The 144179-nt window shown below is 38.6% G+C and overlaps 6 protein-coding genes across 10 annotated transcripts; 4 read left to right on the top strand and 2 right to left on the bottom strand.

Moving 5' to 3' along the window:
• Positions 1–15546: 15546 nt before the first annotated feature.
• Positions 15547–23571, top strand: ehf (ets homologous factor). 3 transcript variants are annotated; one of them, XM_072385546.1, is made up of 9 exons: positions 15547–15695; positions 18011–18125; positions 18580–18837; positions 19981–20025; positions 20132–20152; positions 20245–20307; positions 20419–20463; positions 20552–20747; positions 23472–23571. In XM_072385546.1, the coding sequence occupies exons 2-9, from the start codon at positions 18050–18052 to the stop codon at positions 23569–23571; spliced, it is 804 nt and encodes a 267-aa protein (XP_072241647.1). In that variant the 5' UTR covers positions 15547–15695; positions 18011–18049. The 3 variants fall into 3 exon arrangements, with proteins under 3 accessions (XP_072241647.1, XP_072241646.1, XP_072241648.1); XM_072385545.1 differs by having other exon boundaries at positions 20108–20152; XM_072385547.1 differs by lacking the exon at positions 18011–18125 and having other exon boundaries at positions 20108–20152.
• Positions 23572–29778: 6207 nt separating this feature from the next.
• Positions 29779–31166, top strand: LOC140306581 (ciliary microtubule associated protein 1B-like). The gene is made up of 6 exons (XM_072385187.1): positions 29779–29901; positions 29987–30190; positions 30327–30428; positions 30525–30646; positions 30737–30877; positions 30957–31166. The coding sequence occupies exons 1-6, from the start codon at positions 29781–29783 to the stop codon at positions 31047–31049; spliced, it is 783 nt and encodes a 260-aa protein (XP_072241288.1). The 5' UTR covers positions 29779–29780; the 3' UTR covers positions 31050–31166.
• A 587-nt stretch (positions 31167–31753) lies between these two features.
• Positions 31754–54113, top strand: pdhx (pyruvate dehydrogenase complex component X). The gene is made up of 11 exons (XM_072385539.1): positions 31754–31912; positions 34712–34795; positions 35998–36098; positions 40862–41070; positions 41310–41408; positions 46001–46178; positions 46330–46477; positions 48660–48718; positions 49810–49968; positions 52341–52405; positions 53182–54113. The coding sequence occupies exons 1-11, from the start codon at positions 31780–31782 to the stop codon at positions 53435–53437; spliced, it is 1491 nt and encodes a 496-aa protein (XP_072241640.1). The 5' UTR covers positions 31754–31779; the 3' UTR covers positions 53438–54113.
• Positions 54114–61188: 7075 nt separating this feature from the next.
• On the top strand, positions 61189–75131 carry cd44b (CD44 molecule (IN blood group) b). Its single transcript, XM_072385538.1, has 8 exons — positions 61189–61556; positions 70032–70197; positions 70458–70600; positions 70738–70797; positions 71680–72114; positions 72824–72916; positions 73038–73116; positions 73262–75131. Exons 1-8 carry the CDS (start codon positions 61490–61492, stop codon positions 73470–73472), a joined length of 1254 nt encoding a protein of 417 aa, XP_072241639.1. The 5' UTR covers positions 61189–61489; the 3' UTR covers positions 73473–75131.
• Positions 75132–76661: 1530 nt separating this feature from the next.
• LOC140306900 (excitatory amino acid transporter 2-like) lies at positions 76662–105924 on the bottom strand. 3 transcript variants are annotated; one of them, XM_072385536.1, is made up of 11 exons: positions 105713–105924; positions 88657–88796; positions 86920–87072; positions 86355–86605; positions 85963–86110; positions 84834–84960; positions 84392–84625; positions 84086–84280; positions 83254–83388; positions 82884–83136; positions 76662–80843 (listed from the first exon to the last, which is right to left on the bottom strand). In XM_072385536.1, exons 2-11 carry the CDS (start codon positions 88784–88786, stop codon positions 80772–80774), a joined length of 1698 nt encoding a protein of 565 aa, XP_072241637.1. In that variant the 5' UTR covers positions 88787–88796; positions 105713–105924; the 3' UTR covers positions 76662–80771. The 3 variants fall into 3 exon arrangements, with proteins under 3 accessions (XP_072241637.1, XP_072241636.1, XP_072241638.1); XM_072385535.1 differs by lacking the exon at positions 105713–105924 and adding an exon at positions 91439–91695; XM_072385537.1 differs by lacking the exon at positions 105713–105924 and adding an exon at positions 91439–91695 and having other exon boundaries at positions 82948–83136.
• Positions 105925–115084: 9160 nt separating this feature from the next.
• pamr1b (peptidase domain containing associated with muscle regeneration 1b) lies at positions 115085–137129 on the bottom strand. Its single transcript, XM_072385534.1, has 14 exons — positions 136796–137129; positions 129377–129553; positions 128187–128312; positions 126691–126805; positions 123825–124042; positions 123195–123302; positions 121007–121177; positions 120668–120859; positions 119583–120461; positions 119321–119497; positions 118526–118592; positions 118212–118441; positions 116136–116494; positions 115085–116041 (listed from the first exon to the last, which is right to left on the bottom strand). Exons 1-14 carry the CDS (start codon positions 136953–136955, stop codon positions 115472–115474), a joined length of 3549 nt encoding a protein of 1182 aa, XP_072241635.1. The 5' UTR covers positions 136956–137129; the 3' UTR covers positions 115085–115471.
• Between the last annotated feature and the right edge of the window lie 7050 nt (positions 137130–144179).

Here is a 144179-nt window from a genome sequence, read left to right as displayed (position 1 = left end):
TGAAACTAGCTTGCTATTAGGCAAGTAACAAAACAAAGGAGAGCACACAATTAAGGATTTTCTGGTCAGTGTGCAAACAGTGTCATATAACGCTCAGCTTCTGAGCTCAATGATTTATGGATTTGATCAATGATGCTGAGATATTGCCCTTTCATTATTAAATTTGGTTACAATCATCATGTTCGTCTTACAACTTTTTTTTACAATTCATAATTCCAATCATTTCCAAAATATTATAACTTTTCTCTTTGAGAACACATTTTTATTTCCCTCTTAGTACACAGGCCACTGCCTCCAAGCGTCAAGTTTAATTCAAGTTCAAGCACAAATAAACTGATTGATAATCATACATTTGGGCACTACAAAAGCAGGTGGACGCCAAGAAAATCAATATCATGTGGTTGACTATGACTGACTTTGATCTAAGATTTGAATCTTAGAAAAGCACTGACATTCACGCGATATAACGAACTGAGTACAGATTTAACAAGCTGTATCCAGCTGTGTGGGAACTGAGAAGCAAGGCATATCAGGCATGCTTTGTGAGTTACACTGAAATTCCCATTGGAATCTGTGGTCATATGAAATTGAGCCTGTCCTGAATGTTCATGTTGTAATCACAAATCTATATAACTTGTGCTGCAGCCTCAGGTCTATGCCCACAGGAATTAGGCGCAAAGAAGACATGACAGAGAAATTGGCACGTGTGCTTTTTTTTTCATGACTGATTTATTGGACGAACAAATGAAAATCTTCAGGCAACATGCACTTCAGATTCAGTGATTAATTGTCTTTCTGTTGAGACAAATGGAAAATTAAGTTAGTGAATGAGTGAATGTGTGAAATAACCTGGTCTCAAAACAAAATGTGAAATAGGCACAAAATCATTGTAGTCAGGCTGACGGACTTTATTGTCTTCACATACAGCACATCCATCAAAGTAATGTATTTTCATTCATATTTGTGCCATTTAGTATTGCAGCGGGGACGGCCAAAAAAAGGATAACTGTATTCAATAGATGCTTTGAAAATTTCTGTTTAAAAGCCATAATGTTGGCTTTTGCCTAACCAAGAAGTTGTAATGTTTTAACTTAACCAGCTAGCTATAAATGCCCAATACTGTACAACCATATAACAATCCATGCCTGATTCTGACCAGCTGGATTTTAATGCTCAAATCTTACCAAAGAGCAACTGATAGAGAGAGAATACCCTGAGTGAAAACAAAAGGTTCAAATTAAAGTGTAGAGCGTACAGCAGGTTTTTTCAGTCAGACTGGAGACAAACTCACATCTCCTGGTTCCACCACCAAACTTATTCCATCTTCCAAATGCAGACCTTTTGTCTGATGAACATGATAACCACTCATTTTGTGACAGTTTTATGAGACTGTGTTCTTAAATCAATATTTGTGTCTAAGATGACTGGAAAAGAGAAATAAATGTCCCACAACAAAAATCAATAGAGTACTTTTTATGACAGTTCCTCAAACTTCTATAGGATTATGTAGGATTAAATTACATGTGGTAAATAGCGACATCTAAAAAATCTCTACCTTGTCACCACAAAACTCAACAAGGCCACTTTTTTTTTTTTAATTACCCCTCTCTGTTTTTTAGCTCTTGCTTGCTTTTGTGTGTCAGTAGGATACTTGGAATATCGAAACCGACGTGAATTACAACACTCAGTCTACACTCATATCAACACAGAGGGAAAAGTAAAAAGCAATAGGAAATGTGCTTTGTAGCCTTATAAAGACAGAGTGGCAGATTGCCTGACTATAGAGAATGGCATTAAATACAGAACCACTTTGACAAAACACAAAGTCAGCAAGCACAGTTTGTCTTGGCCCAGCTGATATGAGAAAACATGCTGCCTACAGCAGAGCAACCCAGTCAGCTGTAGAAGGAAAATAAGACACAGCAACAATTTTGAGCAAAATGCTCCCAATTTCTGACAGTCACACAAGAATATATTTTAGTTATCCACAAACATTGTCACCAGTGTGACATGATCTGTCACATATTTTTCTGACATAAAGGTACATTCATGTGCAGGTACAGTAGTTTATAGATGCAAAATACATTTGGGGGGGGAAAGGAATCCTCCTCATTTGTCTTTTTTAAAATCAACTTCAGAAATCAAAGGCTAATCAAAGACATTTATTGCTATAAATTCTACACATCCAATAAAAAAAGAAGAAGCACTTGATCAAGTTTATTACAAGTTATTTTGTCCGTGATTTATGTTATTTGCTAATCACTGGAAATTATTAAAAGCTTTAGATTAAAGGAAAAGAATGCAATATATATGTTTTATCATCTATTTATTTTTCTCCATGACACAGATATTGTTTGTATCCACCTTTTTGAATGATAAATCCTGTCCCATTCTGAAAATGTACTTCTCTCAGGTTATGTTAAAAAAAGGCACTCCAGCTTTAGATTTAACTGTTCAGGTTGTCAAAGGACAATATTTTCTGACTACAGGGGTCAAACTTTAACATCTAAGCTGTTATAGTCTAGAATTTCACAAAATGTCTCACCTGATAACCTGCGCCTCTGTGAAGAAGGCACCACTATCAATTAATGATGTATTCCCCTAGAGAAACATACACTGCCAAACTAGTCCTTCTTTTTTTAGAAAGATTTTGCTTATTTTCGCAAGGAAATACTAAATAATATTCTAAAGCAGAGACAGAGTTCAACACATTCATTCAACAACTTCTGCATCAAGAGAATAGAAAAAGTATCTCTCCAATAATGCTAAACAGCGTAAGGTTAAACAGAGTGCATGAACCTGAATCACTCTTGAAATAGTTTTGCTGTGCAGAGTGGGGCAAAGAAATGATTCCAAGTTAAATCCTGAGGAAGACAAAGAACACAGAGTAAACAAAATTCTTGAAAATGTTTTCTACTTAACTTGAGTTTTACCCTGCATACAACATTTGGTAGACTGACGAGTTGGGGAAGAACAGAGTTGATGAGTCACAGGTGTGCAGAGTAATTGGCAGCAGGATCAGCCTCGGCAAGCCGCAACAAGTTAGAATACACACATGGACACCCAGGGGAACACAATTAGAAAAATGACTGAAAACGTTTGGTACATGAAAATAAAAAAACAGTAACAAAGGAAGATCTGCACTGTGAAGCAGCTGAGTCCTCTAACAAGCAAGAATAAAAGAAAAAAGCTTTTGGCTACAAAACTTATAGTAATTCAGCTCAGTCATAGAAGAAAAAGTTTGATCGGAATGTTTGTTCACACATCCAAAATGTCACAATAAAGAGGAAGAAATTGTGAGATGGTAATATTTTACTTTGCTAGTGTGAAGGCGACAAGACGCAGAGCTGTAAACCAATACTTGTTATCAGTTAGACGTAACCATGTGTCCTCTGTCTCCTACTCCAACCTTATTCATCAATAGTAAACCTTGACTATATACTATTTATGTGTAACCCAAACCAACTGCTGCTAAGAGGGGTTGGGTGGAGCTTGAAGGCATTCTGTGATGTGACAGTCCACAGTGTAATGCCACCTTCCATACCCTCCTACCCCTTTATAAGTATTTTTTACATGTTATTGCAGTGCAATATCACTTTTTTGACTGATGTAGATATGGAGCATTTTTTGAGACCAGAAGTCATATATATGTACATTACTACATTTTGTGCTGTGGATTAATAACTGCATTGACCAACTGGTTAACACTAGAAAAAAACATCCCTTTAATAAACTATCCAGCCCATACTTGCTCTTTTAACTCATTACAAGAGACAATATGGTCAGTACCGAAACTAAGCCTGCTGATCCATACCGAGCCAGAACAAAGTACCGTGCCATGCATGCAGCCCCCCAGCCATATAACAGCTTCAGGCCCTTCACAATAGAAACATCAAACCCAAATGTCAGGGAGCATGTAGTGTGTGAAAAGGCTTCCCTCCAAACCCTAGTGACCTGGACGTTATCTTGTATACAACTGGTAGGCTGCCCTTCAAGGAGGCCATCACGAAGGAAATATGTGGCATCCTTGAAAAGAAAGCATAATACCAGAGTTTGATGTTGAAGAGGCTTGATTACTTTTGTTGCTCTGTGGATTCATTTTAAGAGGGAGCTGTGAGCTTCCCCCATGGAGACATCAAGGGGACATCACAAAGCACAGTGCTTGTCATCTTATATTCGCCCTCTCCATCCCCTTCCCCTGTTGTCGTCGATTGAATCAGGGATAATGACTCTCACAGGGACCCTTTACAGCAAGGTGGTCATTATGCAGATATGATGAAAGAGCCACAAATACAGCCATACACGTGATGGTTTACAACATGCTAGAATACTGCAACTGACAGAAAGCACCACTCATACAGTACATAGTTTCTTCACCTTTTCACTCCATGTCATTGCTATTACATGTCATGAAAAGAGAAGACTTTTCAGGAAGATTACTATTCATTATACACACTTACAGAATATTTGCATTTGCTCCTCTTTCCCTTTCACAACACGTGAATACCTGTGAAGGTTGAAAATAGTTTAGTTAGAGATTGAGCAAAGTTAAGACAGCAATAGGGACTTTTTTTCCTTTTTTCCCCTGTCATGTTAAGGCTTAAGGAGGACCACCTTGACATTGTTAACAAAGCAAACATTGCTACTGGCCAGATTGTAAGAACAACCTCAAACCAACTGAACCTCAAAGAGAGAAATTAAATAAATGTGTTTTAATTAAGTTAAAATGGGATGGCACAGTACTTAAAAGCAAGGGATTTAGTGGTTTAAATCTTGTCAAGGGCTTTTCTTTTTTCAAGGTCAACTCATTTCGGCGTGTGTTTTCTCCAGGTACCCCCGCTTCCCCCTATTGTCTAAAAACTGTCTGTGTTCAGTTAACTGGTGGTTTTAGATTGACGACAGGAGTGTGAATGTGTGTGGTTGTTTATATCCATGTTGGCACTGTTATGAGTGTGCAAACTGTCCAGGGTATGCCCCAGCTCTCAACAGGATAAAGTGAGTATGGCAAATGAATTAATTAAACTAATTAGATTCAATCAGAGTTTTCAAAAGTCTTCAAATGCACTTTAAGGACATTAATGCAGTGATGATCTACAGTATAAAGTATGAGACAGTCACAGGTGGACAATCTTGATGACAAAATGCTGGCATGAATAAAAGATGTGAATAAAATGCATCAGTCTGACATTAATGCTGACTTATTGCCTTCATTTCTTAATGTCGTAAAGCCTCTCATTACTTCTTTCTCAACAGTCCTCATTCTTCTTCTCCTCTCACTTTTCCACTCTCATACAACTCACACAGCCCACAGTCTGCTGCTGTTCAAAAGTTTCAGCATGAGCCACAGGGAAAGCTGTGCCACTTGCACTCAGGTTTATAGTCTTAGTTTTATTATGCATCTCCCCATAAGGCAGCCCTCAGAGACAATGACACCCCAGACACCTATTTTAAGGCCCTGGTGAGCCACAGATGACAGGGCTTGAGCAACAGCAGGTTGTCATCTGCAGGCCTTGTCTGTGTTTATGGGCTGTTAGAGCGTTTGAACCGCTGGGTCAGTCCAGCTGTGCGGGCACCGTAGCACTCCATAGGCACACCATAAAATGAACAAAAATAAATCCTAATGAACCTTTTAAGCCCTCTTGTCCATCCGTAGGCAAAGAGCTCTCTGTGTAAAGAGATAATGCAGGAAGACAGGGGGAGAAATGATCTGCCAGCAGGGACAATGAGAAAGAGCAGAGAGACTGTCACTGCTTCGTAAAACCTAGTGATCAACCTGTGGTGACAGATGTTGAAGAGGCGATCATATACTGGTGCAAGTAAAGCCCAGCAAAGCCTTTAAGTCTATGTGAACAAGAGTGGGAGGTTCTGTCAATCTACTCTATTAAACAAACCTTCAAAGTCATAACATGATGGCCAGTCAATCAACTACAAAGATGGTAAACAATAGCTTGAGGTCACTTTATTAAAATCCCCTTAAACTCTTTGTGTCAGCATAGAAACTTCCAGTTTGCAAACTCCCACTAAGTTCCTATTTCTAACACATTTGTAATCAGCTTTCTGACCTCATAGCAAGCCTTTTATCCAGTTCTACTACCCCATATCTCTGTGTCTTTCTTCAAGCATCAAAATGCCTCTTCTGCAGGGACAAAAAGCAAAGGGAATGAGGAAACGTGTGACAGAGAAGTGAATGAGGAAGCAATTTTTTTTTTTTCCGTAACTGTTGATTCAATGGATAACGTCTAGAGGAAACATTAAAATGTTTTTACTGTCTGGTATCTGTCTGGTTACAGGCTCATATACTTCCCACCTATTATCGCCCTACTACCTGTGGACAACCTCCAACCAAGGGGAGGTTGTGATTCATTTAAACCCTGCAAAGACAGACATCACACTTTCACACTCATTTGGGAATCAAGCCACTGTGAAGTAAACTGTTTTACTTCATCTTTGCTATTCAGTAGTTAGAATAATGGTTTGCTAAATTCTGTAAATTTATTGGTTTCAAGGGGTTTGTTATAGGAACCTCCACCCTATTGACATAAAAACAGACACAATTAAATTATATTAATCACCTCCAATTCCTGTATTGAATCATGTTCATTCTCTCCTCTTTGTATTAGAGATTAATTTCATTACTCTCTTGACTTTCAGTGCAGTACCCATAGTTCTACACTTAAGCTGAGCCCTCTCTACCATCATCTCCCTCCACTTTCATCCCTCCACCTCAATCAGAGAACATGTGGACAGGGGCTCAGTGAAAGAGGGCACGGAGGCAGGCAGAGGAGGGAGGTAATTTCTGCTGTCTCACCTCAGCGCTTTCCTCATTCGACTCTGATTAGCTCCAATAATGTATCTCAGACTTTTCAGCTGTTCAAAAAGAATGAGGGCTGAAAGGAAGGAAGTGAGCAAGAGGGGCAAGAAGGTGATGAGTATGTCCCCTCCCTCCAAGCTCTTCCACACCATTAATCTTTCTCTTCATGCTGTCTTCTTGGAAAAGTGATTATGCTGAATTAATTGTATTTGGGTAGTGTCTCCACATTGTCTTGTGTGGACTGCATTTTACTTGTGTTTGAAAAGGCAATATTTAGATTAATCTTGTTGATATATCCCTGCATAGAAAATCATGTTATATGAATAACAACAAAAAGGGGTATGAAAACACAAAATATTTGCTTTCAAATGTGTATATGACCTGTATATGTCTCATAAAGAAAATATATAATAGGTATGTTTGTACACCAGTCCAAATTGTTGAAGTCTCACAGTTGAGTAGAAAAGTGAGGAATCATGATTAAGAATGAAGCAGGCAAGTGAAAGGACTGTTGCAAACAGTTCTCTGGTCTTTTGTTCCAGTCAGTGGTCTAACACCCTCCTCAATCTTTTTTTTCTTTTTATAAATAATGACGTCAGAATTATTAGACATGTACAATTTAATGTAGCAAGATGCCCCAGATGTCAACATGTAGAACACTATCATGATGATATAGAAAACTATCATGATTAGGGCTCAGATATATATTTTTCAGCGACAGTTACCTTCATACCTTCGTGCAATTTTTACAATTAACATGCAATTTCCGTAATGGCCACAAGAGGGAGCAGCATTGTAAAAAATTATAGTACCTTTTTGGCTATCATGAGCAGGACTCAGAAATGACCAAGCAATAATCTGATTAATTCACGGCCTGGAATCCAATACATCATACAAATTCAGTGACTTTATTGATGCATTTATGACAATAGTATTGTTTAGCAATTAAACAACCCTGTTGAATTAGTATCTGGCACATGGTCAAGATAAGCATTTGCACTGCACACATAAATCTAGCTGATTCACTATTTAAAACAGCGATCTCAAACTCCAGTCCTGGAGGGCCACAGGTTTTAGACGTTTCCCTGCTTCAGCACACCTGATTCAGATCAATGCCTCATTAGCTGGTTTGTGCAGAATTGAACACTCTTTTGAAGAGATCCGTTTTATCTCAATCAGGTGTGTTGAAGCAGGGAGACATTTAAAACCTGCAGATCGGCGGCCCTCGAGGATCAGAGTTTGAGATCCTTTATTTAAATAGTGTGAAGATTCCACCCACCATGCTCACTGGTTGCATGCCTGGGTGCTGACAAACAGCGCTGTGGTTACATACATTCTATTATTAGCTGACATGGAATTTGCATATTTAATTCAATTATACAATCAACTGCCTTAATGACAATAAAGTGTAAAATTTTCTTGAAATGGCAAACCTACCAATGTTACCACATTTGAAATTATACTATTAGCATCACTTGAAAAGCTGGGTTTTACCAGATTAAATTTGACAGTTTTTTTTTCTTTTCTGCGATTTCATTAGTAAATTTCATGAAGGAGATCCGACAGCAGACTTTTTATACATTAATATTGTGCATCCGAGCATTGCAACTATTACTGATTACCACCAGAAAAGGACCAGCATTTTCAAGCAATACACTGATTAGCAATAATTATTTATTAATATAAAATATCTGTTGATTTCAAAATCAAGACTTGGATCGACACGTCTTGAAAGCTTATCCTTTTTCTGTACGTATCTTTTTCATAGCCTCAGCATAGTGGCTTCCACCTCATAAACAGTAAATCATTCATAGAAACACCCATACAAGTCATTATGAAGAAAATAACTGATTAAATTGTGCCACATGAATCCAGAAGACTAAATTCCCTTCATGGATAATAAATTATATCCATGATATATAAAGTATAAGACTCTAATGAAAAAAGGCAAGACATGTTACTGTGCCACACTTGAACAATATGTTTCATAATGCTCACAAAAGAGATTGAGTCTGGAATCAGAACATCCCACATGGCAAACTGTCTCATAGGAGTGAAGGCATGCAAAGGGGCACACTGTACAAAACACATCCAACATGCACAGTGTCCACGGGATACCCAGCGGTCATCAAGCACTGTCTCTTTCCTTCAGCTCAGTCAGAAGCTTGTGACATGTTCATTTAGCAGCAGGGATCCCATTACTGCTCTCAACCGCCACCCTGTCACAATGCTTTCACATAATTAGTTACACATGCAGCCTCAGGAATGCTAATTGTCGCTCTCCACCCCTCAGTCACTCATTTCTTTCTACACAGTCTTAAACATCCACCCTTTTTTCTCTCGTTTGTTCACTCCGCAGGTGGTATTGAGAGCTACCTTTAGACTGTCAGAGTTGTTCAGAGAAGCTTTCAAATTACAGTTTAAATATCCCTGCTGAGAGCCTATTAACTTTATATTAGAGACAGGGAGAAAAAAGGTTAAAGGTGAGGATAGCAGACGAGAGGGCTCAAGTCACTTTTTTCATTCGTATCCATGTCAGTTATGTCCCAGAAAAACCTCTCGTATCATCTCGCTCTTCATGTCTGTTTTCTTTTCATCAGGCTGGTCGTTTAAGGGAATAGGTCAGCAAAATTTCTAAAAAATGTTAGTAAAAATTAAAGTAATAGTGATAATCACTGCATAGCTCTCCAGTCTGACTGACATTAATGACAGCTCTCTACTGTCTCTATAACGAACTTCTGTTTTTTGTTTCTTTTCTTTTAAAACCAGAGAGCCATGGGCCTATGGCATATCTAAAGCTTGTGCTTGTGTCTGCAAAGTCAGACATTCCATCGAACTGTTTCACTCATAACACGTTGATGTTTGGTCAGGGCCGTCGTCATCACATTCAAATATACACAATCTTCCTGAGGTTTATGCCTTTCAAATACATTAAAAGAAAATGTATTTCACACATATGTTAATAAAAATGACTGCTATAGAATTCTGGACACAATGAATCAAGAAATAGCAGAAATTTAATCTACCAAATGTTCAAATGAATCATAAAATTAGACACGCATTTAACTCAGGTCTTGATAGCTGGAAACTGATTAGATTCTGTACACTTTAGTCTTATTTGTATAGTGCCACATAGTTCTCTCAAGGCACTTTACAATTTAATAACAAGACCCTTTAATATTATAAAAAGCAACCCAACAATTCTGATTGAGCAAGCACCTTGCAGAAGTGAGGAGGAAGAACTCCATTTTAATGATGACAAACACTGAACAAGATTTCAATGCTTCTAGAATAAAGTAAAAAGCAGAGTGAGAAAAGAGGATTACTATAAAACAACCAACAACGTTGAGGAGCCTGATTGAGCCAACAACTGCAGATCAGAAAACATGCAAAAAGTGTAATAGAAATCCATGAAAAATATGAGATGAGAGTGAAGGGGAGATGTTCTATGGATAAAAGGTTGCCAAGCCAGCCTAGGGGTATACCAGGATGAGTCAGGGATAGTTCAGGGTCAACAGATTCATCCATAAGAATAAGCTTTACTAAAAGGAGAGTTTTAAGCTTCATCATAAGCAGGAAGAGTGCCTGCGTCCTGAACCTAAACTTAACGTTGGTTCCACAGGGATGAGCCTGATAGATGAAGGCTCTGCCTTGAAACTTACTGTAGAAATCACACGTAAGCTTGCACTCTGAGAGGCTGAGAGTGAAGTGCTCTATTGGGATAACGTGGCACTACTAGGTCTTTGAGATATGATGAAGCTTGGTCATTAAAGGCTTTGTAAGTGAGGAGAGGGATTTTAAACTGAAAAGTGTAGGCTTTTAACAGAGTTGTATGGACACCATGATAATAAGGAATTACAATAGTCAGGCCTAGGAGTATTTCTCAGCATTGCTGAGAGACAGGGTGTTCCCAATTTTGACAATGTAAGGGGTGTTAGTTTATCTGTAAAAGATGAGATTCACACTGTATGTCTCCATGGTAACTACGCCTGCTGATGCCTATTTAATGACACAATCAGACAGCTCCTATACTAATGATCACTTGATCGTCAATCTTTGTTCAGCACTGATTTTTCTCTAATGACACATAGCTTTGTAACCCTATGTTGCACTCTTGCAGGAATACTGATCCAGTAGTAATTTAGAATCAAATTTGGAACTGTTTTCTTTCCCGCTGATAACTATGATTGAGCAGAGCTGTACAAACTAACATTTGCTGCGTATGTTGTCTCACATAAGTTATATACTAAAGTTATATACTAAACTGTAATAAATATCCGAAGCAAAATGATAAATGAGGATATTTAAATTTCACTAACTTACAGGATGTATTATTTAGTTAACAAACATGGTCCAGTGCCTTTCTATGAAACATTTGTTTTAAAATATTGTTATGCTAGGTTGTCAAGTTGTGTTTTTGTGACAAAAAGCTCTATACAGAATATGTGAACATCACCAAAGACATACGATATGTAGCACATTTTAAATTTGAACAACTACAATTACCATTGTCATTTCAAATTGTGATATCAGATAAACAGTCTTATATCATTTTTTCGTAACTATATATTCCTCTCCACCAACCCTGGGTGACATATCTAGCTCTTTTCCTGCTACAATGACCACAGTGTGTGCACCACCAAGTTGTAACTTTGTCTGCAGCCTTCCAGGGCAGAGCGGGTACGTTGCATATACTGAGATTGTCGAGCTGTTTCTCTGAGAACAGCACTTGGAGATGACACTGATGAAACTGGTGATGATTAACGATTATTGTTATTTACGATGTTAATAACAGTGTAAACCTACTTGAAGGCTGAAGGGGAAAGACAGAGCCTGCTTTCAGATTTAAGTCTGAATAATTATAACATACAATGTAATTTCTTTGTAAAAAGAAGGAAACAAATCTTAGTAAATGATTTCCACTGTAGGTATAGGCAAGTTTCTCTTGATATACAAACAATAATGGCCTATGCAGCCATGCGGTTACATATTAGAGGTGACAGCATCACTTTTTGGGTTTCAGTGGCTTGTTTAAAACACATGGTGCTTCACTGATGTGTCTTAGCAGTGGTAGTTAGGACGCAGTGAAAGCAGTCATTGATGCCTGGGAAGAGCTCAGTGTGTGGTTCACCTCAGAGAGGTGATAATTGAAACACAAGGGTCTGCTACTGGCTGTGGCAAACACACATTACAGTACAGCTCTGTCACAACAAATTGGCCATGCACCCCTTGAAGTCTTTGCTCCCCTTCCTTCTCATCTCAAATATATCTTTCTCTGTCATGTATCACACTTTCCTATAAAAGCTAATAATGTATGTAGGTACTGTAACTGTAACCCATATGAGTAGCACCATCCATGGGCAGCATAGTCAATAACTGTCAGGAAGAATGTTTCATCGCCTACACTTTCTCATATCACATTTGTGCTGCTCACTCATCACATAACCTTATTTTCAGTGATAGACAGCAGTGCATGTGGCAACAGTGTCACCTATGGGCAAAGCAGAGATCTACCCTCAACACCTCATGTGCGGTCAAGCTCCCCGACACTAAACAGATTAGAAGGTATTTTTTCACCATCATTCAAGAACTCTCGTGCATGAACACATGACTTGTGAAACATTTAAAACCCATGTTTTGCATGCAGTCATTAATGCAGACAGAGGGATGCAGAGTGAGTAGACATGGTAGAGTTCAAAAGAATAAGAAGGAAATAGGATTGTGAATAATTCATTTTTCTGTTGCACTTCTCATTACTGTAATTACACAGCCATTGTTCTTTGACAGAGGGGAAACGTAAAATCACAATTTAGTCAGTGAAATTGTCATTTGTTGCAGTAATTGACACTAATAAAATGATTTTTTCCTTTTCCCCCCATGGATCATATGCTAATCAAAATGTGAAGTATTAAAGATGACACTAACGGGCGTGATAAGCGGTTAATGAAAGAGGGGAGGCAAGTGGGACAGTAACAGACATACAGCAGCTAATAAGTTCCTGTTCATTAGAGCATACAACTGTACCCTCCTCCTGTCTTGTCTGCTTTTTTTCTGACTGGCAGCTCTGACAGCCTTCCTGTCAAAGAGAAACTTTTGACCATATTGTCAAATAAGACATTACTATTTCACAACACCACTAAGCACGTTATAAGCCTCTCTATAAATGGATCAGTAGTGCGCTATAATTGGCTGCTGACTTAAGCCTCTAGAAATAGATGGCACTGTCTATAATGCCAGCATTTTGATGACATTTTCTTGAATCTGGGAGGACGTCTTCACCACCTCTCAAAGTATTGGTTGGCTGACTCACACAGAGTGCAGCTGATATGACAGACTTTGATCTCTCCCACTCTGTCTCTCTCTTTCACGATTCCCCCAGTGGACTTTTACATATGTCGACCCACATCCACCCTGAAAAAGCAGAACGAAGATCCATGAAATGAAATGCCAAACACCAGGCTCTCTCCTTGTGACAGAGCAAATGGAATGTCTGATGGAGAAAGAACAAAAAAGAAGAGGCAGGCCAAACCGTTGAATGTAATGAGAAGTGTGTGACTTCCATTTGCCGCTGATGGCCGTATTAATCTTACCGCAGTAAAATCTGGTCAGGCATTCATAGTGGAGCTGCACCAAACCTAGCTTAGGTCCTACATTACCCTCTAGAGGCATTTTACCCTTTAGAAAGAGGATGGGAAGCTGCGGCAAAGAAATCCAGAGTATAACTCCTGTGTTGTAAATAAGCGGCAGAAGGGCTGCAGGTAGGGATACGGGGGACTTATCTGAAACCCATGCAGGTGGGACGATGTCAGAGAGGTATAGGGGGATCAGTAGTGGTGGATTTTAACTTTAAGACTGCTGTGATCCAGTGTGCACGGGGAGAAGAGTAGAACTCTCAGAGATAATCATACTAACGCTGACTTCCCTAATTACTCGGAGGCTGAGATGTGGGAAAGAGTCCAAGACACACACACACACACATAGAGTGAGAGCTTCCAAAGTGAGATCAGTATGAAGTGCAGAGCTCACAGAAGCCAGCATGTTGATCGTAGGGCCTATGGAAAGAGGGTAGACTACTAATTTAAGCCTACCGGGATAATGGTGCAATGCTTGTTTTGTTTTAGTTTAGGAAATATCAAGGCTTGCAAGTAATGTTGATGATTACATAACTCAATCGATCTATAGTATATATTGGATATATAGATGGATAAATTGTGTTTATTTATTCAGCATCAAGTTTTGTTTTTCCAACTCTGCTGAAGAAGCTCTGAGAATAACCTGACATAGTTTCTTCATAGACTTCTCCCTACTCCAGCCTATTATACAGTTCAGCCCTCCTCAAAGTTGTTTCAATTATCAACACGATACTGTTAGTATCTCTGGTCCCAAGAGGCATTGTAGTGGAACACTGCTGTAGATCTCAGATCAGAGATGTTACAATTTGCCGAAACCCTAATTGGTGTCAAGCAAAAATAGAATGGTGGAACTCCCCCTGATCGTTGTCAATGTGGGGCAACAGCAGATGTAAGGAGGTTTAGCAAAACTGCTTTTTTGACACATCTTCTTCTGTGAGGACAGTTGAATCTGAACAGTTTCCATGTGAACTGAAAAAAAGGCAACTAATAAAAACAAACGTGAGAAATGTACAGATTTATAGTATCAGTATTTGCACATATCTCAAGAGCATATAATTTACAGTGTTTGACTCTTTTTTCAAAGACAGAAAATACTGTAGTTCAGCAACTATGAACACAGACAAAAAATACACGAACAATAAAGCTGCATTTTATTCTCGAATCAAGTGTGTGATGCTCACTGAGATTTGTAGGAAACAAAGCTAATCATCTGCCTGCCTTTACTCAGACACCTGTGGATCACCGCATGTAGGCAAAAGCTATTTTAAGAGCTGAATAAAGTTTGATGTGATTCCAAGGTGGCAAGGTCCTCCATTGCTTTGAGTGAATATAAAATAGGCTCATCCTAAGTAACGATTATAATCAAAATGGACTAACTACGGGAATTGGATTTTCAAATTCAAAGCTAAACGAGGTCTCAAACAAATTCAAATATGTTTATAAATGTATGAATTCCATTTACTTAAGGTAGTTTACTTACAGCCTTTTTAGGCATTCAGCCAGTAATGTTTCCCTGTTGTGCATTTCCAGCAACTTTCAAACAGTGAAAGGAACACAACACCTCTGAAGTTCTCCTACGTAAACTGTCAGGACCTCATTCATCATGATGCAGGAAGAAAAACAAGTGTGCCATGTATTAACTCAGGGGAAATTTTCCAATAAGGTTTAACACTGAATTATGCAACAATCTGAGCAGTCCTTTTAAACTGTATAACAATCCCTTTGTGGACATTTGAGCGTGTTTGGATACATGCCTGTGTATATCTTTCCTTGTAAGTGTTGAGCTGTTGTGCATGAGGGAGCATGTATTTTTGTGCTTTAGAGTGTGAGAAGAAATGTGCCAGCAAGGAATGTAAAAAATAGTTGTGTGTGTGTGTGTGTGTGCACACGCATGCGCATGATTGTGTGTCTGTGAGAGTGTGTGTGCACGCATGCGCACGGTTGCGTGTGTGTGTGTGAGAGTGTGGGTGTGCATTATGCAAAAAACAACCTGGTATGCACCTGTATAAAGAGCCAATTGGAGCTGGATAAGGAAGTTAACAGGATAAAAAACCCATTGTGGCGGGGCAGCACCTGTAGTATCTATACACGTTTGTTGATTGAAAGAATTTGGAGAGGATTCAACCTTGCCTAGCTCTGAACAGTAGTAGACAACAGTATTGGAATCTCCAGAAGTCAAAACTCAAGTCGTGTGGAAAGAGGATCATCTGAAACTTCTGTCAGGTCTGGTGGGACCCTGTTCTACTGCTCTGGTAGGCTGCTATACTGGTGCTGGACAAGTTGCAGTGCTTTTCAAAATGAAAGGAAGCTGTATATTGTGCTGTGATTAAAACAACCTTACCTGAGAAGATTAGTTTTATTTCCTAGGATCTACCGTACTCTTACAAATATGTTTGGTGTACTGCATTGACTTAAACATTGTAATCTCTCCTGTAGCAGTATGCACACTCTGATCCTGTAAATGGTTAATCTCTGCACTCTTTCAGGTGTAGATATTACAGAAAGCCTGCATATTTAATGCTATGGCCTCAACGTCAGTTTTTATTATACTTTAGTTAATAAAGAAATGTATTTACAGTGCAGAAATTGATAACAAATTAAGCAAGAAATAAGGATAATTAAAATGGACAAACTTAGTGTCAATGCTTCTATAAGGTTATGACTGCAGAGAAAATGAAAGCAAACAAACCCAGTAAAACGCAGTATAGTTCTTTGGATGGGCCAATCTCTTTACACCATAGCAAATAGGTAATCTTTCACTATGACTCAGCTAAAGGGATATTAATCCATAACTGTAAGTCTTTTTTTCACAACGGCCGCGTGAGTATTGTACTGACGTAAACTACTCTCAGCCTTCTTGATAAGATATTTGCTTGGCAGTAGCAGACACCAAGGGTCAACACACACAGCATAAGGCGTTAAAGCAGACTTGGCAGACGGTCAGCTGGGGAGCTGAATTTGTTTAGTGTGATAGCATGTGACACCTATCACCTGGTGAAATATCATTCAGTAATCTTCCCAGTTGGTTATTTTGAAACTGATTTACTGGCTCTTTGGAGCTGAATTTTCCTGTGTGTATGTCTCGGGTGGATGGCAGTGCAGTATTTACCGTTGAGATAATCACATATGACAAGGTTTGCCGTAATGTCCTTTACAGCCCTCCATAAAAGTGTAAAGAATCTTTCAGGGAATGGGTGAAATGTGGGTCACTGTGTGGAGAATCAGTTTTATTGTGTAGCTATCTAAAATAGGTCACTCAAACAGATGACCTTCGATAGTTTATGACAATACAGATAAAAAGCTTTTCATCTTAACACTTTCTTGGATGTTGGAAAATGTCAGCATGAATAAGACAAAAAAAAGAAAAAATTGGGAAACAAGACTTCTAATGTAAACTATAGGATATAGAGCAGTCATTGATTTTCACAGCATTGCTATGAAATGATAAGAGTCTACCTCATGTCCGAAGAATAATACCATTAACACTCTTAAGATTGGGTATTACCAGTGCATTGTGAAAGTCATAAGTCAACTATTGTGCACATGCAACACTTCTGTCACCAAAACAGTGAAGCTGCTGACATTCTGGTGAGCTTTATTTACATATGATGCAAATATACTTGGCTTAAGTCTGAAACATGCCTTTATTTACCTTTTACGTGTAGGCAGGATGCAAAAAAGTCTAAAGTTTTTAAAATTGATAAGAATGACTGTTAACTCATTTGTTTCCATCAGCTTACTGGGAAAGAAGGGGGCGTAGTTATGGAAACGTTAAGGTTACTTCACTCGTTAAGCATGTGCTGAATGCAAGCAGTCCAAAATTAATACGGCCACAAAACCGACACCAAGTTTTACACAGTGTATAAACAAATGAGCTTTCATTAAAACACACAACTCAACAGACCTGTTTGTGTGTTAGCTGTCTAATGCGCAGCTCACATGGCTCTGTCCTGTCATAGAAACACTTTGCCTCACTGCTTCATTATGTGTAATATATCAACTTATTTCTGCAATTTAAGGAAAGATTTTAAGCCTGGTTAATTTGGCAAAACATCTGATTGCCATAGCAGGAGAATGAGGAGAGAAAGGAACCCAAAACACACTAATCTACAGGTTCCTAATTATAATTTCTAAACTAATCTAAACTTTTTTTAGAAAAAGATTTTTTTTTGTCATGGAGTATGTTGCTTTAGCATCTCTTTGCACCTTTTATCTTAAATGTTTAGTTTTGGCTCTTTAGTTCTGTTTAAGGACACTTAAAAAGCACATTCTCATGATTTGTTGCCTGTTGTGAAACAGAATAGCAGAATTCATTCAAATACTTATCTCTTTGCACTCTTGCAAATTTAAAACACCTCTGATAGAAAATAAAGACATAAACTCAGACAGTTTGACTCTAGCTTGGGATTGGTCAAACTAACAACAGCAAACGAACGCACTGAATATATATTTTATACACAGGCATATTCACAATGTAATATAAAGGAAACTGCTGGAATAACATAAAGCTTTAAAAATAAAAAAAAGTTTGATCTATTCATAGTAATTGACTGCTCTCCTGCTTTAGCCCCTGGGCCATGGTACATCAGAGTGTAAAAGCTGCAAAATGAGTGTAACTTCATCCAGCACCCTGGACAGCCAGCTGACCACTGCCTGGGGCTCTACTAACTCCTATTTTGATGGTGAGGATTATGACTCAGCCTTACACAGTCACAATGAAGCCCACTGTATTGTTTTCTTACATTATGCCTGCACTCATCACTGACATTAATCACTTGATTAAATTATCTGAATAATATTCTAAAAAGCCAGAAGAAAATATGGTAAAATGTTCTTCTGTAGGATTTTATTTGCTCTCTATTGAACAATCCAACTGTAGCTCGAATAGAAACTTTATTCAGGAATGTTACTCATGCAGTGAGGCCAGAGCTCTCAAACACAGGTTGCGAATTAGGATCTCCTGACTGAGAAATACTTCAACAGCTCTTTAAGTAAACCGCTCTCAAAATTAATTATTGACAAATAACTAATGAGAAGGTTTTTCTCATTAAATTATCTCAATACTGAAACAAAAACAATTCACTACTGTAAACAACAAGTGTTTCAGAGCTTCTAAGTATTTATGTCTGTCCACAGGTTCATTGATAATGTCTGGTTACACAAGTCGCCTGTGGACTCATGACTCCCAGCCTCAGTTCTGGACTAAGTACCAGGTGTGGGAGTGGCTGCAGCAGGTTATGGACATGCACCAGATTGATGCTTCCAGTATTCCCTTCCAAAACTTTGACATGGACGGCCATCAGCTTTGCAGCCTAAGCTATCAGGACTTCATCCGTGCTGCTGGCAGCGTGGGGCCCATTCTCTTCCAAAGCATCACAGAACTCAAGTGGAGTGGTGCGTCTGAAATCCTAAATAAGGGTGTAAGGGGCAAAAACAAAGATAATTATTTCTGATAAAAGTAAAACTGGCTGACCTGAGTTGTGTGCGTGTGTGTGTTTGTATGTGGAACAGAGTTTTGATGAAGTGTTACTGTGAAGGGATCACAAAGTGGTCAGGGGTTGCACTGCATGGTAGCTGTATAACAGGGAGCAGGAGTGCTTAAAGTGAAGACGATGATGGATATATTGCTTGCTCTTGCTAGAGTGGGTCTCCTAACAAAGCACAGAAGGGGTCTGAAGCTGAGAAACAAGCGGAGAGTTAGCTCATCCATTGTTTTTTAATTAGAGTTTGCTCAGAAACTGTTTTGAACTAATCAATTAATCAACTAACTAATATTTTGGCCTAATAAAGTTGTTATTTCCAGAACATAGCTGACCAAATAAATTATATTCATTTTCATTAAATAGTAAATGACATCAGCACATCATATCTTATCTAGCATCTTAAGATTAAAGTATTCAAAACACAAGCACTTTCAGGAGACCTAGCACAACAGGTTTAACCTCCAGGTTACAAAACCAAAACCTTAAAAACCAAACCCAAGAGCACAGTCTTTCTATTGTTGTTCCTGTCTGGAAAACACCAGCTCAGTTTCTCAAGCTCAGGCTAAACGTGGTAATATATCAGAAATCATTCTCCAACTGGTTTTGACAACAGGGCAACATAGCCTTGGAAGAAAAAAAAAGAAGTCTGATTTCAGTTAAAAGAAATCAAACTCAAGATTTTATGAGAGCAGAAAGTGTTTTCTCAACCAGCATTCCTCTCATTTTACAGTCTGCTTTTATGAAAAGCTTAAACATTCTGACACTGTGAGCTCCATAAATGCAGCCAACCCTCTGATTTGACTTGTAGATCATTGTTTGATTGTACCATAAAGCAACGCAACAAGTTTCCTGTTATTCCTGCTTAAAACCTCAGTCTTCCAAGCACATTACAATACTTAGGACCGTGAATAAGACATTGTATCAATTCATTAGTGATGTGGTTCATTGCTTTTTAATGTCTAACCATAAATGGGGGTCATGTGAAAAATCAAACTTCAAAGATTATGCAATACATTTGATCTGTGCTTAAAATTTGCTTCTTATCTCTGAACAGGGCAGTACAATGTGGACATAGGACAACTGGAGCTCAAACCTGATGGTAAGACCTTTCATGCAACCTCAATATTGCTTATATAATTCCTAATAAATTCTGCTTCCACTCACATGAACTTCTTTTACAGTTGACTTTCCCTCTCCATTTCCAGATGTCAGCTATCCACCTGGAGGTACAAAATATATGTAAATAGATCTGCAGTGCGATTACTACTCTGAAACAGCTCAATATGAAGCCTTAACTTTATTATTTCTGTTAACTTAGAGATCTATGATCCCTCATTTCACCCACTTGCACCTGATGTCTCTCCCACTCCTTCTAGCCCTGGTAAATAATTTATTTTACATACAACATAGCATGTTTAGACGTAACATGTTTTTTACAGAGCTGCAGCATGAATATTGTAAGTTTTCACCAACTGTGACGTCTTTCTCTCAGATATAAAACGGTCTTTCACTCGAGGTCATCAGGTCAAAAAACACAGTAAGTAGGAGAAACACATGTTACATACAGTCCTAATTACTTCCAGCATGTTCATAGCTCAATTGTTGTCTGCTTTAATTTCCTAAAGACCCGAGGGGGACACACTTGTGGGAGTTCATCAGAGACATTCTGCTGAACCCAGAGCGAAACCCAGGGCTGATCAAGTGGGAGGATCGGACGGAGGGAGTTTTCCGCTTCTTGAAGTCGGAGGCAGTGGCACAGCTGTGGGGAAAGAAAAAGAATAACAGCAGCATGACCTACGAGAAACTAAGTCGTGCGATGAGGTACACGCACACAAAAACTTCACACTAAACTTCATGTTTGCATATTGCTAAAACACATGTGATACTTTGGACTTTTCAGGTAAAAGTATTTTTGGCAAACTGTATGTTATTTGCAAATTTACTACAGGGAAAGGTTTATAGTAAAAAATTTTAATCATTGCAGCCAGCTCTCAGTGATTGTTATACTATATCGTGAAAAATCAGACAGTTCATTTGAACAGTTTGGTCAAAACTCTTTGATGAGGATTAAGTTTAACAGTACATTGTTTCCAATCCAAGTTAGCTAAGCGTCTATTAAATGAGCAAATTAATGAAAACCAAACACAGCAAATATGTTGTGTCATATATTTCAACATTAGGATTTCATAAACAGTCACCTCAACTCTTTAAAACCCATATTTACCATTCCTTATTGCTGATATCTCCCAGTGGATTAGATTTTTAGCTGCAACATTTTTCTTTTTCATTTTTTTTTCCTCCCAAATGAACAGAAATGGCCTTTTACTCAGAAAGTCTCTCTGGCAGCTGCAGTACTAACAGCTTTACATTCAAATGAGCCACTTTAATGAGCTTAATTTCACTGGACTGAAAACCACAGGGAACTACAATATAGGCCTGCAGGTAGCGTCACTGTGACCACAAAACTGATTTTCGATTTACTTTGCTGCAAATCTACTTTGCTGCAGTCAATGGATCTGCGGATTCTGCAGAACACACCAGTCCCCTCACTCATGGATAACAAAAGTAGAGGAACGCAAAAAAAGTGAAAACAAGTTTTCTTTAAACTATGATTTTAATTTCAGTTAACAGAGCAAATTTCTAAATATGTGGGTACTTTATTTGATGCATCACTCCCTGTCTAACCTAACTTTAGTTTGTCATTGAGTAATAAAAACAAGATGTCTTCAGTGTTGTGAATTTAAAGACATGATTAACCAATAGAATAAACTTTTTTTTTTAATTAAATATTTAACTCAACTTATATCAATATCTACAATTAAATGGGCTTAGTGGCTTTCATTTTTCTTGACAACTGCTCGTCTGGTCTTCTTCAAATTCAGCCGATATGTTGTGGGGGCCTGATTTTGTTCCGTACCAAGTTAAAGACATAACCTGTATATAACAGAGTGACGTGGTCATTAGTAGTCATAAAGGGAAGTCAGTGCAGAAGTGCCTTAAAGAGAAATGATATTTCTAGGTGCTAGCCTAGTTTTGATAGGCTAACAGTCGAATATGTCAACTTCTCCCACAATCTCTTATAGAGTAAATAGGGAGTCCTTTCTGTTCGGTGGGTTTGTAGTCATTTTGAAAAAAGAAATCCTTCCACAGTTAAAGGTTAGATAGCTGTTGGTCCTCAGAATTATGTTATTTTTTCATAAAGCTTTAAATATCTCTCTTCAGCTCTATCCTCTTTCTCAAATATGTTTTTTACAGTTTTCAGACTCGAAATGGAAAACTGATGATTTCAGACTCGCTCAAACTGCTTGGTCTGGTCGCAATGTCCATTGCTTATATACAGTCGGTGTTTTTAAGTAGCAGTAATTTTAATTATAAACTTTATTGATGAAATGCCTTCGAAAATAACACAATTATTATTTCACTCTATAAAATTTAAAAGAAATCTGAATATTTAACAGCTGGAGATCTGAATAAGATGAAAAAATCAATTTCAAGTAGACATTCAGTGAAAGACTGAGCTTATTAGACTGGGCTTTACAGACAGGCACCTTCACAGCCGAGGGGCACAGACAAGAAAGTCCAGGTCACTTTTTTCATCAAGTGAAGATTTAAGAACCATAATTGGGTCCCTGCCATAGTATCTTAAGCAGCAGTTGAGTTGGCAGATGACAAATCAATATCATTCAATCTAAAAGACAGAACCGGTTGATGGCCATTGCACAAACAGAAACTATCTGAGCGTTTTTAAATTCCACAGCAACAAAAAAAGAAGTCTTACAGGTTTTAGGCATCAAGACAACTTGTTAAGTTAGTAGTTGATTATCAATGTGGCAGGGTCACAATGAGAATCATTCATCATTTTCTCACGTACCATTGTGACCTTTCAGAAGATTACCACACTTCTGTTAGAATGTTAACATTGGCTGCCTTTTAATTTGAATTCTACTTAGTTGTTTCTCTCATAGAGTCAAACATATAGACAGGATCCTGACCATTAAGGGCTAAATTACTGAATGACCAAAACTCACAAGTGCCAGAGAAGAACAGCTCAAAATTGACAGTGGAGGAAAATAACAAACTCATTCTGGTTTGCCTCTCAGATGGGCAAAGCAGAACTGCAGCACAGCCTGAGGTGGAAACACTGCACTGAAAACAGCGAAAATCAGCTGTATCACTGTACCCGTTCAATATCATCATTTTGAAAGTGAGCCCAGCAAGCAGCTGAATTTTCAGAGTATATGCAAACAGAAACTACATGACAGTGCAATGGTAAACATGAAGCTGAGCTCATTTGTCAGGTAGTGTCTTGGTAATGACTGTAGTTGACAGATGTTGTGGAGAATATGGAGGCAGTTAAATATCTCTTTCATATTCTTCTCATTGGGTTAGATATGGTGAAACACTAACACCAGTAAAAATGTGCTAACAAGCAGTTCATTCAATTGCACCAAACATTGCAACGCATCATCTATCATATTTAGAAATTCAAACATGCTTTAGATTATGTTGATTTAATCACATTTATTAATCTTCTTACTCTTACAGATATTATTACAAAAGAGAAATCCTGGAACGAGTAGACGGACGCAGACTGGTTTACAAGTTTGGAAGGAATGCAAGAGGATGGAGGGAGACAGAGAAGTGACAGTTTCATTAATTTATATTTTTCAACGCTGTTGTGCATAAATGTGATGTTCTAATATAGTTTTCATTGACCATTTTTTTATATAGATGTGTTTGAACTGTTTACACATTATTTTTCTGTTTATTCCATCCTTCAGCTCCTGTGTTGACACTGCACTAATATTATCTATTTACTGTGCCTTACTGATAGTCAAACCTGAAACATGTGCTTAGTAAAATATTGCCTGTAAAAACAAATAATACCAAGATGAGCTAACATGCAACTCAGTGAATCCTGTTCTTTTCACTAAAGCCAACATTTTTCCAAAAGAACCCATGTTGATACAGCAGTCAAAACAATTGTGGCAAACAGATGGAAGTTTTGACACTGATACTGTGAAGAGTCTTTTGGGAAGGATGCGTAATCTCTGAATAAAGACAAAAATAAGTAAATAATAGAATAAGATCCCTTAAGCACAATGCACAAGTATGGACAAGTGATAAACTATCAACACTTGCAGCTAAATGAAAATCTGGTTTGTGTTATCTTATTTCATACTTTCCTTTCAATCAGCTGTAGAGTGTGTACATGTCTGTTGATACAAATAAAGCTTGAAAATGTTTTTATTTCATGGAAGTCCTTATTTAAAATTGCATGTGGCTTTAAGTGTGATATAGTATGATATATATGATTCTGGAGTTGCTGATGAGTTAAACTTTGAATTTTGGCTTCAGACTGTTTGTGACTCAAAGTGCAGCAATGTTTGTCACTGTTGACTTCCAACCATCTGTATTTCAGAACCGCAGGTTTAAACATTCCTTCCACTGAATCTGTTACAAAGCTTGACTTTGAAAAGACATGCACTTACAGATAGTGCAAGTTGTTTCTGTTTTATCGTGACAGCATGAAATGCTGCACAGTTAATTGTTTGCCACTGCGTGTCTCAGCTGCCAAGCTGGTTGCTGCAGGCAGCAGACAAATGACTGGGCCTTGATGGCCGGCAAGATAAATGCTGTGTCATTAAAAGGCCTCTTTCTTTGGCCTGTGTTCACAAGCAAATTCATGTCTAATCTCTACTCTGATTTATCGGGCTTTGGCGACCCTCCTTTACATAGTGTGACATTCATGACACTACATTCTGTCATTATCTCTGCTGATGGCTTCAAAATGTACCCAGTGCACAGTTGCATCCCTTTAATTTTTCTCAACTCTTTCTGATTAAACAGTTTCATACATAAATCTTTAATGTCAAAAACTGATGGAAAGATAAACATAACATTTCTTCTTGAAAGGAAAAGGTTTTCGATTAGAGTTCACAATAATTTTGTATTCCACTGAGGACTCAGTGAATTAAAGAAAATAGCATTCAGAGAAACAATGGAGCCAGTTACTGCTCATGATTGGATTGAAATCATAGCTGCTGATTGTCATATTGTTATAGTATATGAAACAACAAGCAATTCATATAGAAGTGTCAATCTATTATACTCTGTTGTGAGGACTGGGTTGTTTTACAGAGCAATTGCACTTTGAAGTTTCTCTGAAGCTGCACTTGTTATGATCCATTTGAGTTTAAGTTTCAAATATATGTGAAATCTAACGTAGCATTGAGGAGTGTTTCTCCAATAAATAAGTTATGGTTGTGGTTTCAAAAGTTTGAAATCTTTTGAATGAAAATGGAGATTGTTAATGACAATTACCAAGCAATGTTGTGCCATCCTGTGATATGGGTCTCATTTAACTTTGACAGTACATCCTTTGTCATATTTGATTAACCCTATCATTGGAACTGCAATTGTGAATCACATTCATCAACATACCTTAGGACAAAGAGGTAAAGTGGGGAATCGACAATCATTATAGGCACATAAAGAACATGAACATGTCCAATCTGGCCTTAGTTTCACTTTGAGCTAATATGGTTGCTACTATGAGCTGTGTTTGTGTGTTTGATGTGACTAACTAAAGATAAATGAGCAGTAACAGGCAAATGATGTAAACTGATCTAACCTCTGCATACAGGAGTTTCTCCTAATTTTAATTTTCCTAACAGATCACTTCCTAGTGAAGATAAACCCTTGCTTTGCATACTCTCACTGTGTGCAGATGTATAAAGGATGATGATATCCAATTCAAATCATGAAACTTTTATATGCATAATGCTCCATGTGTGTGATTCTCTGAGGCCTATGATATGTATGGTTCCTCTGAACCAGCCATAAGTAAGAGAAGGCATTGTGCCAGAGATATAGCAGAAAGCACCGTTAAACCAGCATAACATGTATTTACAGCACAAGGCTTGGTTTAATGGCATCTGTGGCAAGCAGTTTGGGCATACGTCCAAACATGCACTCAAACTGGTTGTAATAGATATGGAGAAGGAAAAAACACACACACACACACAGACATATACTCTTGAGAAAGTATATTTAAACCATTTGTTTCATTTGGCAGCCAGTATTATCTTTGCACATCAGTCAAAATAAGCAGATATTTGTCTCAGAAAGAACTGACAGAACAACATTAACATAAAGAAGAGAGTTTGAACTATCCATTGCCCTCCTGCACAGATAGTTACACTACGCTGCACTGAAGAAACAATTGCTGTCCTTGTAAGGCCACAAAAAAGAAGAACAGTAAAGGAAAAAAAGATGTGCAGTTGTGCTTTATGTCTTATTGTCCCAAAATTATTTTCAGATTTGAATGAGCCAGCAAAGGCCATTTTATCATTAGGGATGGGAGGTATCTAATTCAATCAGATACATGTATTATGAAGAACAAGGAAGTGATAAAAGATAGCCTAAGCATGGGCATGAAAATGGGATTTTGCATGTGTCCTGGCTCAGTAGAGCTATTGTCTTCTCTCAGTCCCATCTTATCAGGGCCTCTTATCATCTTCTCTTCACACTCAAATGGACCTATGGGGTATTCAGCTAAAATTGTGAGTTGGCAAATTAGAACTGCCTCACTGATGAGCTTTGATAAGTCTAAGGATGGCACAACATCTCAGTCCAGTGACCATTTTATAATCTTATTAAAGAAAATTGTACCACATGAGTATATACATGCGTCATGAGTCCATTGTCACTGGATCAAATGACTCATTCTGAGACACGAGACAGCGTGAGACAAAGCCCAATTATGTGTCTCTTTGCTCATATGAACAATTGATAGTGGCGTGGGATTTATAGGAGTTTTTGTGAATTTCTTCAACTGAAACACGAGGAAGTATTGCTTACAATGCAAAGATGCCTTTTCTGGTTGTTGCAGTTTTGAGGCCAATTTCCTGCTCAGATTTTTGGACTTTCCATTGCTGATTATTTCCACTGCTCTGTTTTTGACTGTTAAATAACCCCGCATACATACGCACACAAAAGAGAATCACGTGAAACTTTCCATAACACTTTTTCTTTAATAAACCTATTAGTCAAAGTATGTGGTTTGTGTTGTATGTGAAAGGTGTCAAAAGGAAATAGTAATAGATTTTCAACTTGAATCATAATTTTTCAACAGTGTATCTATATAATGTATACTTAGGAGGAGCTTCAGGTTCACTCGAGTTATAGTTTCACCATACATTTCGTTTCATTGTTCTTTACTCCCACTTCCCAATTTTGTGGTGCCTTACATAAAAATGACTAAGACTATGAAACCAAAACAGATGAATTGAATCCATTCATGATTGTTTGCATCTCTGATTTCCCTTCAACAACATGTTGAAATCACTTTAGTGAAAATGGGCTGTCTTGGGGTCAGTCTGACTTGATCCAGGTAATAGATAATACTGTAACTAACAAAGATGGGATTGAGCATTTGGATTAAACTCTTTAACACTCTGCCCAGCAGAGAGCGCTAGATCACAAACCCAGGTGATTTAATACTAAATAGATTTAAAATATTTGGAAAGAGGAATTGTTCTGATTTATCTAAACCTGTCCAGGATCACAATCAGGAACACCTTTGTTCAGCAACCCCCCATGTGGAATTATTAACTTCAACACCAATGACGAAGAGTGGCACTGAGAAGAGCTCTGTAAGATGGTAGGTATTTTATAAGTCCAGCTCATTCAACAACAGCACTGCGTTATAAGTGTCCCCCACGCAATTATGAATGACATAGGTTCGAAATTTCCCATTACGGTCACACAACCCAACAAAGAAATTGATGTTCCACATTGGATGTATTTAAACCAAAACAAATCATAATCCTTTAACTTGAAGGAATATACATTTGTCAACATAACCACAAGTATTTGTTAGGCATGTGAACAACATTCAATCATGTTAACCCAAGAATATTAAACAATGCAGCATTTTGTAATTGTAGATCACTTTCCCTAGAAGTGTGTATTCAGTTAAATGTCAAATAATAGTGTAGGAAAATGTAATGAAAAACGGTAGCTGCTGCATTTCAGAAAAGTGTGCACATAAAAAAAAGAGCACCTTCCCTATTTTAGAAACTTTCTGCAAACGCATGTTTGAAAAGAACGCACTGCACTTTAAATGGTGTAAAAACTATAAAAACATCATCCATTAAGTATAATGTAGGGAGGACATTATGATTTGGAGCTACTCCGGTGCCTTTTTACCTCCTCCATCATCAAGGAGAAACTTTACTGACAAAACTCCAATCAATCAAATCAGAGTGGCCCTCCGCCAGATGAGGCTCAGTCAAAGGTGACTGCATTTACGTTACAGAATGGCTTCAAACAAGGAAAACGTTGTTGATCTCACAACAGATATTTCCGCACTACAAGTTAGATGAAGCTATTTGTGAAGGAAGAATGATAGAGAAAAACCCTCTGCAGTTACTGGAAACACTTGCTTGTGATGTTTCTTTTTTCCTGGAAACGGTTCAACTGGTTATTACATTAAAGAGTTTCTATCACGGTGAATGTTGAGATAGTGAAGGTTAAGATAACAGCACTTTATTTGCCTGCAAACTGTATTGAAGACTTAGTCAAGACTTCTGACCAGTTAAACCAGAGAACAAAATAATTCTAAAGGGTTCACCACTTTTAGCCACATTCTTTTGTCTTAGGACAAAATCTCTGTCTAAGAACCTTTCTGCATGAAAGGGGACCTCAGACAGAACCATACTCGGTCCCAACATACCCCCAACTTGTTGGTATAAGAGAGTTTTTAGCATAATCTTAATGAGTAGAGAGGGTGTCTACCTCACAGATCCAAACTTGGAGCTGATGACATTCAATTGTACAGGCATGATTGTAGTTTAAATTAATCTGATTTCATAGATGGTGGGATTCCTACTGCTGACTCCTGTGTTCATTAGTCATGGAATGCCCTATTCTCTGTGAAAAAAAATGTTATGATTGAAATAATCACTAAGACAGTGATGTCATGGGAACAATAATACACCTAAAAATCTATTTTTGGGTTGATTGTAAATGCTGAGTTCTGGATATAAAGCCTGGAAAGGACACTAGTAGCTGCTCCAGGAGTTGTCTGAGGTAAACTCATTAATCTGCTTATTTTGATTCATTTACAGAGTTAAGCTAAAAGCAGTCAGTGGTTCATTAAGTATGTGCACAATTAATAAAGTTAAGGAAGACATATTGTTATGTTAAAACAACCTGTCAATGTAGAATACAGGCGCTTACAAATGTTTGGTATAGTAGTGATTTAACTTAAATTGCAAATGAATATCATACAGAGGCCTCAATTTTTATTTGTTTTTTAAAAGTAATGCATAATAGAATTATTTAAGATCAACTCACTTACCCTGGTGCTCTATTTAAGTCCTTAACATTGCATACGCTTGTTTTCACAGACGAGTACAACAAACACTTTTGAAATCATTCCTTTTTTTTAAATTCAGTCAATGTTGAATTAATAAGTTCTTGTTTGGCTTTTTTTGGTAATAAATTAGTTTGTGTGTGACACACTTTGACAATATTTTTCCACAAAATTGTCTGCAGCTCAGCATCTAGTGAAAATGAACTATTATTGTTCAAAATAATTTAAAGTGCTGTGGTTGGCTGGTAATTTTGTAACATGTGACATCATTCTTTTATCACCAAGGAGATTAGAATGTGGAATGTTTCTTTAGAGTATTTAAATTGTGAAGCTCTGCTGCATCAGTAAGTTGGTGATACACAGTGTTATCTGTAAGTCATATGACAAAAAATCTAATCTTTTCATAATATCTTTGGCCTAGACCTTCAAATACATTTTTTGAACATAAAACTAATTTTTTTTCTCTCAAGACAATGCCTCTCAAGACAAGGGAGGAACCATGGGTTGGGACCTGGAGGCCCCACAAGCCAAGAGGACCTATAGCTGCCCTCTATGGTAACCCAGGGCCTAAGTATGCATTGCCTTCACTGACAGGTAAAGCTAAAATGGCCATTTGATATCACCAGCACCGTTGTTGGATTAAGTAATCAAAATGGTCTGCTCTTGTTATTTGTCAAAGGCAATCATCAACATGACCTTACCAAAAGCAAAGCACCAGTGTTCTCCTTTGGTGCACGCCACAAGGAGCACAACACCAACTGCTCACCAGGACCAAAATATCTGCTTCCCTCCAATATCAGCAGATACGGCCAACAGAGCGCACCAGCTTTTTCAATCCAGAGCCGTCTGAAAGAGCTAAAGTTGCTACGGGCTCCTGGACCAGGTTTGTGAGGCCCATTGTAACACATTAAGACCGATATTGCAATAGCAAATGAAGACTAAATGCTGCTGATCTCAGACAGAAGCAATCTAACAGTCAGTAACTTGCTGTCCTTCTGTAACTTTCTATGGCATCTTAGGGAAGTACTCACCAGAGCGTGGTGAGAAGCTGATCTTCCACAACGCTCCTGCTTTTTCTCTGACTGGAAGGAGCAAAGATCTGAGTAACAACTCAACACCAGGTAAGATGTCTTTTTGGTCTCAATTTTATCTGTGCTGCAAATTTCAGCATTTCACATGAGAAAGTACATAAGCTTTATCTCTTGCTCATACTTAAGGTCCCGCCAAATACACTCTGCCCCCCATGCTGGGGCCTAACACTGTGAACATTCCGTCAGCACCTTCCTACACATTCTCTGGCCGCAGTGAAACTGGAAGCTTCCTTCAGGACCTGAAGAAGGTATATATAAATGGACACTAAAACTACACAAAAACAAAAAATAGAAATCCTGATTTACTGTCATTTTTCATACTGTGGCTTGCCCTTCAGACTCCAGGCCCAGCTTCCTACAAAGCTGTGCCTCCCTATATTTATGGGAAGAAGCCTCCTCATTATAGCATGACAGGCCGTAACTTCCCTCCTGATGAAGCCACAGAGAAACCAGGTCCAGGAGCCTATTATCCTGAAAAGGTATGAAGCCTCTTATTTAAGGGAGAAATACTCCAAATATCAATCTATTGTTCACATTACATCTTCATTTCCTTCCCAGGTGACCTGTACGCATCCAAAAGCTCCAAGCTCGTCCTTTGGACTGCGCCATTCACAATACGTCGTACCCGTCATCGTCAGTATGGATAAATAACTGCACACAGCTGCCTTCAATAAAGCTGGGGAAGCACCTGCTCAAAATGACTTTCATTATGTTTTATTAACTCTCCACAACATTTTGGCAAATTGTATTGGTATTATATGATATTGTTTTACCAGTGTTTACAAGTCTCTAAGACTTAAAACACTGTTAAAACTATAAATAAAAAAAACTGTAGAAAATAATAGATATGTGGTACATATCTGACACTTTTATTATTTTGGAGTGTCAGGGTGGGGGGTCATTTTTATCCTAACATGCCAAATAAATAAATAAAGGCAAATCAGAACAATTACCAATAATCCCTTGATCTCCTTAAATTTCTTTATTGTTTTAATTATTGTTTTTTCTTTTTTTTTTACATCCCCGCTACTGTTATGTATGTCTTCATGTGGTCCAGAAAGAAGTGTAATTCACATTTGTTAAATAAAGCCAGCAGGTTTTTTCAATAAAGCTTACATCAGGAAAAAAAATTAAGGCCCTCGCAGGGCAAATATAGGGTGTTTCTATTTTTGCCTACTCGCCTAAATAGAACTAAATTAATCATTTATCTTTAGTCACAATATAAGTTAATATAGCTCATAGTATAATTACGAAAATGTTCTATACTTCAAATCTGTCCTCAGAAAAAAAATTATGTAGGACATTACGCTCTTCTTCCCCCATCCTCGGTTTTACCGTCAGGCATCTGTTTGGACGCGTCTTACAGACGAAGGACGACAACATGGCGGTCTCCTTGCGTCTGGGTCGTCAAGGAATTTTATTTGGGCTCAGATTGTCTAATTTGAACAAATTTACCCGGGCAACACACCCTTGCCAGGACCGTGTCAGACACTTCTTTCAGTCATGGATGCTCGGTAAGTGTCGGGTGACAAACATGGAGATAGCCGTTGTCCTTTCTGAGCTAACAACCGCTGACATTTGCTATCGTCATTTACATTTTCCGTTAGTTGTGTTACTTTGTAATCGTTTTGATGCGTGATAGTTGGATGATTATGTTTTCAAATTGGAGGCGCTGGTGTGACCATAAACTGCACAGTTTGATTATGTGAAATGAAAATGGGTTACTTCTGCCACAAGCTAAGTCAAACTCCGCTTGTGTTACTCACAGAGTAATTTGTAATCACCTCTGACAGTTATTTAGCTCTGCGTGTATTTCACTTTATTGTGTCTTTCAGTCATGAGCGAACATCTCTGTGGTGTCCCATACTCGCAGCAGCAGTTTGAACAATACTTCCTAAATCTCTAATTGTTACCTCTGTGAACATGTCAGCTGAATGCTACATGCTACATGTTCTCAATACGGCTTTAGTTAAATAAAAGTGGCGATCCCGACAGATAAACTCTGTGAACAATAACATAGTTTGCTATATTCGACTATAATTACAGTGCATTTCCCCTCTCATAACATACGTTAATGCATAGTGTTGAAAAGCCACAGGCACAGTGTTAAAGAGATGTTAAAAATTATGATATCTCATTGCTATGCACATAATTGAGGGATGTCATTAGTTGGTCTAATCTATGGGCTCTGATGGTGTGTGGGGTATTTATTTCCATGATTTGATATGATGCAGTCGTTCCCTCAGAGGAGTGTCACTTACTTTACATCAAAACAAAGTTGTTTTGAATTATCACCTGTACTCCATGATGATTCATGACCACCCTGATGCGAGTGGTCTCTTTCAAGCTGACATGCTCCAACACGAGAGCGAGGGTTCTCCAAACCCAATATGACCCGATTTGGCATGTGTACGCTTTTGCGTTTCAACCATGGAGTGACACGCACACATTGTGTCAATATTTTTTAGGCTTTCCAAAAGAGGCAGACAGCAAACCAGTAACCACCCAGGATTGTATTTGCTCAAGCGTGGGTTTAATTATCTCATGCTTAAAAGACATTTTTTTGTGTATCAAATTGAAGTAGATTTAAACAGAAATGGATCTTTGTCAAATATTTCCACACAATTCTGTCTGTTTGCAAGTTCTGATATTCAGACTACAGGTTGTCTTTGAAACGTAGCTGTGATGTTATGAATCCTGCTTAAAGCCACAACAACACTCCAATTTCAGACAGATAAATGACAAAAGAGTAAAACTCAAATCTATACTGTATATGTTAAAGAATGATCATGTTTAGCAGTCGTTGGCATCCTTCATTGATTACAAAAATGAATAGGAAAAAAATACTACAAATATCATTTGTATATGCTCACTCTTTGCAACATTACTAACTATCCAGCAGATGGCAGCAGTACCTAACATGGACGACAGAGACACATTAATATGCAAACAAATAACAAGCAAAGGCTGCTGGTCCTGCAACACAAAGTAACACAACTCAAAACTACACGTTCAGATAAATTATTCATGGATTAGTTCCATTAAGTTTTTGCCTTTTTTAAAAATTGTATTTTGTATGTTTTTACGTATTTTAACGCAGTGTTTTAAGCCTGAGTTAACTCTCTGCTTTGAAAAAGGCTGTTTTCCTCTTTTCTTACTTTTGTATCAGATATTTTATTTGGTGAATCTGAAGAACATTGAAGAACGCTGCCTGTAAAAGCAGCATCTTATTAAAAAAATGTCTTAATTTTGCTTTTGTTCTTCTTTGATGTGTTCAAAACATTCCTACAGGTCATTTTACATAAACAACAGTCAAACATAGTGCAATTCCTTTTCAAGTTGTGCAGTGTCAGAGCAACAAACCTGGGCGTTCTTTTAAGTACAGCATTACTTTTTGGGGAAGCAGTGGTGCATCTTGTATGAGTGCTTTTCTCTAGCAGCATTGATACCCAATTTGCACATTCTCGATTCCTCTCTCAAGTCTTGCCTCCCACCTGAGAGGCGAGTGGAGCCATAATTTGAACCAGCATCAATTAAAATGACACAGGGCAGCTGAATCACTTTATTTATTTAGTTTGTACACCCTACCACTGTTTTATATGATCTCTTTCAGTTGGGTATTTGCAATGTTTGCGACAATGTCAAGAATTCTTCCATTTACATACATCCTTGGGATGATGTGTCACACCCCTTTTATATGTCAGGGATCTCAGAAAAACTAGAGATGCTCCTACACATCCACGCTGAACCTCCTTGGTAAGCATCCTCTCTTTTCACACCTCATTCTTGCAGACGCATTTTAAGAGTCGCAACGTATTTTGTGAAGTTTTGCTGAGAGCAACTTCTAGGTCACGTGTTGACAGACAAAGGAGAGGAAAAGAGAGGACAAAGAGGCATTATTCAGAGAAATGAGAAAAGCCTTCGGTGCTCATCACAGTACTGAGAGCTAGCAGAGCTTCTGGCTGACTACAGTGGGTGACCATGGGTTGCTTTCATGGTGGCTGAAAGGCCTGTAAGTGTATGACAGCCTCTGGTACAGCGTCAGTTGGGATCTTATTTACATGGGTATCCTGCTGCGAGCACACTTCTATCACAGTGGCTTTGCTGCTATGAGATGATCATGTTAACCCCCTGAGCTCCTGCCGTAGCCAATCACTGCTTTTTCTGGGCTTGTCATTTTTATTTTACTTTAATTTATGTAGTTCATCTACATAGTATAGTTAAAGAAGTTGAAAGGCCCGAAACCTCATTTTACTTTTAAGTCTTGTCGTTCTTACCATCTTCGCTCAAGTTGTTTTCTTTCCATCCACTAGGTGCCAGCCCACTCAAAGTGGAAATGCCAGCTCTCTCCCCCACCATGGAGGAAGGAAACATAGTCAAATGGCTGAAGAAGGAAGGTAAATGAAATGCATAACAAAATGTGTTATCAGCACAGTTTTCTACTGGATTTTCTGTTATTTCTTACCAGGCAAACCTCTCTGTGTTCCATGTATTACAGTTGGCTTTTCAAAGAAACAGTCCTCATGCAGTTTCTCCTTGATACCAATACCAAACTTTGAATGCTTCCTTGCAATTTTAGCAAATATAATTCACAATGACATTGCATTTATTTTTAAGACATATTGTAAGAGCAGCAGAGCACCTCAGGGCCTTGGTGGCAAATTGGCTCAAGGATCCAGCAACACTGCTTAGCAACTCTGCTCAGCCAGGTGCTTCAGCCACACTCTCATTCATCAGGAAGGGAGCATGCTGAATTCTGATTGGCTGTTCTGTTGTTGCCATGTGCCACATCCAGGTGAACTCTCTTGGTAAACAACTTTGACATAAAAAAAAAGAGATGGAATATATTTAGTCTACAGTGACATTATTTCAGCTTCATGAATTAAGATTAAGAGGACAGCGGCATCTTCCCTTTAACTTTATTTTAAATCTGTGTATATATCGACTGCATTCTAAAGAGGCTGACTCAAGACTCTCTGATACTGCACATCACACCTCACCCCTGGAGTCATAAAGCCTCATACAAATCCAATCAATGCTTGATCCCATGGCGCTTCCAAAGTCAATACTCCCTCTGATCCTTCAACCCTCCCCCACCTATTCCCCTTCACTTTCCTTTCATACACCCTGTGTTCTTCATTTTACCTGCTTTATACATCATCAGTATCCTACAATGAAACACTACGAAGTTGTCCTTAATAATTATTATTATTATTAAGTAGTTCTTAATTATTGTTTGTAAGACATTGTTTTGCCTTTATCATCACGCGACCCTTATGTTTTATGAGCCTTTGCTACATATCGAAGTGATGTACCCTAACAACTATTTAAATCAAAAGAAATGTGACCAGAGGTCACAGCTCTATAACCCTGTACATCCCCTTCTCTTTGCTTCTTCATATGGATTCATTCCTTCTGTGCCTGGTCTTCATTGCATTATGGAACTTTTTGACTTGATTTCTGTACTTGCAGTCATAGTAAAGATGAATAATATAGCCTTTGATAATGAAAATGTTGTTTTTGCAGTGAACTGTATGATTGCCAAATGCACCTTAATCCTATTTGAACGCATTTCGGATCTGATTCTTTTCCTCTGCAGGCGAGGCAGTGGCAGCAGGCGATGCCCTTTGTGAGATTGAGACCGACAAGGCTGTCGTGACCATGGAATCTAATGAGGATGGTGTCTTGGCAAAGATACTGGTAAGTTAGCAAAAAATATGAAGGCATATTATCTAGGAGATGGTTAGAAAATGAAGTCTATTTGCAATCAAAAGCCAAACTTGAGCCCTGGCAATAGATTTTGTTACGTAACCTATTATACCAGAAGGTTGTGCATGTTCAGATGCTGTGAGATTTCTGCTAAGGTGGTGTAGTTAGGGTTTGGAATCTCGTCATATTCACAAAGGATATCCTCCTGTTAAGGCCCTAAAGGGTTTATTTCGTTGTCTATGCTAATTGGGTACACTTGTTAAATCTGCTTTTCCAAACGGAGACAGCAAAGCTTTGATGTGGCATCATCACTGACAAATATTTCTTTCTTTCCATCCCCCCAGTGTGCTGTTTGCTTGTTTGTTTGAATTTTTGATAAACTGCCAACGCCTGAGCAATCAGCTGTCATCCATCAGGACTCCACCTTGTTTGTCCCCCTGAATACAAAGATGAAAATTTTCTAACTTTTGCCTAACCGTTACCAATTTACAGGATGTAAAAAAGGAGGAAATCAAGGTCATCATTTCCTTTTAATTTAAGCAAAATAAAGTGTTTTGGCATTTGCATGCACAGAAGTGTTAACCACTTCTTCAGTGTCACAGGGAATACTTCGCCTAATCATACTACATGTTCTCTAGTCTTATAATTTTGGATGTGCTCATTCTGCGGTGATGTTCGACTGGTTCAGCGTTTAATAAGGCAACGTTCCTGTTTATGAAATCGTTGTACACTGCTAGAAACCAGTCAAGAAAGCCATTTTACAACAGCAAATGCACATCATGTACATTTTCATTTAGGAGTGTACTGTGCACTCTTTTCATTTTGAAACCATAGGTATGTTTCTGCTTTTCATGGCTCTCACTTCACCGGCTTCCAGTTTTTTTTCACATTCTTGTGCTCCATCCCTGTCTTAGCGACTGTGGGGATGATGTAGTTTCCATAGCAACCACCCAAGAATTGGGGGCAGGGGCTTCAGCTGGGAGAGAAAGATAGTTTACATTAGATAAGCCCTCAGTACTCTCTTTCTTGCTGTTACACAGAGTATATGTATTAACTGGAAAGAAATAGTGGATATTGGCAAATTTGGCACGACAAATATAGCAACCGCATTGTATGGACCAGAGCACATTAGCCCTTAGCAATATCATCATTGGTCTCCAAGAAGCAAACTCTAGTGTAGAGGTTAGTATAAATAATTGCCTGTGGTGAAATACCTTGACATGCTGCAGTAGACATTGAGCCTGAGCTCCAAAGGGGTTATTTGTGGGGGTGTAGAACTACTTTGGCAACCTCACTTTTTCCAGCTATGGTCGTTAGTGGTAAGACCAGGGGCTAGATTCTGCTCATTTTGTGATATGGATGCTAGTAGTAGAAATTCTAGCACCATGAGGACAGATTTCTAGATCTAATTTTACTCTTGTTGCTTCACTCTACCCTAACTTAAGGATCTGACCATCTGAAGATCTGACCACAGTACAGTCAGTCATTTACCTGAGGGAAATACATACATTTTAAATTCAGAGATCCATAGTGTTCTTCTGTGTTTACAGGTATTTATTTATTTAGTAGTAGATGATTGATAAGAATCATAGTCTGTACTACTACCCTTATATTAACAGCCTCAATATATTGTTATCCAAGCAGTCAATTTAAAACATCTGTTATTTGTCCTCTAAGTCAGTTGTTATTATAAGTTATTATGAGTTCTTGTGTCAGGCGACAAACATGCCAGAATACAGACTTAAGGCTTTTTAAACAAAGATGAGAAATGTAAAATGTTGGAAAGAAAAAGGAGAAATGGCAGGCAATGGCTTCCCAAAAAAGAATGGGTTGATTTGCCAGCTCCAGTTTGTGTTGTGGGTCCTAGATATTTCATGTCTGGGAGATTCCATCAAAGCTGCAGGCTGTTGCTGCTAACACGAGGAATGGATCTGCAGTCCCGTTTCTGCAATATCTGTCATGCTCTACTAATCAGAGCCAAACCTCGTCTCACACAGTCTCTTGTGTCTTTCCACAGAATTTGTGTGTATGTCTAGTCTAAAATCCCTCTTCCCTCATAGAAAACAGCCTGTTCAGATGCAATTCAGTCAGACTGTTCAACTGAGCTTTCTGTGCACCTGCTACCACGCGTTAGCTATGCTGAACACGATGTGCTAAATAATTAGTCAATATGACACAATTTTGTTTAAGGAATGCAAATCTATTCAGGTATTGCTAAGACTTCACCAGAATGTTAAGAACTGTTAAGGTGAAGTATGCGGTCACTGACCTTTTGAACATTCCATTGGGCTTGTATTTCTATAAGATGACTGTTAACCTTGTAGTTGGTCTGCTGTGATTTTTGTAATACAATCCGTCTTGTTGAGAGCTTCTTCATCTGAGACACTTTTTTTTTTTTCATGGTGAAGATGTTTCCACATAGAAAATGCTATGGACCAACCTGTCATGGATCAGCTGTCTTTCTTAAAGGACAATAATTTCAATATGAGGCAACACCCAGTCATTTATTCAGAAGTGGTCATCGTTTCTCATTGAACAATGTAGTGTAAATATAGTTCCAAAGTAAGAAAAAGATAATTTAGGTTTGTTTGTTTTGAATGCAAACGATTCACATTGTAACAAAATGATCAGTTAATTCGAAATTATGACTTGAGTTCTGACATAAAGAACATTAAATGTCTATAGATTAACATATTCACTGTGGAGACTATTTATGCAACCCATTTATCTTCACTGACAGCAGCATCTGTGTGGGCACAAGTGCATCATGGACAGACCTAGTTTGAAACAAAGATTGCAGGGTGAACACAATTTACACTTCCCATAGGTTTACATGTCATCTGTAACCATATGATGGCAGTGTTGAGCCCCACACCACCGCTGAGTATGCAGCCATCTGTTTATGCAGCTACCCATGATGCATGCTGCACACTGTGCATGTGGTTTTACTGTGAGTTCCACCCAAGTGTTGTGACAGTGGTTCACAGGAAACCACTTTTGGGCTATGGGATGGGAAGTGTGTTTTAAAATACGGTGTGTATCATGCCATGGTTTTGCAATTTCTGCTTTTGTGTCAAGGGCACTTTCCTTTTAAAGGGCAGTGTTCCATTATCAGTAATTTTCAACTCCAGCTGTCTGCTTACTCTTATACTTACTCTAATCTTAAATATAACACAAGTGGGCTAAATGTTTCGCAAGACATGATTTGCATCGATGGACCCTGGAAGTTAGAGAAGTTGAGAGGTACAAATGATACAGGACGTTCTGGAAAGTGCTGGGAAATGCGTTTAATTAATGGGCTAATTAGCAGTTGTTGAAAGCAGCATTCTGTCAGACTGTCAGTCACTCATCACTTGCAAATTTATTTTCCTAACAGATTAGTCAAACAAAACACGCATTCATCAATCAAAAGTGGGTTGAAATATGCCTTTTGAATAACCACAATTATAACCATTAATTAAGTTATTTAGTAGTACATATATGACATTTGAATATAATCAGGCAAATTAATGGGCTTAACAGTTAAAATGCATTAGCTGCTTCTTCTTCTTATCTTATGTGGCTGTTAAATTTTCACATATCGCAAAGGTGGTTGTGTCCCGCAGTCATTGTGGGAAGCACATTGCATCTCTACTCAGATTTCTGAGAGATCTATGTGGAAATGGGTACTGGGTATCCCTGAGAGGCCCTTATACTCACCCTCATCCATCAGCTTCTGCAGTCCCGAGCAGATGCTGTAGTGATGCTAAACATGAAAAACAAGTTGGGCTATACAATCCACAAACAGGTACAAAAAAAGCATATATGGCATTCTTATTTATAGCAGAAACAATCAAATAAGGTTAAACAGATGCATTTCATTACCTGCATGTCAGAGGGATTTATTTCAAGGCTTTATCACCAATCTGTTTCTTTTTTAAATTTTTTAAATTTTTTTATCCGGGTTTAGTGGCATTTTGACTGTTTATGCAAATTCATTTGACACTTTGTTAATTATCTCTCTAACTGTGCTGCTGGACAGGTATACTTTGAACTGAACTAAACTAGCACAGAATAAGAATAAATGCCTCCACTAGTGTACACAGTTGATCTCATTCTGCTTTTTTTTTCCTTTCCAGTTTGGTGAATATGATTATTGGACTTCTGTTTCTGATTTCACAAGCTTCCCAGAAGAAGGGGTGCATATGATCTGAGTTTGGTTTTTCCAAACATTCCTTAGTTTGTAACAACAGTTAGTTGTTAGTCATTTCCTCCTTTTTATCCCTCAGCCCTTGTCATATTGAGCCACACCTTAAAGAATCTGCCCACTAAGGGGAAATGTGCAGCTGCCAAACCCTCTTGTGTTCTGTTCGACCTTTCAATTAGTCTGATCTGTATGTTAAGGACAACACCTCGCGCAGCTTGGGGAGGATAGCAAATTGCTTGCATTGAGTTGGGATTACTCTGTATCAAGATGGAATCTATGGTTGACAGTATAAAAAATTGTGCACTGCACTCCAAGAGCTTATTAAAGTGTAACTAGGTTTTTCACAAGCGATAGGAAAAATGGAATGATGTCATTGAGGGCACTGTTTAATTTTTCAAGTAGCTCTTTAATTATGGCTGTAAAATGATTTGGCCAGTGATGATTGGGAGAATAATTGACTTCGGTAGCACCTCCCCTTGTCATTTACCACAAGCTGGCCATAAGAGTCGCAATTATAAAGCGACTGACACTTCTTACCGTGTAAGTGCCTCTCTCACCCTCTTTCCAGATGGAGGAGGGCAGTCGCAGTGTGCGTCTCGGCACCCTCATCGCCCTCATGGTGGAGGAAGGGCAGGACTGGAAGCAGGTTGAGATCCCCTCTCCAGAGTCTGCACCACCATCCGCAGCACCACCTGCTGCACATGAGGCCTCTGTCTCGGTTATGGCCCCTGCTGCACAATCTCCATCTGCTCCACCAAAACCAGTTACATCAGGACCGTGAGTGTCGCTTTTCTAATCTTCTGAGCTGTTCTAATCAATCTTTTAAAAGATATGGTTACCAGGCTTACAGTGGTTTCCATGAACCTTTCCAAAGTTCATGGAAACCACTGGTCAGATCGGGAACTTTTCAGTTCACTGCACAGCCAGTACTGGACTTTTGGGAATTCATCTTTCAGAGTCATTGATAAATTTGTCTTTAAAACTTAAATATAGAACTGCACTGCACTCTTGTCCAGGTTACGTCTGAGTCCAGCAGCAAGACACATTTTGGACACCCATGGCATTAACCCAAAATTGGCCACACCCACTGGACCAAGAGGACTCATCACTAAGGAGTGAGTTTTGGAATTCTGTAACTTTCAGACTTACCACATGCAAGGTGTGTCCTGTTTAACCCATTAAGACCCATTAAAATTACCTTGCATGCAAGTACACACGTGTTGTATAAGTTTATTTAGAGTTAAGGTGATCATATGATTCTGAACCTCTCTGTTACTTGATTAAGTCAAATATAATGTAGAAAAAAATCTCTTTGGTGTGTTGATAGAGAGCAGTTCCCTTTCACGGCTGCTGTCTCACAGTTGATCAAAAGTGATCAATTTTGCCATCAAAGTTGAATGCATTCTTACTTTGATCATGCTTCAGCTCTTCACCGAGTTTCATGAAATTTGGCAGTTTTTGAGCCTTGCCGAGTCAGGCCATTTCTACGATGGTACAAAGTTTTTTCCCAATTTTTAAAAATCTGTACTCCGAATTCAAGGTCAGTTGAGAGTTATCTCTGACAAGTCTTGGATGAGAGATGATTATTTCAGTGGCTAATCTTTAGTTTTTACCATTTTTTTAATGAGATGATAAACCACACAAATCACAAATTCAAGGTGGCAAATCTGTTTCACACCAGGGCTGTGATTTGTTTGTTTGAAGAGGAAGTGACGTTTCGGCTGAAGACTGCAAACCGGAGACATGTCAGTCAGAGCAAAGCGCGTCATTCTTACACTTTAGGCAGTGTGGACAAAAAAAAATGTGAGAGACTGGATAAGTGAAAAGAAGGTGGTTAAGAGTTTCTGTGTTTTATTCTGGTTAAATGGTGACTTCACACAGCTACCTGCCGTCACCGAAGGGACCTGATTGAATGCTCTTGTTACCCACCTAGCTGCCTGCTGGGGAATCTCATTAAAGAACTTCTGTCACCATAGCAACCCAGTCTCTAGGACCCACTGGTGACCATAGAAACGCAGACCATATTCTCTTTGGTGCATATGTTGGCAGAAGAGACATGCACACGTAGCTTAAGAGGAATAATTACTGGGAACTCAGCAAAGCATTTCTCTTCTTGTGTAACTTGTTGATGTAACTGGATTTATGGAATCATCACAATATCTTTGAATACATTAACACTGCACATTTATTTCTGCTAGAAAGGCTCATGTGACCACCGATTTTACCAGTTTAACATCATTTATGACTCAGTTACCAGTGCTATGTATTTACCCCTTATTGACAAAATTTACAAATGTTCAAATAGAAATTGTGCAGTAATTGTAAAAGCAGTTGTCCAGGTTAATAACAATGAGTGTCCTGAATGCCTAATGGGGAGCAACGTGATTAATAGGCTTTGAAGCTTAATTTCTATGTTTGTAATGTAATTTTAATTACTGCGTATTCCCCTGACTTGACATAGTTGCACCTAAAGACACCTCGCTTTAAGCCCTGTTAAACTCAAGATTTGCATGAATAGCTCCCCACCCAATTAATTTACATTTCAGCTAGCTAGTTAAGCAGTCTGCTTCTACAAAGAAAAGGCTGATGCTAAGAGAAAACAGGGGAAGGAGATAAGACAGTGGACACAAAGAGAATGAAAGAAACACATTAGTTTCCTCTCAAAACTAAGCACTGCCTTGCTTCAGTCCTGAAAATGTCTTCATTTTCTAGAGGAGTTGCTTATGAGATGGCAAACAGCGCTATTTCCACTCTTTGCTCTGGCCAAGTCTTTTGTCCGTAGAATTTGTGATTGAGCCCATGTGTTTCCCCCAGGGAATTCACGGTTTGTGCACTGTTTGTGCATGCTTGTTACAGTTTCTGCCTGCATGCACGTTTCCACTCATTCATAGATATTAACACAGTTACTCATTTCAGATGAGTAGGAACTTTGTGTGAAACTGCAACTGTAGTTGCCAGTTGATACACCCATTTAATTTCTCTTTGTAAATGCTTCAACACTTTCAACAGCTTAAATGACCAGTAAACAGATGGAACGCGTTACCGCAGGGAGAATTAATTACTTGCCTTAAACTCTACATTTTTTTAGATGTAAACTTTGTTCTGATCAATCGTGAATATTGTAGGCAGCAAAATGATTCATGTCCCCACTTCGTTGGATAAACCATACAAAGCAGTTTAATTGATTTAGCTGATTGACTGTATGTGGTGAGTGTGTCACGTGGCACGACAGACCCTTTTCCCTTCCTTTGACAAAGGAAAGGAAAAGGCATCCCTTCTCATTCCTCCCTCTGCTCTTGCTGTGCCCCTCTTTATCAGGGATGAAAGACATAAGTCGCAGAGATGAGCTTATTGAGATATAATTGACGACATACTTCTTTAGAACAGCAAAGTACACATATACATTTCCATCTTTATCTTTCACCCCTCTTGTTTGAGAAAATTAATGTTTTTTGTACCTGAAGCCATACCTCTTGTTGAAATGTGTTTAGTTTGTCTAAAAAGAGAACATTATAGTGCTGATATTACTTCAATATAAACTGTTTCGTCTATAGTGACATGTAGCAATGCCGGTTTGTCATGCATCTGATTTCCCAAACAGAAGTGCTTTAAACTGAAAGCACGTCGAATTCTATTTGTTTGGTTTGGTGTTTCTTGTTTATTCATGAATGCCTTGCTTCTATTGCACAGTTGCTGCATGGTAACTTGTTTTCTAGAAAACCTAATTGAAATGAGATGGTTGTATGGTACTTTGTGCTGGATGAATCACTACTTCTCACTTCTTTTCATTCTAAGAATGGTTAGAACGAGTTGGGCCGAACCTATTTTTTTGTCCTTTTTGTCCTTAGTTATTACAATCTTTAATTTTGAGAGTGGGGCATGAACATTTTCAGAGCTGTACGTTGGCTAAGGCTTTAAGTTTACACGAGTGTTTTAATGTGAATGTACAATAATGTACCCTGAACCCCCCTGTACATAGGTTTCAACTTCCACTGTAAGAGGTTATTTAAATGTTCCTTTTGAATGATTTTATTTGTTTTTGCCATCCAAAACTGTAACAGGTGGGAGTAGAAGATATAGTATGTGTTTTTGTGCAGATCTGTGTGTCAGATTTTGTGCTGCCGTGGCCCCTTTTTAATATTCCAGGCACCTCCCCGTACCCTTTCAGACGCTTCTTTGTCTTGGCTGTCATTTGGGGTGCAACTGGTCGATGTCGGAGACACTAGCCGGCCAGCCACACAAAAGATACCAGTGGTGTCATCGTAAAGTCTATTGACTTGAATTCAGTCCACAACAGAAACCTTTTTTCTTCCTCTCTTTGTATATGCGGTATTCATATTATTTTGGTGGTGGGATTGGTGCTAAAAAAAAAAAAAAAAGCTTTCACTGTCGTCGTCGTCTCAGTTTAGCTGGGGGATTTGCAAGTTTCCTCTGTCCCTTTACAAACAAATACTCATATCAGTAAGGGAAAAGGAAGGAGACGATGTCAAGCTAAAATGAAAAAGTAGGTTAAAAACAAAGACGACACGGCTCACAGAGGCACAAGGAGAACCTAGCTGAGGGGCCCGGACCATTCTTTGCTGCTTGGTAAAGTCAAAGGCAGCTAGTCGAGACAAAAGACTGGCACATATGGGGAAGGTGGACCACGGAGCACTCGACTGGAACCAGAGAGCTTTTAGCACCCTATAAATGCACTGCCCGACTCTTTAGCTAAAAAGCCAAAAACCAAAAGGTGAAAGCAAAAGATCCAGAGTGTATTTCTTAGTGCACAGTCATTTCTATCTTCTTCTCTTTTCTACATTTTGAGTCTGTCAGTTCTCAGTCTGGCTGTCTGCGCGATCCGTCATGAGTTCATGGTTTCACTTTGTCTAAAACCTTTTATATAACAACAGCCCTTTCACAGAGAAATGTCCAATGAGGGCAATGTTAGATATTTGATATGACTTCATCAAAATAGTAATGATTTAATAACTCTTAAGAACTGTTAGTTTGGGGTAATAATAAACAAGTTAAATGTGAGGTACTCTTGAATCTGGGAATACTTTTCATCATGCAATTTTTTTTCTATCAACTTAGAGATGGGAAGGATTAATAAACCAAGGTTTTGAATAAGCCTGTCCCTTGCTGCTGCTGGCACCAGATCCTGCCACACCTGATTGTGTTTGTTAGCTCTGCAAGATTCTCATGACACCCATCCACCTGTGGATGACCTGAAGTTACCTTTCTACAAGGCTGACGCAAATAAAACCAGAAACAGCTGGCAGAGGGCTTCTTGTAAGCATGTACATGTATAAAATCTACTAGGTTTCACTGTGATGTTTGATTGTTTTTTTTTTTTAAAACATATGAACCAAGTGAACAGCACTTTGTTGTAAGAGTAAAAGTGTTCTGAAATGGAATTATGGCATGATAAAGAAGCATTAGCTAGAACTGTCAGTGCTGTAGTTTGTCTTTTTAAAGGCGTGGAACTGGGAACTAAAAATCCTGCACAATTTTACAGTAAAATCATGAGTCATCATGAATATATGAACAATAGTCTAAGATCTGACCTACTGTGAGAACATTATTAGTCATGTTGACTGCCATTGGGATTCACAGGCGTCTACCACCTTTTTCCTCACTTATACTACGCTTTAACTCACTAAATAACATTGTAAAAGAATAGTGATGATAATAGTTAATTTCCTTTTTGTTTTTACTTTTCCAGAGATGCATTAAATCTTTTAAAGATCTCCCCTGCCCGGAAAGCGGCACCAGCCATGGTCACGCCTACTGCCCCGAGCCCCGTCCCGAGTCCTGCCCCTACTCCAGCAGCACGCCCTCCACCTCCAGGCAGCAGACCTAACATACCTCCTCTGTCTGTACCAGGGAAGCCAGGGACACCAGTGAGCACTTGAATCATTTGATCTTTCATTTACCTTGCTGCTTTTACAAAAAATTAAGTCTTATTATTCCGTCTATGTTAGTTCCCTATCTGAAAAGGCCCTTTTCTCCCTGTCGAAAATGTTTTCTCTGATTTCCTTCACTTGTGTTCAGGGAACTTTTACAGAGGTGCCAGCCTCAAATGTCCGTCGTGTGATTGCTCAAAGACTAACCCACTCCAAGACCACTATCCCCCATGCGTATGCCTCCATCGACTGTGACATGGGTGCAGTCATGCAGCTCCGCAAAGATCTGGCCAAAGGTAAAAAAAAAAATTAGCTTGAACCTTAAGGTTAGCATGTATGCACTTGCACAATTGTTGTCATGCATGTATTGGCATCCTGACCTTAAGTGAATGTCTCATCGTAAGGTTTGGAAGGTAACATTTTCCATGAAGATGTGGATTTCAAGGGGTTTCACATGACTGCATTCAGAGAACTTCAAGTACATGTCCTCTTTCAGAGTAGTTCTGCTCCCCTGGTTCAAAACAACACACACACACACACATCTCCATCCCATAGAGACATGAAAAGAAAAAGAAAAAAAGTCACAGGAGGAATTGATGTCTACATGTTATATTGCTTTGAAAATATGTTTGGCCTTTTAGATATTAATGTTTGTCTTCACTGATTGCTGCAATCACTTATGTCTGCAACAGATGGCATGATCCCCACAGAGCCTTGTACTCAATGTCAAAGAGCCAGTCGGGGATTACATAAAGAGGCAGAAAAGCATTTGAAATATAGTTGACAGTTTAAATCCCAAAGGAACTTTTGCAAGTTGCCCATTAGCATCTAGATCAGCATTTAATACTGTTATACTTTGTGTTGTCCTGTTTGTCTGGACCCCCCCTCACTCCCCCCCAAAAAACCCAAAACAAACAGATCATCCATCTCAAGGGCTTTATGCAGAGAGGCATAATAAAATTCCAACATCTACAGGAAGTGGTATGCCATGCATGTGCATAACAAAGATTTGCTTACATAACAAGTAAGCAAAGTCGCAACAAATTTCCAATTCCACGCTTGCTCATAGAGAATGTTGCACACATCGTGTGATAATGACATTTGCCGCATTCGCCCACCCATGCAAATTGACCCGTTTGCATTTACCGGTGATGAGCTGGCTATAAACGTAGAAAAGCCAGCTGCCTCGATCATGTAATAAAGAAGGGTCTCGAGGAATTTGCTGCATTTCACTTGGGAACATTATTTGTTTCTTGATAGCTCAGAGTGACTGTGTTTTGTCTCTTGAAGCAGAAACAGCTATCATTCAATGCTGTGATCTGTCATGAGTGTTCTGATAGATTGTTTTGACTGTTTGCCCTTCTGTTGCAGTCATTTATCATTTCTCCTTGGTAAATACATCCCTCAGTGACCTTTAATGCAAAGAGAAACGGCTCAGTAGATTTTTCATGCAGCTACTATAGAGATTGAGGTAGTCTGACAAAAACTTGAATAGTGTGTGAAATATTACCTGGCTGAAGCAGTTTCTGCACATCTCAGAGAGCAGTTCTTACACTTTCTCTGCTTTAGAGCCATCTCTAACAATAGTTATCTTGCAAAACTGCAGCTTCTTGAGCAACCGACATCACAATGAATGTGATGAAAGTTAAGGGAGACTAACAATGTAACCACAAAAAGGAACATTCATTTTGCGTCACAACGTCCACAGATCGGTAGCTTTCCTCATTATGTTAGAAAAAGGAGAAGGAAAGTGAGCCCTCACTTGGTCTGAGCACGTTGATATAGCAATGGACTTTGTCAGTTTCCCATTTTAAACATTTTAGTTTACAGTTTACGCGCCATGGCGCAGTTGTCATCATTTAGCGTAACTTTTCCTCGGTGTCAAACAAACAGTAAATCTCTGGGTGCTTTCTCTGTGATGGGGGAAATGGGACAGCAATTCCAAACCTATTAGTGAGGCTGTGTGTGTACTGAGGGGTTCTCTCGGCGGTTGTTTTTGTGGGCCCTCATTGTTCAGGAGCAGAACGATTTCACGGTTAGCTCATTAATCATCCTGCTCACAGCGTTCATAACTGTCTGGTCCTACACTGTTGGACACTAGTAAAAGTTAGCAAACAGTTACCAGTCCAAACCTGCCTGCCTCACTCGTATCATGAAAAGAGAGGGAAGTGCCCGAGTCTTGTAGAGACAGGCAGACATTAATAATGTGCAATGCTTGTTAATTAAATACAGAATCCTTTGTTTCTACCTGATGGCATTTGGAGGCAAATGTAAGCAGTTTTTTTTTTTCTAATGACTCATTTTAATCAGAAATGTTCCCATTAGCAGGCCACATTGTGCCTGACGATACTCTGCAGGTTTCGTACAGAATAAGTCCCCCCCCATGCTTTTTTTTTTTAAAATCTTCTTTTTTTTATTAAAGTAAAATGAGTGAATCAAGCTAACAGATTTTTTTGTGTGTTGTCTTTATCTTTTCAGAACAAATCAAAGTGTCTGTTAATGATTTCATTATCAAGGCAGCCGCTGTGACACTTAAAGTAAGTATTGTGCAGAATCTCCTTCTGCTGTGATTTGCTCTTTTGAACCTTTTTGTTTTGAGATTTGTGTCTATTCATTGTCTAACCCTCTGCATTTTAATATAATTTTGAATTAAATTTTTCTTATGGAAGTCCTATCTTTAAGGCCTTTAAAGACATCGTAGTTCATTGTGCAAATGACTTGCTAGGAAACCCTAAGCATTTAATCCCAGTGTAAACAACAGAATGATGATCTCAGATCTGTTTCTTTAGTTTTTCACCATTTTTTTCTCAACAAATTTTGTTAAGGAAGACACTGTTGTTGGAGATGAGGAATGTGTTGAAATTAGTGGGCTCCTGTTATTTGCTTATTCCACTCTGAAATGTTTCAGCAGTATTTCATCAGCGCATAAAACCAGATAACTTATTTTTATCCCTTTCCATGAATTATTGAACTTGCTTCGAATAATATTTGTCAGCCTAAAAAAGTATCCAAGACCAAGCAGCAGCTGATAATCTTGGCTGTTTGGTGCATGTGGCATGATCAATGTGAAGAATGTGGAACATACATGCATATATCCGTCTTAATGTGAGCATCAACTCCCAAAGCAAAACAAGGCTCTCTCTTGTTTAAGCACCATGTTTTCATGTTTTTACTGATAGTACGATGTCCCACATGACCAAAATACCTCTTTAGATGAGCTTCTGCACTTGATGTAGATGTGAAATTCACTCTTGCAAAACTGTATCGTGAAAGAATTAGTAAAAGTCTCTGTACTTTCACCCGAGCGGTCCAAACTGCACAGGGTGTCTCTAAAAAAAGGAAAAAGTTTTTAGGGCAGATTCCATTTTTTGGTCATACATCAGCAATTTCATACAGATGTTTTCAAGTTAAAAAGCAAAGACAGAGACTCTATCGCAGCAGAGGTCATTCTTGATAACCCACATTCATTTTGTTCTTTACTGTTATAACTGACAGGTGACCCCGCTGATATTTCATCACACTTAAATGCGTCTCTCCACACCCGTAAACTGCATTAAAACGCCTTGCAACCTAAGAGCCGTCTCTTTCCGACATGACCTAGGCTGACCTCTCATTTTGTTTGTCCCAGGAAATGCCAGAAGTGAATGTGACTTGGTCTGGTGATGGACCCCATGCTCTCGATTCAGTCCATATCTCAGTCGCTGTGGCAACCGACAAGGGCCTCATCACTCCAATCATCAGGGATGCAGCAACCAAAGGAGTGCAGGAGATCTCAGCTAATGCTAAGGTAAAGAACACAAGAATAAAACGGATAAAAGACAGTCAAATATGATCATCTGCTTGTGAGAGGTTCTTTAAAGCTTCTTGTAAGGACTTTTACCTCTGGAATATCACACTTGGGGTTAACTATTGATTTGTACACGTGAACAGATTAAGACTGGACTGTAGGTGATCCTCATAGGAAAGCAGACTGATTTAAAACGGTAACTAAAAAATAAATGACACAAAAAATATGCCAGCAGAGTATAACTGCACAGTTTATAGATTTAGTAGGTTGTTTGGTTGCAGGTTTTAGCCTTTACTGAGCACAGATTATACAGAATATTAGCAACTATGGCCAGCTCTTTCTCTTGCTCAAGCTCAGACTCTGATACACCTGTACAGACACAAGCAGTGATAACACTGATAAAATACTGGATCAAATGGATCAAACCCTCAAGCAGAAGATTATAAATGTACCCTGCACCTTGTAAAACTCTTCAATGTTCAACACCCGCGCTAACAGCTGTCATGTCTCTGCATACGATGTTTGAATTAGCCACAACCTTTTGAGTCATATTTCCAAAAACATGTTTCCATCAAAGCTTAAGCGATAAAATCAAATTTGTTGAGTGCTTTTGAACATAATGTCACATTTTGTCAATACAGTTAAACAGTTCTCACTGGGTTTGAGTTCATTCGAAGTATGGACATCATAGCAGAACATATTTCCTTACTTTCCCTCTAAGATACATTGATTAAAGACATTTACAGTTTACATTCCAGTGTACCAAATAAAAAGATATCAAGCTTAGCAGAATTTTATGATAGCAGAAACCAGAGCTTTCAACATGATCTAAAGTTGGTCAGCTTTTTTTTTTTTATAGAAATAAATGCTTGGGGCAAAGTTTGACTTGTTGCTCCCTGCTCATCAACAACTCATCTTGATTTCGCCGTCAACATGTAATTTTTCTGCAGTTTTTGTACTGACACAATCTCAAAAATGAAATGAAATTAAAATTAAATAAAAAATATGTTCATGTTTCCCAGCCATGTTTGACATTTGAGATGGTATGCTAATCCTCTTTTTTTCTCCACTCTGTGCTCTTTCCGACATTTTAAAAACCTTTCAACATCCTAATCAGTATTAGATTAAATCTAGATGTCAAACTGTTTTATTAAGGGTCATATGGGTAATATGCGTGCGCATACACTACAGCTGTACGACACACATTTCAGTTCAATTAGGCATTTATTATGCCATTTGCCTTCAACAGCGAATCGTGTGTTTTTCACTCTGTATTGGTCTCAATTTTAATTCCATTAAATGGTCGAGCCCGAGCACAGAGATGCCCCCGCTTGTTAGTTCATTTAATGGAGTGGAAATAAGTCTGTTTCATTCTAGGACCTGTGTGGGATGCAGAGGGGACTTATTCTGAGTCATTCTTAACTTTGAGTTGGTTGTGTACTTGCATTAACCTTTCGATAAATTTCCATAAGAATAAAAGTTTATGTTGTAAAAACAATTCAGAAGCCATTCAGCAGTTTCAGTCTAACTTAAAGCAGTCACTTGGAAAAGATACCTTTGATAGTACTTATTTAACAAGAGCCTGTTAGTCATGTCATCACACTATGTAGGATCATGTCTGTTCTCAGTGGATATAAATATGTACGCTCATCGAATCACAAGAATCATTTGACGTGAAGGTTGAGTTTTGTTGTTCCTGCTTCTCGAGCATAAACTAGAACCTACGCTGTTAATAATTTGTATTGTTCCTGTCTGACAGTAAAGTGTTTGTTTGCTTGTGCTCCTACTGCAGTTGTGGTCAGAAGTTTACATTGGCTCATTCTGGGCATGGCTGCCGTTCATTTTTGGCTTTTAATGATGTACTTGAATTGTTCTTCCATCAGGGTGTAATGATTGTACAACATACACCTTCTATGATTTAAAGGGGGAAACAAAATAATCGGGTGCACAAGTTTGAATTTTTTTTTATTTTTATTTTTTTGCGGTTGTCTGCAGTCTACACCGGGGTCATTTGTGGGTGTTGTCAGTTGTACTTTCACCCACAATTTTGAATTGTGACTCAAAAGCAAATTACAAGACGCAAAGCTTTGCTAATGAACTTGCACTCAATATCCAGTTGTCAACACTTTGCTCTCATGCCTTAAAGCTAGACCTAGGTCTAAAAATACCGGAGTTCCCCTTTAATTCTGTCAAAGAAGGCGCTTTGGTGGAAGTCTTAGATGTATTTCAGCTTTTTTTTTTTGGCTTTTTTTATGACCTCTGCAACATATTATACAACATGTGTGCATTTGTTTATTGTCTATTTTGTCTGCGTGTACACGGTGCTTTTCTTCTCTGAAACAAAGCTTAAGTGATCTGAAATGCTTCCACAGGCACTGGCCCAGAAAGCTCGAGATGGGAAACTTCTACCTGAGGAGTACCAGGGAGGCTCATTCAGGTAAACCTGACTCACAGAGTTGAGAAAGCTGTGGGATTGTAAATTCTACAAGTTCTTTTCTAATTTTCAGTTCTTAGTGTGGACTGTGTCTATTCAATTTTCAGTTGAATAACCTGCACGTTTTTGTGTGTTGGAACAACACCTCAGATTCTCTCACATCGCCCTTTGCATCTCCGTAACATTACAACATATCTGTTATCATTTGAGTACAGTTTCACTGTATATTGTGCATATTCTACATTTCATGTGAGCCTGAGCTAAATGTGATTTTGGGCGACAGGGATCATCAGTTAGTGTGCCATCAATTGCAGAAAAGAGAAAGAGGCTTTATTTTAACTCATTAGAATTAATGGTGTCATTTACACATAAATGGGGTTTCTGTGTCAGTCTCCTGTGGAGATGCAGCTGTCTTTGTCCTCCTGAGGATATATGTGCACACCCATCCTTTTTTTTTTTTGTTTCTGTTCATCCCTCTGAGCTAAAGCTCTCATTAAAGTAAACAGCATACTGCCCTCGGGTCAGACGCACTTAATATGCAGGAATATGGTGAGACTCTTAGAGGCTGACGCTGCTGTATCAATCTTGACTTCTAGTGTCTTATTTAGTGAATTAAATATGTTCACAGAAAATCAGATCCCCTGCGTTTCTGTTCAGTCACAGTCCTTAATAAAAGTTTTTTTCATGTGTTTTATTGCTGAGCTTTACTAATGCGATGTGTGTGGCTTCTTCTCTCTCCTGTCATCCCTTCCTCTGTTGCACATTTACCCTGGTGCCAGTATATCTAACCTAGGGATGTTTGGAATCAGTGGCTTCAGTGCCGTGATCAACCCACCTCAGGCGTGTATCCTTGCAGTTGGAACCTCCAGAGCTGAGCTGCGACTGAGCGAAGATGACCAGACCCTGCTCACTCAGCAGCTGATGACAGTTACATTGTCCAGTGATGGTCGGCTAGTGGATGATGAATTAGCCTCTCGGTTTCTTGATAAATTCCGTGCCAACTTAGAAAAACCGCAGCGCATGGCCCTCGCCTGAAAAAGAGAGAAGGTTTCATGAGAGTGATTACAAAGATAAATAAGAGTTAAAGAAACACCCACATAACAAAGCCTGGCTTATGTTGTCACAAGCAAGAGAACTCCTAAATAGTTCATTACCATTCATGTCTTATCTAAGGCTTTAAGGTCATGTTGTAAATAATGTACACTTATGTTTGTGGCCTCTCTCTAACTGATCATCGCCAGGCTTTGTGATGGAGTTGAAGTGGTTCTGCTAGAATATTAGAATGCTGGCAGCGATTCCAAGTATCTACAAAACATAAGTGGCATAGTAAGATTAGTCCCAAATACTATAAAAAGGACAGTTTGTCTACTATACTAGCATTGTATATAAAGTGATTATTCCATTGTTAAATCCCACTTCATCACCTCAGTGTCGTCACTGGCAGTAAAGCTGGAAATGGTGAAAACACTTGATGTACATTTGTCAGATATTTATTACTGCACATCAGTGGCAAAGCAGTTTCCATTATAGTTAAATCCATATGAACCAATACCTGTTGTTGCTAACTTTAAGAGTTTAGTCATTTGTGTTAACAGGTTTTAATTTATTAAAAACAAATGTCATTGAAAACGAATCCTTCAAGTCTACGTGTAAACAAAACGCATTGGTTTTGGTGTCTTTAGATGCCAATAAAACACACTTTCAACCTGTAGATTGTTGTTTTATTCGAAGATATTTCATGAAGCAATAGCTACTAGTGACATCACAAAGGATGAACCTGCCATTTTATATTGAATTGCAATCCAAAACATATTGCGTAACGTTTATCCCATGAAAGCCAGTTAGGATTATTTACTGGGCCCAGTGGACAGTCAAAAAGAATGGATGTCAGACAGAGTGTGTGTCCCAGATATGCAAAATAAAATAATTATGTCATCTCTGTGTAGATATCATATAATGAGCCACAGAAACGGTGAAGGTTTGGATTTCCATTTTAAACACGACATATTGCTAAAAGTGCAAGATCTAAAATCAGAATACTGTTTAAAGCTGTTTGATATAGCAAAAATCCTGTTCTTTAAACCATTTGTGAGAGAATTTGTTTCACTTTGGTCCAATAACTGATTTCTACATTTAATCTCAGAACACAATGTCTGAGGTGAGTTGTGGATGATGCCGGTAGCAGTAGTACAAAAACGCTCTTAATTATTATGTGGCATTGGTGGAAAAGCTTGCTTGTTAGTAACTCAGAGTATCCTTCCCTTACTATCTCACTGTTACTGCCCTTGTTAGCACACTTTACCACTTTTCAGTGACTGAGCGAGGACATTTTGTTCTGTGGTTGCTGTGGAATAAGACACTGAGGCACACAGACACAGGAAAGGGTACATAAGGGGGAGTTGTGGAGGGGGGTTCAGGCAATTGGCAGAGACCAGCTGTTTTCTACAGCATGTCTACTGTTCTATTTTCTATAGTGAGAGTTACTAAGGTAAAAGCAGGTCTTCTCAAACAGAAAGTGAGGAGAGGACAAAAGTAGTGCCCTTTAATGCTACAGCTTAAGTCATAGTCGCCACACAAGTGGAGAGAAAGCTTTGACATTGTTTGAGAATTGATGAACATAATATGGACAGTACTTTCATAACCAGTGTTTTTCATTCAGAATTAAAGTGTAGTCGTATCTAAAAGTCATTTAGTTTTAATAGCTATATTTATCTCAACACATTGGAAGCCATAGTTCACATTTTAGGTAATTTCTTCCACTTCAGTCAAACTAATGTCTGTCTTCATCTCAAGTTATCTCCTCTTCATTGAATATTAATGCCTGGCTCATCATCCAACCGCTGTATTGTATATATTCATGCCGGTGCACCATCTGCCAGGAAGAGATGGGGGGGCCTTCACGGATCAACCTGAGATCAAATTGAATGCAGAAATTGATACAACTGATTGGGACGATTGTAGGAGCTCTCGTCAAAGCACATGAAATAGCAGGAAGTGGTTACAATTATATGAGTGTGGAGTGTGTGGGTTTTTTTAGAGCAGATTTCAGATCTGCTCCTGCACAGCAATAAACCCTTGCATTCAAATAGTGACATGATACTCAGGGTAAGTGATAATCATGAGCAAATAGTCATGTTTACTTGTCTCATATTCTTGTATACCTACTTGCCTACTGCCTGCCTTTGTGAAACATCGTGTAACATATCCTGTAGGCTAATTAAATATAAAGTGAGGCGGCAACATTTTTCAGTTTATTTATGTACCTATTTTGTCTGATACTAAATATCGTAGTGAAATCATGCTTGTTATTTGGCTTTTGTTTTGGCCAATATCACATTTTGCTGTCAGACTGACAGCTGCTGGGGCTGTCAGGTAGAACAGCTGAACAATGCCTCTCTGACTATCAGCTCTGCAAATGCAGCAAAATAGATTCTGACATTTCCTTGGCTTTCCTGTCACAGTGTGACATTTTCCCCTCTGATGGCCACCCGCCAGTCTCAGCCCAGCAATCTCGTTCTATGTAACAGCTGGATAAGAGAGCTGGCCAACGGAATCTGATTTGTTCCCACCAAGGTTTTGATGAACAATGTGCAGGGTGTTGAAGGTAATGCTGGAGCTCGGGCAGGCGTGTAGGTCGGGCTCATGGACACGCAGCATGGTGCACAGAGATGGAGGCTGTTGCTATGGAGACCAAATGGAATGAGTGTGTACCTCACTTTTGTTTGTCCTTCAGATTCCTTGTCTGATAAATGTTTTGGTCGAATTGCAGAAATGGGGCAAATTCTGTGCTCATGGGTTTGTCAGTCCAGTGAAAACAGGGGACATATCTTTGTTGACCAAAAAATAACAGAATGAACATGTTTTATATAGTGTCCCTGTTTGTGTGCCACCATTTGCACCATCTACAGTCCATCACAGCTCTCCCACACTGACGGCATTTAACCACTTATGCATCAACTGATGTCATGATTTCAGACGTGGTTAAATGCAATCAGATTTATAAAGAAATACTTCATCTTTTGGCCTACAAAAGCAGCATTTTGAAGGATACAATAAGGGCCAATATAAAATCATCTGCTGCTCATAAAAGGAACTTGTTTATTTTATTGGATCTCAAAAGTCCCTTTTTCTCCCTGGTCTCACAAACAGGGACATATACTGTACAATACTTCATTGTGAGAACAGGCTTTGTGAATGATCACCAGGGTTTATGTGAGGCTCTCTCTCATCCACATTATCTCACGCTCAAGTTTGTTCAACCATTGTTGACAGGATTTCCTCTGGTCTCCCCTTTTTCCGTTACTACGAGCACTTTTCCATTCAGTCATCTTTTAAATGGAATTCATTCTATATATGCCTGCTGTAAAATTAGCATTGTGTAGTCCTGCTTCCTTTTTCTGCGTAAAGCTTTATTTTGAGCTTGATGTCATTAGTTAGAATATTTTTTTATTTTTTTGCTGCTCTATGTGTGGCATCCTGTTAAAGTCATTTAAAAGGAAGCACTACCCAGAAATCAAACAACATCTGCAAACATATCACCTGTGAGGTCACTGAAGCCTGTCGCCATGCAAACTGAGAGTTCACATTCCGTTTGGCTATATGGTACGCTGTGACACTTTCTGTCCAAACTCTCTCTTTCTGCTGTCCCAGCACCCAAACAGCAGGCCCTTGATTTGTTGTTGTTGCAAAGCCTGGCCTTTTTGAAGCAGTCCAGTCATGCTACCATGACGCCAGGATAGCTCATTCAGCTCGAGACTCAGCAGGGTAAGGCTGAGCTCAGCCAAAGGTACACAACGAAGGCACAGTCCTGACAACTTCTCTCACCTTCTCAGAGACCTCCAGCCTTGGCAGAAGCATAAATATATACACTCTTGGTTACCTGAAGCCTAGTTAACAGGAAATGCTAACAGGAAGCTTTACAGTAAAAACAAGAACATCAGACTTATATCTGAATAAATCTGTCGGGTTCACATCTTACTCTTTGAATTGATCAGGGTTGACCAGGCAAATAAATCAAAACTTCAATTTATCACAATGTGTTGCCAAGGAGTTGGACGCCTCCTGACAACCTGGCTGAAGTGGGTCTCAGAGAGGATTGCCAACAAGGGATCCTGCAGCACTAAGAGACAGCACACACTCAACCCAGCAACAACACAACAAAGTGGAGGAGCCTCTGGGGCCTTCACACTTGGCATTGTGTTTTTCTTCATTGTACGATATTTGTGCAAACACCCATATTCACTACACAATGTATGAATGGTACATTTCATTATACTGCTTTGTGCATATAAGGACATCTTGCAATCTCATTTAATAACATTCCTGTGACTTCACTGTTTGAAAGGAAAAAGGCACGTTGCTAAAGAGGAATGCTGAGGAGGTACCATTAGTCGCCATTACCACAGGATTCCCCACCACAAGGACGTCTGAGAATCTATGTGCATTCTAACTGAGTCAAAATCATGGAAAAGTTTTTTTTCCTTAGGCTGACTCAGCAGTCCACCGTTCCATTTAGAGTATAGTCATGTGAAGTATACCTCTATTCCCCTTCCTTGATTTTACTTTTTATGCTGCTGTAATATTCAGCAGAGAGAGCCCTGCCTATTTTTCAAACAATCAGTCTGGCTTATGTGTCTACAAGGAGGCTTCATCTGTCTCATCCTTGTTCCTTTTGATCTTACAGAGCTGCTTCTTACATGAACCAGAAATATGTCTCGGTTAGTTATTAGGTCGCGTTTATGTTCACACAAGCTCGTCAACACGATGAGTTCAACCAGGGTGAACAAGTTTATTTTACTTGTGTAAACTGACAGTGATGTAGAGTTTTGTGCATTTGTTGGAGTGTTGACCAAGCTGGTCTCTTTTTGACCCAGTCTAGAATGTTCAAGATGTTTAAAAAGGGAGTCGTCAGTCACACACAGCATATGTTACACATTGACCCAGCTATTCATTAAAGAAGTGGATCATTTTTTAAGTTTGTGTCAAGGTTACAAAGGGTGAGAGAAACTTGCATTCTGAGACGGAGACGGAAAGCAAGATAATCATTTGCCTTGAAAGTCTTTTTCTGCTTTTACTTTTTTTGTTCTTTTCTTCACTGTCTTATCTGTTTGGGTTTGATTGTGATGGTTTGCTTATTTTAATTCATTCTTCATTAGATTACAGTATACATCTCATTACGTCAACATCTGTGCAGTACCCTTCATATTACAGAAAATGTGATAATCCCATCTTAGGGGCAGATCAAGCCTCATTGCCTTCAGCGATGATTCAAAGCATATTTCATACAAAGGAGCTCAAGTCACAGACATTTACATCCAAGGAAAGATAACCTTTCCTTGTTGTAAACATGCTTGTTTGTTGTAAATGTTTTCATAGCGTCACTATGGGAACAGCTAAAAACAGGAAGTGATTTGTATCTGCAGAGAAGCAGGTGTGAATCGTTTAGTCAGAATTAATCGGATATCCTGTTCTCTTTTTTGTCACAGTTACATTGGGTTTGAATTTAGTTTATGAAAAGCAAATGATTCACACCCTCAGATAATGTCGTATAGGAGTGCACAGTTACATTATGTCAGGCTAGATTTAAACATTCTTATTTTAAAAATGATTCTTAACAGTTACCCTGAGCTCATTAATCTCAGCACTTCTCATGGTCAAATGGTGAAATGACAATATTTACTGTTCCACTCAGTGTTGGATGGGCTTATCCCAGCTATCAGTATAGTTTTCATTATTTTTGGCATGTTACAGAAATGAGTCCACATAACCCCTTTCCTGCATGTTTATGCACAGATCTGCAAAGTGTGATAGGGATTTCGCTGATGACTCTGACAGAAGTTTTTCATTTGTGCTGGTAAATTATCGACGGCGCTATACAGACGCCACAGCCAATCACTGTGAAAAAAGTCAAATTTGTCTAATGATTTTATGTAAACGTTTCGGATTTATCCTTCCTACCTGATCAGTTTATCAGTTACTGTAAGTTGCAACCAAATTGAGTCAAAACTACTCTTTGGCTGCCTCCTTTACTTTTTTACTTGTGTAGTGCTAAGTGGCAAATGTCATCATGTTTACACAATAAAGAAGTTGAAATGTGTGGAAAATATATGCCTTTTGGGTCATCCCCTGTCCTTCTGTATATTCCATAGTTTTTTTTACCTGCTCAGTTGCAAAGCCCAAATTCTACACCGAATGCAGTTATTCTCTCCTGAAGAAAATATCGCTCCAATTATCCTTAAAAAAAGAAACCTTAGTTTGTACAGTTTTCCTTAATCAGCTGACCAATCAGACAGAGCTTTTCAGAAGGGGGCTTTAAAGACAAAAAAGCTTAAATGAGCTACTTCTACAGAAGGTGGCAGAAGATGCTTCATATATATATATATATATATATATATATATATATATATATAAAAAAACCCTCTTTAGTACACCGCAACCTAAAACCATGCACTTCTAAATGAGGATAGTATGAGGTCTTTGAGTAAGTTAAGCCCCAAGCCAGTCTGCGAATTGATTGCAGTGGGTTTTTTTAGACTAAAAGACTAAAAACGTCTGTGTGTGCATGTCAGTTGTGTTTATATGACATTTATTCTAAGAATCTACACCTTCTCAAACGATTACTCAATCATTTCAATTGTGAACAAAGCTGAAAATAGCACCTGTTACCAGACCGCTATTGGTACAATAGATAAGCCTGTGCCATTAAATGCTGCCAACATCAAATCTGTATGGATAAGTGAGGTCAGTCTTTCCCTTCCCAGAGTTGTAAAAAGCATTGAAGTTTGATAATGTTACACACTTAAACATGTACGGTTAAGTGTAGGACAAATTTAGCATCTTTGTTTGGTACGGTTAGCCCAAAACTGTAACAGATTCAGATGTCTCCCATGTATCAAGTCATCATATAAACAAAATGTTGCGTTATGACTGTTATAACAGTTGAACCTAAGGGCCAGGTCACTGTTTATTTGAGTCCCATTCCCATGACTACAAAGTAACTGGCAATGTTGTGCCAATAGATAGTTGTCACGTCTTGTTGGGAGTTAAGTCACAGCATCATGGAGTACGGGTCATGCTTTCATATCACAGTTGTTTACTTGAGATATTGCATAATCACATGTAGACAGCACAAGTTCTGTTGTCGCTGGGGAGATTCCAGCAACCTGAGGCAACTTCATCTATCACCTGATGAAGTGAAACGTTAAACCCGGAAGAGTGGGGGCAAGCTTCCCATGCTGGAAGTGGAAACTCTGGTTGTTGAGATATTTTAGATAACACGGAGCAGAATTCCTTTGCTATGGAGCTGACAAACAGATTTTTATCTGTATACATTTTGGCATATTCTTTGTGATGAATTTATATGTTGAGCAATAAAAGCAATGTTAAAAACTGATGTTAGCCACAAAAAAAATTTACATTTTTTAGTTTTCAATGTTTTCCTATTGGTGGCCCAGGATCATACTGAGCCATAGAGAGAATGACAGAGAGCACAAGGGAGCAAAGACAAGAAAATCGGATGAATTGAACAAAAGACCAGATGGGCTCTCTGAAACTGTTGTTGTCAGGAACATGAATAAAGGAAGTGGGGGTGGCAAGAATCGGGGAGAAAATGAGGTAGGGAAAGAGGGAGACGAGGATAAGAAGCCAGACTGAATCACCTTCTTCTCAACCGTTGCAAACTGTAGAGGCAAGAAGAGGAGAGAGAAAGTGCATATGAGTGAAAAAAAAAAGTCTGTGCGAGGTGGGGCGGGAGGGGAGGTGGGGCAAGTGTGGGAGAGGCAGAAGGGTGTGTGCTGACATGAACCACTCTTCCCCTTCTACGTGGGTGCCACTTGCCTCCGTATCTCTCCAGCAGAGCAAAGAAAAGTTGGAGCAAAATCCAATTCAGCTTCCAGACACCCAAAGCAGTTCCAGGTCTCTTTTTTTTCTTTTACTTCTCTCCCACTCATTGACTCTCTTTCACACTCACACACACACACACATACACACACCAGCCATCACGCGTGGTACTGTAGAAGGAAGACAGGACCAGGGGAGGATTGTTACACACCTTTACTCACCCAGCCATCACCAGACGCTTTGCCCAAGATGTGGACTTTTCTCTCGGGGGTCATCTTTGTATTGCTGGCCTCATCCAGGTCGGATCAAATTCAAGGTGAGGAGATTGTGCCTTTGACCTGTGGAGGGCTCTTTGTATTGGGATTTTCTTTTTTTTTTCCATGTGCATGAATTGTGTCGTGTGACTAGCAACTCTCTTTTGTTATCAGGTTTTAGGACCAGAGAGTGTTTTTTTTCTTTTTTCTTGTTTCCTTTCCCTCTTGAGCCTGGTGGAGCACATGAGTGAGTACTCATGTGAAGAGAAGCCGGTGAAAGAAAAAAAGCAGGGCTCTGCTGAGGCTGCTGCTTGTAGAATGGATGAGTGGATACCGGTAAGAGAGCATGTGCTACACCAGCCCAGACAGGCTTACTGTATGTCTGGCTGTCTGAGACGCCTGATAGACACAAAGAAGACAGGCGCTCTCGCTCTCTCTCTGTCTCATACACAAGCTGGCAAGTAAACCTTGTTCATCATGGTTTTGGATGATAAGTGTAGCTTTCAGAAGCAGCTTTTTTTAAGCTGGAGGTTTAAGTAAAGCATTTTTTACCCCCTTATCTTTTGCTACACTCCTTTACTCTGTGACACAAAGGATCTTCTTCAATCACACTAGCTTTCTCCCCCCTAATGTCTCCCTCTTACTCTTTGTCTCATTCTCACTTGTGATTTCTGTCTGGAGGTTTTGATTGGATTTGTAGCTCGAAGCGATATGTCTCCAGAGGTGAAGTTGGTTCTGAATCAAACAGGTCTGAGGTTTGTCTGTCTTGTTCCCTGAAGAGCTGGTGGTCGGGTTTTTCAAAAAACTCCCCTCTGGCACTGCAGCTAGAACAATCAGCATCAAGCTATGAATTTGATCAGGATTTGAAGGCAAATAAGGGAGTACCCAGACAGCTCAGGTGCAGTGCATGTGGGAGCAGCGTGGTGGTGGTGGTGTGTGTGTGTGGGGGGGGGCTTTATGCATGTGCATATGTCATATGGGTGTGTGTGACTGTTTATAGTAGTTGTTGTCTGGCAGCTGAAGTGTTCCATGATGATTACTACTCATCTATGACTGGATGTAGTCCTTGAACTTAACCTTTTGCCTGAAGCACATCATTAACAGCAGAACTGACTAAAATTAGATTAATTTAATGCTGTCTTCATGGACAATGAATGATTCTGTCTGGAAAAAGAAAGTAAAACAACAAATGCAATAGCAAATACAGTACAGCATATACATATATACATATTTAAGCTGTTTTAATTCATATGTCACTGCATGACCTCTGACCCACAGGAGAAACCATTTGGTTTTAGCTAAATTATTTACTAAATTTTGATATTTGGATTAAAAAATAAAATAAAATAACTAAGGGAAAAATCTCCAAAAATTTCTCATTATCTCATCTTCATGACTAAGTACAAAGCTAAACAGCTGAAGATAATGAAGAGATATGAAAAGCTATAAATACACTGTTTAAACATTTCAATGCCTGTATCTAATCTTTATCTATCTGTAAACTTGAGTTTCCGTGCCTTTTCAATTTCCAGCATATAAACATGTTAGATTTAGATTATCCCTTGTAAAAACAATAAAAAAATGTTTTGCTTCAATAATCTTTCTTTCTCTTTGGTTTACTTGCTCTTACACGGGCCAACCTTTATATTGCACGTCTTGCAAACATAGTCAAATTTGCCTCCTTGGTTTTGGCAACCGTCCTGCAAGCCCCCGTGTCCTCTTTCAAGGTGAGGGGTAGTAGAAGGCCCCACGGACAGGGTCCTTACAAAGAGGGCTTGTGCCTGCATAGGCTCTGAGGACTCCCAGACACGTGTTTGCTCTACCAATGCACCCTCTGCAACAAACCAACTACCCTGAATGACCCTGAACCAGTATCTTGTATGATTTCTCTCCTCTATGTATTTTCTGCCCTTCAGCAACTGACCTTAAATTCAAGGAGTTTCCCTTTCATTTGAAAAATTTTACACCAAAAAAATAATTCAACAACCTTTGTTATGAGATTTTTCCACCCGAGTTTTTGTGTTGCTATTTAAACAGCTCAGATGGACCTTCAATCAGGACATGGTCTCCAAATTCACTTTTATCAGACCTATGGGTAGAATATATCTGATATATATTTCTCTATCAAGTTAAAAAGTTAGGAAAGACTGCAATGCCACATCATATTTGTGGATTTCGTAATTTTGATGAAACTTTGCACGATTTAAATCCATCCTTATCAAATCTTACAAATGTAATAAAAACACACTTGGCACTGCAAGATAGACATGACCCAACACAGCAACAACTGCTATGCACAAATATTAAAAACTACCCTATTTGCTTTATTGATATAGTTAATTAGCCAATACTCATTAGTATAATACCCAAGCAACTTTTGCATACATCTTTTCCTGACTGATCTGTTCAGGACTTGAAACCAAAACTTTGGGCCAAGGGACCTGACACTGGACTCACCAGTGTTGTTTTGGGACTCAACTTAGACTTCAGAGGAAGGACTTGTGACATACAAAAATGACATACAAAGTGATATGTGGAGAGGCACATTGACTGACTGTATGATTGTTGGTATAGACATAAATAAGATGTATATATACCATATAGATATTTTACAGTTTGTTACCCAGAATAAAACTGTGTACTAAGAGGAGTAAGAGGAAACCAAAATTGCTTTTAACTTTCTCTAGTAGTGATTATTTGACATGTGAGCACTGCCAATATCACAAGACAGACAACTCCTACTTAAATGTGGAGAGATTTCGTCAGATTATGTGGGAACAAATCAGGATTATAGCAATGATGGGCAACAGTCTGAATGGAAATGACCCCTAAAGGGACAGCTGGTGAACATGTAGCCTAAATGGTCTGAGTCAATATTTCATATTGGTTCTGTTCACTCACAACAGAAGAAGAAAAGTATCAAGGTACACTTATTTGACAAATTAGCATTTAATTACTTTATTCGCCTAATTATGACCAGAAATCAAGAAGAATACAACATCATAACATCACAAGTACGCCAGTTAATCATCTTGAAAAGTTTAAATAAAAAAGATGCATTTAAAATTCTTCACTTTAAGAAAAGTTAGCAGGACTAGATTACTTTAACCACACTCTAGGGAACACTTTGGCTGCCGTCTAATGCTTATGCCTCTGGCAACAACAACCAATATTTTTTGGTTTCTACTTTAGCTAGACATCCTGAAACAAAAAGGTTCTTTGTGCTCAGTGCAATGGTTATTGTCTGAAAGGAGATTGTTTTTTATTCAAGCTAATAAAAAACTTAATCATTATCAGATTATAGTTTATGATTTCAATGTTCCGTTTCAGCTTAAGTGTTCTGTGTCTTCTGCTCACCACATGACTGCATACACAGCCCAGACTCACCAGACAAAATGTTACAGATATTTGTCCACTCCTCCAAAAATAGTAGTGCCACAATCCATGGTTGTAAATTGTGAGATGACGGTGTGCCCCATGGTTGTTATTTACTGTTTGGCAACATCCACATGAACATGATGGGAATGGTAAATACGAATAGCTTGTAAGTCCGAACCATTCTTATAACCTTAACCGTGTATTTTGTAGAATTTAAACCTAAACATGTGTCATATACCTTACCATGTGTTTTAAACTCCTTAACCTAACCTAGACCACAGATTAGCACCTTCCCCTAATCCTCTCTTCTTCTCTATCAACATTTGTGAGCAAATAGGCAGTGTTGAATATTTAGCAAGATGTAGAAAATAACTGTGATGATGTGCATTGAGAGAAGTCGAGTAGAAACACCATCATGTAGCAAGGCGTAGTGAGACACTGAATGTGGTGATGTATTGAGATGTAACAGCTCTCTTTTTCTCATAGCTGATGATTTTACAATTTTGAAGGTTTTTTTTTAGGAAACTGCAACATCTTTTTGCTGTTAACCAGTGCTGCTATGAAACTTGCTGTCATGTGAATGGGTTTAAGCAGTTCTTTGTGCACGCAGCAGCTTTTAACTTTATTTGCTCAGAATATGCTCTCAATGTAAGACTTCATGGTGATATTCTATACTTATGGTCAGAACCACTTTGGCAACCAGAATGTATATGATAATCTTATTTTTTTGGGTACAGATTCCGCATTTTGATTTGCCAGTATTTGTTTCTGGAGATTAGTTTAGTTCATATTTAATGGCTAATATGTGGCTTCAGAACTGGTGGTGAGTTTATTTTTTGGATTTTGGAGAATGCTTGAGCTGATCTGACACCATTATGAATGCGACCAAAGAAGTTATAACGATGCCTCCTGATAACCACACTTAATTTTCATTTATTTGAATTACAATTCCTATTAAACCAGTCTTGGAAACTTCATGTACAACTCTTCCAAAAAAGCAGCACCAAAATGAACATATATGCACAGTTTTCTGGTTTTGACAATGTGCTGGAAAAACCATCAGTAGAGGCAAAGGACCTTTGCAGTAAACACATTTTTTTAAAGAATGCCATTCTCACTACACTGGCATTTCTTTCCAAACTGTAATGTCTGAAAGGAATTCTGGAGGTCAAGTTTCATCACTGATCATCTGTTTGAATTTACTTTTTAATTTTGAAGAGATCGTTGAGCCTGCAAAAGGAAGAAAATGTAAAGTGAGTCTGTTCTGTTTGGAAAGAGCTTACCTGCCAAAAGTGAATTCATTGGGTGGAGGCGCAGATGTTTGAGGTTAGATTGGAAATAGATATAAGAGAGAACATCAGTTAGGGAAAGTCCTTTTGTGACCTTCAGGCAGTATGTTTTTTTGTGCTTACGTATGCGTGTGTGTGTGTGTGTGTGTATATACACATACATATTTTCACCAGATCTCATGTTTCATCTGTCCCGCTTGCCCGACAGACTATTGTTGTGACCAGTGGAGGGAAAGATGTGTCTGCTGACAGCGCAGCTTGTCTCAAGTGTGATAATGCAAGACACTGAAGCATTGTGAGAGTTATGGCAACAAGGTCTCTCTCCAAAACCAGTTGATGAACTATGGCTAACATGATGTCATAGTGGCAGTGGGGAATAGACAGTAGGTTCACTGTTCAAGCATGACATTCTTAACCTCATGATATTTTCTGATGGCTTAAGGGAAAACATTTTCAGCAAAGTGTGCCTGGGAAAGACAGGAGGGAATGTAGATAAGAGGACAAAAAAAGCCAGTGCTGTGTGTTATTAATGCTGATATCGAGATGGTGCTACTTTTTTTTGTTGCTGAACTATATGCTGTGCCATGGTTCTACAAAGCCATGACAAAGTTATCAGCCAGTGTGGCGTTTTTGAGAGCATGTGCATATATGATCTGCTTGTTTGTGCACATGTACACGGGGGGTAAATTGCACTTTATTGCTGGCATAGAAAAGACAAACGGAGAGTATTGAGAGAAAACAAAACAAAATGAGAGAGCCGGGGAAAACAGATAGGGAAGTAAACAGTGTAGACTCTGGCTTGTCAATTACTTCTCGTGCACCTGGAGGGTTTGGCAAGATGCTGCATTAAAGCTCCCTTTCTTTAAGGCTCTGTCGCCAGACTTTTCAGTCTCCTTGGTTTCAACTCCATTAGGTGACAATGGAGCTTTTGGGAGAGTCAGCGCCTTGGAATAACAAGGTCTTGGACTGTATAAAGACACTCATGACTGGTCTCTCTGCATACTAATGTATACTCCTCCGATTAAAGTCAGCCTGATGGTGAGTTATGCTCCCTTTGATCTCTCTGGGGCTGGTTTGCAAGCCTGTCCATTTAAATCCCTTGCACTGCGAGGGATCCAGCCACATGTGGTGGCTTGTGCTGAGGTTCTTTCAGGTGCGTGTTTGCATATGTATGTGCAAAAGGGAGAAGTGATGATAATGAAACTGCTTTACGATACCATTGCTGGAACTGGCTCTTGTTGCCCAACTACCTCTCACTGAAGAAAACTCAACTTCCTGCTATTGTTTTTGGTCTGTTTGCTCATGACAGTTAGTGGAAAAGTGGGTGGGGTTTTATCATATCTCATGCTTTAAAAATCAGCTTTCTTAAAAAATAGTAATAAGTGTGATAACAAGGGTTGCTTTATTTAGAAGTTGCGGACGTGCAGTAGGAACTAATGTCACAGTCATTTAGTGCATCCTGAAAAAATTAGGGCGTTGGTTATAGTTCCTCTTTAGTTATATCTGCCAAAACAAATAATAATAAAAAAAATTATGATGATCAAATTTCTTTCAAATACTATAGCATTACAGATACTGGCTTTGCTGTTTGCAGTGAGCCTTTTGAGTCTCCCATTGTTAGCTTTGAACTTTATTTGCTCAGAATATGCTGTCAATGTGAGACTTCATGCTGATATTTTATACTTATCTTATGCACTTTACTTCAAGAAGCTCAGCTATCAGAAATTATGCTAAATATGTTCTCTTTTCCTGTCTGATGTTGCTGTGTGACTAACACATCTCTCACAACCCGTGAATGTGTCACCATGGTAGCAGTTATAAACAAACACCAAACATAGAAGCAAATAGGTTTTATTCCATTTTCTTTGCATGCACACAGAGATTTCAAGATATCTCAAAGTGACATGTGATTTTTTGTACAGTTGTATTTTCTGAGCAACTGTCTGAAGACTTCACAGAATAAAAGCATTACACTGATTAGATTGTTTATCAAGTCCTTCATTAGAAACTGAAAATGAAATGTTTCCACCTGCTGTCTGTCTTTTATTTTTGCTGCAAGTATTCACCTGCTCTGAAAAAAAATGGTCTCTGTGTGTTTAAATTCTATGACTAATTTCATTCCACCCTCAACCATTGCAATTTTTTTGTGTATGCAGCACAAGTGGCAAATTTTCAAAGGAGAGGTTACCATGTGCAGGGAAAATTGTTGCCGATTAATTTGCTAACATTTCTTCTTTTTTTTTTCCATTTCCATGTCCTGAAGGATCTCAGGCAAATTCAAGCAAATGGGATCACATGACACAGACACTGGACTCGTGACCAGACTGAATTGTTTTTTTTTTAGTGCCATTATTGCAACCTAAACCCAACAATTTTCCTTGAATGCTTCTATGAAAAACTGTCACAATCAATCAAAATACTTCACTCCATTCATGAAAGTTAGACAAACAGCTAGTTGAAACAATAAAACACCAGTTCAGTGAGGATATGAATTCTCTCAAAATCCAAATGCTGCCCTTATTTTTTGGTCTATTCCTGATTTCTTCATTGATATCAAATCAACTTGTTATGACATAAAAATATTACCTGTGTGAAAAGGATATTATAGTTTGTCCATAAGCACACTTTGCTTTGTCAGCTTTTCACGCTTCAACAAACAGGGCCATTCTCCTTCATTTGCAGGACAGAATACACAGGCTTAGAGAATCATTAACCTCTGTATTAACAAAGCGTCAATGTTTTCAACTAACAGCAACACTTAAGAGGTATGGGTCAGCTGTAAAATTTGTAAAATTCGACTAAAACATACACGAAAACCACTCTGCTCCACTTTTTTCACTGTAACAGTTACTTAATCAACAAAAACTGATAATTTAACATGTTTTGTAGTTGAGCAGATCACCTGTTTACACGGTGCAGAAGGTTTTAACAAAGAATAGTTAGAAGCTGTCCCAGCTGCCAGTTTCGATGATAATACTATGTGATTATCACTTCAGTAAATAATGAATATCGATATCGATAATTTCATCTCAGGGTGTACAGTATTATATGTAGCCACATGCACCTGCATACATATTATCTGGTTTTTGGTACAATGCTTTAAAAAAAAAAGTATGAATGTAAGAAAGTTGATTATTTGGTCATGATTTTTGTTAATAAACCAAAAAAATGTGTCCAAACTGTATACATATCTACAAAAATTGTACAACTGCACACATTTGCTCAGTAATAATAATAAGTCATTATTTTGAAAGTCAAGGCGCTGTCACATATTTGTATTTGCTGGGAAATTTGGAGAGACGCTCTGGAAGCTTCTTTCAAACTGTACTGAGATTACAAACTGATCAGAAGAAATATTACTCTTTAACGTTAAATTAAACATACAGATATGTTCAGAGTGAGGCCTCGATACAAGAGAACTGAACAAATGGATACGTTCATAAAGTATGAAGTATGAAGTACAAAGTATGAAGGTAGCTAATGTGGGAAGAAGTTTTAGTGTAGGACAAGGTGTAAGTAACAGAACTGAAATACCCAGATAATGGAATGTTGTGGTGCACACAGTTGAATGAATAAATGGGACTTGTGACCACTCTGATCATGTCCCTGCCTTAATACTGTAAATTCTTTGTTAAAGTTCTTGATATCGATTGATTAAATCTAAGTCGGTTATTGTTGACCACACAAATTGTCTTGACCACATAAATAACTAGATTTATTCTCAGCTGAATAGAACAAGTCCCCACTGATTGAAAAAAGAAACATGTATTTGTTGCCATAACCTCTAAAATCTAAATCTTAGCTATGTAATGTTTCCTTTCCCAAACTAATGAATGACCATATTGCATATTTCTCTATATTTACTTGTAGTGAATTCCCGCAGCTGCAGCATTGCTGGTGTATTTTTGGCGGAGGGGGAAGACCGTCACTCTCTGAACTTTGACATGGCTTCAAAGGTGTGTAAGCAGCTGGACAGCACCATGGCAAGTCAAGAGCAAGTCCAGATGGCCTATAATAAAAGCATGCAAACCTGCAGGTGAAACTACAAGTCAATGTCCTATAATCATTTGTGCAAAATGTTGTGAACAGGATTTTTCTTAAATTAATTCTTTTGAAATGTTTTCTAATACTTTATATCTAATACTTGCACTTGCATTAACTAGAAATTGCAGTTTCATTAAACCACCATCTCTTCCTCAATTTTATTTGTCTCTAAGTTTCTGGCAACATGAGGAGAGACTGCATTGTATATCCTCATATTTTCATGGTTCCTAAATAAAATGTTGTTCTGTTCAGACATGGTTGGATCAGCGACGGGAACACCGCAATCCTCAGACAGAAGCATCATGAAAACTGTGCAAAGAACATGACTGGGCTTATCATTAATTCCCATGTAGATGCTGCACAGCTCTTTGATGTCTACTGCTATGAGGACAATGGTGAGTTTGTCGTCAGGATGTAGTCCATTACAGTTTATCTGCAAATCATGATGTCAGTTTGCAGTTGACAGTACATAAACTTTATGAATGGTTTCTCCATTATGATAATGATCTTTTCCTGCTTCTTCTGGTGCCAGCTGGGCTTGAGATAAACTGCACAAAGAACTTCACACTAAACATACTCTCAGATGCACCAGGTCAGTATACAGTTTCACCCTCCCCTCACTGTAAGACAATCAAACCGCAAAGAGAATAAAGAGGGCTATCTGTCGCTGTATGTGTTCATGTTTAGTATCTATAATGAAATTAACATGGTAGGTCTTATTGTACGGTTGCACAATTTTTTGAAAAGCAGCAGGCAAGGCAAACAAGAGGAAACCCTGTACAGTAAAAAACCTTGGTCTAGTTACCAAATTACCTCATACCCACTGTCAACTCCAACATCCTCTCAGGCCCTGGCTTTGCTACCTAAGGTGGAACATGAGGTAAACCCAAATTGTCTGTGGCTGAGCTAGAATACTGCTGGGAGAGGTCAAATTTTACAGCCATGATTGATTATCAAAGATCACTTTTCTATCCACTTGAATTTCATATTTCTGACTCCATGCATGTGTGGCACTTTTCACTGCTTGTTATTAAGTTGTGTGTCACCCTTCAAATAAATACAGGAAGCACTAAATAATGATTTCTGAATCCATACTGACAAAAATAGGTCTTCTGTAGGACAGAATGTGTGGATGGGACACCATGTAAAATGCCTGAACAAGATATGACTAGCTTTTTATTCTATACTGTATTTGCAAGGGAACTGCAGCTATAGTAAAGTCATATTTCTCATGTTTATCTCTGATTCTACAGTCTACCAAGGTGTTTTTTATAGTAATTTAGCTACACTCTATATCATGGCATAATAGTCTGAGAATAAGTCACCCAAAAATATTGGGTAAATATGTATACATTTTGGTGGCATGACAAAAAGATAGAACTAACACAATTCTAAAATGATATCATGATATGCGCTGACAATTTAAATCTAAAAGTTATTGTGACAATAATAGCCAGTTTTATTCTTCAAACAGATGGGACCTTACCAGAGCCTCAGGCCTCAACTACAACAGAAACAAAGGCAGAGTCAGATCCAGAACCACACGATGGTTCTGATAGCGAGTTTACTTACACCAGAGCTGCCCCTGCAGAAGGTGTACTGGGGGAGACGATAGAGCTAAAAGCAACACCAGCTATTACTCAGAGAATAGAGAATCCTGAAGCTTCCACCGATGTTCCTGATGAGGGAAACTCCTTTGGAGGTAACGGCAGCACTACTGTGAGTTCCAATTTCACTCCTGTGGACCTCGACATTACAGCTGGATCTGGGATGCAGCCAGCTCTCACTGAGGAGGGCGGAGCCTATCCAATAACACCTGTTGGAGTGCCAGAAGAAACACAAGGTCCTGCTGAAAATGAGCCACCAAATAGGAACGCACAGCCTGATGGAGAAGAAGCCACGGCAGAGTGTAAGGGAAACTCACAACAAGGCTGCTATCAGTGAGCAAATACACAGTGCATAATCTCAGCTCACCATAGTATTCAGGATTTGAGTAGAATATCACCTGAGAGTACAATACCCCTCTTCTGGCGCACTAGCCATCTAATAAAAAAAAAAAAAAACACTTCTTTGACATTAAAGAAAAAGTATAGTATGAAAAAAATAATGTGTTCACTTAACTCTACAGTAATGTTTAGAGTGTATTGACTGTAAAGTAACTTGCCGTGTGATCTACCATCTATATATCTAAAAATATGGCAATAATAAAGGGTTAGAATAAAGACCAGTTAATTTGTATCATCATTTCATGATAACATGCTGTAATAAGAGCAGCACATCATGACATCAGACACAACAGGTTTCAGAGGGATTGAAGTAACTTTAAGAACATAGAACGCCCCCTTGTGTTGGTTGAAACATATTTAGAGTGCAAGTTCAAACTAAACTTCAGATGAAATCAGACCTTTTTTCATTTAAAGTGAGGATGAAAGAAGTATTAATATGTGCGACATAGTGACACATTGCCAGCAGATACAGGAAAATACAAATATGATTTAATGCAATTTAAGATAAAAGCAGTGTTTGAAATTTCCTTCTGAGTGACTTGACTTCCTAGTTTAACATATTATTGAATGGCCTGTACTCTAAAAGATACCCTTTATTTTATGTGTATGCAGTCCCAAATGACTCCATAGTGCCTAATGGCAAGGGAAGGGTTCTGGTTCCTGCTGTACCTGAGAATGATCAACAGAAGAGCAGCAGTTCTTCAAGTAAGCACTTCTCAAATACCTCAAACTCCTTAAAGTATATAGTTACTGCGGTCAAATAATACCCTTATTTCTGACTCAGTTTTCATATGGTCAATTATTTAGATCTGTCTTCTCTCCCCAGACTGGCTGGTAATTATTGGAGTTATTGTGGCAGTTGCTGCTATTCTTCTTGTATGTGCGGCTGTCGCCAAAAGAAAAAGGTATTCGATGGCTTTGATTCTCCTGAAGCCATCATTTATCATGCTTCTAAATGCTGACAGTGTACCAGTGTTCACATAGTTTCCTGCAGACTGAAGGATGACAGAAGCAAGTAGAAAAATAATGTGTCTGGATATGATTTTGCAGCTGGTGTGGCAGGCAGCAAACCCTGATGATCACAGCCAAAGATGGCGGCGAGGGTAACGGGGCAGCAGCAGCGGCAGCATCCAGTTCCCACAACCAGGATAGAGAACAGGAAATGGTGACCCTTATGAACAAGGAGAATATCCAGGAGAATGGCAACAGAGAGGAGTTCACCGTGATCAAACTAGAAGAGTCTCCAGATAAAGAGGCGTGAGGGTCAGAAATAGATGCAGGTGGGAAGGAGCCAGTTGAGAGGAGGTGACACATAGTGAGATGACAGTTGGGAGAGTAGACAGGTTAGGTTTGGGGCTCCAAACACTGGGTTGGTAAACTGTTTTTTTTAGGCCAGCACTGTATGAACACTGGGTATAAGTGTATGAGTGTCTTATTAAGAGATTTTGTCAGACTTAGGTAAACAGGCCTGTACTGAAGCTGTTGCCTTTCAGTGGAACCAGGTCTCTAAAATCAGCATGTACAGCATTTTGTTTGTCCAGTGTGTCAGTTTAGTTAGGGCTGAGAGGCGCTGAGCAGGGTGCGGGAATGTCTTTTGTGTCTGTTTAGGAATTTGCATGCTCCGTTGACAATGGGTTAGGTGTAGGTTCCAGGGGTGTGGGGTGGGGCATGACGATTTGAAACGAACGTATTAGTTACAAAATTACAAATTACCCTTCTTTTTGTACATGAGATGAATTATGGAATGTTTCAGTGTTTGACTTAGATGGGAGATGATCAATCAGCAATAAGATCTTTTTGATTTTTTCATTTTATTTGAGAATTTTGAAAGAACAATCCCAGGTGTTTTCCTGTTTGTTTGATTGGATTACTGTTGTTTCCTGTGCATACTTCAGACATTGCTTGTGGACTGAAATTTGGGTTTTCCAGTTTCAAGAAAACTTGTGATGTCACTATATTGAACTAAGCCGCTTATATTCTCTTTTTCTCACTTTGTATATACTGTATATCTTTGAAATAGACCTTGTAATAGCTGCCAGTGCTTTTGTTATTTGGTAGGAAGGGGTGATGTCCCCTTCGAGTGAAGGAATGTGACTTATTTAATTAGAACGTGAACCTCAGAGGTAAATGTTTCTGAATGGATTTTGCAATACTCGAAGTAAAGTGTATATTTTATGAAACAGCTTGATGTATGAATTCCAAAATTGTGCAATTTATGCACGACCGACGTCGATTAATATTATGTTGGGTATGGGAATTTGCTGATATCGATGTTATCCTGAGGATAATAACACTTATACCGATGATGTATACATATTATATTCACAGTGTATAAGCAGACTAGGAAAAAGAAGGAGCAAAAGAAATATTTAAATGGTGTCTTTAGCACATTAATTATTCTGAAAGCAAATTTTGACATTGATTGATGGGGGGATTAAAAGTAGATACTGGACTAAATAACACATCTGATTTTGAGAGGCCCATGTGCTGTAGATACACAGCAATGTTAAATGCTTCTATGTGAGAAAGAAACAGCGACAACACTGTCTGTATGCTCCCAGAGGGATGGGGATGTTATGATTAAAGCTTGTGTGTTCGCGCAAACCATTTGCTCTTTATGTTCAAACATGTAAAGGAAATGCTGCAATTTTCTACTGACCTTGTCATAGGCAGATTACATTAAACATTGCGTCATGTCAACAGCCAATTTTTTTTTGCCTGGTTTCCAATATAAAGCTGAATTATATACAGTTATTGCTTACACATTTTTCCAGACTTGTTCCATTTTTCCCTCTTTAGCTCTGCTTTTAGGAGAAGTAGCAAATGTACTAGTCTAGGCAGGTTTGATGACGCATTAACAAAAGATGTTGCTGAAAAGATTTGTAAAGCCATGAATGCAATAAATGTGTATAGATATAGATATGCTGGTACGTGGTGTTCTCTCACTGATTACTTTGTAAGTGTGCAGACAAAAAGCAGTGAATGAATGGCATGACAGAAAATGCAAGTGGTTACATTGCTCTATCATAAGAGGAAGTGAGGTTTCCATGGCACTGAGGTCGGGGGGCGAGAACACGTTAACGCAGGAAACAAAGAGTGAGACAAAGACAGACATTTTGAAAGATATCGATGGCATCCTTCCATCCTTCACGCTGTATGGAAAGTCATCAAACTGATGGAAATGAGCAACAGCTGTTTTAATAAACATGCATTCATTACCTCTCACTCTAGCCCCCTCTAGGCTCTACAGTATGGTGTATAATATATTAATGGAGCATCTCACATTATAAAACTTCCAGTAGCATGCCCTCAATCTTGAAAGTTACCAAACTTAGTTGTAACTTGTAGATATCAATGGCAAAACTACCTGTAAACAGTTTACTGTCCTTTACATCATATTGTGTCTTTAAAAGACAAAATATCAGAAGGTAATATCAAATTGCGGATTCGGTAATGTTTTCAGATGCAAAAAGATTGCCTTTGTGTAATCATTCAAGGTGGGAGAAGTATTCAGATTATTCAAATAAGTAAAAGTAGCAGCGGTGTGTTTTGAAATAACTTGATGATGGCAATCCTCTTCTGCCAACCATCTGAGGCAGAATGTTGTCCTCTGAACCTGGTTTTGCTGGATGTGTTTGTTAAAAAATCATTATTGGGTTTCCCTCAATGAAGAATGGCCTGAGATTATTTTCTATTTATTGTGAATTGATGCTATATGAATAAAACTGAAAATGGATTAATATGTTACTATTAAATTATTCACACTGAAGCATTAGTGTGTAAAGTCTTTATGTAAAAACTGCATGTAGCTAATGGCTCTGAAATGTTAAAAGAAAGAGAGTGCTAAACAGCCCCTTGAAGCTGACTTTAAGAAACATCTTTACTTCCAATAGTTGCACAAAAAGTCACAACGTCACAAACATTTTACGAAGCTCTCATTTGATGCAAAATTAGTACATGCTCACAGGTGCGGATATTCCTGGAGATTAGCAAAGTCTAACATCATGGATGTGTAGATTCTCAGCCTTCTAGGCCATTGTAAAGAGAAGGTGTCTGGACTTTCTAGCTAGTTCTTGAGTCAATGAGAGGTGTGGCTGCCATTTTCTTTAAACAAATACTATAATTTCAGTGGCTGAGAATCTACACGACCTATTGCTTTACACTTTGGGATGAATTTCCCCTTTTCTCTGTAGCTGTTAAATCAATGCTGTGGAGTGGAAAGTATGACATTTCCATCTAAGCTAATAAAATAACCTAATTATGTTTAAGCATTAGAGTGGATATATAAGACCAGCTGAGCAAGATACATGTCAATCAATCTAGTGTTTATGTGACATGATGGGAAAAGGTGAAGAAAAATCAGAAAACAAAGATCACCAAGATATTAGTTATGAATCAACATTTATTAGTTATATTTGTATATGTACACCAAAGGTACAACACATATTGATATGTAGAAACAGATTTTCATGTATACCATAGACCAAGGAAGGATATTTTTTCTTCTTTTTTTTTTCCAATTGTTTATTTTCCCCACACATCCTCTCTGCCTTTACATTGAGACTACAACAGCTTTACATGGAGGGCAGGCCAAGAAAAGTAAGATCAGGAAAGCATATTGTAGGCAGCTGGAGACAGGCCATGATCTCTAATTAGGAAATTCTTCTTAAGACACATTTCAGCAGAAAAGGACAAGCTTAAAGGAATGCCGACTCTTTGTTGTCAGTCAGTTTCCATGTGATCAGCAGCATTTAGCTGAGCGAGCATCGGGTGTTTGTGTGTGCATATAGTTTATGTGTAAAAAGCAAAAAAAGGCAAGTGGCTTAAAGGCATTTTACCGAGTGGGATATCTGTGAACCGTTTGATGTTGATGGCGCGACAGATGTGGAATGTGTGATGTGTCGTGTTGAAAGCTTACACAGATTCTAATAGATCTAGACATCCACGTCTTGCAGCTTTAAACGCACACGCACCAGGTAAACAGAGATGCCTGAGACTAAAGCCGTTTCCCTCCTTTAAAAAATGTTTCAGATGAGTCACCTGAGGATTGTTGCTCTATGCTGTAATAGGCACCAGAATCCCACAGATGCTTGTTCTTACACTCATATTAACTTGGCTGGGTATGATTCCTCACTACATCCTATACACAGGGTAAATGTGACCTTTTCCTTTGTCTTTCTTTTCAGGAACCTTTATAACAGTAATCTCAACCTATGGTTAACCCCCTTTGAAAAAAAAAAACTTCCCTTTGCTCTTTTTTATCTCATTCTTTATCATCCTTTCTTTTTCTTATTCATGCAAACAGTGTTTAAGGATCACTGTAATCTCAGGAAAAGTCTGCATTACCACTGAACAGAACAATTATATATTTATGTATGTACAATGAAAATGAATTCACACTGCTTATATCTTCATGGAACAAACATTCAAAATGCTTACATTAGATACAAAAAAAGATATTTATATATTGGTGTGTGACAGGTAAGTAAAACAACTTGTTAACATCAATTAGATAATTAAAAAAAGAACAACAATTTATTACACAAATTCTCTATACAGTTTGTCTAATCTAATTTTACTCTGGACATAGATTATTATCTTTTTTTTCTCCTAACGAATTACATTTAAAATGTCACAGCAATGAAACTATATTCCTACATATCGTTCAATGCCACCAAGAAGAAATAAAACAAACCAACAAAAATATCTGTTACCTACAATATATACACAAAGTGCATGGAGGCACTTCAAAATATCATGCTTTTAAGATAGTGGTGCAAAAAAATAATTATATTTTTTATTTAATTCATGCTTCTAAAACTGTGAGTTTGAACATAATAGTGGTCCAACACTCAGTCCCCATCAGTGACACTATGGTCTGCATTGTCTCCTCACTGGAGATGTTTTAATATTTTTTTCTTTTTTTTCCCCTCCAAAGATCACAAGGTGAAAAGATGGAGCACAAAGAGCCTGATAGGGTTGTTCAGCGCTGTGCTCTGCAGCTCACCGATTACAATTCTAACTGTAGTGACCTTTGAGATTTATAAGTGTTTTTAATGTGTACTTTTTTTAAACGTGTATGTATTTTAACAATGTGTATGTGTGTGTGCACCAGGGTAAAAACCCAGCTGATTGTGTTGTGCATTTTGTTTGTGAGTATACATCAGTCCTTCATTGTGTTGAGCAGAACACCAAGTGTGCACTATGTTGTATCAAAGCACACTTTAGCTAGCCGAGCTTAAAAAAATAGAAGTCTTCTGAGACTGTCATGAACTAAAGGACAGAGTGCGGCACTAAGTGCTGTGTTAAGTTCCCTATTGTTAATCTTAATGGCATTTGTATGAAGTGAATACCTTCAAGGCAAGGTTGTTATACAGCACAGACAAAAAGAAACAAGAGAGCAGACAAGGATTCAATGTTGATAAAGAGATCAAATTCACATCCACATCACAGAAGTCTCACTTCTCATTCGTACAGACTTAAAAAAGATTAACAGCCATTAGTCCTATTTGTGTGTTTGCCATCTTTAAAAGTCATTTGTTTCGCTCAGAAGCATATACTCTTATTACCTGATAGCTGGCCTCATCTAGGCATAATTTGAATTTCTGTGTGCATCCATTGATCTGTTTTAAGTCTCCGAAAATATCCTCTCACTAATGCGGACACACGGCTGCAGCATCTAGGGATTGTAGAAACAGTCTTGAGCTCTGGTGGCAAGAAAAATAAAACCCAAAAACATTTTGTTAACCGTTTTGGGTTTGGCTAAACAGGAAGCCTCCCCAAAGTGTTATATCAATAATCTGTCTCTATTTGAACAAGCCTAGAATCCATCTGACAGCTGAGTGCTGTGCTACTTTCTCTTTTTTTCTTATTTAAATGCTTAAGCTGCTTCACCTTGTGTGCTATATCAGTGTTCTAACTGTGCTTTCAGGTAATACACTGGTTCACATGGTCATTGAACCACTGGAATGTAATCTTAATAATGTATGTGTGCTTTCTTTATGTGCTGGGAATCTTCCCTTTCCATCACATCATCATACAATGACTTTTTTGAGCAAAGAAGTAAACTGTGACCATTCTATTATTTCTATAGACAATACTTTCAAAAGTTGTGCTGTTCGGAGGCCATTTTCTTGAGGTGTAATGCCCTAGTGAGCAAGTAAACATTTAGGATTACAACATGTTATACTCTGTGAAAGAGTTAACATACAAGCCTGAGTAACTACTATTCCTTGTATTGTTTGTAAAATGACTTGAAGTAGGATATGTTTTGTCATGGAATGGTTATAAAAAAATGACTCTGTCTCTGCCACTTACTTAAAATCTAACTCAATGGCGTTTTGGCTTCATTTACGCTCTTTTGCTTTATATGTGCTCTATATAATCCCTACTTTGATTCAGGACCTTAAATTTCTTACTTTACTTAATTTACTTTTAATTTTTAAAATTCACTTTTAATTTCATTGGCATCAAATAGCTACTTTGGGGTGGGGAAAAAAGTGCTCTATAAACATTTCATACTTAGGGCAGTGATTTTCTTTGCATTAAGTATAAGGTGCTGCGTCACCCAGCTATAAATGGACAATTGGTAAAATGTGACGACGTGTTGCATGTGACATACAGGAGGCAGTTCGTAGGGCTCTGTGAGTTGATTGATTTTCTTCCTGTTTGGTCCCTTTTGTTGACTTGGTTATGTTTTAAACCCTAACACTGTCTGTCGCTCTTTCTCAAGCAAATAAATTAATTTTCAAATCTCCCTCAATAGGTGAAAATAAAAAAAGCCCCTTTTTTCACAGTAGACAAACAAGTAAAAAACAAAGGAGAATAAAAATGGGCTCCATGGAATGTTTTGTGCTTTAGAATTCCGCTTTGATAATGCGTATAGGTTACGAGCTGTTTTCCTGTTCTGACCACTGCCCTTTGATCACTTTGCTGGACCCCAGGGAAAGCAGGTAATACTTGACTATTTGCAATCAGATGCATTTTAAAAACAATTATGACTTAAGATGGGAGACTTAGCTGAAATGAAAGAGCAGTGGCCTTGGGCACACATTGTAAATGACTGACAGGGATGCAAAGCACAAATGTTTAGCACAGATTACATTGGCTGTCATGAATAATATCTAAGTCCCACTCATCCTTGGAAAATTGGAAGCTGGTCTCAGTGCATCTATGTGTTATACAGCCATTTTGTCTCTGCATATAAACATACAATCAGGATGTATTGCTAAGAATGGCTTATCTAACGTTTTTTTCCCTCTTTTCCTTCCATCCCCAAGCCTTGAAGTATGTTGTGCAAGTATCTGCTAAAGAGGATATAATTGCGCTCTAACAGGTGAGGTATACCTCTATTATCGGTTCACGGTTAAGTGAATTAGTGTTACATATAAATCAGATAGACAGTTACAAAAACGTTTTAAGGAACTAATAAAAAAGAAAACTACATTAAAAAAAACAAAACAATTAGTAGTTCTGTTCATGTGACCTTTCATTTGCTCTTTTTTTATCACCAGGTAGGAAAGCTTGTGGAGCCCAGGAGCAGGGGATCTCTGTGCTGCCATTATTCATGTTTCCATGGTTCCTCCTCAACAAGCATGCACTCCGCAGCAGAGCCGTTCGTGGCTGAGGTTACCTGTAAGCAGTTAGCAGTGAGATCTAAACAACGGATCCAAGGCACAGGTAAAAAGCACAAAGAGTTTCTAATAAACTTCCAATTTATTAATTGGCATTCAGTGCTATGACATTCAGTGCTACCACTTTTGAGATAATATCATGTTTCTGCTAATCGGTCCTGACTGTTCCATTAGCTTTATAAAGCTTATAAAGCAATACTCATTGTGATTCATGCATGCCATAAAAAAAAAAATAAATTAAATCAATACAGCTGCATGCTATTCTTTTTTCTTTTCTTTTTTATAGAGCGCTTTAAAACAAATGTTTTAGATCTGATGTTTGTGGGCCTTCCCTACATCACTCTACTTCACTCTCTTAGTTTACTAGCTTAGTCTTTCAGTTTACCTGTAAGATCATAGTAATCATGTCATTTGATCTTATTGGCACTCAGCAATTGAGCTAAAGTGGTCCAATGCTACAATTTGATATGAATTAAATATATGCCAACTATATCAAAAAAGTTTGGTTAAAATGTATTCATTCATTTCTGACTCTGAAAAGGTGTAAATAAAATACTTTTTCTCTAAAATGCGATTTTAACCAAATCACACAGTTAGGCTACAGTTTGATCTTGTTTTTATTAATGATTGTGTAAACTAATATAAAATCTATTTCATTCATTGGCCTTCATCACAGCTTCTTTTTTTGATAATTGTGCTGGAATGTATAAGGTGGGGAAACATTCTTTATCTGCGATAAGACTATAAACTTACTATCCCTGTAAAGCCAGAAATCTTTGCAACCTTTTTCTTATTTCTTCCCTTTTTTGGTATTGCTGTTATTGTGTTTTGGCAATTAAAACAAAGCGTCTTAGGGTAACCTCTGGACAACCATTGATGATCGTCTGTTTATGGCAGTCTTAACAGAGAAATTTCTGTTATTGACCTGGGAACAGACCACAAATTTATGATGACCACAGACGTTAGCAAGCAGTAAAAAAAAAAATAGATCAAAAATGCAAATGAATAAATCGGAAACACAAAACACATACATCTCTGAAAACAAGGTACAGACACTACAGAATGCAGAATGAATGCATTGTTATGTTTTAGCTTTTTCTAGGCATTCTACGGTAATTCTGCAACTGGGTTAAAAGTTTGAGTATTTACAAGCAAAACAGAACAGAAAACAAAAAAAATTAACAAAAATGATGCGGTCTATCCTTGAAATAGCAACCCTTTGTGTCACATTTATATGCAAATGTCCGTGAATCAATACAGACTCAGGGAGGAGGATCTAACTTTTTACTTTGGACAGATTGCCTGTGTGACAAGTTAACCGAGTTGCTAGGCAACACCCTTCGTTCTTTAATTAATGAATAGGCTCATCAGTAGACCTCTTCCGCCCGAATGTGTGTGTGTCACACAACAGGCTCTCTGAACCCTTGTATAATATCATGAAAGCCTTGAATACATTTAACGATTAGACTCAACATGTGTTATGTTTTCTTGTGATTTCACTACGCAGTTCTCACAATGTGCAGAAATAGATGGTGTCGAAATGCAAAAACCCTGCAAGGGAATAACTCACTGACAGTGTGGTAGAGAGGTGTGTGTAAGGAATATATGAGCTGCTAATTAGCTGTAACACTTCCTTCTCTCTATCTTAAATTTTAGAGGAAATGAGAAACAAATCAATTGAATACTTATAATCAGACACACCTTGAGGTAAAGTTGAGTAGTCTAATCAAAGAAGGCAAGCTCATTTATCCTTAATTTGTATGATATGATGATTATCACACTTTGACTTAAGGTTTAAATTTTGGATTGTTCAACACAAAAGGTGCTATTTCAGAAATTTGTATACATACTGTGCATACACATGCAGCTGGTGTTCTCTTGCTTCACTTGTGACATAAACAGTGGGTGTATTCACATCATTGTGTGGGAAAAAAAGGTGCAATGCAAAGCGAACAGATTCAAGCATAAGTGCAGGGTGAGCATGCAACAACCAAAGAGGGTTATATAGAAGTCTCTATGTCTGAAAGCATTAATTGTACCTTGCATTCATCTACTAAGACAGAATTGTTAGCAGTTGTGGAGGCAGTTTCGGTTAAGACGCACTGGTTGGAATTGTTTTCGTGGTGATTCTTCATATCATCATAATAAGACTGGGTCTTTGTCATCATTTCGATGTCGTCAGATTTCGCAGCGTGCGAATCCAGCTCTTCCAACTCTGCCTTCGACAGGTGGTACACAATGCCTGCCCCGTAGGAGTCACCCACCACATTCACTGAGGTTCTGAATCGATCCCTGAGGAGAGAGACACAGAGTTAAAACTGCTGCTTTTTGTACATGCAGGATAAACAAAACCCTAATGTAAGAGCAGAGAGGAGTGACCACATTATACATCTTTCTAATCAAACTCACAGCAGCCAGTCAACAGCAACCAAGAGACTGATATCTTGGGTTGGCAGGCCAACAGCAGTCAGGATCAACAGCATAGTCACCAGACCGGCACTAGGAATACTGGCTGCCCCAACACTGGCCAAGGTGGCTGTCAGACTGAAGGACAACATAGGAAAGAAGCACTCGATCACATTCCTCGCATACCCTACACCGAACCACATCCTTCAAAACTCCACTCTTCAGACGCTAATGAACATGACACTGATGCATCTCACAGCTACAGATGAAGATATTCCATCCCTGCGGTAAAGAGCAGTTGGCAGCAGAGCATCAGAGTGGGTCCTTAAATATGAGACAGGCTAGGATGTTTACTTTGAGGTTTCATGGATTTATATGCCATAAAAATGTCTGCGTGAAGGTCATCCGTTCTCAGCTCACTCTATTATAAGAGCATTTGGCAAAGATTGATGAAAAAGAGATTGTAGTTGCTGTTTGTCTTCCTGCTTGGCATGAGGCATGGCACTGTTGCTGCTTCCTCATGCTGGTTTATTTGCTCCACTGTAAATTTGTTCTCTAAATTGGCTCGTTTGAGCCACACAGCCTTCTCTGTTCACTGTTAAATGCCTTTACAACCACTGCTGAGTTTGTCATCATTTATCAAGAACTAACACTGCCTGCTGAACTGCAGCTGCCTGACCTCATTTATACCCAGGTCTTCATAAAAAACTAATCTTTCTGCTTTGGCTGAACTGTAATAGAGGTAAGTTTTTTTATTAACAGACTGAACTTTAACTTGACTGTAACCTCTGAAATCAAGTACATTCTAGTACAAAGCACAGGTGTTTTTTCTGACCTGACTGTGATAATCTGACCAGGGTCAAGGTGAACACCATTCATTTGGGCAATGAAGATGGCAGCCACAGCCTCATACAGGGCAGTTCCATCCATGTTGATGGTAGCACCGACTGGGAGCACAAAACGAGTCACTCTTTTGTCAATACCCAAATTTTCCTCCAGACAACGAAAGGTGACCGGCAGTGTACCAGCACTGGAGGAAAAAGCAGAAAGGAGAAAGACTGTAGACTCCATAATAATTAATTTATGATCATTTGTTTGAATAACAAGACATGTTTATTCATCCATCCATCTGGATACTGACCTGGAGGCTGTCCCCAGAGCAGTGATCCAGGCCTGGAAGATGCCCAAGAAGAAAGTGAAGGGGTTTTTTCTGGTGATAGCAAAGTAAATGCTGGGCAGGAAGATTGCACCATGGATGATGAGGCCAACAATCACAGTCACCATGTACATGCCAAGCTGCCTGGCAACCACCTCCAAGTCCTTTATGGAGATGATCTTGCCACAAATCAGACACGCAATACCAAAGGGAGAGTACCTTATTGGGTGAAAAGCCATGTGTTATTTGTTATGTTAAATCTACAACAAAGTTGTCAGTAAAGTCTGGCAGACTCTGTTTAATGTAATCTTTTTAAAATGTTATGACTCAAGAAATAACTTAAAATCAAGCAAAAAAGTTATTTCTAACTTCAATGACTTCAATGGGTTTTATAAATGAGTCAGTATGAATCATGAGTGATACTAACCACATGATCATGATGACAATTTTCATCACAATCTCATTGAGGATATTGAAGAATTCAAGCATGAGTCTGGCCTTCTCTCCCATTTTGCCCATGCAGATGCCAAATGCAATAAAGAAGCCAATCAGACCTGTGACAGAAAATCATAAAAGTTTTCAAACTTTGAATGGCAGTGTTGACAGGCGAGCTGATGTCATTGTAAGGGTTATGGAGGCAGCATGGCTCTAAATTATGACTGAGATATTGAAACAATACTCTGTGAAATTCACCAAAGATATCAGTGATGCCAATTGGGGATGAATCTTAATGACTTTGATGATTACCTAACTTGTCCTGATTAATGGAAACATCTCACCAGCTAAGAATTTTGGGCATTTCCATCATCAACAGCTGTCCTTGAGTGACCTGCTAGGTCATGAGCTTAGTCAGTATGGTTACATTCACAGTTGAGGGAATCAAATTACCAAGGTATCTGACACGCAATACTGTGAGGTGTGTGAGAAAATGTTGAAAACCTTCTTCCGCTTCTAACTTTCTCTGAGGGGAGATGGTGGTGGGTAAATACCGATTTTGTCATATGACGACTAGTTATGTTTATTAGAACAGAGCAACAGCCTTGAAAGGCTTTAAGAGACCACATGGTTAACGAGTGCTCTTAATGGGCTGTATTTCAGTCACAATTTCTGGTGTGTTTAGTGGTCTGACAAAAGAAAAATATGTGAATGAGAGAAGCTTTATTGGGAGTTTGGCATTGTTGATATGGATTTTGCTGTATTTACAAGAAGTTGCAAAGAAATGGAACTTTGGAGCAGGTGTAGAGCACCTGGGCCCATTTGAGTCCAGTTGAACATCTACATGCAGAATTATCTGAGTACCAACACATTATCTGGGTGTTGGTCTGACTTTGAGAGCTTTGATTTCCCACCATCCCAGTCAGACTAACATGTTTACATGCATGTTACAAGTTGTTTTTTTTTTGGTCTGACTAACTCAATTTGTTTTTTTCTTGTGTCATGTAAACATGTTGATGGTGAGCACATTATCATGCTGATGTTAGCCTTTAGCTGAAAGGAATGTGTCAGAAGAAGAGCTACGGACTCTGTATAGCATGTATCTGTACAGCATTACATACCCAAAACATTCATTCCACTTTTAAATTGCAGTGACTTTTTGATGATGTACTGAGGCTCCTTGGTAATGTTAGCCACTAAGCCATCCACAGTAGTGGCATTGAGTTCCTCCTCAACAGCCACCTCTATCTTCTTTGTGACTGTTTGGATCTGAAGGAAAAGATATACAAGATATATAAGTTAAAAGGCTGATATTAGGCTAGTTATTGATCTGCTTAAGTCAACTATTATGTTGGTGCTACTTTATTATTTTTTGGTGCATCTTGTTGTTTATTCCAATTTGATACTAGTTTTCATATCAAATGATGCCCCAAATGTAAGACAAGGACTGACATTTCTATCTCACTAACAGACTTTGTAAGTGCAGATAACAATCTCTTTTTTCATCTATTACCTGTTGGAAACAAGCCTGCACCAAGTTTTCTGGGAACAGGTTCCGGATTAGATCAAAGAAGGCATCTAAGCTGGACACGTCATCATTTTTCTGTCCCTCGCCCAGATTCTCCTTCAGTTTGGGGTTGCCAGGATGGATAGCTAATACCAAGATGACTCCCAGGATAGCAGCAATAACAGTGGTTGTCATGTAATATATCATAGCTCTAGTGCCCAGGCGACCACTAGATTTGGCGTCCAGACCGGCCAGACCTGCACCCAAAACAAGCAAGATCATATTTACCTGGTAATTACTTTTTGAATGGAAATGTTGACTCAATACTGTGGGGAATGAGGGATGAATGTGGAAACCCTCAGGAGGTGATTTCAAGGTGCTCTATCATGTCTGTTTTAGTGGTTCTACAGCAGAGGAAGGACTAGATATGGAATTCATTAGCTCTTGTAATGAAACACCACGTCACATGAGCTGCTCACTGTCCCCTTGTGTTAAGATATAAAATGCAAAGATGCCAGTATATCATTTAAAATATTCTACCTGGAATCTATTGTAATAATTGATAGAGAACCTGTGATTAAACTGGAGATGATGAGAGGCAGGATCAACATCTTCAGCATCCTCATCAGGATATCTCCAGGAAAGGCGATCACCATGACGATATCTGGGTGAATTGGGGAAGCAACACGAAGCAACATCCCTGCTACAGCTCCCAAGATCACACCTGAAGTGAAGTGCAAAACATGTTTTTTTTTACCTTTTACAAGTACATATCGAATAAACTCAGACCATAAGATTTCAGAGAAAAGAAAGTCAGATATTAAATGAGAATACAACTGCAAAGGATTCAAATAATTGTTCTATGGCTGTATTCTGTGCCACTGTCAAGAAGTTGAATTCAAACAAAGAAATAACAAAAGCCTCTCTTATGCTTTGTCCTTAAGACATCGTAATAACTACTCCCGTCTTATCAAGTCAGCTGTTTAGAGCTATGCAAGAGGCTGTCTGCTACATGTTTAGGAAGGACACAAAAACAAAAACCTGCTAAGATAGAGTAAAGTCCATGGGGAATAAAGATCAGATTTCTTTGAAGTAGGGTGAGGGGACGAGGCAACGTCAGAATATCTGTTGATGCACCTGTAATAAAAGCAAACTTAAAATGTCTTTGACGATATTTTTCACTTCATCTTCCAAGCCAAGAAAACAAAAAAAAAGATACAATAAATGAGGAGTAAAGATGAAGACATAAATCCATGCACTCTTTGTGCTGTGCTGAGTTATTTCTGCTATACTTCTCCCTTGACTATAGCTTCTCCTCCAGTTTCCAGAACCCTGAACAGTGTATCATTTGAAAGATCAGTTCATCTCACATAAAGCTATTATTGATTCAGAGACATGTGCCTCTTCCAAAAAGCTCTCTTTTTTCCTGAAACACACTGTTATTGCCAGAAAGTAAAGTTGACCTCTGAGTGCTCTGACCCCCCTGTTGACCAGGCCTAGTGGTTGGCCTCTGTGTCTGTCTGTCTGTCTGAGGCCCGACAAAACTCCATCATCCCTCCTGCGGCTGTACTTCCTTTGCCAAAGATAACACAGCTCAATATGTTGTTTAATAACACACACTGGAATCAAAAGCCATTCAGTTTTTTCCCTCTTTAAATCTCAGCTGTCCTCTGTGCTTCAATTTTTCCTTAAGTCTAGCAACATCCTGCACATCCTGGTTTTGGATGGCACTTGATTTCCTGTTCCTTCGTGTTGGCCAGTTTCCTTTAAGGCTCTTATCTGCCAAGTGACAGATGATCAACGATCATGCTGGCTCACTTACTTTGTGAGATTCTCTTCAAGTGTTGTGAGATGCTACACATGCTCAAGCAGTCATATTCAATTTAAATGATCTAGGACTACAAGGGACTACTTAACTGTCAGTCAACATGTAAAATAAAAATAAACACTATGATTAAACAAACCTAATTTAAGATCCAACCATAAACTGCATCACTGCTGTCTCCCCCTGCAGCACAATGAGTCACTGCTATAATCACAACAACTTGTCATGCTTCACCAGAGGCTGTTTGGGTGTCCACTGCCTGGAACAGAGCTTTTGATAGCAACAGGTGGCATAGAACTGAGGAAGGGCAGAACACCCAGTCATCTTACTGTCAGGTACACTGAACACAGATGGCATCTTCTTCTCATATTACAAGCAATCTGCAGAACCAATGACTGAACTCAGTGGTCGTCAGCCTCTATCTTTAGCATGCCAGCATTTTTTACAGTCTTCAGAGAAAAAATATATATTGAGGTAACTTACCAAGGACGGTGAGTGTGAGCAGGAGGTTCTTGGACAATTTGGAGCAGATTTTGGCACATTTGGATTGCGGCCTGGCCTCAATGGGCTCCAGGTGGCTCTCATGCATCCTCACCTCAACTTGTTTAGGCATACTGTTGGCACTGTGGCACAGAGAGAGAACAAGACAGAGTAGCCATTTACTAAATGGAAAACCATTAAGTGAAAAGACCATCAGAAACACACCCATACACATTTATTCATCAGTAGACATCACATAATCATATGCCGTGTGCAGCCACCGTGAGAAAAAACAAGGCTCTCTTAACTCCAAAGAAAGATAGTGACACATTATAGAGGACAAATCATTTGTGTATCATGCATTTAAAAACTGTATAGAGTTAAAAAGAAAATAGTGCAATGTGCACTATGAATACAATGTGAAGCATTCAAGTGTTACCAAACTGTCAGTCCAACACTGCTCATGGTTACTATAGCATCCAACAGATGGAAGCTGATTACAAGCTGCTGCTTAGTAAACCGCAGCCCTTTGGGGCGATACCTCAGATATTTAGCATCTTGAGCTGCTTCCCAAAAAGTCAGTGTTCTTTAGAATATTCTAACAGATACAGCTGCTTTATATCCATGTACACAAGTGAATACAGTTTGGTAGATGTTACACACATTTTAACAAATCCCAGACAAAGAAGAAGTCTAATTGAAAACAGCTATTGTAAGAAGATTTATCCAAATTTGAAATTGAGAACGCACATGTCAAACAGCCTTGAAACTACTACAGAGTTATTGTAATGTGATTGCGTTTGACCAATTACAATTAGACATACACCATGTCATGCAGGTCTACGTTCTTCAGACCCCACATATGATACGGAGAAACAGATGAAGGCATGTCTGCATGAGAATGCTTAACAAGTCACTCCAACACTCACATTTAATTGTTGGAAGAGGGACCTGAATGTATTTAATTTGATGAGCAGTGATTGGCAATTACATAAAAAAAAAGCAGTTTCCTGCATGCCATTGACGTGTGAAGGAGTTTGTTTCCACAAGGAAAGCCAGCTGTGTCTGTTGCTGTCAGTTGGGCAGATGTCTGAATCAGTCAGACAGAGAAAGAAAAAGGGAGGTATCTTAGCTCTATGCTTGTTTTTACTGTGACAAGTTGCTGGAATAAACCACAAACTTACCTTGCTCGTTTTTTTAATTAGTTTTGTTTATGAGAAAATGAAAATGTCTCTGTTTCCATCCAACCCCAATAAGCCTATGACAATATTTGTTGTGAGGACTTTCAAAATCAACAAAGAGTAAATAATGTGACATTGACCTTTCACCTCACCCTGGAGGTTCATAGTCAAAAACGCATAAAAGAAAGCTTCAGTCAAAAAGTTTTTTTTTTTTTTTCTCAAATGATTCCCCTATAGTCCACTTTGAAGTTAAAATGCTTTAAAGATATTAATCATGCTGGTAGATTAGTTTTTCTTCAAAACTTGATCAAAGGGAAAACATAGCTCAAATCAAAACATGGCAGGTCTCATAAATAAAGGTGCTTTGTGACCTTATTATTTTTGTAAAAGTGGACACTGATAATTCCCCATAAACACACAGGCTTTCACATTGATGCACAATTCCTCACGCTTTTTGTACCACAGCATTGAAAGCTTGGCTATACGAAGACCACCTGGTCAGCTTCCAGGCACACAGATGGACCAGTCTCATCTCTTCTTATTAATTTCAAAGTGAGGTGTGAAATACAGAAAATACATGCAGGAAAATAATTAACCCCCCCTATTTTTTTTGTTTATTTCACACTTCACATTAAAGCTGAAGGAGCCCAGAAATAAAGAACTGAAAAAATAGCATTACAAAGTACTACCATTCCATACCATTACAGTAAGAGTGATGACTGCAGCTAATTGAAAGTTCCCTTTTTGCTCTCCATTACATTATTTTTAACTCTAAGAAAGGAAGCGGGTGAAATTCTGTCACGACCTTCTCATTAGCACCTCTTCCACCAAGTAAGAGACAGATGACAGATGAATATGTAAAAGTACAGCAAAGAGTCATCAGCTTCTGTACTAGCTGCATTATTTAGCATCGCTTCACTACTGAGGGAAAAAGAAATGTGGGCTTTTTAAGTTACAGGGTACTTTAACATGTAGTACATGATTTTGGCTTTGATTAACATTTGATAGGCTAAGAATTAATCTTCTGAGCCCTAACAAATAACTCTATGAAGCCTGAAGGTTTTGAAAATGAGTTAAATGAGTCTAGGCTGCATCTTTTAGAAAATGCTAATGAAAATAAATGTCATTGAGCCGTTGATAGCTTTTTGTAAAGCATGCTTCTTTGATTATAATCAGATTTAACAAATATGTTCAATATGTATAATATGTAATGTACATAATTCAGGCCACTTCAAAAATCTGAATTCACACACACCCAGCATTCTTCTGCTCATACTCTAATGGGATCATCTATTTAAACCAATTATTCCTGTCAGAGGTTTTAGGCAGATTAATCGTGTTACAGGATCCTAATGCCATGAAGAATTAAAGCAGATCCCTATAAAAAAGTGCACCTGCAAGTAGAATATATCTAATTTAAATACGTTTTAATACACTATTCACACACACTCCAAAGAAGCTACATCCTTTGGTGCTTCATACAAAACTTTTAGATCTTGCACACAAAATTCTATTATCTAAAAAGTATGAAATAATAAAGTAATTTATATAAATCTAATATGTGGCTCCCATTGTGCTCCAAACTGTGAACACGTAGTACTTACTTCATTTCTGGCGGAGTTGAGGTAAGTGCAATATACATCGACCAGGATCAAATCTCTGCTTTGGTATCTAAGAGCGAACCAGTACAAGAAAGTGTCACCAGGATCACAAATGCTCCATCCAAAAATGTCAGCCGATAAGGTCCCAGCCTCTGAAAACACCAGAGCTCTGCTGACAGCTAGCCGCTCTCAGCTTCCCACCAACTCATCCAAAGCATCCAGAGAGGAGCAAGTCAAAGCAGTCCAGACTCCAGACCCAGTCACAGCCACAGCAACTCGGATTGCCCCATCCTGATGTCTGCTAAGCCCCCCTCCCAGCCCCCACCCCCTGACTCCACCAGTACACACATACACACACATCAAACAGACATTCAAGTAAATAAATTCCTAAAAGAACAAGTGCAGAGAAGGGTCAGTATATGAGCTTAATTGTCAAATCCCTCAGAGACCCTCCATTCCCTGAATTCTGTAATCTCCAAGAGAGCACACTTCCATACTCTTCCAGCTTCCATAGTTTGCATGAGAGATGCCAGGATGGTAGAGATGAACATGATGATGCCCACTAATGGGACAGTGTGGACATTAGAGCTTTGTCAGTAGTGATTTTGTTGAGAAGGGAATGAACAACAGAGGAATAATAGGCAAAAGATTTAGCATCAATAATGTTGTACTTTTGGAGCTTTGTTGTTCCGATGGGCATCACACGTTTGGTTACGGTTTGCTGCTCTGTACTTATGGGAGCGGATATGAATTATACATGCACATATCCACAACATAAACTCCATGCACATATTCAAGTCACACACACACTCCAACATACAGATTTACATAATCTAGCTATTTGATAAAACTCCTGAGCTAGACTGAACTTCAAAATACAAATGACCTGCGTGATTCATGTTAGGATGGTGCCACACTGATTTCCCTCGAGTCTCCCAGCAGCATGGGACTTCACATCGTATTGAGCACATTATTCTAATTAGGGAAATGTGTTGGAAAGCTACTTCCTCTTCAAACAAGTGACCAATTGCACAACAAAAGCCAGAGGAATGCCTTCTCTGTTTGCAATGTTTGTGTCATGAGAAATCCCTCATCTAAAATCCCTTGACATGTCTTACTCATTCAAAGAGCTCTCTGAGGGAAAGGGCTGCATTTTCGATATGAGAGCAAGGGACTAGGACAGAGAAGAAGGGGTTACAGAAGAGAGTGAGAGGGACACTAGGGGAGAATGGGGGGACTGGGGTCACACCAGCACCTCTCAGCCAAAAGAGGGGCCTTTGAGGGGAAGGTTGAGGCAGCCATCCCTACTCTTGGCTGGTACCATGTGAAGCTCTCTGCTTCCTCTCTCTTCCTTCTGAGGGGCTTTGTTTCACACGCAAACAGTGGCAGTGGCCCCAACTCACTCGGCCAAGCGCTGCATCCAAACTGGCAGCGGCGAGAAAAGAAGAGAGGGGGCTTGGACAGGAGGGGGGAGCAAGGGTATAGCGATGTGGGGAGGGCAGTGGGCATGTCCAGAATGCCAGTTCTTTCAGGCCACTGATGTCATGCCTGTGCCCACCGTGGGAGAGCAGTGGAGGGACCAAGGCGCCCCTTTCTCTTGCCCCCTCCACAATCTCTTTTTTACAGGATGAATGAATCTTTCAGAAGCTGCAGCCCATTGTGTCCCATAATCGACGGCGATTATCCCAATTTTATGCAGCCTTCCCAGTGCGAGGAGGTTCCCTGAGTGCTGGCATTGAGGGCCGCTGCGATGCTGCAAGGACCACGAGGGGTTGTCCTAGCAACACTGTGTGGCTTAGAGAAGGAGATGAAGGGGAAGGAGGAAGCGTACAGCCGAACACATACCCAAAGCACAAACACAGCCTACACAAACATACAGATGATATATGGCTTGACAGATTGGCAAACATGTATTTCATCTTTACCTCACTGAAAAATGTTTCACTTAATAGACAAAAGAAGACAAGGAAAACGTTTAAACCCTGTCAAAAGGTTTTCAAACATAGCTTATTTGGCACTGTGCTGCTGCATAATTAATGAGCTACTGTCACACACTTTGCCATACTGTGCCACTCAACCATTCACAACAGGTGCTTAGATAATAATCAACAAGTTTGAATTACGGGCTAGTTGTGTGTTTATACTTGTCTAATTAATTTTTTTTCAGTTCATGTGATAGCAGAGAGGGACATGCAAATGAGAATACAAGTTTCCCACTGGTCTCTCGAGGGGCCCGGTGCCCGTTCTCATGATTGGTGCATCACAATATACTGTGAGGTAAAGACAACTGGATCGGGGCCAGGGCCCGGATATATCTGGCCCCTTTGGGCCTCACAGACACTTGCATTACAGTGGGAAGAAATGGGCTCACACATACTAGCTGTCCAGGAGCTGTGCGCTTCACCAACAGTCCCCCATAAAAAAAAAAAAACAGAGAGAGAGAAAAGAAAGAAAAAAAGCCCTCAGCTAACACTTCAGGTTGTGCTGTGCATAAGAAGTGGGAGATAAATTCTAGCATCTGAAAAAGTAAAGGGAGCTTTTTCAATCAACACCCCTCAGTTATCTATTCCTAGATGGTTGTTGGGATAAATACAATGAGTGACAGACAGACTCCCACAGACAGAGATAGCTAGGTGACCACACCAGAAAGCTTTCACAAAGGGAGACAGTGAATGCAAAATACAAAATGATGTTTGACACTTTGCTTTCCCTTTTCTCTCAGTTAATTCATCGAATATATGGAATTGTTTTTCATTGTGTAAGTGTGTGTATGTGTGTTTATATATATATATATCGATGGTTGTTTAAAGCATTTAAATCAATTGTTCACACACCTGATATCGCACGTAGCATAAGTGAACCTAAACATTTATCCTCTAGACTGGATAACTAAGCAGAGAGGGTGCAGAGTCACTCAGTGGTCCCTTTTTAATGCTCTTTTGAACCACTTCCAAGGGGGGGCCCTGGAGTGAGAGTAAAATCTGATCAAAGACTGGCACACAGCCAGAGAAACTGCACACTGAATGAAACAGATTTTTTTTTTCTGACATTCACTCGAGTCAGTTTCATACCAACGCATCTCAGGCTGAATGAAATAACTAACCAATGAATCGTGAGCAAGTGATACGTTCTGATCGACAAAAACAACAAACACCATTTATGATACTTTATTTTACATGACACAAGGATAAGTCTGATTTTTATTTTGGTGGAACAAGATGAAGCAAATAATAAAGCCATGTTGTGTAATAATGCAGTGTTACTGTTAGGTAGTATTTTGAAATAATGCATATAGAACATGCTTACCAGCTTGTTTTGTAATGGATTATTGAAAATGGTCTCTTTAAATTAAACAAAATGTAATTCTACTACCACAGGAGTTTTGAATACTTTATTTTGACCACATTTTCTTCACTAAATAACTTGCTTATACCTCTTCTCTAGAATGAGAGTAAAGTGCTATCCTTGAAAAAAAACTGGGATTCTGAATTCTGAAGGCTGAGCCTTCAAACTGGATATGCAGCTGTGCAGGACAGACAATAAGCACCATGGTCAGTGACAGTCTAACGCTGGATTCAGAGGCAACTGGGAACTCTGAAATGTCTTACTTTCATTTAAAAAAATTCATAGAAAACACCACAATAGGTTTCATGTCCTGGTTGATACCTCAGGTGTTTCAACCTTGACTCCTGACTAAATGTTTTATTAGATAACTGTTTAATAGATAAAATGATGACCTAATAAAACGTTAGAAACGTATTGAGTGCATTTTCAGCTCATCTGTTTTCTCAACTGAGAATTTGTTGTCCAAAGTAAAGATTCAAAGCAAATTGGAGGCAGCCATGTTTTTCTAACTTTGTTCTTTTTATACTTTGAAATTATTTTGACTTCTAAATTAATTCATCTGAGGCAGATGAATTGAAAGTTACTGAATGAGCTGCTTTTACTATAGTTGACGGTGATCTGGTCCTGTGTTATCACTGCAAGCTACCAGGTCTCCTCACAAGCCAACATTTATCTTTAAAAAAGACTGCCTTATAATATTACTCTAAAATATAAATAACTGAAGTTTCAGATAATATCAAAGTCCTCATTATCTGCCAGTATGTATTTTTTGGAAATTTCTCTTCAAATAATCACCAATCTCTTTCTCAGTTACTGTCCTCTAGGAGCAGTAATTTGCTAAAGTCCTGTTGCTTTTCATGAAATAGCCATATTTAAGTCATTTCAGTTTCCCTCCTTTCAACCCATTTTCCATTTCTTCCATTATATTTTACAATCGGGGTGTATCACCATCCTGGCAGTGAATAAATAAACCATGCGTGCCCATCCCTCAGTAGCCTCTCTGATTTCTCTTTGTTTAGCACAACTCTTTGTGTCTATAATGAGGCAGTCATTAGAGGGAGTCTCTGTGAATCCTGAGGCTAGTGTGCTAGTGCTCTGCATAGGTCTATCAGATGCGTCCAATCCCACTGTAATTATGTCCTAAAGTCTATTATTCTGGCGCGTTTTCACAAAAATGAATAAAGTAATTCCAATAAATCTGGATGATATCAGATGTAAACTTTAGTTTGACTGTATCTAATCAAAAGAAAACATACTCTACTGCTTCACAGCTCAACATCTTAGACCTCAACCTTCTTTTTTTTACCCCGTAAATTCAGATCGCTACTCCCAAACATGTGACATTCATATTCTATATCACAGCTTTTATGATTATAACTCATCGTGTTTTAAGAGTCTTAACTGTGATGCCAGTGATGTTTTCAGCTAGGTCCTTCTAAGCTGAAGCCAGAAGGATTTTATTACTGCTCATCCACCATCCCCTGCCCCCATCACTTCCCTACAGCTGCCAAGATAAAAGATCGGAGAAGAGAGTAAGATCACATGCATGCATGAGGTTTTCCCACTGTGCCTCTCCCAACCATCTCCATGAGATGATGGGTTCCACACTTATTGCAGACACAGTCATCTCTCCTGTCTTTCCACCTATGGCTGCTCTTGTGTTCATGCTTACTGTGTATGAAGTCAGCTACAATACTATCATTAGCAGAGGCGCATCTGTTTAACGGAACTTGCAGTATAGCAGCACACAGCTTTTGATGGTTTTGGTCCGATCCCCACAGGAGCTCATTAAATCAGCCAGTAAGGAAGGACCACCCCACCCCCTACTACAACTACCACTATGGTACTGTATACCCACTACGCTGCAGAGAGGTGGAATGACAGGGGGGGTGAGGGGAGTGAAAGAGCAAAAAATATAATATACAGGTAGATAAGCAGCTATGTATTGGGGGAAGGTGAAAGGCAAATGGTAGGAAAAGAGGAGGCATGATGATTGATGAAGAAGAATTGAATTACAAACTGATGAGGAAATAAGCAAGAGGTGGACTGAAAGGATTAAACGAAGGTCAGATGAAGGGCTTCATATTGTCAGGTTATCTGTGGTTACATGAAAAGTTGACATCTGTGTTGGGCAGCTGGCACCGTGAAATGAGATAACTGCACAAATCATGTTTCATACATCACTAGACTCACCTGACACATTCTAAAATGTAAATACATGTAGATAATAGAACACACTTTTTGCCACAGTGCACATCTCCTAACATGCCCCATACCCCCTCCTCACATTTGTATGCAATTGTAGATGCGAATGAAGACACATAAACATGCAAGTGAATTCTACATATGAGGTTGTGGGGTCGCAGTCTGACCCAGGATTTGCGTATAAGAAGAAGTATAAGAAGGATGGATGTTTTTTTCACTAATTAAACGCTGGAATCTGCAGAGACCATGGACAGCCAGAGCCAGTAGCCATGCCCTGGTCCCTTCACACCACCCCACATTGTTGAAAGAAAACAGCATTCCTGCACATCATTACATGCACATGCTCATTAGATGTGCCAGCTAAGCCCAGTGACTACACACACACACACCACTGAAAGTATACAAAATGTCACCTAAGCCTAAAAAAGCTAATGTTCTTCATGGACCAGAACATGGGTTTGTATATTACAAGAATGAGAGAAAAAAAACTTCATATGGTTAAGAAATGTCAATATTAATATGTTTTAATATATCAATGACATAATTATAACCTCTGAGGGTAATCAAAAAAATAATACTATAAGTTGCATTTTAGCCTTCTTAGGTGGATATTACAGCAGTTGACTTTAGACAAAAGTGCTGCAAATGTAGCAGTTTTATACCAGTATTACTAGTATCATTTTTCATTATGCAAAGTAATTCAGTACCCTGCAACCTGGGGCCATTGCCAAATATTATCTGCTGGTGTTGTCATTGTCTTGGAAACAACTTGTCATGGTAGCCCCCTGTAAATTGGAGAGAAGCTGAGAACAAACCATGATGTTTGCCTAAGTCTAACAAAATAGTTGCATTTCCTAAAACTAGCGAAGAGCAAAAATATAAAAATATTTAAAATGTGTATTAGGATTACACTATACCACATAGAACATGAACATCTCAGGAAAAATACGGGGTTTTATTCGATATGCAGACTTTTTAACAGAAGTTGAAATTATGCAAAAGGAGTACCAGGTGTGTTGCAAGTGAATTTGACAGCTTGAAACCAAGAATTGTTACATAACAATTTGTCAAGTAGGTTTTCACAAATACAACAAAGTTTAAATTCCTTGACATCCAGAACAACTGATTCATTTAGCATGACTTGGTTCAAACTATATCTTTGCTTTTTGGATGTGTGCCATATAGTATCTTCATGCTGGATGAAATGCTCTGCTTACCACTGTAACTATCATTTGGAACATATGTAGGCCTACATATTGTGATGTTATCATTCTCTCGTTTCTATGATGCGTGACAGTTTCAGATCTAGCCTGTATGCATTATTTATTCATTTTTGCGAATTTGATCATTTCTCGTTTTTGTATCTGAGCTGAGCAAAACACACATTATCAAGAAAGACCTGAGTAAAATGTGGAGGCATAACAGAAAAGCTGGCACATGAGATGAGTTAAAACAATCTTGCTTGAACATGTCTGTTTTTTACAAATGTTCTTACTCATGACACTTTTTCACGAAACATGACACACCCTGTCTCCTCTTCATTTTTTTCATTCTGCTTTCCCTTCTTCCCTCTGTCTCACACACATAATCTGCATATTGTCACTAAAACATTATGTTGCATCACCTAAGGCAGTGCCTTTGTTTGCTATAGACGTGTGAATGACAGATAACTGATGTTCTGTGTAAGTAGGTGTCTGATTGTGTTAGGACCTGCTTCTATGCCCTGATGCACTTTCTACTCTATTAAGGGTGTGGAGTATAAACCTAATTTAAACCTGTGTGTTGGAAAGGAGATGGCTTAGTGTAACAAATAGAACCATAATTGACAAAGATAATGATATTGACAAAAAATTATCTTAGAAATATGTTGATAATTACTTTAGGTCTCTGCATCCAGCAAACCTGTTCTCCTAAAACAACTTCTTTTAGCACAACATCTACAGTCAAGCATTGAGAATATTTTTTTCTAAAATCCCTGAAATGCTAGGAAAATAAGAGATCCCTTTTTCCTGTTACCAACTGTTCTTGCAAGGGAATAAGCCAAAGGGAGACCTCGGTCCTTTGCTTTTCTTTCCACGTCATTATTTGCTGCACACTTTGTATGTACTATGTAAATATTTTCTCAGTAGCAGGCAGCACAGGAATGCCACAGAGAGCAAATATGCTCACATAGGCTTCTTTCCACTGCGTAATTATGACAATCTATATATCATTATCAGAACCTCTGGGAAAAAGCTTTTTTCGACACATTTACAACGTTTGATCCCAGTCACAGCCAAATCTTCAGAGCACAGACATCTTAGCCTGCTCAGAGTTAAGGCATACAAAATCTCTGTTCACTGAAATCCTCATTCTGCGGAGAGCATTAGATTCCCAGTGAGTTCATTTGTGCCAACAGGATTGAGCAAAATGTATAGTTTGTAAAACCGTTTCTAAAAAACTTGATAAAGCTTGATAAAAATATTTAAACTTGACAATATATAAACAGTACTTATAAATTCTTCGATAGATAGATAGATAGATAGATAGATAGATAGATAGATAGATAGATAGATAGATAGATAGATAGATAGATAGATAGATAGATAGATAGATAGATAGATAGATAGATAGATAGATAGATAGATAGATAGATAGATAGATAGATAGATAGATAGATAGATAGATAGATAGATAGATAGATAGATAGATAGATAGATAGATAGATAGATAGATAGATAGATAGATAGATAGATGATGGATGGATGGATGGATGGAGGCAGCTCCTAATTAACCAGTGCATGATGTGGTGAGCCAAAACCCTCTAACAAACCCTTCTCTGTGTTCATCAGTCATTGAGGCAAGCCGCTCTTGGAACACACCACTCCTGCTAGAATAATGGACCACTTTACAGGCCTCCAAGTTAGTTCACAGAATCTAGAGCTGGGAAACTGCTAGCATGGGGTTCATTTGGAGGAGGGGAAACTTAATTGTTTCCTCCGTTTTTGTTTTTGTAGCCCCCCCTTCTCTCTTTCTACTCTTTTAGTTCTGAAAAGGGGACTGACAAACAGGCAATGAACGGGATTGTTGTGTGTTCCGCTGGACAAGAGGGTGAGGTAAACAAATCTACACTGCAGGGTCTATCAACTGGAGCTCGTCAGAATGGGATAGGCTTAGCTGAGGGGAGCAGCACTCACGCCGAGGGAGGATTGGTCAGGGATCTGTATGAGTAGAAGGGGTGAGGGCCACTGCCGGTTTTGGAGGGGAAGGAGGGTAGAAGGGGTGAGGGTAAAGGGTCCTATCAAGGGAGAGAGAGAGGAAAAAGAGAGGTTTATTCTGGAACAAGCGAGAGTTGGGTGCTGAGGTTACTCTTCCAAGTGTGGGTATTGTCTGTGGTGCTGAAGTTCTCATGCATGTCCTGTTCTGGCTTCCGAAAATGTCTAAAAGTGATGGAGCTCTTCGTGATTAAGCGGGCAATTGACAGCTCTGCTTTGCGCTCCCACAGCTCAGGCTATTTACATACTCAAGAGGAACATTAATGCCGGCCGATCCCCCAAGGCTGAACAAAGAAGCACACAAACCTGCCTCTGAGGCCCATTACGCACTTAATTGAAGATTTGTGGAATGGTAAAAAAGGGCAAAGAAAGAGGAAGTTCTGTAAGATGGAGGAAAAGAAAGGAGCAATGACAGTAGTTTTATTTAATTTTCTTTTTTTAACATTTGTCTTTCTTAGATTTTATTTTAAACCCTCACCACATTTTTGTTATCATATGCAATCTCTAGTCATTATTTATTACTTTTATTTATCTTCTCCCTCCAATCTTCTCCTATTTCACAATATTTCACTTATCATCATACTGACCTATCATTAAAAGAACATTCTAAAAGAGATGGATACAAAGGAGAAATGCATTCCTGCAGAATGACAATAATTTCTTGAGCTGTTTTTATTACTTTTGGACTTTTTGTACAATGATTTATAATGCCTTGGCATTTCACTAATTATCAAGCACACAGCTTAATGGATCTGTCATGGAGATAATTAACTATCTTTTTTTCAATATGATTCTCTGTGTGAAACATATGAAAATCTAACACAAAGTTCAGAGTCGTGCCATAAACAAAAGGTAGCTCCATCCTATAATCAGCAGAGATCTGTCTAACTTAATCTTGTGACAATTGTTCAGATGAAGTCCTCTGTTTGTTTCAAACAAGTCTCTTAAAGTCCTTTAATTATGATTCCTTTGTTGCAGCACAATGGCCTGATTACTCACAGTGGCATGGTTTTTGATGCCAGGGAAAAAAAAAAAAAAACGAGACCCCCACTGTCCTGCCTCCTCTTTGCTTTACCAATCACTCCAAGAGCAATTCCGTGACTCCCCCTTCTGACCTGAATTCCGATGTAGCAGGTGCCAATGGGATGTGGGTGGTTCGGGGACGTTAGGTTGGAGGACAGTGGCAGTGGTGAAGAGCTGGGTGGGATGAGGCCCTCACTTTTCCAGTAAACAGTGATTCAATTCCCTCTGGGCCCCGGTATGTTAATGTTTGATATGATTTATGAGAATGTATTCAATGAAAAATTACAACAGAAAATAAAACTACAGATTGGCTCATTTTAAACTGAACTGGACCACCAATAATATAAAGTTATTTATCGCATTTGGCAATTTTTTGTGAATTTCCCTTTGTTATGGCCTACTTTAGTGGAAACTCTGTGTGGTCTGCTTTGACCATGACTTTTGACCTGGATCTATCATATGGGAGCAAACAGAAAAATTCTCACATGGGCCCTATGCAGTCTTGTGCCGTACTTGCCAACACTGATCAAGTTTTACACAATACGAGAAAACCCATATAACGCTGAAATCATATTAAATTACTTTTCATTTGTTATTTTTACATCAGAATGCTGTAAATGCAAAACAAATATTTCAAAACACAAAAATCATCTCAGCTGTTGTTTTCATCTTATTGTTAATATGTAAGGTCTCTTCCATATGTTTATTGCTTGAGTAATCATTTTACTTAGGTTACATTCAAGTTAATTTGTTCTCCAGTTTTGTACACCAGGGAGGGTAGAAGGTGTTGTAAGTGTTCTCACAAGGTGTAACGTGGCTTTTTTTAACCTGTACTGGGAAAACATGAAAGTGTTTTATACTCACTGTATGATGACTCTCCATTCAAAATTAACTCAAATATATTAAATGGAACTAAAACAGAATTAACTGAGTGTTCATATTTCTTCCCTGACACATCCATGCAGATTATATGGGCTGTTAAGGCTGCTGTCTTATAGTGAAACTGAAGAAGAGCTCTGACCACAGCCAGCAGAGATCTAAAATTTTGCTGCCCAGCAGCAGTCTCACAAGTGAATGCCATGTTTCTGTTCCTGTGCAGTCATACAGAAGTGAGGGGAGCCGGGTTCTTTGTTTGGTCTGTCCATGGGAAAGGCTTCACACTGTTCAACTCACTTATAAACGAAACACTGATTCTATAGGCAGGACTTCAAGAGTATGAATCCCCTCTTCCCCACACTGGGAAGATTCACAACAGGAATACAGTGATGAGGAGGTCACCAATCGCAATTCAAGACCCAGAATGAATACAGGAAAAATCAAGCACAGAAACAAATGAAACTGGACAATATTAAGGTGATTAAGAAGGAATGAAATGAAAAGAGGAAAAAGAAGAGTACGGAGGAAGTGCAAAAAAGACAGACAAGGATAGACAAGCATGAGCGTGGTGAGAGTGAAAAGAGAATGGATGGTACTTTGGCAGCTTTACTGTGTTCCCAGGAGGATTACTCAAGCACTGGATGCCACAGACTGGCAGCAAGACCACAGAGAAGCTGCATGAATGGATATACACATCCACACACATGCACACAATCACACATCTCTATGTCCCCCTGCCATAGTTTAGTGTCTGTTTCACCTGTGTTCAAACCTCCCATTTTTCTGGTCCTACTGTCCTTTTTTTCGTTCTGATTTCTTTCATTCCTCCATTTTCCCCAGCCGCCTTCTTTACTTTCACTCCCACTGTCTTTCTCTTCCCCCTGTTTGTGCAGCATTTCTGACCAGCAGTGTTTGTAGAGGTTTGACTTGGCCAGTCAAAGACAGGTAACGTATGCTCCATCTTCTGGCTACTTGTGCAGTCCCTTTAGCTCCTTGTGCATGGGCAGGGCTCTCTTTTCACAGAAAAACACCTCAAGGAGGAGAAACCTCCCCATCTTCCACAAATACTCACTCCATCCCCGATTCTTCTACATATACCTTTCGAGTGAGATTTGTATTTCACTGCTTGTTCTCTGACTCTCTCTCTTTACGTTTGTTTTTCTCTTCCTCACACATTTTCTCAAACTCTACTTGACACTCCTGGCAATGTAAAATCTTATTATATGTGACACACTGTTCTTGGATTTTATTGCTTTCTTAGGAACTAAGTTGCACTCCGGTACAGTATAGAGAATGTTTCATGTTTGTTGTCGATTGTTCAGCATACTCTGCATTGAAAAAATCATCAACTCATACCTTCTTACTATTGATAGCTCATTTGCCATCCGCCCCACTGTTCTGAATCATGAGTGTTGCACTATATTTGTATCCATCTCTTTTAGAATGTACTTTTAATGATAGGTCCATATGATGATAAGTGAAATATTTTGAAATAAGGAGGGAGAAGATAAATAAAAATCAGCAATAAATAATGACTAGAGATTGCATATGGTGACAAAAATGGGTTTAAAATGTCTGTGATCAAAGAAAGAAAAATGGGAAAAAGCAAAATCTCCACAGATGGTTGACACAGTCGATACAAAGAATTGTGATGTTTGTGTGTTAGTGTCTGCATGCCAGCAGTGTGCGTATATATGTGCATGTTTTCTTAGACTCTGGACTTATGATTATGATAACAATCCAAAACTAATTTTGATGAAACCTTCTTGTGTTCTTTACAAAGATTCCACCCAATCTGTTCAGAGAATGTGTTTCACAGAAGAGGCTGAAACAATCCATGTTATTTTCTGACAATACTGATGTTCTTCTGTGTCAATGTATGTCCATAATGTACCCATAGTCCTCCTAATGTGAAGCCTCATTTATTATAACAGATTCAGACCACCAATCTATAAATATGTGACTCATTCTGCTTTTCAGCTTGTCTGATCTTGCCTTGAATAACAATTGTATTCATTCATGTAGGACAGAAAATGCCCCAATGCAGTAGTTTAGACAGCAGCCTCTGGGAAAAGAACAAAGCGCATTAACTGTATGGACACCTTCATGTATAGATTCTACCAACAGTTACACCGGATGGCAAGGCTCTATCAGACCTGTGACACAACGTACATAGTGCAGTCAGTTCCTCTGACCGAACCACCAGTGGAAGATGGCCATTGAAATCCAAGCGCATATGTATCAGGACACAGAGGAAGCACCTCCTCGTTTCCATGTTTTAAAAAAAGCCTCCACAAACGCTTACACGTACACGCTTTTAAAAGCCACGTGTAATGCAGACGGCAATCAACCGAGGGTGCAAGAGAATGGTTTCCCATGGTGAAATTGATGGTGCAATTGGACAATTGCGTGTCTCTGTAAATGTGTTTGTTCGCGCCCGCTTGCATGCGTTTGAATATGACAGAGAGAAAGGGCTGTAACGATTGGCTCGAGGGGTGGGTGGCGTTTGTAAGGTTAAAAAAAAAGTGTTATTTTGTCGTTCTTCGTTGAATTTGGTGTTTCCTGAGGTGTCCTCTTTGAGCAGCTTCATTTCCCATCATTTCACAAACACAAGGTGCTTCAAACATTTTCAAAAGTAGTCTACATATGTAAGACACACTGCCCGTCACAATCTCACAAAGTCTGTGTGAAATCTCCCTTTTCTGCAAGGGATTTTGTCAGAGCAAGTCTTCATCTCATGGCTCAACTTTGCAGCTCATCATTAGAAATGGCTATAAGTACATCGGTAACCGTAAACTAATCACCATGCAGTGGCAACACATGTGCCTTGACCAAAACGAATTCATCAAGTTGGCTAAAGGTCCACGGGCTATTACTTCAAAAATATTGTAAACTTCTAAACTGATCTCAGAGCAACTTTTAAAATGCTAAATGTAAATGACTGTTTCGCGCTCAGCTGCAGCTTTTAGCTGGGTTGAGGTCACAGCAAGCTGCTTTTGCAAGTGCAAAAGCCAGAAAATTAAGTAGCCTATAGAGAGGGCTAACCTCACACTGCGCCTTGCAAGCTGTATGTTGGCCAAAGGATGCAAATTCAGAAAGCACAAAGCCGCTTTATTGTCGTTCGATCCTTGTGAAGTTACTGACAGGTGGCAGGTGAAGAGAGAAACCTGAAACAATCTACACATCCATTTTTATTGTATTTCATGCATCTTTGCAATTTGCGAAATCCGACGAGAACAAATAGCCTACATCTGTTTTGATCAGACAAGGCTATAACGTGATATTGTTGGTATTCTGCGCTGTTTATCGAGTATCTAGAGTATCTAAATATACAAATAGATAAATAAATATCAATATTTGACAAACAATAATTTAAGGGAGAACTAAAAATTGCTGTTTATGTGGTTTATGTTCACTCCTGCTACCCCGGTGCACCTGCATAATTTCTCGGTTAAACCATTCATTTCAGTTTACCCAATAACTTGCGATGTTAAAGCCTAAGTCACCATCAAGACAGTCCATGCATTTGTTCACCACGCTTACAAGCAAAAAATAATCTCAAAAAGAATCTTACCTTTGTAGCAAACCACGATGGCAAAAGTTTTTGGTGATGTCCCCTTGCAGGGTCTTCTCGCATCCGCTTCAGAGTAGGTGAGCCACAGCGAGCTGCTGAGCGCACAGCGGTCCAGAACAGGAGCGCTTCACACACCAAACGGAGAGATTTTCTGTCAGTTAATCCGTGGAGCTCCGCAGCTCAACGATCCCACTGAATGAGCTCTGCCTCACCTCTCTCTTAGGCGCTATAGCCCCCTGCCCGCCTCCTCCTCCCTCCACCCCCACCCCCCTCCCTTTGTTTCCGCTGCATGGGAATGCCAACTGTCGTTGATTGAAGATGCAACCTGTACCGTAACCACTCTCCCTTTCTCTCCGTGTCACTAGTGACCTTCTCTTTATTTGCTCTCTCACACATACAACCCAACACGATTTGCTGTCAAAGTTCATGCGAAACCTGTAGATCTCCCTCATTCAATGAACATTCTCATGATAATGCATTACCATGCAGAGGGTGTGCTGCACGGTTTCTTCCACTTTGCACTTTCTGGGAAATCTTTAGAGGTTTTTTTTTTTTTTGCCTATTCTGTTGCACGAGTTAAAGATTAAGATACCATTTAAGCCAGTGTCTGTGACATAGCATCCGCTGTCACCTCTGCGTATGTGGGGCTACATTTTCGGTGCAGTATGTTATTACCAATGGGAAAACTGACTGTAATAGGAAAAAAAGCCACAGCTTCCTTTGAGGCACCTCAAGTCAGTATAGAGGAAATAGTATCTTTATCATCGCCAAATTTTTTTGTATGTGTCCCAGTGATACTCCCATGGGACATGAAATGAACCGCTATAGATTCCCTTTGGATTTACAACAGTGTATTTCTTTATTTTGTAATAAGTGTAAATTACAGTTAAATAATCATATGTTATATGTAACTAACTGTTAAAGCTGTCAGTTAACCATAGTAGTAAATAAATTTGCTTTATTAGCTAAATATGGTATTTTCTATCAAATTTGAACAAACGGCTTTAGGGGAGACTTATCTTCTGCCACACTGACCAGATGTGGTGCAGTGAACATACATAATGATAACGCATATAATGGAGTTGTTTTGTCTGAAATTGCAAGTAACTATTTTTTTTTTTTAACAATTAGATGCACTGTAAAATTACAATGGATGCTGGCATCTCAGCTACCAGCCCTTTGACCCTGAATTGGATTAGGTGGGTGTAGAAAAGAGATCGAATGGATCTGCTGCGAGATTTCAGTAAGATTCTTGACTTGTGCATATGAGACAAAACAAAAATGTTTTAACTATAATACATCTGCACCATCAATCCTGCAAATCTTCAGTTTGAGCTCATTACGCTCTTAACTGTTGAGGCATTTCTCTACCTTTATAGCTTGGTCCACAACAAGCTGTATGTAGTGCAGCTGAAATGAGACCATGTGACTCAACAAGTCATGTATGCTTCTCCTCTTTCCCATCAAAGGTTGTTTGTTTTTTTTTGGCTAAGACCTCATAGAGCACACCTCTACATTCATCCTATTTTATCAGCTTTGAAATCATCAACAAATGTCTTTGTCCCATTTCCATTGGTTGTCACCACCCCCCAAGCTATTATGAAACCATTGTCACATTTGACAAATGAGGTGGTGTGCTCTGGGCCACTGTGCTCTGAGCTGTTCCTTTTTCTCTCCCTCTTTCTCCTTCACATTTAATGAGAACATACATCTTTATTCCAAATTTTAGCTGGTGTGTTTATTCACAGTGTAACCTGTCTTGGCTGTGTTTGAAGCTGTATTAGGAGTTAGTCCCTTGTGAAAGTACTTACGGTTACAGTCATGATCCTCATTTTCTTGCTAATAGTGACAGTTCCCCATCAGTCTAAATAGTAAATTTTGTGACCTTCAATGACCCATGAGCTATGTGTTACTACTTTTCTGAATGTATACATTCTGGAAAAACACTGCCATATCTCCTACTCTGTTGTTTCAACAACTACATGAATTTATTCAAACTAAAGCAAATACTTGGCACTTTATTTTGATATCTGATAATTATTCCAGATATACCAGACTGTCTATCTGTGTCACATAATGACACTGTGGACAATGTAATTATATTGTGATGGGAAACCTTTTCTGGCAGCTGTGCTCTTAAAATACAGATGTGGTAATTCAAAACTCTGAACTCCATAGCAACATGAATTTATATTTATTAGAAAAAAGTACAAACAAAAAAAAAAGTGAAGAAGACAGAATACAGAGTTGGGAGGCTGAAAGATGTGAAAGTTATTTGGACAAAAGCAGTTTCATTTATATTTATTAGAAAATTCACAACAACTTTTCAAAAAGTACAAACAAAAAAAAGTGAAGAAGACAGAATACAGAGTTGGGAGGCTGAAAGATGTGAAAGTTATTCGGACAAAAGCAGTTTCATTCAAACTTCTCCATTTGGATCTTTTTACTCTTCAGTCATTTTCTAGAGCAATACCTGAAACCTGTATTAACTGCCATTAGAAATATGTAAGCGCACAGAGTCAGTAACACTCACATGCTGCAGCATATGGTTGGATGAGGAGTAAGTAAAGTAAATCTCCAAAACTGCTCCTGCCAGATGGTGACTCCACTATGTGAGTAAGTGGTGAAGCATCTTTTCAGTCGAGTTGATATTCCACTTTTACACACATGACTAAATACGATAAATTAGCATTTTTGATCAGACTCAACTGTTCAGCATCCAGGTGAGCTTTTCTTCACGAATCAAAGCATCCCGCAGGTTTTGATAAGGCATTTGTGTTGGCAGCTCTAATTAATCTTCAAGAATTCTATTTGCAGCTTTGCCCCCACGGAGAGGAAAAAAGTCACAATGTTAATTGTAGTTATGAAGAAAATCAACAACTGCTTACTTACGTAAGCCATGAAAATGAAAGCTCTGACAATGGTGATTAAAAAAATATATATATATTGGATTGGTTAGATATTGTGAAACAGTGATAAATAGAAAGCAGACTAGCAAATTTAAAAGCCACCCCAAGTCACTGACTGAGCAGGAGTGTAGGCAGGATCAGAATGAGCATGAATAGCCAAGGTGATTAAAAAACTTGCCTGTTGGGGAGAAACCCCTGAGGAAGAGAGACATCAAAGGAAGATCCTGATGGAGTGTTTTTCCGATATTAGCTGCTTGAAATAGCTTGCAGGTATCACTCCACTGCTATTGATTTAATATACAGTAGACCACAAATTGGCTTTGGATAGAGAGTTTTTGTCAGGTATACACTGTTGTTATTCACACATGTTGCTTTGACACATCTGACCACTATTTCAGACGACCTGTCTGCTTTTCTGCCAGTAATGTCACCTTATCTCCCCCCCTGCTGTTTACCTGCCGTCCATTAGATTTGGGCATATACTGTATATGGTGCCAAAAATTGATTTCTGTCTGATGATGAGCAAAGTCCACACAATTTCTGAAAGTCCTCTGTCCAGTCAGCTATACTCTACCAACATGGTTGGTGTATAGTGATTCTTATTGAATCCATATGCTTCTTTATAGTGAGACAATAGTCATGTTTCCATCCAAAAGTGATTTGAATCATTGGGAAATGCATACAAAAAGAAATTCGAATCATGCTCATTTTAATTTGTGTGAATTAGGGGATTTTAATTCATTATGGCGTTTCCATCATATTTTTCCGATGTGATATTTCTCGATACACATCTAAACAGGCTGATGGAAATGCAGCTATTGGTGACAGACCTGTAAAAATTAGCTTATTTTATAACTCTTTTGTCTGCAACTGTTATGACTGTTATGCACATTAAGGACAAATGAGAGGATCAAAAGAATAAATGCATAAAAATGGTTGAAACCTAAACTGTACTGTATGTATTGTATGTTTTATCAACTTAAAACTATAATGTAATCTATTCATTTCATTAAGTAAAAATGAGAGAAATGAAATAATTGATGGGGAATCGCAGAGTTGTTTACAATGGATTACTAACCATCATTTATTTGGCACTGAATTTCTTTGTGTTCTCAATGCAGTTGTTTCTTGCCTATGTGCTACACTGGATGATAACACTTTTAGCTGCCAGTTGAAGGTATGTATGACTGCACTCTCATGTGCTTTAGCAGACGAGTGTCAGTTAGAACATGTTAAGACTCATTTGAAATGACTGCCAGACTTGGCTCACTTTCCAGGTGACTAATTTAAGGTTTACTTGCTGCAAATATATTTGCTGAATTTAGACTGATGGGACACATATCTTGAATCAAATTCTGCACCAACAACCACCTTTTTTTGTAGAAAATTTAGAAAACTTTTTAGATAAAGGTAAAACGTGGAATTCATTAATCTACTGTTGGACGTTTCATCTGATAAGTTGCAGCTTGTCCTGCTGCATGCCTCAGCAAATAAATCATCTTTGGAATTTCAGGGAAGAACTTTTTCCTGTTAGGGATTTGCACAACAAAACAACCGTCTGTGCAAAAACTCCTGCAGGTTTTGGTGGACACATAGTCAACAAGAATATGCACAAGCTCTATATTCGCAAAGCAGCAGTGAACGCAGGTGGGTTTTAACAGCAATCCCCTCCATTTGGTATCGAACTTTTTCAGAAGGGCACCAACTGAGAATAAACCAGTACTGTGGTTACGGTGGACTGTGAATCTATTTTGCATAAACTTACAAAAGCTGTACTTTGTGATTATTGGGGAGCTTGCCTTCAGCATGGAGACAGCATTTTGACCCTATCTGCATTGCTCACTTAACCCCCCCCCCTTCAATTTGCAAGTTACTGAGGCTTTCTAAATAACAAAGAACTGGTGAACTCCTCACAAAGCTGTAAGAACATTTATGTAACACTAAAGCTAAGCTTTTTCCTTTACCCTTTCATTAATCATATTAAGTGATGAACAAAATAGTTATGATTCGAGATGATGAGATTATTTTATGGTTACCCATTTTAAAAGGTTTCTGAGGGAACAAATCAAAACATATAGCTACACTTTGCATTAGTATAAAGAGGACATTGTCCTTAAACATCTTTGAGCCATACTCATAGCAAATAGAAAACCAGGAAACATTTCACATGGGTGTTCGAGGATAATAAACCTAGAAAGTGTTGAGAAAATCCCCTGGCAGACATAGAAGTTCACTAGAGGAGGAAGGTAAGTATTTTCAGCCAGAGAATGATAATGCCCCCCAAGCAAACCACACAAACACTAGAGAAATAGTTCCTGCTACTTTGTTTTACTCTTTTCATTTCCATTTAGCTTCAGGTTTTTCTATACCAGTCTTCTCTGTTCCCCCCTTCTCTACCCTCTCAGCTCAGTTGCAGCGCTGATATTTTGTGCAGACTCATAATGCTACTCTATTCCAGTTCAGGGACAAAAGTCACAAATGGATGAAAACACAGCTGGAGTTCTGCATCAGTGTCGCAAAATTGTCATTTATGTTGAAACCCGAGTGCACTGTGCTCTCTTTGCTGCTGTTTAAAGACATATGATTGTCTGCTTTTTTATATTGCTTTATCTGGCAAAAAATAAAAATACAATGTTTAGGCTCAGTGTATACATACTGTACCAATAGATATCTAAAGATATTGTGTACTATGCTGTATCAAGCATATTATATTGTTTGTTGGGGTGTAGTGCCTAAAAAAAGGATGGCTCTGAGGCCAAAATGATGAACTACTTAGGGAATGTTGGAGGTGAATATAATGTACTTGTTGTCAAATAAATATTTTAGAAGTCTTGCAAAAGGAGCAACAAAAGACAAAAGACAAAAATAATGGGGTAGTACCCGGGGGAACAAAGTAACAGCTAATTAAGTTCACTGATGTTAGTAACATGATATGACATGAAAAAGAAGGAACATCCCTGGGACTCTAGTAAAGACGTTAAAGTGGAGAGGTGAATACTTAAAAAAATAAAAAATGAAACATTCAATATTAAAAGCCATAGTACTTCATTGTCTAATATACATGATATAATTGAAAGATTCAGGAAATCTGGAGAAATCCCTGTATTCCAGTACAGTATTCAATACTGATAAAGACAAGTCTGTGGTCAGTGTAAAATAGTTGTAATCCTAAACCAATCAGGCATCACTCATGAATACTTCCTCATGTAAAGAAATTACAAAAAAACAAGATCCAGAGAAGTTGTTTTTTATGTCAGCTTGAGCTCTGGGACTGAGGCAAAGTGCAAAACTGTCTGAAACATCCATCCATCCCTCTATTCTCCCATTTTCTTTATGCCTTACTCAAATTTAGGGTTGCAGGATGGCTCGAGCCAATTCCAGCTACCTTCAGGCAAAAGGCGGGCTTGTCTTAAACATCAAGATTTTAAATTTATTACTGAAATCTAGAAAGCTGCACTCATGTGGCTAACAATGAGAAAGACCATCTAGTTTGTCATCAGCACACAGTTCAAGAGCAACCCTCCATGGTGGTATAGGGGTTAATTTTTTCAAAAGACGTAGGAAACTTGCAAATCTGCGACGGCAACATTGACAGTTTATATAGGATGGTGCAACATCTGCCCCAATTCCATTTTTCAGGGAAAGTCTTGTTTATTTCAGCATAAAAGTGGCAAATAATATTCTGTGTCTTTTACTATTTCCCGATAGCTTCATTATAAACGTTTAGTAGTTAAATTGGCCTGCCTGCAGTCCAGATCCGTCAACCACTGAAAAAAACTGGTGGATTGTAAAATGTGAAATACAACATAAGTGTCACAGATCAGAAAAACTCCTGTATGTATCAAGCAAGAACAACTTTCAAAATGATAACTACTGATTTACACAGATTCTAGATTTTACAGTTTGAGAGAAAGAGAGGGCTCAACACAGTGCCACAATTTCCTTTAAACGTGTTGCTGGCATTTCATTCGATTCATAATGAGAACATATTAAAACAATTATTTGTTTCACCATTTAATTTGTTTACTTGTACTATTGTCAGCTAAAAATGAAGTTTTAATTATTTACAAATGATTAAATTCAGGTATAACATCATAAATCATTACCTCCAGCTTTTTTGGACAAAGGCTTGTAAATGTCATTTCTTGACATATCACATATCAGAAGCATTCCTATTTTGCCATGTTAGACCAGAATACTAATTGGATCCCAGTAGCCAAGGTGTATTAACTGTAATGACTATTCTCCTCACACCCTATCTGACACCCTCACTGGGAAAACTGGACCGAAACCTAAACATTTCGTGTAAATCCGGTGTGAAGTATTTTGCTCCTCTGCCTCTCTAGTGTTTACTACGTTCTCATAGTAGCATTTTCTCATCATTATACTAATGCTGTCCTCAGGGTTATACCTCTGTTCCCAGGCCGATCAACTCATAGTTAAGTGTTACCCGTCTCTCTCTTGATGTTGCCCTGTGAGCTTACTAGGGCCTGTGAACAGACAGTCTCCCAGTCCAAGTGGATAGGACTGTCCTCTGGGAAACACAGGACTGTGGCAAGCTGTTGTTCAACTTTTATAAAATGGGTGGAAGAGAGACAGAAAGTCTTTAAAAGATAGTAGCAATAGAAGGAAACCCAAGTGCACGATAATCAAATGTGGACACATTTATTTCACCAGCTCTAAAGCCTTGTGTAAATATTTTTGCCTCATCAAATGTTATCTCTTTTACTGATTTTATTTTTCATTAAACTAAGATGCACGGGATACTCCACAACATAAAGTAATAATACATTTTATATCACTCTTTCTTTGACGTCAGTATAAGCTGCAGGTGTACAATAATGGATAATGGAAGAAGGTCAGAAAGGAAGTAACTGATTTACAATCCCGGTTCCAAAAAGGTTAAGCTGTATAAGTGTAAAAATGTTAAGTGTATAAAATGTGAATAAGAGCAGAATTCTTGTCATTTAAAATACTGTCGATCAACATTTTATTCAAAATAGAACAGAGACAACTTTCAAATTTCAAATGCTGAAAATGAGACATTTTAATATTTCATGAAAAAAAGCATGTGCTCATTTTGAAGTTGATGGCTGCAACACAAAAAGTTGTGAGTGGGGCTACTAAAGGCTGAATAAGAGAGCGGTGCTAAAAAAGAAACAACTGAAGGAAGATTTTTGGAACTAATTAGGTTAATGGGCAACAGGTCAGGTCAGTGACATGGCTGTGTAAAAACATGTAAAAGCGCCTTAGAAAGACAAACTCTCTCAGAAGTAAAGACAGAAGGCAAAAACACTGTCCATAGATTGTGGAGCCATTTCACAGTAATGTCAGTCAATATAAAATTGTAAAGACTTTGAAGATTCCATCATCTACTATATATATCATCAAAAGATTCAGAGAATCTGGAGACAACTCTGTGTGCAAGGGAAAAAGGCAAAAATCAATTTTGGATGCCCTTGAGCTTAAAGCCCTCCTGCGTGATTCTGTCATGGAAATTTACCGCAAAGGGTCAGGAACACTTCCAGGTATCACTGTCTGTGAACATAGTTCACCACTCTAACCATGAACACAGGTCAAAGCTTTATCATGTAAGGAAGAAGCCATAAGTGACAATGCCGCCGTCTTGTCTTAGCCAAAGCTCATTTGAAAATATTTAAGTTTAAAACTAGAAGTAGAAGAAGACAGCAAATTTCCATGACAGAATCATGCAGGTGGGGGCTTTAGAATCATGGACCTGATGACTAGCACATCTGGTACACTAGTACACTATCTGTACTAAAAGGTACACACAAGGTTAAAAGAAACATATGCTCCCACCTCTAAAATGTATTTTTCAGGAAAGGCCTTATATGTTTCATCAAGAAAATACTAAACCACATACTACTTTTATTACAACATGGCTTCATAGAAGAAGAGTCCGGGTGCTGGACGGTCCAGACAATTTGTCAACCGAAAATAATTGGTGCATCATTAAACACAAAATATGATAGAGAAGACAGCAGAGCAGATAGAATCCTGTAACAGATAAGCATGGGACAGTATTCTTCTCCCAAAGGTGCAGAAACTGGTCTCCTCAGCTTCAGGACATTTAGATGCTGTTAAAAAAGAAGGGAAGCTCCACAGTGGTGAACATGACTGTCCTTTTTTAGAGACATGCTGCTGCCATCAGTTTTAAGATGAGCTTATTTTTTAAATAAAACAATCACATTTCTGATTTTAAACATTTGATATGTTTTCTTTACTCTGTGTTCCAGAATTTGTTCATGAGATTGGTCTGTTTTAATTTATTTATTTACACAGCATCTTCACCTTTTTAGGTTACCTGGATTAATTTACGTCACAACTCCCACCGTGTATGATACAGAGCAAAGGTGTTTTTTGTAGTTATGTGATCATTTTTAATCAGCATAATTTATTTATCCTGTTCACTTAACAAGTTTTGTACACAAAGAATAAGATATTTACCACACCAGCATTTTCTTTTATTGAAAATGTAACATATTTGACCTTTCAGCATAATGTTTTGCACCATAAAAATGGATGTAATAATTCAGAGCATTGACACATATGTACAAAACAATCCAAACCATCATCAGCTGGAATTTTCATTTGAATGGTCTTCTGGTCATTTTTCAAGTCTTTAGCCTCAGGTTGAGGAAACTAAACACTGAATTCTTCAGGAGAAAGGTTGATCGCTCAGCACATCTAATGTGTTAGCTCCCTCTTCAGTTAAAGCATTGCATTGTCCAGTGTTGCTTCTGCAGTTAGTTCAAGAATGCCCCCATATATAAGATATTGGACAGAATTAATAAAAGAGGCAAAGAAAAGTGAGATGACTGTCAGATTTTTATTTCATATTGCTCTCAACCCAGTCTTTGAAGTTGGCTACACGTGTGTAAACTGTGTAGAGGTCAGGATCACACTCTCCTTGGTCATAGCCAAAGCTCACCAGTCCCAGAAGTCTCCACAGCCCACTGCTATCCCCTTGCACCTTTGAGGGATTTTGGTTATTGCTGGCCTGGCTCTCAGAGAGGGCAGGGAGGACAAGGATTCCCCCAGTGTCGGAGGGACATATGTTATTGGGTCTGTAATTAGGTTTTTGGCTGGCACAAAGCATATTGTCTGTAACACTGATTGGCACACCATTACGAGCGTACTGCTGTTCACATGGGACTATATCAGCAAGATGAACCAGCCCAACTCTTGCCTTCTCATCAGGGCCTAAACTGGAATCAGGTAGTGGATACCAGCCTGTCACAAGCCCTTGGCCAGAAGTCACCTCTTTTTCCTGGCTCTCCGACAGGCAGAGTGGCAGGACTTTTTCCCCAATCCTTGCTTTGTCGAGTAACTTGATCACAGCAATGTCAGAGTCAAGAATGTTAGGATCGTAGTTTGGATGCACAACAATGGAGGCCACCTGAAAGAGGAAGATTTAAACAGATTCAAACTCCTTTTTTAAAAGTTATTTTTTAAAAGAACACAGTTTGAAAACAAGATGTGAAAAGGCTTACCCTCAAGTGTTGAAGTCCTTTGTTTAGCCTATGGTCATCACGATAGTGTTTCCCCACCACCACCTTGATTGTAGCTGTATCCACAGGATACACCTTGCCCAGCTCTGTCACACAATGAGCTGCAACCACCAGACTCCTTTGGTTAACCAGAGCCCCACTGCAGACCAGCTGCCAGTCAGAAGCCTGATTTAGGAAGCCGGTTCCTGCTCCACTGTTCCTCTTCAGAGACCCTGCCTGGCTATCAGCCTTAGTCACCTTAGTCTCTGTGGTCTTGCGGGAGCGGCGGTAAATGGCTGCCAGCCAGGGCCAGTGAGCCTCTTCCGGCCTCTCTGGGTCAAAGGTTAGATGCTTCCCACACACTGCCAAAAAGGATGTGAAAGGATGAGAGGTGAGACTATAATCAATTCAGGGAGGGCAGGGAAAACAACACAGGAAAAATCACACCAACTTACTCTCACACTGAAACTTTGTTTACAATGAGAACTGAGCGGCTGCTTTTGAACTGCAGCTATTTGGAAGCCTGTTTGCAAAAATGTAAAGTAGTGGACCCATGAAGTTGATTTTCACAGAACTTTCTCCAACACAGTCTACCAACATAAGCTTGCTTTAACAACCTTCATGTTGATTAAAAAACACACCCTTTAATGTCCTGCTTTACCATTGTGTTAACCACAAATTAACAGTGATTATATGGTATCTTAGATTTTAACAATGTCACAAATTTTGATACTTTAATGATGAAGTGACTTCTCAAACATTTGTGAAAAACATAGATTTTGATTATAACTGCCCCAAGGAAATTACAAAAAAATGCAATGAATAATTTTCTAATGTCTTTTTTCTCAGTGAGGACAGTTAAAGGTTGTAATCAAGTTTAATACACTGACTTTATTCAAGAATTCATACATTTCTCTGCTGCTTTTGCTTCTTTATCCCACATCACCATCAAAACGAATCCACCCACATTGTGTGTTATTCGTGTGCATACCTGTTGTTAATTTAGAAAAGAGCTCACAGTGGCTACGTCTTTTCAGGCTGATATCAGGACAGAGAGTTCATAAATTACTGTTTGCAGACAGTTTTTACAAATCTTCTATTCCGTAGGGAAATATACCATCTTTATCAAGGAAGTAATGAAAAACATGAAGTCTATCTTTTGATTAGCCTTGGAAGAAGATAGCAGAAACAATAGGTTTTATGAAAAGTCTTTTTATGATGTTTATCTTCCTGTAAACCTATATTTATGTCAGTTAATTCAAAGTTAGAAACCCAACAGCTGTAAATATGTGTGATACTGATTAGGAAGGCTTGATTAGAAAGTGCCATGGTCTGAGTTTTTTGTGTCTTGGTTCACTTTTGAAACTTATGCCCTGCTTCCTGTTTTATTTTGTAGTATTTTCTCCCATGTGTATTTTGTTCCCTTTACTTCCTGTATCACACATGGTTTCCATTCCCGATTGTCTCACCTGCTGTCAATTTACTCCCTCAGTATATTAACTCCTGGTTTTCAGTTGCTCCTTGTTGAATCATTTCATGATGTTTGTAGTTGTTTTTCCCGTGTTGACTCTCTGTTGATTTTGTTGTTGTTGTTGTTTTTCTCTTCGTGTTTTAGCTCTGTTGATTTGTCCGGCTTTTGGGTCCGGTTTTGTCATCTTTTTGTGATGAACCAATAATCAACAAGCAGCAGTGTTACATCCCCTTTGCTTCAACCCTTACATAATGTTCTCTAATTTTACAGCACTGATATATGCTGTTGCTGTTAATAATGGCAAAAGAGGACACGTGGCTGCTATAAATTGTAGAGTACATTTAATCTACATAATTTCCGATGTATCTTTCAAGACGAAAAATGCAGGGTCATTATAGGGTCATCTTTACAAAGTGCAGCTACATGTGCCAATAGTAGATTTTATTACTGTAACTTTATTAGGTAAATGACTGTCAAGACCTTTTGTCTGAGTGATTGCATCATAATCTGATTTATACCTCCAATTTTTTTATATGCAAGTATGAATCACTGCTAAAATGTTTCAATTTCTAGTTATTATGAAACAAGTTATCACCTGCTGCCCTCACCTGGTGAACAGGAGACATGACGCCCACTCCATTTTCCTGTCTTTAAGCAAGTGCGACGAGGACTGCCTGTGTGGTGGTAGAACTGAGAAGCACATTCATATTCTATTTGTGTGTAAAGGTGGTGGAAGCCATGGGGCAACTGGGAGAGTGCTAAGGGGGCTCTGGTGGGGCCATCAGACTGAAGCTGCAGGCCCAGTGCAGAGGAGAAGAGCTTGTCAACAGGCGTCTTCCTGAGGAGAGACGAAGGGGAGTGTTGAGTAAATTACTGTGATGATTTGTTCTGAATGCTTGTTATAAAGCATTGGTAAACATACCTGGATGGTGTCTGAAGTGGCAGAATTCTTTGTTTGACCAGTTCTGAAACTTTAGGCTCTCGACATGCTGCAAATGAACACATTTCCAGTAAGTTAAAACATTCAATGCACACAATGAATTCCCACTGACTTCACTTTAATTTGAATGCAGTAACTGGAAGTGTAATAGCAAACTGATCTGATCTAAACCAGTCATTATGTTACCATGTAAGCCAACTGGCTGCCAGCTGTAGTTTTACAACAGCACAGAGACATGAGAGTGGTATCAATGCATCTTGAGAAGGGCATCAATAAAGATAATTTCTGGGTTGGAAAATAATTATTTGACTGCTTTATAGCACAGGCAGCTTTGCCTGCTTTATTCTATTTAATTTATCAGGGAACTTGCGCCTTTTTTTCATCCTCATCATTCTCACTTGCCTCTTGGCAAAGAGCCGCAGACCATCTAGATTGAAATCCATAAGGAACTAATTGTTATTTACAGCCCTAGATTAATTATTCTACTATCAGAGCCCTATACTCATTATGAGAAAGCAATGACATTTATAAAATTAGTACTTTACTTAAACTCCTATATAATGTACAGGCTTGATGTTAAGAGAGAAATCAACATACCTTTTACTTATTTCCTAAATTATTGCAGAATATGTAGTGCTGTGTGCTAAAACTTCCATCTATCTTAAAGTATGACTCATAATACACGTTTAACTTCTTACCAATGCACCAACAATGAGGAAAAATGTTCCACAAATCTGTGTCATCAATTCCAAAAATGAAAATAAAACATGACAGTACCTCTGACACAGATTGGCTGTTTGCCACTCCAGGCACCATCTGGCAGGCAGGTGCGCTTCTTATCACCGCTGAGAGCATACGAATGGTTACACGTGAACTCCACTGTTTCAGACGCCAACTCTGGCACCACCTGGTAGTAGCCATTGTACAGTCGAGGCAAAGGAGGGCAGCTTGTTCCTAAAATAGCACAATAGATGGAAGGTAGGATGAAGATTGGAAGAATTGGAATATATAAATTCATGTTCTTCTCTATGAGGCTTACCTGTGAAACTTTGGTTGATTTCTCTTTCCTTTTCTTTTGCTTTCTCTTCCTTTGCTCTTTCCAGCTCTTTTGCTTTCTCTGAAGGATCCCTCTCTGTCTCGTCTTTCCTAATAGATGATTTGTCCTTTGGTTTCCCATTTTCCTCAACTGCTCTGTACAGTGTGTGCTGTGTCACGTTGACTCGAGTGGGAATTGTTTTCCTCCCTGGCGATGGAGATTCTATTGTATTATTTTCCTTCTTAATTTCCTTTGAATCCTGTGTCCCTGTGTTGTTGTGTGTCATTTCCAGTTCAAATATCTCCACTGTGTTCTCACCCTCCGATATGACCGTCCTCAGCTTGGTGTCATTAGGGCCAACTTTTTCTTGATCTCTTTTTCCGTTTACTTGCTCCTCTTTCTTTTCCTTCTCGATTTGTCCTTTGTCTTTTGTCACAACTATTTGGGTGGTGTCTGTATTTTCTTTCTCCAGCTCTTCGTCTGAACTGCCACTTTTTTTCTCAGGTGGTTTTGTTGCCTCTGGCTCTCTCTCTTCAACTGTGTTCAGACTGTTATCTGGGCCTTTACTATCCATTTTATCTTTTGTGTCATCAGTGGGCTTCTCTGACCCAATGTTTTTTTCTCCGTCTTCCCTACCCTCAGCCACAGTTTTCCCTGGAATGATCCCAGTGTATTTATCTTCTCTGTCAACTGCTGTTGTATTCTGCAGTCCAGAGTTTATATCTTTCTTACCACTACTTTCATTTTCTTTGGGAGTGTTTTCTTGGTCTTTCTCTATAGTTTTGTTGGTTTCTTTGTCACTGTTTAAATCTTGTTCCTTGCTCACTTCTGTCTGTTTTCTTTTGCCTTGGTCCTTTCCAGCTTCTGTTAGTGTGTTATTCACTGTGTATTAAAAAAAGAAAAGAAAGGAAAAAAAAATCATACTGAATCGTCCGTGAGTATAAGCTTGGATACTGATTGGTTCAAAGTCAGCTCACTACGTTAAATAACTAAAAGTATTCTGATAAAAACAGGAGCAAAATGAATGATTTGTAATGACAAATACATTGTATCTCTGATCTTTGATGTTTAAAGACAAGTTGTCAGACCTTTAGTGCAAACAGGAGGTGTCCCACTCCAGGTGTTGTTCGGAAGGCAAGTTCTCTGGGAGACCCCACTGAGTTCATAGGGTTGGTAGCAAAAGTACTGGAGAGCAATGAGGACATCATTGGGTCCATAAACTAAAACGTGGTCACCGTGTGCAGGCCTGGGTGGTAGAGTACAAACTCTTTCCACTGGCACTGGAGACAGGGAAAGAAAACCAGGCTTTTCCATGATTTCTCACATAATAAAAATGTTTTTTTAGAAACAAGCCCTTGACAACAAATCCTCACCCAAAACTCACACTGTAATAATTTGAGAAAAAACGATTCACATTTTCAACTTACCACACTCAGGGGCAGGTGCGCTCCAGGTGCCATCACTCAGGCAAATGGCTGTACGAAACCCTCGAAGCTCAAACCCAGGATCACAGTGGAAAGTGATGCGTGCACCTGAGTGATGAAACAGACCCTCTGTAGATCCATGGGTGGGCACTGGAGGCCTGTGGCATCCCACCACTGAGCAAAAATACAGACATACATGGTTTATTTATGCACACATGCTGTCTTCTTTTCCTTTTACTTAACTGAATGCCAGATGTTCGCAATTACTGTGCATCAAGAATTTTAGGAAGCGTCTATAGCATAGCTTAGAAGTGTTCTTTTGTTTGTTTTACACCTCCATGTCGTAAAAGATAGCACAAATAGATCCTAAGTGCTTTTTTTTGCAGGCAGTGGACAAACCAAATGAATGAATCAAGACTCACCAGTTCACTCATTCTAAAATATCCAGATATTTAAAAGCATAGTCTGCTACCATAGAGGCTCATTAACAAATAACCTTGCCTATCATAGTAAAGTGTTAAGATTTCACAGCAAGACTTTAACACAGGGCTTGTAAATAAGGAAGAAATAGAAGCAATAAAACAGCTTTAGTCAAACTGTTAAGTTTTCCACTGTTGTAAAAGAGGATTTAATGAAGTGGAGTCACACAAATTGGTAATGTGTTTGTGGAACTCCGTTATACACAATGCCAAATAAAACTAACCATAAGATAAAAATAAATAGATAAACCATTGTGCATTATTTGATAAAGTATATGTATCTATCTTCAAGACAATTTCTTAATGTGACATCAAATGCCATTATAAAGGCCTCCTGCACCACGCAGGGCTAAGTTTGTGAAGCACACACATCAACACTGCAGATATATTAATATTGTACTCTGTGTGAGATGGTCCCTCAGGAAATTTTCTGTGTTGTTGATTTAAGTGGGATCACATCCATGAAATGTTGTATCTGTGGCTTCATAGCTCCAAACCAACAAACCTTCCTCGTAATCTGGGTGTTTTTGGCCCACAGCATTTTCAACCTTCGGTCTCTTAGGGAGTGGAGAATGCTGTTGGTCAACCAAAAGCCGCAACCGCTAGATGAACTCCTTTAAATATGTCAAAACAAAGATCAAGCTGCCTGAAGTACTGTAGTGAGTGCTGTTCTTTTACTCGGTGATCGATTTTTCATGTCAGACTGTGTCCACAGACATTTTGAAATCATTCTGGAGTTATTAGGGTGGAATTCCTACAATTCATAATGCCACATAATATGAATTTTTGGCTCATCATTCCTTTAGTCTTTTTGCTCTGGAAACTATGTTGGATTCTGCACTCCAAAACAAATTCAACTTGAATGGCTAGATAAACTGTGCCAGACGAAGAAAGAAAAGGGGAAAGACTATATTTCCCTTCAAGAGTTTCAGCAATTTGATGTCACATTTTAGCTCAGGCTTTAAGCAGATGGCAGGTCAATCATTAGATGCATAAAATATGGCTAATGCCAGGTTCACACTTACACTTCTTACAGAATCACACACATGACCAAGTGGCCACATTGATTCAAGGTAGTTTAGAATGAGTGGCTTCTGTAACCACAAAGGTTTACGGACATAAAACTGCAGAATAAAAAGCACTTTTTTTCTCTGCTTGTCCTCGTCCCTCTTTTACTTTTACTTCCCTCAGACAGCATCTTTTTCATTCACCTTATTCATCTGTCCACAGCAGTACAAATACATGCACTAGTTATCTTGATAAGTCTTACCTCATAACATACAAACATACTTTTCAAGAGAGCATTTGGATTTTCAGCTCTTACGCTGAAACTTGTTTCATATTTCTTAAAAAACACAGATGGGAAAGGCAGCTGGCCTGAACTCAGTCCAGACCACAAGCATCTCCCTTGTGACAGTGAATCACGGGCTGCCTCACGGATGCAACACCAGCAAAAGAAAGAAGGAAAAGGCTTTCAAGAAGAAATAAATTCTTGATAAATTTGCCATCTCAAAGTGTGCCTCATTTCAGAGGAAAATTACAAAGATAGCTCTGGTTTTTCACAAGTGGCAGTGCAGTCTTTTGGATGCCTTGTGAGATGGAATATTCTATACTTTTCTCTGCCACCCCACCCCCACCACCTCAATAGAACAGTGTCAGCAATTTACTTGCATCATTATACCATAAAGGCTTAAGTTTCACTACATACTCACCATTTTCACACCTCTTGCCTGTGTAGCCAGCCAGACAGGCACAATGGTAAGTGTAAGAACTGTCCAGGATACAAGTCCCATCATGAAGGCAAGGGGAAGAACTGCAAACTATAAACATGCAAACATAACATTTTTACACAAAAAGCCCTTGTTTACTTTTACAAGTTCTGGCTTGGCTGCTGGTAACTTATGGCGTGTGTGTGCTCTTGTGTTGTAGATCCTGAAAATGAGGACATTTTTGCAGAGTGAAGACATTCTGGTTTCTCAGAGGACTAATAGAAGGCTCAACACCCTGAGAAATGACCTTCCTGTAACATGTAGGTGCCAGTTGTGCACTATTAAAGGACTTTTATTATGCACTGGATGCTGAACAACATGGAAACTTCTTTCTTGTTTGCCTGTGACTCCAAAGAGCCTCTTTGTTCCTTGATTATGACTTTACACATGACTTTTAATTCATTGCATATGAAACAATGACACAAGTCAATCCTCTTTTCTAGAAATAACACATGGTATTAAGTTTAAAGGAAAATGATTCTCTTGGGCAATGGTAGAGGTAAAAATTTACTATTTTGGGGTCAGTACAGTTATAGATGTAAATTCTTATTGAAAGCTTGTTGGTTTAACTACCTGAGTTCTCCTGGAAAGTCGCAAAGAATCCATCAAAGTTCTTGTAACCATCGGACACAAAGAGAATGTGCAAACTGTTGCCAGAGCTCTGAACAGGGGCAGGTCTGTTGTTCCCGCAGAATCTACCAATAACACGAGAGTCGATGCTGTCTCCATCTCTGACTTCCACATAGTCATAACGACAAGATTGGTGAAACTCCAGACTCAGCATCATAAACCTGTAAGTACAGAAATTAGTTTAGAATAAAGGAGCTTTCTTTTCAGGTAGCTGAGTCTGGATTAAGAACACCTGTGATCTCTAGCAGAGCCACACCAGAACCCAATGGGGATTTAAGAGACTTTTACACACCTTACAGCTCTTAAAGCAGAACTTGGTAACCTTAAAAAGAATCAGGACTAATCTTAAAAATTCCAACATCTAATACTTGCAGGTCCTTCTTTGCCTGGGTCATAACCTTTTAATCTGCCCATTCCGCAAGTTGGCTGATATGTCTAGTTGTGTTTTTTTCATAAAAAAAAAAAAAATCAAATAAAATGTCCAGTCCGAGCAGTGAAACCACTAATGATGAGCTAATCAATTGGGAGGACTAATGCCATTTTCAAGCAGTTTTCAACAGTTTCCAAGGTGTACACTGCAAATGTATATTTTCATTTGGCAGCGTTTCCTTTTTTTGGCACTCCAAAGGCCTGCCAGTTGAACACCAGATGGAGGAACATGCTCAACTGTTCCACTATTAAAATCCTTGCAAAACAACCTGCTGACATGGCTTCACTTCTTTTCTGGCTTCAGGTGACGTTAAATGCATTGCTCTCTCATTGTTTACAGTTTCAACATTAAAAAACAAATCCCCTTCCTTAACAGAATTCGATTAGAGTAAATGTCATGTCTGACTGAAGCTGGAAACTGAAACAAGCTGCTAATTCTGTCTGAAATAAGGCGAGGTTCCACCCAGTCCCTCTCTGAAGTGTTTTAGCAACACTCAAGAGGAGGCTGTAATGACACAGGCTCGTGCCCACAACATCTTTAAAAGTGGTGTGGCAGTGATAGACTCTTCCTGGGTAGGATTGTTTTCCTTTTTGTTGTCGTTTTTCTTTTTTGATTTTTTTGTCTTACTTAGGTAAAGTGGATTCTTTCAAACTGCTTCGGTAAAACTGCTTTAAGGATTGAAGTAAGTCACCCTTTATGGGGTCAACAGATATAACAGACAACAGACATTGGTGGAGCAAGATTATTATGTGTAACAGCTTCTAAGTAAACAAAACTATAATGCAATTTGGTAAATGAGATAAGCATAATCATTATTGACACTTGGCAGCAAAAGTATAGCAACAAAACCAGGCAAATGCTCATGGTTGAGTGTATCTTAGAAACTGTCAGTAAGTACTGCTAACAAACATTATTATGCACCCTAGGCTAAACAAATATCTCATTATTTTAGATCGCCAGCTGTTAAATGCCTGTAAAATATCTATGAATACCATATAAAGATGCAATGCACAACATTTCCAAAACAAATAACATGATTTGTAAGTACTAGAACAAAATTTCAAGGTAATTTATTACCCAATTATGTACACAGTGCGTGGAGAAAGAGTGGCCTTTGGGCCTGTTCAGATGGGAATTTAAATGACTAAAATAATGTGACTATAATAATGAGGAGATGATAATATCTGTTTTTAATTCATTAGCTGATTTGGCTCTATTGCAGTCAAAGTGCAGCATTTAAAGGACTGTCAGTTGGATTGGGGAAAACAAAAGATTCCCCCTTTTTAGACTCTTTGCCCAAGTGGGATCAGACTAAATAGAGAAATGATCAGAAGAATCAAGAATCATTATTCCACTTGTATTTCTGTAAATATATGGCCAGTGATGTGATTACAGTGCATGACAACATGGGCAAAGACAAAGATTCATTTTAAGCATCAGTTTACAGACAGTCTGTCTATCTGCACAACAGTGCTATTATATTTGTGAGTTTTATGGGACAAATGTTACAAATTAAGGATCTAGTGTGCGGTATATTGAAATTTGTTCTGACACAATGATTTGGCCCTGGAACTTATGTATGTTATGCTCATGGTTCTAAAATTTAATGGAGAGCTTCATATATGGTTGTAAAAAAGTGCTTTAAGTCGTTAGAGATCTTTAAGCACACAGCAAAATAGAACCGAGCAGTGAGTGCTCAGCCTGAAAGTAGCTGTATGGAGCTTTTGTATTGCTAAAACTCTGCAAATAATGCCAGCTTGTAAAATGTAGTAAGTATGAGGAAAAAGACAGAAATAGAAAGTTATCACGACACAGAAAAGTTATATACAACAACCTTTATGAAAAAAAAGAGGTTGCTATGGTTTCCAAACTCTGCTGTCAAACTGGCCATCAGTCCACTAAACACATTTTGCAGTATAAATATCTGAGCTGAGAGAAATATTTGACTAATTGAGGTCAGTCATTTATTGCTTGCACCTGAAATTTCCACGTCAATTGTGCTCCCTCATTTCAAACTATCTTTGCTACATTATTACCAGCTCCAGCTGTACTTTGATGTTGGCGTGAAAGCATAACTGCATGCCAACATACATATTGTAAACATGGCAAACATTATCACTGTGGGTGTGTAATGGTGCTAAAATGAAAGCCTAATCAAGAAGTTAAAACACTATTGCGCTTACAGAGCCTCACAGGATTGGTAATACGCTGCAGGTGCTTGGGTATGTTTGAAACTGCGGTCATCTAACCATTGACATGCATGGAAATCAATCCACTATGATTAACTTAAGTCGCTAACCTTGTCAATGAGATTTAACTGATACCTTGAACAAATCTAATGTAATCACACAGCAGATGAGGGTCAGTAAACACTCTTACCTGAGTTCTATGGTGAACGACCTGTCCACCTGTATGGTCCACTCACACCTAGCATTGTTGGGGTAGCTCTCCAGAACCAAGTGACCCTGCCGTTTGCGGATTATCCCCCCACACTCTGTGAAACACAAAAATTCTATCTCATAAAACTGTAACTAGGTTTAATAGATTTAAAGGAGAATGTGGGGACAGTTTGGGCCAGGCCCTTTCTGGAGCTGTTGTTCACACATGTGCTTTACAGAGACTTTAAAGAAACATGCTCTCACTGCTGGAGATGGGTATGAGGAATGGGTGTGGAGAAATTTCTCTCAATAGCGCATAAGTAGGCAGCAAGATTCAGATATTAGGCTCTGGAAATTGCTGTATTTTCATTATAATATGTTGAGCATAGCTCATGCAGCTTATAGTGTTGGTAACAGTGGTGCACATGTCTGAATGTATACATAATAGGAATGAGTGAGTGGAAAGCGGCATACTGATTAGCAGAAAAGAAAATTAAACTGCCACTCTCACCATTGCACGTATGTGCTGCCTCACACACAGGTAGTAAATGATTTAGAGGATTTGGTGCCATGTTCATACATTATCTCATTTAGTGATTTTAAGGAGATTTTTTAAGGTGGAAAATTTCTCCAGTAAGTCCACAATGAATGCTACAAACAATTGGTTCACACTTGCCATCACCCTGGAACATTTATTGAATGAAGATGGCTTTACTTTGGAAAAGCATGGAGGAGGACTGATGGGCAAGCCAACCCAAGACCTACTTCCTTATTGCATTTAAAAAAACTTAAACCTAAAAATGTCATCGTGGTGGATCAAAACCTATGTTGTGGATTTTTAAACCACTTTGCTTTTTCATTATACAGTTATGTATTTACAAAATATAGTATTCACTTAAACCGCTATGAAATGTTCTATATTTGAATTGTTTAAATTGCAAAAATTTCCTGAGTACCTGTTAGCTTTCCAATCTCAGAGCATGATCACTGCTGCTTGCCTTGTGTTAGGTCACTGATTATTAAAATACTATTAAAAATCCTTTATTATCATTATTATTCTGAGAATTGAGATTCTACTTGTTTGATTTGAAGTCACTGTAAAAGCAACAAAGTGAAGAACAAATATACAAAATATACACAGACAACACGGAGGCATTTTGCAACCTTTCCAGGCATCTGCTTTTGATTAAATATATGTTGCATGTGCTGTGCCCCTTGGTAGGCTATTTGCAAGTAAAAGCTATAGTCAGAGCTCAGATGATTCATATTAGCTTGTTTTATGGGTTTACTGATTGTTGATGCTGACTTGTCATTCATCTCCTTGTGGAAAACCTCCTGGGTTTATGGCACTCTTCCAAGATGGCATAGTTGTCCCAAAGGAAGATAAATCAAGCAGGGGAGGACAACCCATCCTCTCCACTGTAACCTTTTTACTTAAAGAAAAACATGTTATTAACAGTGAAGCTTTTGGTTAACTGGGATGATGAAAAGACTTACGCATGCAATCTCCACCGGACCAACCGGGACGACACTCAGCACAGTATTTGCCATTAATGAAAAAGTCATCCTTCGGGCCCCATGTCCCATTGTTACAGCGCTTACAGTTCTCAAAAATACTGCAACCTGACAGACATAGAAAAGAGACAGAAACAAAATTATAGTAAAGAAGGTATCCTATGCACAATTTGTCCAAAATATTTTAGCTGAGTTGTCATTTTATGTAAGAAAAGGGAACATTTTATCAGAAGAGCTCCGTTGCTGCTCTTTAACAGACCCCCAAAATGTTTTCTTTGCATCAACTCTGTTAAACTCATTAGGCTCATCTCTCTCTGCATCAGGACACAAAAACATACCGCTGCTTCCTGAAATAGAAATGTTGAGAAAAAAGTGTTGAAATAGCTTCCTTTGTAGATGGATTTTCACTTAAGAGTCTGCCCTGTCCGTTGAGAGGTGAAGAGCAACATGTGATCCAAGTCTGAATCTTAACAACAAAAAGGCTGGCAACATACTCATGGAGATTTATGAATGTACACACTGGTTGGAATGCATTTTTTGTGTTTAACAGTAAAAATGTGATGTACAGATATCCATTTAAGTCTGAACAGCTGTTTTCTTCCCCCTGTAAATGATAATATAAGCACATTCAAGCAGTGAAGAACACATGGAATACTTCTACAGGCAGATGATGTTTAGAAACCAACAGTTTTGAATGTCTGTACTGTTCATGTATTCAAAGGTCCCAAGGTGATTGTATTCTCATGAACAGAATATTTACATGGCAACAATGTGCTTAACTCTCTGAGTAAAAGCATGCAAAGACATACTCCCATCTCATTCAAAAATTAAAGTTCCATTTGTGATCATTCACTCCTGCACCCTTCCAATGCAAGGGTTTTATGAAAGCAAGTCAAGAAAGGGTGCCAACCTGAATTGGCCAAACAACAAATCAAATAACAAGTACACAAGTTATTATAGTTACACTATTTAACACGCTTCAGGACAAACAGATGTGAAACTGACACTTGGTCTGACAAAAGGAACATGTTAGATATTCAGTTTGCACATAATTCAATCATTTTCATTTCGTATAGGCCGAGTAAAAAATGGCATACTTCATAAATGCAATGTTAAACCAAAATACTAATACTTAATAACAGTAATGTGGTAGATATACACAGTGGTGTTACCTGGATGGATAATGCAGGGGTCACACTCGTTGATGGCGTTACGGCAGCAGGGCACAGCATAGCCCACCTGAGTCCCCTGCAGGGGGCACTTACAGCGGATAACGTCATACTCGCAGCAACCTCTGCACATAACATTCCACTCTGGACCTGGACAGTGGTTGTACAAGTACCTGTAATCTAAAGAATATGATACATCAGAGTGGCAGGCCATAATGCAGACATCATTTCTTAGAAGAATAAAAATAGAGGTAAAGGTAAATCAAACATGAAGAAAATATGTCAAACATAATGATTAGCTGTGTGAGAAAGTATGAGCATAGGTTGGTTACAGTCTGCAGTGGAAGAGCAGAGGAAGAATTCTGTTGAGTTCGGTGCTTATCTGACCTGCAGCTTTGTACTGCCTCTGGTTATTTACACTACCAGTTACAGTGAACAGCAAAACTCTCTGTAGTTTACCTCCTCTGTGTGATATTACATCAGAAAACATGCTAAAACGGTAAAGTGACTGTCATGGAAAACAGACTCAACTCATTAACTAATCAGAAAATGCTTTACCAACTCAAGCATAAACACTTGCATTCTTTGTAAAGTTTTTACCTTGTAAATGTGATGCTTAATTTAAAAAGGAGCCAGTGATTCAAAGGCAATAGGGCCTGCGTGGTTACATTATGTAACAGTGGATTTAAAAGGAAAAACAGACAAGTGAAAATTCTCTTGTGGCAGATGTGGATAGAGAACTAACAGAGACTGCACTTCAAACTTGGCACAATGTCAGCGCAGCATTTTCAACTGCTCCCAGCCCTGCATTTGTGATAGCTTCTTTGCTTTCAACCATCGACTTTATTTCTAAAACCACAGTCGCACACTAGCTTTATTTGTTCTCTATGTGAGCTTTGTGAAGCCGGGACTCAGAATACAGAAACACAAGCAAAATAATTGACACACAAATGCGCAAACATGGCAGTCGGCAAGAGAGAAGCAAAGAAGTCTTGGAATGTTGTGAGCTTTCCTGACTGCCCTTCCACATTAATGATATCATAAATTGTACCTCAGTCCAGCCAGTCTGGACTGTCCGGACTAGTCTCAGCGATTGCTCCTTAAACATATACTGACATTAATCAGTCAGAAAATAGATTATGGAATGCCATATTGGGGGAATGTTAAGGGAGTTTTTCTGAGGATACCCAGTGTGTTCCAAGTTGCATTACTTGACCGTGCAATGATTATTTTCATATTTTGTTAACATGGGCTCAGCTGGTTGTGTGTTTCGACCCTGAAAGCTTGATCAACAAGCCAGTAACAACATGGGGTGCTCTCTGTGGCATAACAATGTCTCTGTCAGACTTTGAAGACCGCAGAGTATTATATAAACCCATTGTTGTTCATAATGTCTCTTTAACTACCAGTGTGTCTTGATGTAAGAATTCCTGTAAACTCACACCCCCTAAACATTGCATGAAAAGAAACTTGATGCTCTTGCATCATCTTTATTTCATTTTCTGTTTAATTTAAATGTTCTTTCTCCACTTTACAAAATAAGAGGTGATCACAGTTTCTGCTCAGATCATTATTTTGTGGATTTCTTTTGACCAAATGTGAGAATCACAAACATCCATGGCATGGGCATGTCGTGTGTGCTCAAAGGGATGGGTGATGAGACATAAAGACAAATAGAGGGATTATATAAGCCCTCCATCACACCCAAATCATCACATGTTGCTTTGTTAGGACCCCTTGTAGCCACATTGGAATGCATTACGTACCCTTTACTCCCCTTGTTTCCACACATCTTTGTTTGGTGTCTGTAATTAGCAAACTATGTCCTTCAGTGTTCAATGTGAAAAAAGCACCTCTTTATGAGTGGATGGAAAAGTTTGTTTACATTAAGTTATTATGGCATATATATGCAGTTTAGAGAACCAATATGTAAATGCTATTTATATTACACAGCCATTGTTCTATAATTTCAGTTCAATCCAGTGCAAATGTTAACTAAGTATGTACTGAAACTTTAGCATAATAACGGATTCCTTTTTTAAGCTTCATGACACATTGTACAGGCTTCAGATTCCACATGCTTGAAGCAAATTCCTAACAGGAAAATAATGGAAGGACAATTTTTACATAGATAAGAAAGCAGAGAGAATTTAGCGATATGTGAGTTGATTCCCATAGGAGCAAAATGAGCTATATGGAAATTAGGCATTTGTTTAGTTTGTTAATGTGAAGGCTTAATGTATAAAGGGGGTATGCAGAGCCAAAAATCTTTTTTTCTTCTTATTCCACACAGCATTTTGTGCCTAAACCTAACTTTTCCAGTGAATAGACCTAAATATTCACTGACACGCTTATAGTTTGGTTAGACAGTGTGGTATGTTTTGCATGTCACCTGATTGAGGAATACACAAATCATTGGTGTTTCCCTTTGATCTGGCAAAAACTGAAAAAAACAAACATGTATCATTAAAAACAAAAAAATAACTAAAAACAACATGAAGAAACTTTCCGATTACATGAATTATGTTGCCTAGTGTCCAATAATTCAACAAATACTGGTCTGCAATGACTCGCATACATCAAAATGTTATGATGATTACAAAGTGACCCATGCAGCCTGAGTATGACGATGGATACTGAATCCAGAATCTTGATAGCATTTTATTATTTCATTTTTCAATCACCGTCATCAGTTACATGTCATCAGTGTTTAGAAGGCGTGATGCCTGCAATGTAGTGATTAGAGAGAAATGACATCATCATCCCCTCCCCTTTGCTGCAGGTTTCGCCATCCTGGCAGCCCAGAGAGACCATGAAACCATAAACACGAAAGACTTTATATGCTGGCCTGGTAAAGTCATTACATGGATCCCTGCTGTATGTTTTGTCCCTTGCTATGGAAATTAAATCCTGTGGTTATAGTTCACTTGTGCCATAGGACCCAAATTTACAGTGGAATACAACATAAAAATTCTTTATTTTCCATAAGAAGGTTTGGAAACTCTTCTTCAATCTGAACTCACAGTCCAGTGATTTATTAATTCAAGGACACATTCAAATTTCCATAATATTTTTCCCCCTTCCTTGAGGTAAACAAACCCAAGCAGCAGCATTTTCAGTGTTTATAGTCTGACTGGATTCAGTTTGCTGACCTCCAAGTCTGTTGATAAGGCCGTTATGTTTCTCCTTGAAGCATGACTGCAAGGTTTCTCCCCCAGAGCTGGACACATGCTGGAATGCATCTTTATTTTTCTGGCCTGTTACATGACAGTTTGAGTTTTTTTGGCTTGGATAATGAAGACGTGAATTCATTCATTCATTTTAGCAACAAGATTACCACCTTGCAAAAATAGATACGTGAGGCTCTCAGTGCAACACCTGCAAGTAACTACAGACTGAACTGTAACAATTTCATGTGTGTTTTTTACAGCAGTTCTGGAGTGTCTGAACAGGTGTGGAAGTGCATCTGAATAATCGCTGGCCTGCAAATAGGTAGTTTCCATGTTTCATCTTTATGTCTATGACGTGATTTTCGTGAATTCTCATAGCATGTTGTTTTTAAAAACACCGTCGTATATAAGTATTTTGTACAAACGAAAAAAACTAATGAGCAAATGACATGAGCATGCAGAGACCCCTATAATTTAACCCAGGACTGTGGTTACGCTTTTTAGGCTAACATGTGTTTAACCATAAACTGGAGGCGCTGGCAGTTGTCATAGAGGAGCCATAACTCCTAAATTAATTAATCTGATAGCAAAGTATCTTTTTTATTTTGCCTCTTGGCTGTATGTGTATGCTTTGGTATAAAATTATGAGACACTGGCACCGTGCCATAAAAACACAACTTAAGGACAGGTCAGATGTTTTTCTTTTGTTTTATCTTTTTTTATTTCTCGGTGTTGTACCTTTGTGTTCAGATTTCCGGGTGTTTTTTTCTGCTTGTCTGATCTTGTGTTAGTAGAGTCGGCTTTTCCATTCCAGATGCTGAGCTTCTAAATGTCAAGAGGCCATAGTAATCAAAATAGCAATTATAGAAGATGTTCTTTTGCCCAGTGAAGCCCTCAAATCCTTTTTGTTTTGCTTTTTAGACACCTTGTCTCCACCTTCTATGTGAATTCACAGATTACTATAACCACAGGTAAATAATTCACATGACTCATGTGACCCCGTAGATAGTCTTACTGCCCTGCTTGTCCACTAACCCTCAAAGCAGAGTCATGGCAAACACTTTGATGTCACTGCTCAGCTTCCTTTTTTATGTTCTGTGCAAAAATAAAGCTTAGCAGATGCAAAGCATTCAAAATGTGCTGCAGGTGCAGAATTTGACCATGAAAGTATCTCAAAAGGCCACATCTGTTCAGAAAGTGTACCATTACTTTCTTGCAACAAACTCCCCTGAAACTAAGAGCTAAGAATAAAACTCAAGGTCAACATCTGTTTGTTTTAATTTCCCAACAACATTGTCTCTTGCTCCCATTCACATTGACATTCCGGTGTTTTGTGCGTTCTCAGATGACGATAATATGAAAATATATGGAAAATATATACAGGTAAGAATTAAGTTTTATATTAGGTAATACTTTACAACTGTTTTGGACTTTCTTGACAAGGCTTAAAGTAGGAGACTATACCAGTATAATGCTTGTAGAGTAAATACCGTCAGCAACCATCAGCAACCACCAACTGAGCTCAACACTGCATTTGCCAGTCAAGACACAGGGTGCATTTTGATCATGTTAGACATGACAGGAGCTTACTGAATTCCCTAAATGCTAAGACAAGCTACTATCATGTGTTCTATCTTATCACCTTTAGCACAAGATATACCCGACCATCATTTACCAAGGGAGAGGACATAACAGATTCACACAGTTTCTTGTGGCTGCAACACTCAAAGCAGCACACCATCCTATCCCATTGTCATGTCTGTCTTGCATGTATATACATATATATGCTGACAGATTATACTGACATATGTAGGTATCAATGTGGCAGCTGTTTCTACTCACTTTCTTAACTTGTAGTTTGTTTTTCTCATTTTATTTCTAATCTATTTTCTTTTTAACTGTGAAACTTGGCACTGAAGTTCTACTATTCAGTGTGTTTATATAGTATAATCTGCAGGAAACACCTATGTCAGATGATAGGGGTGAGGTATCTCAAATGCCTGTTTTCACAGTTCATCTTTGGAACATTGTGGTTTAACCAGCGATGACCTACTCTGATAATAATTCATCTAAGTCTTTTATTAAGTTCTCATGAATTCTCCCCAAATCTTTCCTCGGCTTAATGACTATTCAAGCCGAATATCTAATAAACATTAAAACATAGGATGTCATTTCAAGCATACTCACAGTCAACGCTTTATGCTGCTGTACAATCACACAAATCTAATTAAACGCAATCAAGTCAAGGTGCTGGTAGTTGGATTCTGTTACATTTGGACAAATCCATTAAATTCACCTCAGAGTACATCTAAATTCCATCAATAAAAAACTGCTTTAACCATAAATTCACCCCAAGTCCCAATTCATGGCCCCTTTTGGCATATGATGTATAAGTGCATAATATTCGTAGCTTTACACAATCCGTGCAACAACATCACAAGTCCTATTTTCTCATCCTGCCATTACAACGGGAGATAAAGGTGTCACAAAAGGTTCTCTGGAGCCCTTGGAAAGTATTTATACACAACAACAAAAAAAAAGTTTCCTCCTGACAAATTGGGGCTGATTTCACACTGATGTATCCTGGAAAAATGTCTGTTTTTACAGCAGCTGTAAATGCATGCACAGGGCATGTGCTGTATATAAGTGTACAACTCCTTTTGCGTACTTCTCACAACAGCTGTCTGGTATTATGAGGTCAGTGATTTAGCTACCATGGAAAAAGGAAACTCCCAGGGGGCCCCTGTGGTCATTGTATGTCTGAGCATAACCAGATCCCGGAGCAATGATCCCAGCGGTCATCCATTAGATTGCTTCAAATATGTTACCTCAAACTAGAAACACTAAAATAATTAAATATCTTGACACTCTATTATCCTCTGTGGTCAAATAGTGTGAGAAGTAAGCCAACACCCAAATTAGACCTTCTGAGATTAAGCCCCTTAACCGAAGTCTGACATGAAACATTAATCTTCCAAAAAAGTATCGGTAATAAATTACATCACGTAACTAAACCTCGTTGCCTCATTTCCCCTCACCACTTTTTCACAAGTCTTTATTTCCCATTGTTGATTACCCTATAGCTTTGTTAGAAAAAAAGATGAGTAAAAATGTCTGTGTGGGCTTTAGCTAAACACATTATAAGACGAGTGTGTCAAAACAACGGGAGTCGCAGAAAGAGAGATCCTAAACAGGAAGTCTTACTCTGATCTAAAAGCCTCAGTGGGGGAAACAAAACATGCACCAGTGGATAAAAACACATGCACACACATGTAAACAGTCCATGAAGATAAGATTTGCCTGGAAACACATGCTGTGGCTTAAAAGGAAAGCTATTTCAGAATGCTCTGTAGAAATTCTATCATCAGCTGGATTATGACACAAGGTATGCAGAGAGTGACCCAGCTGACAACAACATAATTTTGGTAAATCTCCCGAAGGGTATTCTCTTAATGATTGTGGCTGAACACAGCTGTGCTCTGCCCAGCCCTTTACCACATTCATCTAAGTTACAAATTGAAGGTATTTGTTTTACTGCATGGGAAACATCCAAAGAGATCAGTGACAGGGCAGAAGTTTGGCTGAACCTCTTGGATACGGTGTATGGTATACACATTACCACAGACGGTGTGTGATTGACTCAAACGTGACTCATGTATTCCAGCCGTTCAAGTGGAAGCAGAAAACAGGCAAAATCAATCTTCCTCCTTAAAACTCATTCACAGCACACTTAAGCATTTAAAGAGAGGTTCTTAGACAATAGGGATCGTGTGCCAAGCTTCAATAGCCTCAAGTGCCTCCTCACCTCATGGAATGTGTGACAACATCCAACTGTTGTTTTGTTTTTTATTCTTCTCAACAGTCAACAACAGTCAACAAGAACAGTCCCACGTTCTTTTTCAAAACAAAAACGGCTGCAACAAAGTTTGAAATAAATCAAAGAGTTCTTATTAACAGAGCCTCAGAGGACAGAACATCATTCTCTATCTTATAACAAGAGAAGACAAAGATTGCACAGACTGGTGTTTTCTCTACTGCCTCCGTGAAGTATAGATTGTACATCTCTATGTCTCTGAGTCCTCTTTCACAAGTGTTGCTGAGAAAAGGATAGAACTAGAGAAAGAGAACTAGAGTAGCATGAGTGCTGATGCCGGCTCCTTGAGAACAAAGAGAAGAAACTGTGGCAAACACGGCAAAGACAACAGGGGCACAAACAAGTGCAGTAAAAGAAAAGTTAATGAAATGCTCTTACCATAAGGCCAGGCTGTCCCTAAGGGCAAAGAGATGAAAATAAAGAGGGAGACTAAGAGGAGCCTGCCCTCTTCCCCAGACATATAGGTGCCGGTCCATGAAATTGTACGGGTGCCCCCATGGGTTTGCCCCAGGCGTAGTTTCCGTCCCGCAGACAGCATGCTGCAGCCTGGACCTCTGTTTACTTTGTGAACTCAGCTGACATCACCTTCTCTCTGCCCTTCGTTCCTTCCCTCCCCTCCCTCCATTCTCCCTGTCTCTCTCACTGTCTTTCTGCTTAAGTTTCTTCCTCTCTCGCTGCTCCCTGGCTTCAGGTTACAGCCCAGCCTCGCAAGGAGTCCCACTTGCAGTGGTCTCCCAGAAAAACTCCCCTTGCTCCTCTCTAGCAATGACGTCACAGCTGGTGCATGAAAAGCAAGTACCAGTGTTTTGAGTGGGAAGTGTATAACACCCTGTTTATTTCCACATTCTGCGCATGATCTGTTATGTGGGGATACAATAAATGTTGGGTTTGTCTCTAATGTGTTCATGTCTAAAAAATCCTGAGGTCAATGTTGATCAAGTCCGCACAAGTGCAAAAACAGCAGCTGTGTTTAGTCTCAGAGAGCACTAAGATTAACTAAAGACATTGTTTGATTTTTCAAAATACAGCACACTTACAGACTTTCTTAGCATACCTCTGATGTCTGCATCATAACTATGGCACTGTAGGAGACTGTTGGAGACCGTAAACTATGGAAAAATGTCTGTTATGGAAAAAAAAAGAACCACATAGTAAATATTTCAAGCTAACTGTCTACAGAGTTAAATCAAAATGTAATTTGGGTTAGTTTGTAAGATATAAGACATTTAAACCCTTGAATCAATAGAAAAATATATCAGGTGTACAAACAAATCAGTGTTTTCGTAAAGTATGTGCATATTTTGATTATCATGCCTGCCTACTCACCACTACTGCCACCTCACAGCGAGAGGGTTCCTGGTTTGAATCCTGGCTGGGACCTATCTGTGGGGAATCTGCAGGTTTTCTGCAGGTACTCTGGCTCCGTCCCATCGTCTATTATTCCATTCATTTCTAATTGCTTTGCCAAATAAATTATTGTATGTACTTACATGCAACAGATTCATTTTACATTGTAGTCCTGCCACTTCTAGAATTCTAGATGATTCATCCACCACTGACGGCTCCATGTGTGCTTTAGGAACTGGAAAGTAATATGATGTTTGTTCCGGTAAAAGGATGTGGCAACACTGGATAGTAGGTTGATGAAATTTAAAAGAGTTGCTATCTCCAACTTCATGACTACATGTTGGTAATTATTACACTCAATGTGCAAGTTGTTAAAGTTAGTAGTAACATTAGCCATAAATATAAATCAGAGCCTGTGCAGACATCTATCTGTCTTTCTGTGATTTGATGACCTGTCCAGGGTGTAAAGCTCTGGGCAGTCTTCAGGGCCCCATCCTAACTTTTTTGGAACTTATTGCAAGTATCAAATTGAAAATTAGTCAAAAATCCCATAAAACAAAACGTCTCATCTAATTTTGATGTCATTTCCCAAAAGTACATGGTTTTAATGATTTGCGATTTATGGCATTCAGTTTATATCTATATTTCATAATACATTCCACGAGACAGTAATAATTCCTCTCATCTGATCCTTGAAGGCAAAAACACTGTTGCTTTCTTTAGTTTGTTTGTAATGGTTGTTTTTTTGGGTTTTTTTTATACAATCGACAAGGTATGTTTTATTTCAGCTGGGTGGACTTATTTCCATTGCTGTTTTCAGGCCAGTGGGACTTCAATCTGCATCCAAGAGCAGGGAATACAGATCAAACGATTCGGGGCAGGCAAACCAAATATCCAGAGAAGTGTCCTAAAACAGCAGGGTTTTTAAAACCAAAGCACACTGTATGTGTGTTTGGTAGAAAAACTGAAAATGACTGAAATTGAGAATTTATGAACACAAAACAGAATAGAAGACAGCTGGATAAAGAGGGGAAAAAGCAGAGGGAAAAGAAAATCAAAGGACAACAAGGGAAAAGTAAATATTGTCTTCTTTAGTGCACTTTCTATCCTCCTCTCACCACCTGTCTGCTGTTTGTCCAGATGCCAAATAGTTTAGTCTGAGTCAAGTTCATGTAGACAGTGACAATAGAAGCAGTACAAAGTACATAAAGTCGACTGTCATACATTTCTTTTTGTATATTTTTATATTGTATATTGTATATTTTTATTGTGTATTGTATTATTCTATTGTAGATTCATACATTGCTCCATAGTTTGATTTAATATAAGAACAACAACTACAAGTGACACTGCAAATCGAAACTTTATTTCCATTCACAGAGCAGCTGAGTTGAACTTTGATACTGACCTCTACAACATTTGTCCAGGGGAATTCCACTCCACTCTCAAGTCAAAGCATGTACTGTAATAGGAGAGTTGGCCACAGAGTAAAGTATCACATAAAAGGTTATGTAAAACTCGGAGATAGTTTTTTTTGGAGGGTTTGGTTGAGAGGAAATGCCAACTTTTCCGAGCTGAAAATGGAGATTTGTCATATGTGGTGAATGCTGTCTTTTCATTTTAACATGATAATGTATACATCCATTTTTTGCCTAAATCTAAGCAAAAAGCAGCTCAAAACAAAAGTGCACAAGCGAGTGAAACTACACCACAGTTTGAAAAAGAATCTACAAACAAAAAGGCAAACGATTGGAAACACATCGCAGTCCCAGGAAGTCCTGTTACTTATCCAAACAACAAATCCCTCTGAAAAACACTTTATTTTTTCTATTTAAAAAGGTGACTCAGTAACCATGTTTACAGAGGCAATAACAGTCCAATTAAAGAGACCATTCCCATCACAATGTTTACATGGGTTGCATGCAGATTATTTCATCACTTGAGATATGTCCACATCCCTCGAAAGATGTATTATCATTTGAGTTTCCTTTACTGTTTTTTTTCTGCATGCATCTTGTTTTTCACTCTCTGAATCCCAGGCTTTACGTCTTCAAGCAACATAGCCAGGTTGTCTTTCACTGATTTGAGCTACTAGTTGAACTGACAGCAACACAGTAACTCTGAAGTAGAAAATATTGTGAATGCTACATTGTAGATCTTTGCTGTACCCTGTGAATGACTGCTTTCCAATCCTCAAAGCTTAAGTAAACAGAATCTTATGCAATTCGGTAAAAAAAAGTATTGGTTAAAAATTGATAGTACACTTTACTAACAGCATGCTAGCTATCTATATACAGCTTTTACTTTATATACAGCTTATACAGCTTTTACATATAGTTGTATTGTGAAGTTACATCTTCAGTCATTCAATGATTCAGAGAATTATTGCAGAGTCTCACTTGATGATTAAAAAATAATGTCTGGTAAAGGCTGTTACATGATTGACGAATGATTGGTTTATTATGAAGTCAAAACAAAAGCTATCTGATTACATATTTACTCATGACATTTCGCGGCACACAGATCATGTTGAATCTGAGCTCCATTAACTGGCAGCATAGTGATTGATAAAAGTAAAAGAGCCACCTGCCAACACTGCGTGGTGAAATGTCATGACATGAATGTGTGATGCAATGGGGCCAAACACATTACCAAGGAACATTTTACTTGATGAGAGCAGGGAGAAATCCACAGGCAACACCTTTGTAACAAAAGAGTTTTCAGCAGGAATTTGTAAAAGCAAGTTTAAAAAAGTCCAGTCAGTTTATTAGCAATAGCTTTCATTTATTTGTGTTTAAGGTCACAAGGTTCTCAAGGGATTTGTCAAAATAAAAGTGTAACTATGGACCCATGAGTTTTTTAAATGAGGGATCCTTATCTGAGCATTAGATTCTAGTTTTGTTAGTAACCCCCCAACATCTCCATGTACCAAGATACCACCTCCAGTAGATGTGGCTGCTGGAAACTAGGCTGTTTGCCTTACAGGTAAGACAGATGTCTGCAGCTGCTTTTTAGAAAAACTGTTGCCAGGAACACCATAACAAGGTGCAGTTTTAAAGAGAACTCTCCACTTATGAAGGAAGTAGTCATTTCCATACCCAAATGCAGTTACACTTGTGGAATAAGAAAATATTTCAAGCTAGACAAAGTGATAATGACATATGATGAAATGGCATGATTTGATATAGAAGATGAAATTAGATTTGTCAGTAATGCGAAGGAAGATCATGGTATACATGTGTATGCTAAAGGCTACCTATTTGCCCTCTTAGCTTGAAGCTCACACTAATGTATGTTAAAATTTTTAATTTTAACAATTCAAATATGCCTAAAGGAATTCCATGCTAAATTAAGTGAGACACATAGAATGAATTTCACTCTATTACCACTGCCCATCCACTCCTGGATACTTCAAAGGTTTCTCAGTAAGTGAAATGCATTATATGTTGAGGTAATCTAATTACAGACATCTTACACTTTTGTGTCCTCACTCTTGCTTTTAAGTTCTCTTGCATTCTCTGATTTATCATAATCCATTAGTGAGGTCAAATACATTTACACATTACTTGGTATAAAGCTCTAAAATCTGTCCTCTTGTGTCTCCACCCACTGAAGCTTTGTGGCTAAAGCTGCTCAAAATGACAGAGACTATCAGTTCACATTCCATCGCGCACCAAATGGCCACAACAGCAAAAAACCACACTGATGTATAGATAGGAAGCGAGAGAGATGAAGCATTAATACATATATATATATGTATATGCACAGGCTTGTATGAGCTGGTGAGCTCCACACCCATATAATATCCATCATATGTGGCGTAGAGCTCAGTAAGTAACCTAAGATTAGGCCGTACATTTGACTACAGTTTAAGTATAATGGGAACCTTCTGAACACCTGTAATCTGGAACTTTGAAGTGAATAATGAGCTTCATTTTTTGATTCAGTTTCTTAAACACAGCACAGACGGGTAAAGCTTTAATGGAAAACAACTTATTTTAATGGATAATAACGTCATCCAAATTACAGCATGAGTGAGTTATGCGCAAACTTCAGATTTCCATGATAACCCTGGCAAAACCTAAATTAAATTCACTAGTGCTTGAAAATATCAGTGAGCATTGTCATATATTCTTTATATATTCTTTACTCATTAGCTTCTCACGGAAGATTCTTGCTTGAAATGCTTGAACCAAGATGATGCATGAAACAAGAAATGTGTTAAGGTTAGACATTAACAACTTTTCCCTGAGATGCACCACTTTAGTGGATGCTTTGTGTATGTCTATTGATTTTTAATACGTGTAGGAATACTATACATATCATAAACATGTATATATGTAAATCTATACAGTACATTTAATATACTAATTAATCTTTTTAATGGATTCCAATGTTTACTTTAAATCCCATCCAATAACCAAAGGATCTTATTTTGAAAATAGAGAAAAGACTTACTATGCCACCACTTTGTGTTTCAATACAGTGAGTGGGATTTGTCTCTAAATGGTCTCCGTGGCTGTCAAGATCATAAATAATATCCATTCCATCTGAGTTTATTGAAAAATTGTAGACTCCAGCTGTGAAATTTAAGGTCTTATGACCATAGCAACAAACTATGACATTTGGTAGTAGCGATCTAACTGGAAAAAAAATCACTCATATAATGGAAACCTCGTAAGGGCATGGAAGGAGACAAAAAGGAAAGCATGGTATGCAGAGGGAAGGATTGCATTCTAGGTTCCAAAAGGGAGTCATGAAGTCTGACGTGAATACCGAGTCCAACAAATCCCTTTCTACTTATTTTATAATATTAGACAATTGCATTTCCTTCCCCTCATCTTTTTCTTTTTTCTTTCCCTTTAAAGTGACTTCTGTTATGTCATTGCCACTAATAAATAGCCACAAGGGCAATGAACCAGACAGCTGTCTTGTGCTGAGTTTGTTTGGTTGTATCATGGAAACGGGTTTCTGTTTAGGACAGCTTTTTTTCTGTATCCCCTTCCTGCCACTGCACCATGGCTGTGCCTTTTTGGTGGAAATAATTTGGTCGGAGAGATAGAAGGGAGGTATGGGAAAGAATAATAGGAGTGAAAAAGTTTTGTTGGGTGAGGTCAGTTTTAGAGACCACAGTTGGAACCACTAAGCTACTTTAAGGCTAAATGCAACTACTTGCAGCCCATTAACAGAAACCCAGAATTTTACAGCATTTAGCAGCAATCCTCTTCTCGTCTCTGATCTCTTGTGTTTTGTTATTTGTTTAAATTGGTTAAAGCTCTATAGGAGTTCGAAGACAGGAGGCAGTGATCTCGTCATCATCTTCTGTGACTTAAGTGGTATTTGAGAGAGAAATGGAACACTTGACAGTAAGGCTTCTCAGAACAGAAGCCCATGGTGAGGTCTATATTGGAAAACAAACAGGGGAGTGATTATGGTGATTCTGCTGGCTCTCGGGATACAGGGTGTGGACACTGAGCTCCACCTTCACAACACTTGATCTGTGGGGCATATTTATAGGCACATTTAATTTGGATTTAGTTTTATTGGAGGTTTTGTTGCTCTGCAGCCAACACAATAACACAGTAACAGGGTGGTTAACTTTTCTAGTCTGACAATATATATATGAACATATTTATATAGATATATGTGTGTGTGTGTGTGTGTGAATATTCTTTGTATTTGCAAAAATCAACATTAAACATCACAGTGATCATGTTAAAACCAAACGTCTACAATATAGATAATTTGTATGCAGCAGCCTCTTGTGGAATGACATGGAAATGCACACATTGCAAAAAAATATACATGCAGAAGAGTTCAGCAAAGCACACACCAATATGGAATATATTCAAGAAGACTCTTGGATGTACTGCAACAGTTTTATTATGATGGAGACAAAAAACAACATCCTCATTTGTGTAAGAATCATATGGATGTGAATACATGTACTGCCAACTCACAACCCATATGTGCAGCCACTCCTCAAACTGGGACCGCTACTGAGAGCCTGAGATAGAACCCTTAGGCGCCTAGTGGTCAGCTTTAGCACAACCTGTAAAATAAAGTGTAGCCACTGTCAGTCACATTATGGTCATCGAGTCAGCCATTATAACCATAGTATTTTAGTATTTAGAGTCAAATGTGAGGCCATCTATCCAGCACCAAAACTGGGTCATGCAACCAGACAATGATCCCAAACATACCTGGAAAACTACAACTGAATGGTTAAAAAAGTCAAATAATCAAGGTTTTGTAGTTAGCAAAAGTCCAAACCAACTGAAATACTGTGCTGAACATATAGAGAGAAAATTATTACTTCATGCTGTTGCTATAAAAAGTGGTTCAACACAATATTGAATCAGACAGTGCAATCAATTACTTTAGTCTAGGGAAGGATAGACCTGTACAGTTAAAG

Source organism: Leuresthes tenuis, unplaced genomic scaffold (genome assembly GCF_036924035.1).
Source record: "Leuresthes tenuis unplaced genomic scaffold, fLeuTen1.0.hap1 SCAF_5, whole genome shotgun sequence".
Lineage (NCBI taxonomy): Eukaryota > Metazoa > Chordata > Actinopteri > Atheriniformes > Atherinopsidae > Leuresthes > Leuresthes tenuis.
Note: the sequence above shows the minus strand (reverse complement) of the source record. Positions and strands in the feature narration are given on the sequence as shown.

Excerpts from the sequence above, each read along its gene's own strand:
- ehf (XM_072385545.1), top strand. The coding sequence starts at position 18,050 with ATGAGTGTAACTTCATCCAGCACCCTGGACAGCCAGCTGACCACTGCC. Across the intron at positions 18,838-19,980 it reads CACAGAACTCAAGTGGAGTG|GGCAGTACAATGTGGACATA; the intron begins GTGCGTCTGAAA and ends ATCTCTGAACAG. Across the intron at positions 20,153-20,244 it reads TGTCAGCTATCCACCTGGAG|AGATCTATGATCCCTCATTT; the intron begins GTACAAAATATA and ends CTGTTAACTTAG.
- pamr1b (XM_072385534.1), bottom strand. The coding sequence starts at position 136,955 with ATGCTGTCTGCGGGACGGAAACTACGCCTGGGGCAAACCCATGGGGGC. Across the intron at positions 128,313-129,376 it reads CCCCTGCATTATCCATCCAG|GTTGCAGTATTTTTGAGAAC; the intron begins GTAACACCACTG and ends TATGTCTGTCAG. Across the intron at positions 124,043-126,690 it reads TCGTTCACCATAGAACTCAG|GTTTATGATGCTGAGTCTGG; the intron begins GTAAGAGTGTTT and ends CTGTACTTACAG.
- LOC140306581 (XM_072385187.1), top strand. The coding sequence starts at position 29,781 with ATGCCTCTCAAGACAAGGGAGGAACCATGGGTTGGGACCTGGAGGCCC. Across the intron at positions 29,902-29,986 it reads TGCATTGCCTTCACTGACAG|GCAATCATCAACATGACCTT; the intron begins GTAAAGCTAAAA and ends TATTTGTCAAAG. Across the intron at positions 30,191-30,326 it reads GCTACGGGCTCCTGGACCAG|GGAAGTACTCACCAGAGCGT; the intron begins GTTTGTGAGGCC and ends ATGGCATCTTAG.
- cd44b (XM_072385538.1), top strand. The coding sequence starts at position 61,490 with ATGTGGACTTTTCTCTCGGGGGTCATCTTTGTATTGCTGGCCTCATCC. Across the intron at positions 61,557-70,031 it reads CAGGTCGGATCAAATTCAAG|TGAATTCCCGCAGCTGCAGC; the intron begins GTGAGGAGATTG and ends ATTTACTTGTAG. Across the intron at positions 72,917-73,037 it reads GAAGAGCAGCAGTTCTTCAA|ACTGGCTGGTAATTATTGGA; the intron begins GTAAGCACTTCT and ends TTCTCTCCCCAG.
- pdhx (XM_072385539.1), top strand. The coding sequence starts at position 31,780 with ATGGCGGTCTCCTTGCGTCTGGGTCGTCAAGGAATTTTATTTGGGCTC. Across the intron at positions 41,071-41,309 it reads AAACCAGTTACATCAGGACC|GTTACGTCTGAGTCCAGCAG; the intron begins GTGAGTGTCGCT and ends ACTCTTGTCCAG. Across the intron at positions 46,478-48,659 it reads CCGCAAAGATCTGGCCAAAG|AACAAATCAAAGTGTCTGTT; the intron begins GTAAAAAAAAAA and ends TTATCTTTTCAG.
- LOC140306900 (XM_072385535.1), bottom strand. The coding sequence starts at position 91,476 with ATGTATATTGCACTTACCTCAACTCCGCCAGAAATGAA. Across the intron at positions 88,797-91,438 it reads TCAACTCCGCCAGAAATGAA|TGCCAACAGTATGCCTAAAC; the intron begins GTAAGTACTACG and ends TCTGTGCCACAG. Across the intron at positions 84,961-85,962 it reads AAGTGGAATGAATGTTTTGG|GTCTGATTGGCTTCTTTATT; the intron begins GTATGTAATGCT and ends TTTCTGTCACAG.